The 144,179-nt window shown below is 43.2% G+C and overlaps 1 protein-coding gene across 1 annotated transcript; it reads left to right on the top strand.

Moving 5' to 3' along the window:
* The first annotated feature begins 48,870 nt into the window (after nucleotides 1-48,870).
* Nucleotides 48,871-124,106, top strand: LOC140650769 (phospholipid phosphatase 1-like). The gene is made up of 5 exons (XM_072859505.1): nucleotides 48,871-49,047; nucleotides 81,773-81,927; nucleotides 108,235-108,515; nucleotides 118,652-118,709; nucleotides 123,960-124,106. The coding sequence occupies exons 1-5, from the start codon at nucleotides 48,990-48,992 to the stop codon at nucleotides 124,104-124,106; spliced, it is 699 nt and encodes a 232-aa protein (XP_072715606.1). The 5' UTR covers nucleotides 48,871-48,989.
* The last annotated feature ends 20,073 nt before the right edge of the window (nucleotides 124,107-144,179 follow it).

Below are 144,179 nucleotides of genomic sequence, written 5' to 3'. Positions count from 1 at the left end.
ACAATGTCGATTTACTTGTTCTCAGAGTTGTGTTTTGTAAAACCTTACTTGCCGTATATACTGTTTATCAGTATTTGTGTGCTGTTTATCACTTTTGGGAGATGGGTTAAGGCTATCACTTTGCTGTATTGTGTGATACTGGCTTATGCTATGATAAAATTGTTGTTCGTGAAATGGATCTTGTCGTTGTACTCAGCAGGGCCATCACAAGGAGAGGCAGAGGAAGAGGAAGAACTCGTGGATGAGATGGAAACCACCTGATCCCTATCCCTGAGTGAGCTGCGAGATATGCAAAAAGATTTCAGCCATCGTCCAGGCGAGCACGTTGTTACCTGGCTGCTCTGATGCTGGGATAACAGGGCCAGAAGCCTGGAATTAGAGGGTAGGGAAGCCAAACAGCTGGGATCCCTTTCTAGGGAAGGGGGCATTGACAAGGCAATTGGAAAAGGGGCACAAGCCCTCAGCCTCTGGAGGGGACTCCTGTCAGCTATGAAGGAAAGATATTCCTTCAAGGAAGACGTTGTATATAGCCCTGGGAAATGGACCACCATGGAGAGAGGTATCCAGTACCTGAGGGAATTAGCTGTGCTGGAGGTGGTTTATGGTGACCTGGACAATAAGCAGTTATCCAGAGATCCAGATGAAGTCCGGTGCACACGACCATGTGGCGGAAGTTGTTACGGAGTGCACCAGCGTCGTATCCCATCTCAATGGCAATACTGACCTGGAAAGACAGAGAGGGACCAATGGTGGATGAAGCGGCTAGCCAACTCCATGAATATGAAGAAAGTATCTCTTCCTCCCTTGTCTTGGCTGTGGAGAAACTGTCCCAGAAGGCCCAGCAACTCAAAGAGGATATGTCCTACTCCCCACCTATACGGACCAGTGTCTCAGCTATTAGGAGTCAGCGTTCCTCTGCTCAAGAGAGAGGATATAGAGGGTACACACCACGGGGCACCCTGTGGTTTTACCTGCGTGACCATGGAGAGGACATGAGGAGGTGGGACGGAAAACCTACCTCGACCCTAGAGGCGTGGGTACGTGAGTTGCAAGGAAAAACAATCACCAAAGGGGGTTCTTCCAGGAAAATTGCTGCTCCGGTTTCCAGTGGACAGTTCCCCAGACAGAATCCCCAGACTCTTGTTTTTAATGACGGAACTCCTGACTCGTATTTACAAAACATGGGCAATGGATACTATGACCAGGACTAGGGGGGCCCTGCCTCCAGCCAGGAGGAGAAAAGGGACAACCGGGTCGTACCTTCTCTTTTCCAATGATGTCTAGAAGCCTTCCTGAAGTGGCACATAGTATATTACAGCTGTGCATTACCTGACGAATTGATTGGCCAGTTTGTGTACCTCCATAAATCACAACAGGCCTTATACAAGTTCTAGTATATAGAAAAAAAAGGATTCATTATTTAAGTATGTAAACTTTATTTTTTCATGAAAATATGTAAAAATAATCAGATTTACCATAAAACAGTTTACTTTGAGTGGTTCAATTCCTTCACCACACAGCACAGCTTATAACCAAAAGCAGGACCCAAGACCAAAAACTCACTCACTGTAAGCTCAGAGTTCCCATTCATACTACATATTAGAGGCTGCACAGGTAGCTTACTTGGAAAGAACTCTACATTTCACCTGCGTTCTTTCCTCTCCCTTCAACTGAGATACAACTCTGCAGTAAGAGCCGAAATGGTGTTAGACATTGTCCCATTTTACATGGCATGCTTAGAAAAAGAAGAACCACCAAATATATGCCTTTAGAGCTTCAGAAGTAATCTTTCCACACCTTGAAGGGACAGTGCAGAAAAAAAATATATATACACACAGAGTATATACATTGGATCTTTGTAAAGCAGCTAATCACATTGGGCATCAAGTGTGCCACTGCAAACTCAAATGCTAAACTATTTAGTGCTCTTCCTAGTAAGGTTTTTGCTTAGATCTACCAAGTAAAGCTATATCAGATTTTCTTCTCCTGTAGAAAACCACCTCTACAAGAAAGAACTACCTTATGCAGCTGAAGAGCAAGTTTACGAGCTCATCTTTATAACCTCCTGCTAAAGCTTTTACATGCATGCAATGAGTATTTTCATACTCACATTCAAACTGTCTATTCTTGAAGATACTAATTCAGCTTCATATGCAACAACGATGAATCAGATAAGCCTGGTAAATTTTTACCAGATTTAATTGGAACTTTTCAGAAGGCTTTAGTCATGAATAGAAGCAGGTTGGACTCATAACATTTCAACATTTATCCACTATCAATTAATATACATATTTCATATTCCTATTTGTGAACTGAACTGAAGAGTTTAAGAATATCATGAATCTGAACTGAGCAATTGTCACAGTCTGTTTGGATCTCTCAAAATTACAGGACAATGTACTCTGTGATTTAAACTTTATTTCATGAGCTCATTAAGAAATACAATAAACAAACATGACAGAGGTTCAATCCCCTTTTGCCTAGACTAGTCTTTACCTACTTACCTACATAACTGTATTCCCAGTAGTACTATTTTTCAAAGAAGCTATCCACGTTCCATAACACAGATGAAGAACAAAAGCTATTTGATAGCTTTCACCTTTATACTTGTAGTTCTCAGGGAGCAACCAACCCAAAAAGAATGACCAAATGTATGTTGTTCCCACACAAACCAGTCAACATAAAAAAAATCTCTTACTCTCATCTTGTCCAAAGCCACCAGGAATGCCTCTAAAATCTCCCTTTTGTGTACTAGGACCTTCTACAATGTTCCTTTCCTGAAAACCTGCAGTACAGCATAGCGCACAACAACTTAGTTTGCCCAATTTTGCACATGCAGATCAAGTGCCTTTTATTTGGCAATTATTCTTCACAGTCCTTATTTTATGAATTCCGATAAAAAGTACAGTAAAACTGATTTGTCTAAACATATGAAAAAATGAAGAAATATTTTTTGCCAAAAAGTATGAAGAGAAAAAAAGTCTACTGCCCTCCTGTAGTATTGCTTCTTGCAAGAAGTAAATCAAACATTAAGTCTTGAAGTATTTGACTTTACACACATATATATATGCCATATAATTTACTAACTTTCCAAGTCTTCAGTTTTGATGCAGATCAGTTCAGTCCTCTGGTTCAGTCATAGGACAACTGACAGCATTTTTACCTTCTCAGTTTTCATAATCAGTACCGTAGTCAGGTAGTATTGCAATTTCTGCCTCCTATGGAGCAAGGATTTGAAAACCTGCCTTTCAGATCTATCAATTTCTATTTTATTATTACTCAGAATTGCTTATTCAGTTGCTTGGGACAGGCAGTGCCAAGTATTTAGTGTATTTTCATTTCTAACCCCCTTCTCTAGTCACCCTCCTGATGGGGAGGGAGAGGAAGTAAACAGCTACATGCATAAACAAGCTATTTCTCATTTTAGAATGGACAGTTTTAGGTGTTGTCTAAGATCCAAGCAGTCCACTTCTATTGTCATTTACTCCTTAGTCTTCAGTCTTCAACTGAACATCTGTTCTATCATCTTGTAACAACAAAGAGTATCTTCTTCTAAATGAGACCAAGAAATTCTCCTACCACAGCATCTGTAGCTCCTCCACCAATGCTTGTTGCATACCAATTTATACGTATGCACTAAAATACATATCCAAATGCAAAAAAAAAAAAAAAAAGTCACATCTTAAAGACTCACATGCAAAAGACAGTCTAGATATAAACATCCATAAATACTACAGACCTTAAATACAGCTTGTGGGTTACTTCGCAATTGCTGAAGAGTCTACAGCAGAACTGTTCGGCATCATCCCACAGCACCACCAAAGTGTTGCTGTCTGCTTAGTCAAACAAGTCTAGCATTCCTCTACTATAATGGGCATCAATCCAAGAGATGCAGAAATGGTGTAGAATTTTTTTAAGGAGTAAACATAACTCCAAGTGGATGTACAGATGTCCTGAGTGAAGATGCTGTGCACAGCTGTTCTGCAGGTCAGAACTTTTGCTAAACATGCCCAAACCAGAACTAGAGCTTCCATCTTCCTTGTTTCATAACCAGTCCCACTTACAGCCATAGAACTATCTGAACAGATGCTACATGATAGTAGCTTCCACTACCCGATGGTACCTGGTGGAAGCATGTGGGGTAGTACTTCTAAACTGGCAATTACTAACCTCTTCAATGTGCGTCACATACAAGAGTGGCACTTGCCATTATAAGCAGGAAGAGGATAGGGATTAAATATTGCTTTAGGGATACTAAAGAAAGAAAGCTTTCAGGTCTTGCACAGAAGAGCACTGGTATACTCACTCACATGGGGTGAATACTAATATTCAGCTGCCTTTTATACTACATTATGACCCAAAGAAATGATCAGAAAAGTATCCCTCTCCAGGGGGAATGGAATCAAAACAAGAGGTAAACAAAACATTGATTTTAAATGTAGAGTCCTGCCTTCTGGCAAATATAGTGGGGTATTTTATGTCGTACAGTCAAAAGTAAGGGATGATACTGAGTGCCTACATTATGCAGAAATAAGGATCCGTATTAGCCTCCAAGTCATAAATACTCATTTGGCTCTGATATACAACAAAACTGAGTATCTGAATAGGAAAAATGTAATGTATCAAATACAACTAGCCACTAGAATTACAGACACTCCAGAAAGTTACCTCTGTTTCCAAAATTCCTTCCACTACTGAATCTACTCACCAGTTGACCCTCTCTGTTCAGACATTCATCAGTATCTGTAATTAGGAAAAAGAATCAACTTTACATTCAAAGCTATCTTTGACTTCAGGGTAGGATTTTTTTGGTTTGCAGTGGGTTTTTTGTTATTTTGTTTTGGTTTTTTTTAAGTCAACAGTAAAATTACAGAATCATTCAGGCTGAAAGGGACCTCAGGTCTGTGGTCTGACCTCCTACTCAAGCAACAAAAAACCCACCACACAACGTAACAAGGTGTCCTTTTATAAGACAAAGAAAATGAATTAAAACAAGAAAGCTTAGGACAGGTGTAATTACTGTTTTCCATAAGGAATAGCACCACTCAGCAACAGTACTGCTACCAACAGAGTAAAATTTGAGTTTTCATAATCTACTTGTACACCATTTGCAAAGGCCTCCATTCTAAAGGTTTTGTCCAAAAGGAAGGCTTAATAACACCTAAAACTACAAATTTTAACCATGCAATCCTATCTCTACTCCTAGAATACCCTCCAAAATGATCCTGCATATGCTGACTTCTTCTGTTAGATCTTTCACCAGCACCTGGAAAAGGAAAACAACAATAAAGTAAGGCTTTTGAAAGAGTCTCCCATAACATCTTCATAGACAAACCAATGAAGTACAGCCTAAATAATTGGCTGGTGAGGAGGACTGGATAAGGAATTGGCTGGATGGTCGCATCCAGAGAGTAGTGGTCAATAGCTCAATATCCAGATGGAGATCGGTGACAAGTGGTGTCCCTCAGGGGTCTGTATTGGGACCAGTACTGTTTAATATCTTCATCAATGACATAGTGGGATCAAGTGCACCCTCAGGAAATTTGCAGATGACACCAAGCTGAGTGGTGCAGTTGACACGCCTGAGGGACAGGATGCCATCCAGAGGGACCTGGACAAGCTAGAGAAGTGGGCCTATGTGAACCTTGTGAGGTTCAACAGGGCCAAGTGCAAGGTCCTGCACCTGGGTTGGGGCAACCCTCAGTATCAATACAGGCTGGGGGATGAAGGGATTGAGAGCAGCCCTGCGGAGAAGGACTGGTGGATGAAAAACTGGACATTAGCTGGCAATGTGCGCTTGCAGCCCAGAAAGCCAATCGTATCCTGGGCTGCAGATCGAGGGAAGTAATTTTGCCCCTCTACTCTGCTCTGGTGAGACCCTACCTGGAGTACTGCGTCCAGCTCTGGGGTCCTCAGTACAAGAAAGACATGGACCTGTTGGAGTGGGTCCAGAGGAGGGCCACAAAAATGGTCAGAGGGATGGAACACCTCTCCTCTGAAGAAAGGCTGAGAGAGTTGGGGTTGTTCAGCCTGGAGAAGAGAAGGCTCTGGGGAGACCTTATTGTGGCCTTTCAATACTTAAAGGGGGCTTATAAGAAAGAGGGGGACAGACTTTTTAGCAGGGCCTGTAATGATAGGACGAGGGGTAATGGTTTTAAACTAAAAGGAGGGTAGATTCAGACTAGATATAAGGAAGAAATTTTTTACAATGAGGGTGGTGAGGCACTGGAACAGGTTGCCCAGAGAGGTTGTAGATGCCCCATCCCTGGAAACATTCAAGGTCAGGTTGGACAGGGCTCTGAGCAACCTGATCTAGTTGAAGATGTCCCTGCTCATTGCAGGGGGGTTGGACTAGATCACCTTTAAAGGTCCCTTCCAACCCAAACCATTCTATGATTCTATGATTCTGTGACTGAAAGTAGGCTGAACCGCTGGGCTCCAAGGGTTGTGATCAGCAGCACGTACTCCAGCTGGAGGCCAATCACTAGCGGAGTACCCTAGGGATTGATACTGGGGCAAACAAAGATTATCATCTTAATTCATGACATGGATGATGGGACAGAATGCACCCTCAGCAAGTTTGCAGACATACAAAACTAGGACATAATGCAGGGCTGTGCTTCACTCAGAAGGAACTAAAACATGCTAGAGAAATGGGCAGGCAAGAACCTCGAAGTTCAAAGATAAATGCAAAAGCCTGCACCTGGGGAGGAATAACCCCAGACACCAGTACACACTGGGGCCAACCAGCTGGAAAGTATCTTTGCAGAGAAAAACCTGGGGGCTGTGGTGGATAACAAATTTAACATAAGCCAGCAATGTGCCCTTACAGTAAAGAAGGCAAACAGCTTTCTGGGCTGCATTAGGAAGAATGTTGCCAGCAGGTGGAGGCAGGTGGTCCTTCCCCGCTGATGAGGCCATATCTGGAGTGCTGCATCCAGCTCTAGGCTGTCCAGTACAAAACAGACATGGACATACTGGAGTGAGTCCAGCGAAGGACCGCAAAGATGATGAAGGGACTGGTGCATCTGTCATGCAGAGAATGGCTGAGAGCTAGAATTGCTGTGCCTGGAGACAAGAAGGCTCAGGGGATCTGTCCTGGTTTCAGCTGAGATAGAGTTAATTTTCTTTATAGTAGCTGGTATGGGGCTATGTTTTGGATTTGTGCTGAAAACAGTGTTGATAATACAGAGATGTTTTAGTTGTTGCTGCACTAGTCAAGGACTTTTCAGCTTCCCATGCTCTGCCAGGTGCAGAAGAAGCTGGGAGGGGACACAGCCAGGATAGTTGATCCAAACTGACCAAAGGGCTATTCCATACCATATGATGTCATGCTCAGTATATAAAGCTGGGGAAGAAGAAGGAAAGGGGGGGACATTTGGAGTGATGGCGTTTGTCTTCCCAAGTAACCATTACGCGTGATGGAGCCCTGCTTTCCTGGAGATGGCTGAACACCTGCCTGCCCATGGGAAGGAGTGAATGAATTCCTTGCTTTGCTTTGCTTGCGTGTGCGGCTTTTGCTTTCCCTATTAAACTGTCTTTATCTCAACCCACGAGTTTTCTCACTTTTACTCTTCTGATTCTCTCCCCCATCCCACCGGGGGGGAGTGAGCGAGCGGCTGCGTGGTTCTTAGTTGCCGGCTGGGGCTAAACCACGACAGGATCTTACATCTTATCAGGAAGGAGTGAAGACAACAGAGAGAGTCAAATTCTTTTCAATGGTATCCAGCGAGAGGACGAGAGGCAATTGGCACAAATTAAAATATAGGAATTTCCATTTTAACATAAGGAAAATCTTTTTACTCTGAGGGTGGTTAAACACTAGGCAAGTTGCCCAGAGAGCTTGTAGAGTCTCCATCCCTGGAGAAATTCAAAACTCAACTGGACAAGGTCCCAACGAACCTGCTATAGCTGACCCTACCCTACCCAAGGATATGAACCAGCCAACCTTCAGAGTTGCCTTCCAACCTGAAAGATTCTATAATAACAAAGTTCCCTAATCCACAAAATCAAAGCCAGTGGAAAATAAAAAAAGAGAGGGGGGAAAAAAAGGTAGGAAAACAAACAAAAAAAGAGAAAAATAAATAAAGAAAAAAGAGTAAAAAAAAAGACAAAAGACAAAAAAAGGAAAGGAAAACAAAAGAAAAGGAGACAAAGATGGAAAAAATGAAAGAAAAAGAGTGAAAGACAGAAAAGGCGAAAGAAAAGGTGAAAGAAAAGGTGGCCAAAAAGACAGATCAAAAAGGCAGCTGATAAGGTGAAAGAAAAGGTAAAACAAAAAACAAAACAAAAGGCAGCCAAAAAGGTGAAAGACGAAGCAGCCGAAAAGGCAAAAGAAAAAATGAAAGAAAAGACAGGCAAAAAAGCAGCCAACAAAATGGCCGAAAGGCAAAAGAAAAAGCAAAACAAAAGGCTAAATAAAAGGTGGCCTAAAATGCAAAAAAAAAAAAAGGCAAAAGAAAAGGCGAAAGAAGAGGTGAAAGAAGAGGCAAAAGAAAAGGCGGTCAAAAAGGTTAATTAGAAGGCGTAAGAAAAGGTGTCCAAAAAGGCAGCCACGAAGCGAAAGAAAAGGTGAAAGAAAATGCAAAAAAAAAGGCAAAAGAAAAGGAGGCCAAAAAGGCGATAAAAAAAGCGAAAGAAAAGGCTAAAGAAGTGGCGAATGAAAAGGCGGTCCGAAAAAAGGCATCCTAAAAGCAGGCCAAAAAGGCAGCCAAAAATATGTCTGAAAAGGAGGCAGTGTGGGAAAATAACAGAAGATTGGCGAAAGAAAAGACTGCCAAAAAAGCAGCCGAGAAGGAGGAAGAAAATGCAGCCTAAAAGGCAAAATAAAAGGCAGCCAAAAAGACAGCAACAATGGCGGTCAAAAAGGCAGTCAAAAACGAGGCCAAAAAGGAATCTGAAAAAGAAGCAGAAAAGGTGAAACAAAATGTGGCCAAAGAGGCAACGAAAAAGGCTTCCAAAAGGGTGAAAGAAAACGTGAAAGAAAAGGCAGACAAAAAGTTGAAAGAAAAGGTGAAAGAAAAGAAGGCCCAAAAGGTGGCCAAAAATTAGGCAGAAAAGGTGAAAGAAAAGGCAGACAAAAAGTTGAAAGAAAAGGCAACCAAAAAGGGGGAAGAAAAGGTGGCCAAAAAGTTGAAAAGGAAAAGGCAAAAGAAAAGGTGGCCAAAAAGGTGATAGGAAAGGCAAAAGAAAAGGCCAAAGGAAAATGAGGCCACAAGGTAAAAAAAAAAGACGAAAGAAAAGGCAAAAGAAAAGGTGGCCATAAAGTTGGCCAAAGAGGCAAAAGAAAATGTAGCCAAAAAGGAGAAAGAAAAAATGGGCAAAGTAGCGAAAGAAAAGGCAGCCAAAAAGACGAAAGAACGAGCGGCCAAAAAGGCAGCCAAAAAGGAACCCAAAAACACAGCCAAAAAAGGGGCCTTGGAAGAAAACGCGAAAGAAAAAGTGGAAGAAAAGGCAAAAGAAAAGGTGGTCTTAAAAGTGGCCAAAAAAACGGCCAAAAAGGCGAGAGAGAAGGCAAAAGAAAAGGTGACCGAAAACGCGACTGAAAAGGCGAAATACAAGGTGAAAGACAAGGCAACAGGTGCAAAAAGGCAAAAAAAAGGGAAAAGGAGAGATGGCCAAAAAGGCAAAATGATAGGCAGCAAAAAAGGTGGTCAGAAAGAAGAAAGAAAATGTGGCCAAAAAGGCGAAAGAAATTGAGAAAGACAAGGCGAAAGACAAGGCAAAAGGAAGGCAGCCAAAAAGGTGAAAGAAAACATGAAAGAAAAGGCAGCCAAAAATGCGAAAGAAAAGGCATTAAAATGGCAGCCAAGAAGGAAAAAGAAAACACAGTCAAAAATGCATCCAAAGAGGTGACAGAAAGGCGAAAGAAAAGGCACCACAAAAAGCAGCCAAAAAGGTATCCAAAAAGCAGCTGAAAATTGGCTGAAAAAGCTGCTGACAAGGAGGCAGAAAAGGTGAAAGAAAAGACAAAAAGCTCCCAAAAAGCTGATCGAAAAGGCGGCAGAAAATGCAAATAAATAGGCAGTCTAAAAGGTGAAAGAAAAGGTGAAAGAAAAGGTGGCCAAAATGGCAAAAAAAAAAAAAAAAAGGTGAAAGCAAAGGTGAAAGAAAAGGCAGCCAAAAAAGCGTCCAGAAAGGTGAAAGGAAAGGTGAAAGGAAAGGCAGCCGAAAAGGTGAAAGAAAAAGCGAACAAAAAGGAGACAGAAAAGGCAAATGAAAAGGTGAAAGAAAAAGCAAAAGAAAAGCTGAAAGAAAAGGTGGCCAAAAAGGCAACCAAAAAATGTGAAAGACAAGGCGAAATGTGAAAGAAAAAGCGAAAGGAAAGGCGGCCAAAAAGGCAAAAGGAAAGGCAAAAGTAAAGGTGAAAGGAAAGACGAAAGAAAAGGCGGCCAAAAAGGCGGTTGAAAAGGCAGTCAGGAAGGTGGTCAACAAGGCAGTTGACAAGGCAAAAGGAAAGGCAGCCAAAAAGGCAAAAGAAAAGGCGACCAAAAAGGCGAAAGACAAGGTAAAAGAAAATGTGACTGTATTGGGTTTGCGAGGCAAGGTTTTGGTAGCAGTGGGGCTACAACAGGGGCTTCTGTCAGAAGCTGCTAGAAGCTTCCTCCATGTCCAATAGAGCCAATGCAGCCGGCTCCAAGACAGACCCACTGCTGGCCAAGGCTGAGCCAATCAGCGACGGTGGTAGTGCCTCTGTGATAACATATTTAAGAAGGGGAAAAAAAAACCTGCTGCGGAACAGCAGCCAGAGAGAGGAGTGAGAATATGTGAGAGAAACAACTCTGCAGACACCAAGGTCAGTGAAGAAGGATGGGGAGGAGGTTTTCCAGGTGCTGGAGCAGAGATTCCCCTGCAGCCCGTGGTGAAGACCATGGTGAGGCAGGATGTCCCCCTGCAGCCCATGGAGGTCCACGGTGGAGCAGATATCCACCTGCAGCCCATGGAGGCTGTGACCCTGTGGGAAGCCCGCGCTGGGGCAGGTATGCTGGCAGGACTTGTGACCCTATGGGAGACCCACGGTGGAGCAGTCTGTTCCTGAAGGGCTGCACCCCATGGAAAGGACCTGTGCTGGAGCAGTTTGTGAAGAACTGCAGCCCATGGGAAGGACTCACGTTGGAGAAGTTTGTGGAGAACTGTCTCCTGTGGGAGGGACCCCACGCTGGAGCAGGGGTAGAGTGTGAGGAGTCCTCCCCCTGAGGGGGAAGGAGCAGCAGAGACAATGTGTGATGAACTGACCAAAACCCCCATTCCCCATCCCCCTGTGCCACTCAGGGGAAGGAGGTAGAGAAAATTGGGAGTGAAGTTGAGTCCAGGAAGAAGGGAATGGTGGGGGGGAAGGTGTTTTAACATTTGGTTTTATTTCTCATTACGCTACTCTGATTTGATTGGTAATAAATTAAATTAATTTTCCCGAGTCGAGTCTGTTTTGCCTGTGATGGTAATTGGTGAGTGATCTCCCTGTCCTTATCTTGCTCCATGAGCCTTTCGTTATATTTTCTCTCCCATATCCAGCTGAGGAGGGGGAGTGACAGAGGCAAAAGGAGAAAGACAAGGTGAAAGACAAGGTGAAAGAAAAGGTGAAAGAAAAGGTGAAAGAAAAGTCAGAAAAAAAGTTGGCCAAAAACCTGAAAAAAGAGGCAAAAGAAGAGGAGGTTGAAGAAAAAGGTGGCTGATGAAAAACGCAGCCAAAAAAAATAGGCGGCCAAAAAAAAAAACCACCCCGGAAAAAAAAGGCAAAGTACAATGTGGAAGAAAAGGCGGAAGAAAAGGCGGAAGAATAGGCGACCAAAAAGATGAAAAAAAAGTTGGCCAAAAAGGCAAAAGAAGAGGTGAAAGAAGAGGAAGGTGAAGAATAACATGGCCAGCAATAAAGGCAGACAAACAAAATAGGTGGCCAAAAAAAAAAACCCAACAAAAGAAAAGGCGAAACAAGAGGCGGCTGCAAAGGCAAAGGACAAGGCAAAGGAAAAAGCTACCAATAGGAGAAAGAAAAGGTGTAAGAAAAGGCGAAAGAAAAGGCGTAAGAAAAGGTGAAAGAAAATATAAAAGAAAAGCAACCAAAAAAAGGTGAAACAAAAGGCTAAACAAAATGCAGCTGCAAAGGGGAAGGAAAAGGGGAAGGAAAATGGCAAAGGAAACGAGCGAAGGAAGCCGCTAAGTAAACTGCAAAGGAAAAAGCAAAAAGAAAAAGGCTAAAGAAGAGGCAAAAGATGAGGCAAAAGATGAGGTGAAAGGAAAGACAGCCAAAAAGGTGAAAGAAAAGGTGGCTGAAAAGTTGGCCAAAAAGGCAGCCAAAAAAAAAAGAACCAAAAAGGAAAACGAAAAGGTGGCCAAAAAGGCAAAAGAAAAGGCAAAAGAAAAGGCGAAAGAAAAGGTGGCCAAATACGCGAATTAAGAGGTGAAAGAAGAGGCAACTGAAGATAAAGTTAGCTGATAAAAAAGGCGGGGAAAAAAAAAAAAAAAAGACCAAAAAAAAAAAAGGCAAAAGAAAACACAGAGAAAAGGTGAAAGAAACGGCAAAAGAAAAGGTGGCCAAAAAGGTGGTCAAAAAGGGGAAAGAAAATGCAGGTGACAGAAAATGGCGACAAAAAACTGAGCAGGAAAGGCAAAGGAAGGGGCGAAGGAAGGGGTGGCCAAAAAAATGAGAGATTAAGAAGCCAAGAAGGTGGTCAAAAAGGGGAAAGAAAATGCAGCCAAAAAGACAAAAGACAAGGCAAAAGACAAGGCAACAGAAAATACAGCAGAAAACAGGGCCAAATAGGCAAGGGAGAAGGTGACAGAGAAGGCAATGGAGAAGGCAAAAAAAGGCAAAAGTAAAGGTGCCCAAAAAGGTGGTCAAAAAGGCGGTCAAAAGTCGAAAGAAAAAGCGGTCAAAAAGGGGGCAAAAAACGGGGGCCAAAAAGGGGATCGAGAAGGTGGCCAAGAAGGTGAAAGAAAAGGCAACCAAAAAAGTGAAAAAAAAAGTTGGCCAAAAAGGCAAAAGAGGTGAAAGAAGAGGAAGTTAAAGAAAAATGTGGCTGGCAAAAAAGCCGGCCAAAAACAATAGGTGGCAAAAGAAAACAAGGTGAAACAAAAGGTGACTGCAAATGCAAAGGACAAGGCAAAGGAAAAAGCTGACAATAGGAGAAAGAAAAGGCGACCAAAAAAAGGTGAAAAAAAAGGCGACAAAAAAAAGGTGAAACAAAAGGCTAAACAAAAGGCAGCTGCAAAGACATAAGAAAAGGCGAAAGAGAAGGTGAAAGAAAAGGTGACCAAAAAAAGGTGAAACAAAAGGCAGCTGAAAAGGGGAAGGAAAAGGGGAAGGAAAATGCAGCTGCAAAGGGGAAGGAAAAGGGGAAGGAAAGGGGAAGGAAAAGGCTGCTGGAAAGAAGAAGGAAAAGCAGAAGGAAAAGGTGAAGGATAATGGGAAGGAAAATGCAGCTGCAAAGGGGAAGGAAAAGGGGAAGGAAAAGGGGCAGGAAAAGGGGAATAAGGGGAAGGAAAATGGCAAGGAAAATGCAGCTGCAAAATGGAAGGGGAAGGAAAAGGCTGTTGTATAAGGGAAGGAGAAGGGGAAGGAAAAGGTAAAGTAAAGGACAGCTGCAATGGAGAAGGAAAAGGTGCAGGAAAAGGGGAAGGAAAAAGAGAAGGAAAAGTGGGAGGAAATGGCAGGTGCAAAGACGAAAAATAGGTAAAGGCAGCTGCTAAGGAGAAGGAAATAGCAGCTGGAAAGGGGAAAGTAAAGGGGAATGAAAAGGGGAAGGAAAAGGGGAAGGAAAAGGTAGCTGCAAAGGGGAAGAAAAAGGGGGAGGAAAATGGGAAGGAAAAGTGGGAGGAAAAGGCAGCTGCAAAGAGGAAGGAAAAGGTGAAGGAAAAGGCAAGTGCTAAGAGGAAGGAAAAAGGAAAAAAGGAAGCTGCAAAGAGGAAGGAAAAGGGGAAGGAGAAGTCAGCTTGAAGGGGAAGGAAAAAGGAAGGAAAAGGGGAAAGAAAAGGCAGCTGCAAAGTGGAAAAAGAAGGGGCAGGAAAAGGAGAATAAGAAGGGGAAGGAAAAGGGGAAGTAAAAGGTAGCTGCAAAGGGCAACGAAAAGGGGAAAGAAACGGGGAAGAAAAAGGGGAAGGAAAAGGGGAAGGAAAATGCAGCTGCAAAGGGGAAGGGGAAAGAAGGCTATTGCAAAAGGGAAGGAAAAGGGGAAGGAAAAGGGAAGGTAAAGGGCAGCTGCAAAGGAGAAGGAAAAGGTTAAGGAAAAGGGGAAGGAAAAGGGCAAGGAAAAGGGGAAGGAAAAGGCAGCTGCACAGGGGAACGAAAAGGGAAGGGAAAGGGGAAGGGGAAGGAAAAGGCAGCTGCAAAGAGGAAGGAAAAGATGAAGGAAAAGGCAAGTGCTAAGAGGAAGGAAAAAGGGAAAAAAAGGAAGTTGCAAAGGGGAAGAAAAAGGGGAAGGAAAAGGAGAAGGAAAAGTGGGAGGAAACGTCAGGTGCAAAGACGAAAGAAAAGGTAAAGGCAGCCTCTAAGGGGAAGGAAATGGCAGCTGGAAAGGGGAAGGAAAAGAGGAAGGAAAAGTGGAATGAAAAGGGGAAGGAAAAGGGGAAGGAAAAAGCATCTGCAAAGGGAAGGAAAAAGGGAAGGAAAAGGGGATGGAAAAGGGTAAGGAAAAGTGGGCTGAAATGGCAGGTGCAAAGACAAAAGAAAAGTTAAAGAAAAAGGCAGCTGATAAGGAGAAGAAAATGGCAGCTGGAAAGGGGAAGGAAAAGGGGAAGGAAATTGGAATGAAAAGGGCAAGGAAAAGGGGAAATAAAAGGCAGATGGAAAGGGGAACGAAAAGCGGAAGAAAGGCACATGCAAAGGGGAAGGAAAAGGGGAAGGAAAAGTCAGCTTCAAGGGGAAGGAAAAGGGAAGGAAAAGCAGAAAGAAAAGGCAGCTGCACAGGGAACGAATATGGAAGGAAAAGGGGAAAGAAAAGGCAGCTGATAATGGGAAGGGAAAAGGGAAGGAAAAGGTATATGAAAGGGGGACAGAAAAGGGGAAGGAAAAAGGTAAGGAAAAGGGGAAGGAAAAAGCAGGTGCAAAGGGGAAGGAAAAAGCAGGTGCAAAGGGGAAGGAAAAGGCAGCTGTAAACGAGAAGGGAAAAAAGAATGAAAATGGGAAGGAAAGGCAGCTGCAATGGGGAAGGAAAAGGCAGCTGTAAAGGGGATGGAAAGGGGAAGGAAAATAGGATGGAAAAGGCAGCTGCAAAGGGGAAGGAAAAGGGGAAGGAAGAGGGGATGGAAAGGCAGGGGAAAAGAAGAAGGAAAAGGGGAACAAAAGGGGATGGAAAAGGGGCAGGAAAAGGCAGCTGCAATGGGGAAGGAAAAAAGGAATGAAAAGGGGAGGAAAATGGGAAGAAAAAGGCAGTTGCAAAGGGGAAAGAAGAGGAGAAGGAAAAGACAGCTAAAAAGTAGAAGGAAAAGGGGAAGGAAAAGGGAAAGAAAAAGGCAGCTGGAAAGAGGAAGGAAAAGGGGAAGAAAAAAGCAACTGCATGGGGAAGGAAAAGGGGAATGAAAAAGGGAAGGAAAAGGGAAAGAAAAATGCAGGAGGAAAGAGGAAGGAAAAGGGACAGGAAAAGGCAGCTGCAAAGTGGAAGGCAAGTACTCCCAGGCAAAACACCACTAATCACTGTAGAGCACAGCAAACTGCAAAAAGCAACACCGATCTTTAACATGTACAGCAAAAAAATGAGCATTAGTAAGCACTAGTGTAAGCATTACTTAGCAGCACCTAAAACATCAGTGTGTTATCAACATCATTCTCATACTAAAATCCAAAACACAGCACTATATTAGCTACTAGAAAGAAAATTAACTCTATCGCAGCCGAAACCAGGACAGGTGCTTAGTTGCCGATTGAAGCTAAACCACAACAGTCCTTTCTGGCACCCAACGTGGGGCACGAAGGGTTCAGATAACGACCGATCTGACCAGAGAGTGTTAACACAAATTTGTTATAAGCCTTTATTATATTAGTTCAGTAGTTTCTGGTCACAATGTCAATTTCCTTGTTCTCAGAGTTGTATTATGTAACACCTTACTTGCCGTATATACTGTTGATCAGTATTTTTGTGCTGTTTATCACTTCTGGGATGTGGATGAAGGTTATCGCTTTGCTGTACTGCGTAACACTGGCTTATGCTATGACAAAATTGTTGTTCGTGAAATGGATCTCGTCTTTGTACTCAGCAGTGCCATCACCTCTGTGCTTCGGGAGCCATCTATCGGGAATTATTGATAATTAGACTTTTCACCTTTTCTCCTCAGAGAGCCAACCTATGGGGGAGACACCTTCCTCCATCGTCCCCTTCCTCTCCAGGCTACTTACAACGGCTCTTGAGAATTTTGAATATCCTTGGGATGTTGAAACCAGCATGTTCCTATTGCTATGTCTCCTGAATGTGTGTCAGGTCTTTCTTAGGGTTAAACAACTAATGAAGTATACCATCCAGAGATCTGCCCCAAGGCTGGATAGTTATGAGTGGCAGGGTGTGTGGGATAGTATGGGCAAATGCCTAGGACGGTGGGCACCTCCAGTGTTTTGGAACTTCACCCCCGAACAAGTGCAGAATCCTGAAAAATTAGTAGAATACTTGGAAAGGGTATGCTGTCACCCTGTCAGTTCCAGAGAGACACAAATCACTGAAACATGCTGGGGCCTGGCTGTCGTGGTTTAGCCCAACGTGACAGGACACTGGCCCATGCCTACCGAGCCCTGTTCAACACTATGCAGTACCCCCAAAGGGGAAGAGAAGGTCTCTGGATCTGGCGACAAATCAACAAGCACCACGGCTACTCCAGCCCCCACTGCGACAGGCACCACAACTACTCCACCCCCACTGTGACAGGCACTGCAGTTACCCCAGCCCCGCCGTGACAGGCACCGTGGCTACTTCAGCCCTGGTGACAGATAATGTGGTTGAACCAGGGAACCAACCCGTGCCGGTATCAGTCACCCCTATACACAAGAAGAAATCTTGAAAGCGAAAGTCAGCTCGTTTAGAAAGGGAGGATGAAAAAGCAGGGCCATCACAAGGAGAGGAAGAGGAAGAACTTGTGGATGAGATGGAAACCACCCGATCCCTATCCCTGAGTGAGCTGCGAGATATGCAAAAAGATTTCAGCCATCGTCCAGGCGAGCACATTGTCACCTGGCTGCTCTGATGCTGGGATAACAGGGCCAGAAGCCTGGAATTAGAGGGTAGGGAAGCCAAACAGGTGGGATCCCTTTCTAGGGAAGGGGGCATTGACAACACGATTGGAAAAGGGGCACAAGCCCTCAGCCTCTGGAGGGGACTCCTGTCAGCTATGAAGGAAAGATATTCCTTCAACGAAGACGTTGTATATGGCCCTGGGAAATGGACCACCATGGAGAGAGGTATCCAGTACCTGAGGGAATTAGATGTGCTGGAGGTGGTTTGTGGTGACCTGGACAACGAGCAGTTATCCAGAGATCCAGATGAGGTCCAGTGCACACGACCCATGTGGCGGAAGTTGATATGGAGCACACCAGCATCGTATGCCGACTCATTGGCAATACTGACCTGGAAAGACAGAGAGGGACCAATGGTGGATGAATCCGCTAGCCAACTCCATGAATATGAAGAAAGTCTCTCTTCCTCCCTTGTCTTGTCTGTGGAGAAACTGTCCCGGAAGGCCCAGCAACTCAAAGAGGATAGGTCCTACTTTCCACCTGTACGGACCAGTGTCTCAGATATTAGGAGTCGGAGTTCCTCTGCTCAAGAGAGAGGATATAGAGGGTACACACCACGGGGCACCCCGTGGTTTTACCTGCGTGACCACAGAGAAGACATGAGGAAGTGGGACGGAAAACCTACCTCAACCCTAGAGGCGTGGGTACGTGAGTTGCAAGGAAAAACAATCACCAAAGGGGGTTCTTCCAGGAAAATTGCTGCTCCGGTTTCCAGTGGACAGTTCCTCAGACAGAATAGAAGGGCTGATCTTACTCCTGATTTTAATGAAGGAGCTCCTGACTTGTATGTACAAGAAGTGGGTAATGAATATTATGACCAGGACTAGGGGGGCCCTGCCTCCAGCCAGGTGGAGGAAAGGGACAACCGGGTTTACTGGACTGTATGGATTCGATGGCCTGGCACATCAGACCCACAGGAGTATAAAGCTCTTGTAGACACCAGTGCACAGTGTACCCTAATGCCATCAAGCTATAAAGGGGCAGAATCTATTTGTATTTGTGGAGTGACAGGGGGATCCCAACAGCTGACTGTATTGGAGGCCAAAGTGAGCCTAACTGGGAATGAGTGGCAAAAGCACCCCATTGTGACTGGCCCAGAGGCTCCGTGCATCCTTGGCATAGACTACCTCAGGAGAGGGTACTTCAAGGACCCAAAAGGGTACCGGTGGGCTTTTGGTAGAGCTGCCTTGGAGATGGAGGAAATTAAACAGCTGCCCACCCTGCCCGATCTCTCAGAGGACCCTTCTGTTGTGGGGTTGCTGAGGGTCGAAGAAGAACAGGTGCCAATTGCTATGACAACAGTGCACCGGAGACAATATCGCATCAACTGAGACTCCCTGATTCCCATCTGTAAGCTGATTTGTTGACTGGAGAGCCAAGGAGTGATCAGTAAGACTCATTCACCTTTTAACAATCCTATATGGCCAGTGCAAAAGTCTAATGGAGAGTGGAGACTGACAGTAGACTATCGTGGCCTGAATGAAGTCACGCTGCCCCTGAGTGCTGCCATGCCGGACATGCTGGAACTTCAAGACAAACTGGAGTCAAAAGCAGCCAAGTGGTATGCTACAATTGATATCGCTAATGCATTCTTCTCAATCCCTTTGGCATCAGAGTGCAGGCCACAGTTTACTTTCACTTGGAGGGGCATCCAGTACACCTGGAATCGATTGCCCCAGAGGTGGAAACACAGCCCTACCATTTGCCATGGAGCGATCCAGACAGCACTGGAACACGGTGAAGCTCCAGAACATCTGCAATACATTGATGACATCATTGTTTGGGGCAATACAGCAGAAGAAGTTTTTGAGAAAGGGAAGAAAATAGTCCAAATCCTCCTGAAAGATGGTTTTGCCATAAAACAAAGTAAGGTCAAAGGACCTGCACAGGTGATCCAGTTTTTAGGAATAAAATGGCAAGATAGACGTCCTCAGATCCCAATGGATGTGATTAACAAAATAACAGCCATGTCTCCACCAACTAGCAAAAAGGAAACACAAGCTTTCTTAGGCGTTGTGGGTTTTTGGAGAATGCATATTCCCAATTACAGTCTGATCGTAAGCCCTCTCTACCAAGGGACCCAGAAGAAGAACGATTTCAAATGGGGCCCTGAGCAACGACAAGCCTTTGAACAAATTAAACGGGAGATAGTTCATGCAGTAGCCCTTGGGCCAGTCCGGGCAGGGCAAAATGTAAAGAATGTGCTCTACACTGCAGCCGGGGAGAATGGCCCTACCTGGAGCCTCTGGCAGAAAGCACCAGGGGAGACTCAAGGTCGACCCTAGGGTTTTGGAGTTGGGGATACAGAGGATCTGAGGCCCGCTATATTCCAACAGAAAAAGAGATATTGGCAGCATATGAAGGGGTTCAAGCTGCTTCAGAAGTGGTTGGTACTGAAGCACAGCTCCTCCTGGCACTCCGACTGCCGGTGCTGGGCTGGATGTTCAAAGGGAGGGTTCCCTGTACACATCATGCAACTGATGTTACATGGAGTAAGTGGGTCGCACTGATCACACAATGGGCTCGGATAGGAAACCCCAATCGCCCAGGAATCTTGGAAGTGATCATGGACTGGCCAAAAGGCAAAGATTTCGGAATATCGCCAGAGGAGGAGGTGATGCGTGCTGAGGAGGCCCCACTGTACAGTAAACTACCAGAAAATGAGAAGCAGTATGCCCTGTTCACTGATGGGTCCTGTCGTATTATAGGAAAGCATCGGAGGTGGAAGGCTGCTGTATGGAGTCCTATACAACAAGTTGTAGAAACTGCTGAAGGAGATGGTGAATCGAGCCAATTTGCAGAAGTAAAGGCCATTCAGCTGGCTTTAGACATTGCTGAATGAGAAAAGTGGCCAGTGCTCTATCTCTATACTGACTCATGGATGGTGGCAAATGCCCTGTGGGGGTGGTTGCAGCAATGGAAGCAGAACAATTGGCAGCGCAGAGGTAAACCCATCTGGGCTGCAGCATTGTGGCTAGATATTGCTGCCCGGGTAGAGAACCTGGCTGTAAAAGTACATCACGTAGATGCTCATGTACCCAAGAGTCAGGCCACTGAAGAACATCAAAACAACCAGCAGGTGGATGAGGCTGCTAAGATTGAAGTGGCCCAGGTGGATCTGGACTGGCAACATAAGGGTGAATTATTTATAGCTTGGTGGGCCCATGACACCTCAGGCCATCAAGGAAGAGATGCAACATATAGATGGGCTCGTGATCGAGGGGTGGACTTGACCATGGACACTATTGCACAGGTTATCCATGAATGTGAAACATGCGCTGCAATTAAACAAGCCAAGGGGTTAAAGCCTCTGTGGTATGGAGGGCGATGGCTGAAATATCAATATGGGGAGGCCTGGCAGATCGATTATATCACGCTCCCACAAACCCACCAAGGCAAGCGCTATGTGCTTCCAGTGGTGGTAGCAACCACTGGATGGCTGGAATCATATCCTGTGCCCCATGCCACCCCCCGGAACACTATCCTGGGCCTTGAAAAGCAAGTCCTATGGCGACATGGCACCCCAGAAAGAACTGAGTCAGACAACAGGACTCATTTTCGAAACAAGCTCATAGACACCTGGGCCAAAGAGCATGGCATTGAGTGGGTATATCACATCCCCTATCATGCACCAGCCTCCGGGAAAATCAAACGATACAATGGACTGTTAAAGACTACACTGAGAGCAATGGGTGGTGGGACATTCAAACATTGGGATACACATTTAGCAAAGGCCACCTGGTTAGTCACCACTAGGGGATCTGCCAATCGAGCTGGCCCTGCCCAATCAAAACTATTACGTACTGTAGAAGGGGATAAAGTCCCTGTAGTGCACACAAAAAATATGCTGGGGAAGACAGCCTGGGTTATTCCTGCCTCGGGCAAAGGCAAACCCATTCATGGGATTGCTTTTGCTCAAGGACCTGTGTGCACTTGGTGGGTAATGCGAAAGGATGGGGAAGTCCGCTGTGTACCTCAAGGGGATTTGATTTTGGGTGAGAACAGCCAATGAACTAAATGGTATGATGTTAATTGCTATATAATACTGTATGTCATCACTTTTATAGTGGCTGTATGCCATATCAAGGGTATTACAGTAAGAATCGCCCAGATTAATGAAGAATGAACTTTGATGAAACCGAGCAAAGTGCAGTGGTGATGGAACCAGAACTGGCTTCAGCATGCAACATTCCAACACGACACACCATCTCTCCTGCCCTGAAGGACTGTTATGACAGATGGAACCCAAAGTCATGGACTAAATTAACTCAATGGACATTTTAGAGGGATGGCCCATAGACTAAGGGAATGATATCTGTGTGTATATATCAAAAGACAGGGAAAGTGGTGGTGATTAATTGGAATGTATTGGAAAGGGTAGGACCTGGGCATGACGTAAATGATATAGAATAAGGGGTGGATACAGGTACTGTCGTGGTTTAGCTTCAGTTGGCAACTAAGCAGCACCAGCCTCCCTAGTGGGATGGGGGAGAAAATCGGGAAAAAAAAAGTAAAACCCGTGGGTTGAGGTAAAGACAGTTTAATAGGACAGTAAAGGAAGAGAAAATAATAATAATGAAAAAAGAACATACAAAACAAGTGATGCGCGATGTAATTGCTCACCACCCAATACACAGCCTGTCCCCGAGCAGCGATCGCTGCCCCCCAAACAACCCCCCCAGTTTATATACTACTGTCCTGGTTTCAGCTGGGATAGAGTTAATTTTCTTCCTAGTAGCTGGTATAGTGCTCGAGCGCCTGTGTGGTACTTAGTTGCTGACTGGGGTTAAACCATGTGTCACGTTAAAAGTTACTGTCATGTAGGAGTCTGAGGAGTGGCTGGGGGGGGGAGCCCTCCCGTTGAGTCACGAGGTTCAGACAGGACCCCCTTGCTTTCTAAACTCCTTCTCAGAGAGTAGTCTAGGTGCGGCTAAGTCCAGTCTTAGTCTCAGACTTGGTCAACGGTTTATTTTCTAAGGACTGTATATGTAGCCACTCATCAGAGTCAACGTTTGCCTGTCAGAGCCCTCTCAGGGATTTCACTGAAACAGCTTTGCAAAGTCGATTAAGGCGACAGCGTTAATTTTACAACATTATAAGTCCGGTCGCATTCAGTGTACTGAACTTTCACGATTACGGATTCAGAAATAATGCGCTGCACCCCCAGTCTCGTCGTGTTGCATGAACTATCACGGCCACAATTAAAGAGTCTGGTCGTGTTCAATGAGAACTACCATGGCTAGATTAATGAAGAGTGCAGTTTATTAGAGCAACAGACACACAGGTTCTTTGGATTACCAGTGATAAATTCACTGTCTGCAAAGCACATGCAAATACCAAGAGTATGAGTAACACCACCAGCTACAAACGCGTTAAAAGATAATAAAGCAACTCTAGAGAGATTTCTAAGTTTCCCGGGGAGGCACTTGGTATAACCAAGTGTTTGACTCTTACCCAAAGGCGTCCCGATGTGGGGGAGGAGAGGCTCAGCCCATCGACTGATCCCAGAGGTCAGAGTGGTACACGATGGTGTCTTCCCTAACATTCTCTCTCTCTTAAGCCATTTTATACTATCTTTCACCTTTCAGGTGGAGCTTGAGTGACTCTAGTCATACATACCTTTGTTTAGGATTGGTGTAAAGTTTTCTTGCTTTGCTTTTAAAGGTATAGGCTAGGAAAAATTCAGTGCGCAAGCTCAGTGAGGGGTGGTTGCACCTTGGAGGTGGGTAGCTTTTGGGATGGAGGTGTGTTTTGGTATTATAATGATGTTATAATGAGCAAAGTTCACCAAAAGGACAGCATTTTGTCAAAAACGTGACAGGCTGTTGGCCCAGGGTAGCAAATATGCAGCTTATCAGTTCCATAATACCTTTAAGTTCCCATATAATCGCAGAGCCTGGCCGCGGTATCTCCAAGCCACTCCACCCTCTGAGCAGTACCTCTTAGAGTCAGCACACCAGGTTCCCCTGGCGTTGCCGACATCTAAGGTTGCAGGCCTAGGGAACTTCCGTGGAATGGATTCCTTGCATGTCAGCCGCATTCCACCCGGGAAGCTTCTTCAATGCTGTGCCTTACCTAAAAGTGTGAATATAAGTTTAATTTCTAAGTCACCTCCAGCAATTATTCCACACCACGATAGTCCTTTTTGGCACCCAGTGTGGGGCTGGAAGGGTTGAGATAATGACAGATCTGACCAGAGCATGGTAAAACAAATTTGTTATAAGCATTCATTATATTAGTTTAGTAGTCGCTGGTCACTACGTTGATTTATTTGCTCTCAGAGTTGCTGTATTTGTTCTCAGAGTTCTGTTATGTAACACCTTACTTGCTGTATATACTGTTTATTAGCATTTATGTGCTCTTTATCTCCTCTGGGAGGTGGATTAAGGTTATCGCTTTGCTGTACTGTGTAATATTGGCTTATGGTATTATATAATTGTTGGTCTTGAGGTCAAACTGGTATTTGTACTCAGCATTGCCATCGCCTCTGTACTTCGGGAGCCATCTATCGGAAATTATTAATAATTACACTTTTTACTTTTTCTCCTCGGAGAGCCCACCTATGGGGGAGACACCTTTCTCTGTCTACCTGTTCTACGGGCTACAGTTCTTCACTAACTGCTCCAGCGTGGGTCCCTTCCACGAGGTGCAGTCCTTCAGGAACAGACTGGTTTGAACATCCCAAGGATATTAAAAATTCTCAAGAGCTATTGTAATTACCCTGGAGGAGAAGGGGAAGATAATGGTCCAAATCCTGCTGAAAGCCGGGAGGATTTCTGGGAGGAAATACTGGGGGGAGGGGGAGCGAGTGGCTGTGTGGTACTTGGTTGCCAACTGGTGTTAAACCACGATAATTGTAAAGGAGGTAGAGGATAGGGAACTGGGGTCCTAGTTTGTCCTCTGTTCCAGTATTACACTCAATTAGAGCTTGGATCTACTGTTGCTGGAACTACTAAGTGAAAATACAACACAGGAACTTGGGTAAGTGATAGTGCTTCTATATAAAAGTAAGGTTTTTATGTAGACTATCAAGCATTGATACAACATTAGGGATAAGAAAATATTTTATCAAGTGAGACCTGGTCATAACTATCTTTTTTTTTAAAATAAACACATTATCGTGGGCAACTATTTTTTGTTTGGGAACTAACCTGAATATTAAAATATGAAATTTCTCATAACTTCAGTAGATTATTATGTAATGCAGAAGCTGTTCAAAGTTGCCTTAATTTTTTTAAACCTTGAAGTTTATAGGACAAGAAAAACTAGAAGGCAATTTTTTGAGATGCTGAAATGAATCTTAATAGAGAACTCTTACTTATCTTTACACCTACAGAAACCTAAATCATTAATAAACTGCAGAATATTTTAGCTGTTAAGCTGACCTTCAAGTACAAAACCTTTTCTCTACTTAATTCCTTGACTGTGCTCTGTGTAATCAAATGATAATTTCCTCTATTTATTTTGTAACCTTGGAGATATTGCTAGAATTAAATTATATCTTCTCTGAATCTGTATTCTAAACTGTAATAATGCTGTTTCTTTGTCTTTACTTATTTATAGGCTGTTCTCTGGTGACTAGTAGTATTATTGACCAGGAGGTTGCATCGCAGTAGCCTTAATTACTGTTGCACAGTGTCCTTCAATTTTTGGGTAGTTATTATTCTGCCTTTCTTCTGCCCCTATCCTCTTTTAAATGGCAGGAACCAAGATCATATGCTCTCCGTCCCACATGCAGACACAGCAAGGCATTTATACTCATCTATGATCTTATCTGTAGTCCTCTAGCTGTGCTTAGTATTGCTGGATGACTCTGAACCAATGAGATGGAATGCAAATCCTGTGTTATGATCAAGGTTATGATCAAGACAAGGTTTAAATCAGTAGTGATCAAATGTCATTATCAGCTTCTAGCTCCCAGTGTAAAGTTCACAATTGCAATAAACATTCATATCTCACTGGGCCATTTGGTTCAAAAAGTCAATGACTGAATGGACGTTGTAATAGCTGCAGTACTGTGGCCAACTGTGTCTCATGTTAGATTAAAATCCTGACAGCTGAAGCTAGAACCCATTTGTTACTGCCTAGAGACCCCCCTACCTGCCCACCACCAGGGATTACCAGGTATTTCTTCCACTGTCACTAGTGCAGCAGCTGGAGAACATTAAACATGCTGAAAGCTTTTATTGGGTGCAAGTGCATTACTCTTTCTCTCTGACCTATAAAATAAATAAAGAAAAGAAAATTTAGACCTAGCCTGTATTTTTAAGAATGAATACCAACCCTAAGCATCTGGGCTACTGGTAACTAGTTGAATGGAGCAAGAATAAAACACAGCACAAATACTTTCTACAGCCTCATGGTGTTTATTTGGCTCTTGCCTTTTCTAGGTATGGTTTCAGTTGTCTACTTAGTTTTTCTGGTTACTTGTAAAGGCTGCTCATCTGGGAATCCACTTAGAATACAAGTGGTTTACAGAGAATGATTTTTTTTGTACCAGGTAAGATAGTTAAAATGCAGTAATGAAACATATATATGATGGGTTTAAGATTTTTTTAAAGCAAGTCATAAAAGACTGTCTCATTCACCTTTTAACACCTCTGTGACGTAAATAAAGTGAGGAAATGCTGTCTGATGTTGCATGTAGAGGCTCAGGAAGGATCCCTTTTCACAAAGTGACAAGGAATCCCTTTCCAGGTGATGTTCCTTAATTAGGAGACAGTATCAGCACTGTGGAGGAGTGCCCATCAGAGGTATCTCCAGCATATATCATGTGACAGGGAGCTTGCCATAGTCCTGTTTCTCCTATATTATAAGTTCTAGCTGCACCATTTTCAGATCATGCCTATTTCAGTAGCAGTTACAAACGACAAACTGTAGACAGGCTGACTGGTAAAGATGCTGTAAGTTCTCCACACATTGTCTTGCTTAAATGAAACAGCTCATTTACCCTAATTTATGAGTATGCTTTTCCCATACTTCCAATCTCTCTCAGGATTTAGTCCATAATCTTAGCTCTTCACTTTTAAACACCCATTAGCTCTCTAATATGTTTCTTTTCTTTCTCGAATATTGTTTTGGTGGCTGTTTGTTCCTCCCCCACCAGTGGTGTTACAAATCACTGTGTGAGATGTCACAATCATATAAACAGTGGCACTGCATGAACAGATAGTTCACAGGTATGCACCTTCTTAGGGCTTCTTTTGTGGGTGTGTGCATTTTTAGTTTCCAAGTCACAATAAGCACTGTACTAACAGTTTTACACATTGTTGCCGTGAAAAGCCGAAATCAGGACTCAATAGCCGGGATGACTACTAAGCAGGTATTCTTTATTGCAGCGCTGGGCAGCACTGGGGATCGCTCCGCCACAAGTGCTCCGCCAGGTTAGCACAACACATCAGTTCATATACAGAAAAATCATACATATTCATCAGATTTCCTGAAAAGGGCAGTCTTATGGTGATGAGTTCCCAGAATTCATTTACATAGTCCAAGCATGCGCAGTAAAATTAGGGTTAGGGTCTTTTCACCCTCCCGGTGGTCTTCCATAGTCTTCCTCACGTTGTCCGCTAGTTGAACTTTGGGCTTCCTGTGTCCATATATAGTCATTGAGTTAGCTCATCAGTCCTTTGGCCTCGGAATGTTACAAGGGGGTCGATTTAAGCTAGTTCTTTGGTGCTTATCTTCGGCACAAACCTCCTGAGTTCCTGTTATCAGTGATTTAATTAGGAAGCCTAACGAGCTTGCTCAAGGCCTGTTTAGTCCTATCAGGTAAGAAGTCACAGGAAATGTCCCACCATCGACTCTGCTCAGCAGGTAACTAAAACTATCTTTGCAGGGGAAGAGAACAAAAGAGAACAAGGATGCAAGTGAAACTAAAAAAAAGCAAGTCTATATATCACAGTAAGGTCTTAGTCAGGGATTGTCAGGGATTTAACCCTTTCATTTAAAGACAGAAAACGACAGTCTTTGCACTCTGAGTGCACTTGTTTATACCACAGACAGCACTTCTTTTCTGCAGGCAGCCAGCTGCCCCATAATAGCAATTGCAATAAATGATGGGCTAGAGCTTCTCCAGAAATAAACTTACCTACAAGGTGCACGTTTTTTCATTCTTTTCCTCTCTGTTTTTGTAGATAACTCAGATTCCCCAATGAACCCCTTTCAGACAGGTTTGTTCACCTGATTTGCACCTTGGTAATAAACTGCCATTTAGTGGCATCAAAGGAGTATGTACATGACCACAGGCTCCCACGCCTTCCCTGGGAGCTTACCATACTGTCCTAGTTCTTTCTACAGTGAAATCTGCCCTCAGTCCCCATCTGCACTGGAATGTCTATACTTACCTCCAAGGCCAAACTACAAGTAAACTTTCAACCATTGGGTAAACTTGTTAAAAACCTGGCTTCTATGGTTTTATTGTGAGGGCACCATACTGTTTTCTTTAGCAAATGACTCAGTCTTTTACCTTCATCCCATGTGTTTATACAGGGAAAATCAGGTCATTGGACAGCAGAATGTTTTAACGTTGCATATGCTTCCCAGTGCACCCTAACTAAAGTGGGTCTCTTAAAAATTAATCTGATAAAATGATCTTCTGTGCTGAATCAGGGATAGAAACACATCAATCCCGCTTTATCCAGTATGTGAAGTGTCTGGAAAAAAAAATACTGAAAAGTAAGATCCATAAGAAAGACAACTACAAAAAGAGAAGCTTTAAAAGTCATCAAAATGCCCATAAACAAAATTTTCTGGCAAGGGCAGCCTAGACTTCTGGCTTACTTGGGCCAGCTGCCATCGATAGTAATCTTTCCTTTGCTTTCAATGGGCACTGATTCAGGCCTTGGAGAAATTGCTCTTTAAAAGATTTTGGCAGTTAGGGGAAGATTCCATCAGAAACAGCGAGACTCAGCTTTCCACGCAAGAAGCTGGGTATATTTCAGCAGCTGTTATTCAGGTGCAGTCGGACCAGCATCACAGTTTACATGCTATATTGTTGAGAGTAATATAACAGATTTACCTTTAAAAAAAGCACTGAAGAGGTCAATACCAAAGTAAAACACAGAATATAAGTGGGAAGCACAATTCGATTTTTTTCATGGTTTTTTTTGTGCAGCGATAACTGGAAGATACAGGAAGAACCAGAATAGCTTTTGTGGTGGATTGACCCTGGCTGGACACCAGGTGCCCACCAAAGCCGCTCTATCACTCCCTCTCCTCAGCTGGACAGGGCAGAAAAAATATAATGAAAGGCTCGTGGGTCAAGATAAGGACAGGAAGAGATCATTCACCAATTACCATCACAGGCAAAACAGACTCAACTCGGGAAAATTAATTTAATTTATTAACAATCAAAATCAGAGTAGGGTAATGAGAAATAAAAACAAATCTTAAAACACCTTCCCCTCACCACTCCCTTCTTCCTGGGCTCAACTTCACTCCTGATTTTCTCTACCTCCTCCCCCCAAGCGGCACAGGGGGACAGGGAATGGGGGTTGCGGTCACTTCATCACAGACTGTCTCTGCCGCTCCTCAGGGGGAGGACTCCTCACACTCTTCCCCTGCTCCAGCGTGGGGTCCCTCCCACGGGAGACAGTCCTCCATGAACTTCTCCAATGTGAGCCCTCCCCACGGGCTGCAGTTCTTCACAAACTGCTCCAGCGTGGGTCCCCCACAGGGTCACAGGTCCTGCCAGGAGCCTACTCCAGCACAGGCTTCCCATGGGGTCACAGCCTCCTTCAGGCGCATCCACCTGCTCCAGCGTGGGGTCCTCCACAGGCTGCAGGTGGATATCTGCTCCACTGTGGACCTCCATGGGCTGCAGTGGGACATCCTGCTTCACTATCATCTTCACCACAGGCTGCAGGGGAATCTCTGCTCTGGTGCCTGGAACACCTTCTCCCCCTCCTTCTTCACTGACCTTGGCATCTGCATAGTTGTTTCTCTCACATATTCTCACTCCTCTCTTCTGGCTGCTGCTGGTGTTGTGCAGGTTTTTTTTCCCCTTCTTAAATATGTTATTACAGAGGCACTACCACTGTCACTGATTGGCTCAGCCTTGGCCAGCAGTGGGTCCGTCTTGGAGCTGGCTGGCACTGGCTCTATCGGACATGGGGGAAGCTTCTAGCAGCTTCTCACAGAAGCCACCCCTGTAGCCCCCCTGCTACCAAAACCTTGCCACACAAACCCAATATGCCTTTAAAGTACCCTCAAATGGCTATTTCATCCCAGGGTGGATCTTGCTTTTCTTTGACTCTTTGGGCAAAAATTTATAAGCACTCTGGGATTTGTGCATAGTTGCATTGTTGTTCCCCTATGTGCTTGTTCTTCGCCTGTTAGCTATTTGTCAGCAACATTTCCCTGTGGAGCATTTTATAGCACTTGAACTACACGGAAAGTATGCACCAAGCTGTACCTGCTAAATTTGGTGAATAATCCATTGTGTGTAGATGCTGTCATGTATTTCTAGGGAAGAAAAAAACACTAAGGGCACTCTGTCCTCTTCAAAAACACTTGTAAGGAATGGTCCCAGAGCTTTAAAAGATCCTCCCTTTTCAAAGTGCAGTTCACTACCTTCATTACTGACTAGAGCTACAAGCATCAAGCCAGCAGACAGTTGGAGAGGAGCTGTGAACTTTTCTGACCATGTTTATTTTAAAATGTTAATCCAAAATATATATAGTCATGGAAGACTCAGAACTCAGTTTTCTGACATGTGCTTCTCCATCAGCCCCACCACTTGTCCATTGTATCATACTGCTTTTTAGAGCAACTAATCCAGTTTTGCTTAATCTAACTACAAACTGTCCCTGATCTGGCACTCCTGATGACAGTTCTTCTTCAGCAGATGAATAAATAGTTGCATAGCCCATCAGGTATGTCTGTGTCAAGTTCTTCTCCAGTGACCGGGCTACAGAGGAGCCACTGACTGTGCAACTTGAGTAGAAATAATTTCTTTTCGGGATCTAGAGGCCTAAGCACTCATATTCTGGTGCTGACCTATTTAGAGAGGGCACCGCTGGGTATGCCTGACACACAAATAACATGCATCTATATGCTGTTGCTTGAACCCCTGAAGTACACATCACACCCTTTTGTCATGAAGTTTGACTATGCTGGGCTGTGATCAGTTGCATCACGCTGCTACCTTGATATCCAGTCCACCAAGAGGATGAGTATGTGATGGCAGTCAACTTGACAGCCTGGCTCTCAGGAACAATAAAACATCATGCTTTTAGCTCTAAGGATTTTGATTTGATGTTATGTATTAGCCATGACGGCATGAGTGAGTTCAAGATGTATGTTTCCCACTGACAGTAAAGGGGAGGGAGCAATTTCAGATGGGCTGGTATGCTACAGGTACACACAGCCGCAGCTGCTCCAGGCTATGTCCAGTTTCCAGCTATTCACACCTGAGGGGGGTGCCCTCCAGCTGGCAAGTTCCATCATCACTGCTAAACTTGGTATAACTCTGTGGATTACTTTGCTGTTCTTACTTCAAGAACTTTCAAAGGGGATAAAATGTGTTGTGATGCCTTACTGAGGCACACCAAAGCTGTAGAAGAAATAATAGGAAATTAATAGAAAAATGGCATGTAATGGCAAAAGCTACTTCAGGACATGTGCAGTTCCACCCAGAAACCTAAAGGTGCAGAGACAGAGGAAAACATTGTGTCATTGTTTCCATCTTCTTACCACTCATGAGAGCATTAGTAAGATACTTCTGAGCTTCACCAAGCTCTCTCTTCAGCCAGGTATTCAAAAGCACTATGTACTTCTGTGGAGCCAAATTAGAACTATAAAGCTGTAAGTGCACAGGAGAGCTGAATGTCTTAAAAAAACTGTGCAAGTTGGGCAGTCAAGTATGCAAATCCATCACACCATGTGCTTGTGTAGCTGCTGCAAAAGCCTATGCAGTCTGTTAACATTTCATATTAGACCTTATAAGACAAATGGAGTACATTACTTAAAAAGCTGTAGGCAATATGATATGAAAAGTCCTTCTCTTAATAAATTATTTCTATGCTTTTAAAGGTTTGGGTCCTCAACAATATATATTTCTGTTTGCTAATATTAAATGAATCTCTCTTGGAGGAGATAGAGTTGTGAGGAGGGACAGGCAACAGAATCTAAGGCCAACATAGCATTAGATAAACTGAAACAAATTGAACTTTGTAGACTTTTTCTACTGTGAAACAACTATTATAGAAATGGCATTTAAGAGTGTTCCTTTTTTGCCTTCAAGAGTTTTGGAGTAGTCCTCCTTTTTCAGTTTAAAAATGACCAAATAGTTCCAGTAATTTCTGATCTCCCTGCCAGCTTATTATTAGTGCAATTGGCTACAAACCAGCTGACTGATGTCAGTCTCATAATAAAGAATTGCAAAGCTAGACAAGGGTCCCATGAGAAATTGAAGAAGGAGGATCAAACACAATTGTAAATCTGTGCAAGAGACTACAAGGTCTCTGGCAAAAGTTTTACTGCTTTTTATAGCACTACTTATTCAACAGGTTTTCTTTCTTTCTTCTTCCTTTCCGTGTGTACATGTTGCATCATTCTCTGTTTCGTTGTGGTGTTTGGTTTTTTTTAAATATGTCATGTAATGGAGTACATGAATATTCTTATTTAATGTCAGTATATAACACTTTATTTAATATGACTCATCAATATATCCCACAAGGTAGAGCATCCCTAATTATTTGCTGTGTTCCCAACTGCAGTCTTCGGTTTGCATCATGCTGTTATATAAATGAATGGTAATTGTGAAAAGCCATGTTTTCCAAGGCTGCAACAGCAATTTTTCCAGCTATTGTATGCACAGGAATGTGGCTGCACACACTCAGAGATCTCCAGACATCAGTAAAGCTTATGGATCCTGTCAGCTGCAGAACTAGAAACTAAGCGTTAGTATAAGAGCCACCCATGTTCTTCCCTAATCTTTCAGTAGCTCTGTTCTCAACTTAGCCTTGTCTGATTTTGCAACTAAGTTTTTTTAAGAGTGGTGTTGTAGAAAGGTCATTGCAAAAAAACAGACATTTGCAAGAAGTCCATCTGGATTATTTCAGACAGAGCTAAAACAGATTACAATTTGGTTTTCCTGGACTTCTTAGCACTAGGTTAAAAAAGATACCAGATGTAGGTTGCTCTTCATTACAATGTCTAATTTTTACTGCCCTGCCATTCGGGATAGGTTCTTGGAGGGAGAGTCATATCCCCAAGAGTAAGATTTGTGGAAGCCATCATTGCTAAAAAATTAATTGTGATCTAGCCAGCAAGAATGCTGTAGGGAAGGAAATGCTGTAGGGAGATATTCACCTCAGTCTGAGCTGCAGGGACGTGGCATGTCACTCTTCTCATTATATCCAAGAAAAGCTGTTGTGTTTTCCATATTTACATCTAAAGTCCATTCAGGGATCAAGCTGTACTTATCTGAGCTGTCTCTGGGATCCAGTACAACATACTGTGCAAATCAGTACATCTCCACAAAAGGCATCTGGACTTCTGCATTCAAAAAGAGTGTTTTGAAGAAAATTTGAGTCTCAACAACTGTTTTCATCTCATTTTCCATTGCCTGAACTGTATCTTTACTGTCATATGTGCTACTTTGCTGGTGATAAAAAGTTTCCAACCTTCAGGTGATCTGAATATGTAAAGCATTCCAGCAGATTCAAATACCATCTTGCCTCAGTGCAAATCTACAAAGGTGGTTTTCCAGCACACACTGGCAACACCTAACCTTTGGAAAATTCACTGTATTTCAGCAGACACGTAACGTGCTCTGGGAAAAATTCAAACCTGACTCCTTAAAACCAGACTATCAATTCAATTAAATTGACTTTAGGATACAGTTTCTTATTTCCAGATTTCCACATGGTATGAAACAGTCACATTTACAGAGGGCAAAAGTTTTACTAGGAAGGCACATAGAGCCTTGTGATGTCTTTTTTTCAAGGAAACCACCAGTACATTAATAGGAAAGAAAAAACAAAGAAAAGAGGCTTTTGCTATTCTTTCTTCATATTTGTGATGGCATCTAATAATTAGAGAAGGGCCCAAATTTTGGATTGCAGTCTGGTTTCTTACTTTTTGCAATTTCAAAAGATTTGGATATGATCATTTCAGTCCAAGCTCAACGCTGCTAATTCTTTATTATTGCCCTTTCCTCTAGTTCATTTACAAGCTGCAGTGAACTTCTCATAGACAGGTCAAGATTTCCCAAAGGCCAAAATGCCTCTCTTTAGCAGTAAGACCCAGAGTAGAAAAAAGAGGGAAACTGAGAGAAATCCCCATGGAGGATTACTCCAGGGCTTGTGGAGTAGGCAAGTTATCTTGCTCCTGGCATCCGTGAATCCCTTCATGTCTGTATGGGTAAGGCCGATACTTGTAATTCTCTCCACTTTACCTTCCTCCCCACCACTCCCCATGGTTTTCCGTGCTTCTAAGAGCTTGTCAAGCACACAGGGCAAGGAGGATCCACAGAAAAGGTCATGTAGCATTAAGACATAATATCGTTGCATTAGGTACTGAAAGAAAGAGAAAACATGTATAGTAATTCTCCCTTCCAGCTTCCTGTTCTCTTTCCTTAAATTTGAGTCCAGCTCCCCAGAGCAATGCTAAATGTTAGTCCAAGTCGTAACCAACTGGAAGGGCACAGAAATGCAGAAGGTAAGTGCCCATCTTTATACATGGTCATCAGGTCAGAGATGAATTAGACTCTACCATCTGTAAGAGGATACCAATGACTACAAGGAACTGGGACATTTGTTTTACATCTGTTTGTAATGACAGAAGCTCCAGCAGCACAGTGGTCGCATAACTCTGAATTGGGGCAGTGGTTCAATACTGACTCAGAGGGAAGTGTGCCAGCAGCACCACTGAATGTGCATTACATATGGAGGAAATTTGGACAGCAGGAAATTTGGACAGCAACTTGCTATAGCACTGTTTTGGAAATGCATGAGTCACTGTGTTTCTGGAATCTGAACCTTTCTCATGTTTTTGTTCTAGATACCCTGTCATGTTGTTTGAGAAAGCCTGAAGGACCACTGCTGAGTTAGTTTATCCAGGATCTTCATATTGGAATACTCTAATCCATCCGTGTCATCTTTCTTCCTGTTTCCAAAAAACCAGAATGCAATCCACAATTTTCGTCCATTGTGAAATATTATTGAAAACGCTTTTGTAATTGAGACTAATCTCCTTCTTAGAGCAACCCACTGAGCCTTTCACCTCAGCTGTTGCACTCACTGACTTCTCTGATGCTTTCAGATGAGGCTCCCCCACTTCTTACTCCTTCGCACCACTGTGCATACAGTATTCCTTCACCATTCTATTTCAAAATGTTTCTTACAAGACTAAACACTATGTCATGGTTTAACTCCAGTTGGCAACTAAGCACCACACAGCCGCTCGCTCACTCCCCCCCCGGTGGGATGGGGGAGAGAATCAGAAGAGTAAAAGTAAGAAAACTCATGGGTTGAGATAAAGACAGTTTAATAGGTAAAGCAAAAGCCACGCATGCAAGCAAAGCAAAGCAAGGAATTCCTTCACTACTTCCCATGGGCAGGCAGGTGTTCAGCCATCTCCAGGAAAGCAGGGCTCCATCACACATAACGGTGACTTGGGAAGACAAACGCCATAACTCCGAACGTCCCCCCCTTCCTTCTTCTTCCCCCAGCTTTATATGCTGAGCATGATGTCATATGGTATGGAATATCCCTCTGGTCAGTTTGGATCAACTGTCCTGGCTGTGCCCCTCCCAGCTTCTTGTCCGCCTGGCAGAGCATGGGAAGCTGAAAAGTCCTTGGCTAGTGTAAACATTACTTAGCAACAACTAAAACATCCCTGTGTTATCAACACTGTTTTCAGGACAAATCCAAAACATAGCCCCATACTAGCTACTATAAAGAAAATTAACTCTATCCCAGCCAAAACCAGCACACACTAACAACACTGATAAAATCACATATGCCCTCTTCATTAACTAAACATGCCAGGGGATGCCTCTGCATTTCCTTTGCTTCTCTTCTCCTCTTCTCCTGCTGACAGTTATCTCTGTCTCCAGAGATGCTCCCCCGTCTCTGCAGGCTTAGGATCCAGGTATCACTTTGAACTGCATTGATGGCAAAAGCTCCCTCCCTCCAACAAATGTCATAATTTGTCTACAACACCTTGAGTTTTTTCTACTGCTCACACTAAAATCTAGCGCTGAACTGAATTACAATTAAAATAGTTTTATTTAATCTGATAAATACAGGTATGCGTGTGTTCTGGTTTTGGCTGGGATAGAGTTAATTTTCTTCCTAGTAGGTGGTATAGTGCTGTGTTTTGGATTTAGTATGAGAATAATATTGATAACACACTGATGTTTTAGGTGTTGCTAAGTAATGCTTACACTAGTCAAGGACTTTTCAGCTTCCATTGCTCTGCCAGGCGCACAAGAAGCTGGGAGGGGGCACAGCTGGGACAGTTGATCCAAGCTGGCCAAAGGGCTATTCCATACCATAGGACGTCATGCTCAGTATATAAACTGGGGGGAGTTGGCTGGGGGGCAGCAATCGCTGCTCAGGGACTGGCTGGGCATCAGTCGGCAGGTGGTGAGCGGTTGCATCACTTGGGTTTTTTCCCTGGGTTTTGTTCCTCTCTCTCTCTCTCTCTCTTGTTGTTTTCCTTTTCATTACAATTTATTATTATCCCCCCCACCCCTGCCAATTATTAAACTGTTCTTATCTCAACCCACGAGTTTTCTTACTTTTGCTCTTCCGATTCTCTCCCTCATCCCACCGTGGGGGGAGGGTGAGCGAGCGGCTGTATGGTGCTTAGTTGCCAACTGAAGCTAAACCACGACAGTGTGCACACACACACACACACACACACACATTTTTTAATGAGACATTCAAATACAGGTGTGTTCCAAATGATCAAAGTGCAAGAAAAATCAACAACATGGGTCTGGTAGAAGCAGGCTACAGAGGAAAGGGAAGCTTCCCATCTTGCAATCAATTACATGTATTGGATTGAGCATTTGAGCAAACAAGTCTCATCAAAGATGAGTAAAATTAAAGAAATGCACTTAGGAAGGGTCGGGGCTGAAGACTTAGAGCTCTATGACAGTATCCATCATGAGTCAGATTCACAAAGTCTTCAATGCCTAACAGGCTTTTTAGATATTGGCACTTAGGCATATTCACAATGTCTGTGACCCAGTCCTGCAGGCATCTACAGTCACCCTCAGAGTCACAAGAGTGCTCAGAGCCTACGTCACAGGTGAGAGCAAGGGAGATGCAAAAAACCTGGGGTTCTCCAGTCTTTGTCACCTGCTGACCCTGGTCTAGCAGGAATAGCCAGAGCATGCCTAGCTGTCCCTTGAAACACAGCCAGGAAGCAGATGGGTTATGTCCTGCCCACGTCCAGCAGTAAAAGCATTCAGCTGGGAGATGGGAGATTTGGGAAGCTGAATTCCCCCTTCTTTTCCATAACACATGTGGAGCAGACTTCCAGCAAAAGTTACAGTCTCTCAGAGATCTTCCTAATCACCAGCCTTACAGAAACACTTCTTTTAGTTGTCCTTAAATGTGATAAAGCCAAGCGGGTTCTTTACCACATAGAGTTGATGTCTGATTTTTAAATGGGTCTTTTTTTTTTTCATTTTATAAAACTAGTTATTTTTTTTAAACAAGGATAGCACAAAGGGCTTGATAGAAAACAAACCATACTGTGGACATACTTAGCAGATGTAATATTAAAATTGCATTGCATCACACACATGTCACTTTTTAACAGGGTCTAACATGTTTTATAGACCTGCATTTATCTGCCTGTACCATGTCCCCTCCCACTTCTGCTTATAGCTTTCCTTTTGGCTTTTATTCTAGAAGCAGTGGTGAAACGCCACTCAGCATTTATGTGTCACCTATATTGATTCATGGTTACCAAATTTTTTTAAGACTGCAGGTAACTGGGCAATAAAAAGCAGGTTCAGTCCTGGGTACCTCTGCCAACCTGCCATGGCTGCTCCAGTATATGTTCATTTATCACATGCTTCATGGGCTCTTAAGCAAAACAAAGATCAGGTTTATGACAAATGACTGCAGCACATACCCTCTGCCAACTGCTGAGTCTAGGATGGGATGCTCCCCAGTTGGCTATTTTTAGCAACTGTATGGCCTTTTTATGCCTCTTAATTGCTTTAGTCATACAAAGTACATATGGAGTGAGACATATTTTGCTCTATTGATTTGTGCAAAGATTGTATGATGAGGCTGCTCTGCTTTTCTATTTGTTTCCAGAAAACCAATACTGCACAAGTAGCTGTCACACTGCCTGATTATACTCGCATGGATCTGCATCATTTGTGTGTGCTCTGTAAGACGCTGTTTATATCCATCCCAGCTGTTTATTGCTGGCGTTGATGCAGTGGTACCTTAGTGGATCTTATCTAAAATAATTTGGCTTTGCATCTGAAATCTAGCAGTTGTGCTCATCCTAAGTACAGCTGAAGGAAAACTCCTATCTAAGCCCGAGAATAGATTATTATTTGTGAATTTTATAATAATAATAATTGCATTAGAGAAAGGAACAAAGTAAATCTGTGCCCTAAATTTATACCCATTACAGTAGTATCTGAGCCCCTTGTCATTTCCATGACGTTTATCTTCACAATATCTACCTGCAGTACAGCAGCGCTATCTTCCCCACCTGACAGAAGGGAATAAACGGTGTACGTTAGCTCGTGGCTTGCATTCCCATTCAAGCCCAAGCTCCTTGAAAGTCCACACCACCTGTTTGTTGACTGACACTCTGATGCAAGCCCATGTGTGTACCAGGAAGGGAAACTCAACATCACTGCAACACCTTTTGTGCCTGAAAACGAACCCCTCCCTCCCAGACACCACCACTTAACCCTATGGCATTGCACATTCAAGTCCTCACTCCAACATGGCTAAAAAATATGGACCTAGCTGGAGGGATGTGAGCAATTCAACCAAGGCTCCCTGGAAATATGGAGGAGTGCTTACACCTTAACAACTACAATCATCTTCCTCACTTCTGGCTAATACGAAGCATAGCGAAGATGAGTATTATGTTATCCACTAGCCTGTATTGGGAGGGTGATAATCTGGGGGCATCATCCCATGTTTTCTTTTTTTCACAACATCTGAAGGTATTCATTTCTTCAGTATGTTTCTGTTCCCCTTCTGAATGCTTTCAAAGGCTGAAAAGTTTACATTAGCAGCAAAAGGAGAGCTAAGGAGAATCTCCAGCCTCTAGTAGACGGGGGAGGGAACACAGTGAAAGGATGAGGAAAAGGCTGAGGTACTTAATGCCTTCTTTGCCTCAGTCTTTAATGGTAGGGCCAATTGTTCTCTGGGTACCCAGCCCCCTGAGTCGGAAGATAGGGACGGGAACCAGAATGGAGCCCCCATAATCCAGGGGGAAATGGTTAGTGACCTGCTGCACCACTTAGACACTCACAAGTCTATGGGGCCTGATGAGATCCACCCGAGAGTACTGAAGGAACTGGCAGATGTGCTCACCAAGCCCCTTTCCATCATTTACCAGCAGTCCTGCCTAACTGGGGAGGTCCCAGTTGACTGGAGATTAGCAAATGTGACGCCCATCTACAAGAAGGGCCGGAAGGAGGACCCGGGGAACTACAGGCCTGTCAGCCTGACCTCAGTACCGGGGAAGCTGATGGAGCAGATCATCCTGAGTGCCATCACACGGCATGTAGAGGATAACCAAGGGATCAAGCCCAGCCAGCATGGGTTCAGGAAAGGCAGGTCCTGCTTGACCAACCTGATCTCCTTCTACGACAAGGTGACCCGCCTAGTGGATGAGGGGAAGGCTGTGGATGTTGTCTATCTAGACTTTAGTAAAGCCTTTGACACAGTTTCCCACAGCATTCTCCTGGGGAAACTGGCTGCTCATGGCTTGGACGGGTGTACTCTTCGCTGGGTAACGAACTGGCTGGATGGCCGGGCCCAAAGAGTGGTGGTGAATGGAGTTAAATCCAGTTGGCGGCCGGTCACAAGCGGTGTTCCCCAGGGCTCTGTGTTGGGGCCGGTCCTGTTTAATATCTTTATCAATGATCTGGATGAGGGGATCGAGTGCACCCTCAGTAAGTTTGCAGATGACACCAAGTTGTGCGGGAGTGTTGATCTGCTTGAGGGAAGGAAGGCTCTGCAGAGGGACCTGGACAGGCTGGATCGATGGGCTGGGGCCAATTGTATGAGGTTCAACAAGGCTAAGTGCCAGGTCCTGCACTTGGGCCACAACAACCCCATGCAAGCCTGTAGGCTTGGGGAAGAGTGGCTGGAAAGCTGCCCAGCAGAAAAGGACCTGGGGGTGTTGGTTGACAGCTGGCTGAATATGAGCCGGCAGTGTGCCCAGGTGGCCAAGAAAGCCAATGGCATCCTGGCTTGTATCAAAAATAGTGTGGCCAGCAGGACTAGGGAAGTGATTGTGCCCCTGTACTTGGCACTAGTGAGGCCGCACCTCGAATACTGTGTTGAGTTTTGGGCCCCTCACTACAAGAGAGACATTGAGGTGCTGGAGCGTGTCCAGAGAAGGGCAATGAAGCTGGTGAAGGGTCTAGAGCATAAGTCTTATGAGGAGCAGCTGGGGGACCTTATTGCTCTCTACAACTACCTGAAAGGAGGTTGTAGAGAGGTGGGGGTCGGTCTCTTCTCCCAGGTAACAAGTGATAGGATGAGAGGAAATGGCCTCAAGTTGTGCCAGGGGAGGTTTAGATTGGATATTAGGAAATTTTACTTCACTGAAAGGGTTATCAAGCATTGGAACAGGCTGCCCAGGGAAGTGGTTGAGTCGCCATCCCTGGAAGTATTTAAAAGACGTTTGGATGAGGTGCTTATGGACATGGTGTAGTGGTGGTCTTGGTAGTGTTAGGTTTACGGTTGGACTCGATGGTCTTTTCCAACCTATACAATTCTGTGATTCTGTGATTCTGTGAAAAGTTAAAATAACATAGAGTGGTTTTAGTGCAGTGCACCACACTGTTTCTATCATGTGAGAATTGCTTAACTGCGGTACACTTCAGCAGCACAATTTATTACAAACCTTGGAAGTCATTTCAGGAGCCTAAGGACCTCGTGGACCTTGGACCAAGTTTCAGCAAACTGCTCAGATGTGCAGTCACTAGGCAGATGTCTGGAAACATTTGTTCTTGCACATTTATCTGCTAATGCAGATGTCCCAATGCAAGCATTAACACTCAAGAGCATTATGTGGATTTGAAACAATCCCTGGCAGAGCTGGGTCCCATAAAAGTTATTCTGACAGATATAATCCTTCTCCTCTCCTTTGCCAAGTGCTTGCTCTGACAGGAGCCAGAGCACATCAAGCGAGACTCCTGCCTGCTTCCACTGCTTCTGGTGCTCCAGACACTACAACATCCCTGCCCAGTGCTGACTTCACTCTTATTTTCATTGTTATTATTCTAGTTGGGAAAGAAGCAGCAATGTGGAAGGGAAAGATAAAACAGGAGATAAGAGGATATTTTAATGCTTTCATCTGCACAGATGACTCATATGGGACAGGTTTATTCCTTGTCTCTCTCAGGATTAATGCCTCAAGGAGAACCCCAGCAAAATTAAGGCTCTTTTTGCTGCTGTGGAAAACACTACTTTCTTTCACCCTGCTCTGTGAGGCCTTCGAGGCAATGGATGTGAGTGTGTACAGCACATAGCACGATTGGCTCCAATCTTACTGGGGCTTCTCGGTATTAGTGTGATAAAAATAAATACCAAACGGTCAGGGCTTAATTATAATCTGGACATTCTGTGCTCCGGCAGTAGATTACAGGAGCCATTGACTTGTACCTTAAGGCACTGAATCTACTGCTGGCACAAGGATGAATCCATGTAAAGGGACAAGACAGCAAAGTTAAATCCCATGTTTCCTGCTCAGCGTGTAGGACACAAACTAAGAGGAAGTGATTTCAGTAACTGAATTCTCTGTATGTTGGAGCAGCTCTAGCTGTGGCTTTTTCTGTTCAACTCTGATGACTATTTCAAGGAGTCAAGTACTGTTTTATAGAAGATGGAGAGGCAAAAGCTTTCATTAGATAATAATTGTATTAAGACCCAAATCCTCTCATAATTATTTGAAGAGGAATGCTAAATAATTAATGTTGCAAATATCTGTTGATTTATTCTCCTCCACCCTTAATTTTGTTTTGAGCAGGAGCTGACCCTGATCATGCTCTGTGAAGAATAATTCAGAGATGCAAGAAATAAACGTGCTCCACAATCAATATTGAAGTGGGTTTCTTTTTGCTTTACTTGATTCTGCCAGTTTGAGGTTTTTGGTGACATTTTGCCTATTGCTATTTCACTTTCAAAGCCCACTCATAATTTATTTTTGTAGTTGCATTTATTTATGTGCTAGGCTATTGTAACTGCATTATATTAGTGCAGGGAGATGTGTCCAAGGTTGAATTTTATCCAATATATTTATAATGTCTTAAGAAAACAACAACAACAAAATGCTATGAACTTGTGAATAAATTCCTTCGGTTCTGTGTCACTGGAAAAAAAAAATCACAAATTTGTGGAGCTCAAACAAAAGCAACATTGACAACTGTAACAGCACAATACCATTACTAAAAATGTTGCAAAAGGCCACCCTACGGACATATTTCCATAGCCATTCTGGTTATATTAACTTTGCCTTAGCTTCGGAGTGTAGTTTTGGATGAATATGACTTACAAGTGTTACAGTAACGTCTGGAGGCCCAACTCACTGTGTTAGGTAACATACATAGTAAGGGACCGTTGCTGTTCTGAAGACTTTTCAACATAAATGAGCAGGACGTGTAGAACTAAAGGGCCAGCAGTCAGGCAGTTCATCCACCTAGCAGGAGAGTAACAATTGGGCCAGGAAAAAAACTCAGGTCTACTTCTCACCGGGTCTTTCTGCTTTTGTCTGCTCCCATGCTGTACTTCTAGTGGTACTTCTACCGGCATCCAAGCCATCTTGAAGTGGTATGGGACTGGGAGCTGCTGCCTTGCAACAGCTTCAGTGTAGATTGCTGCTTGTTTAAAGCACAGTGTCAGGGATGGGACTGTTGCCGCCAAGCAGGAACAAGCAGCAGGAACAAGCAGCAGGAACAGACACCTCAGCTGCTGCACTCTGAATGCACAGTTTTGATCATCCAGTGAAGCACATGGAGATGTACCTGGAATAGGTGCAATGACACGCATTTTCCTTCAAGCTTATCTTCTTGTATCTGTTGAAGTGTATCTGTTGAAGATACACAGATATCCAAATGTATACGGAACCAGGCACAGGAGGCTGAGTTACTGCTTTAGGTATGTAATGGGTCAAAACTGGGTGCCTTTTATACATCATCGGCAAATTCTTCGCTGTGCAACTGGTTTACCCTGTTGAAGTTCATCTCTTGAGATTCCTACTGCTGCCAGAGTTACCTCTGTTTTGTTCGCTGGTTTGACTGGAAAGCATGACCAAGAAGGGAAGAAGAGAGAGGAAAGCAGAAGCCAGAGGACACAAGTCCTGCAGCCCCTAAATCACTCCAACTTGCAATAATCATAAGACTTTTTAAATAAAAGTTTCACTCGGCCATGAACATTTTGTGAGTGCCCTTGAGACGTTCTTTCTTTCAGAATCTATTATTGCTCCAGAGCAATATCTGTAATTGAAACAAATAATAAAATCCAATAGAGAGCAAACAGGGACAGTTTCTTAGCCCTAAGCACAGCTGATGTCCACACAGCTAAATTTTCTTCCTGTCAAAAATAGTATGGCTGCACGCAAACTCGCCATGGGGAATGGTCTCTGGCCTGTGCTAACCCCTGACCCATGCCCAGGAATTGTTGGGGAGAGTGCTAGTCAGTTCTGAACAACATCATTTGTGAGCTAACAAATAAATAGTATGGACAATCATGTGCCAGTACCTGTTTCATGTGTGCTGGCCCCACTTAATTAACTTGTGTAGACATAGCCTGAAGTGTTTTTCTGGAATATACTATATGATCTTCTGAGGCTGTATGATACATGCTATTAAATATGTGTAAACAAAGGTATATACTTGGGTTTAAATGCATTTTAATTCATTACATGAACATGAATATTAATTTTATGTTGTTATGCTGTTTGGTGATGTCTGCTTGATTATTTCTGTGGCTAATCTTTAGAAATAACCTGTTTTTTCTACTAGAACAGGTCTCATCACTCTTGCAGAAATGCTCTTGTAACTTCGATCTAAAACTGGAGAGCAGAACCCTTCACGGATCTGAACTTGCCCAGGAGTGAAGGAGTGGAGCACCACAGGTGACAATCTCAAGACACTGGCCTGAGCTTTTTGATGAATAGACAACACAGTTGAATAGAGATGTGGGAGTGAAGTATCCAAATGAGTATCATCTGTATTTAAAGGGAAAAGAATTAAGGGAGAGAAGACAGGAAACTCCTCATGCTTTGTTTATTAGAAATAAAAATGTTCTTTATCGCTCATTGCTCCCTTATTAAAAACCAAACAAACATAAGACATAGGAGCAAAAGAAAGAAAACAACTAAATGACCAGACCAAACAAAAGAAGAGATATGAGGCTAAGATATTTTGGTGGAATCTAAATTCTGCTTTCTGAAACATTCTGTGCAAAGGGTGTCAACTGACTTCAGAGGTCCAGGTCTCAAAACTACCTGTAGGACTTTGTGTCATTTTGTAAGGGGCAAATCCTATGCCCTGGACAAATGATATCAGAGAAAATCAGGAGGGCCATCTTGGCAGACTTTCTTCCTTGGTCCTCTTCTGTAGATCTTACTGCATGAGTGGGGTTTTGGCAGATAAATTCTAAATAAGCACACTAAAGTATTGCAGAGTCTGAATCTGACAGAACATTACAGACAAGTCTGAACTATTTCGTCTCTGCTAATTATTAGTAATGTATTTTGCAGTGTTACACTATGGCCATTGACTGGCTTTGTAGTCAATCAGGAGCTGGTGGAAGGCCGGGACTTACGTAAAGTTGATAAGGGGGATTCAGACTGGGATGTGGAACGTCTAATCAAAAATTATTGTCCTTGGGAGTGAAACACATCCTGGAGAAATACGTAAGCTAATTAAGATGTTTTGGGAACAATCTGAAACTGCTAGCAGAAGTGTGATAAGGAGCACCCTTACGCGAACTATCCTCATTGTAATACTAAAAGTCACACCCCTTGAGCTGGAGACCCCGGCCCAAGCAGAGACCCCTCACCTTTGGGCATGCGCAGAATATTAAAGTAGTACTGTAGCTTTAAGATTGAGACAAGAAAATGTACACCAATATAAAACCGCTTTGCATAATTACTTATGCATATGTATAACTAGACTGTATAAACATTGTACATGCATGAATGAGTGGTGTGCTAGCTTTGTGGAATTACCACCTAGCACCCGGTTTTGTGCAAAACTTTAAATAAACTGATATCTCGGCTCTGTGTGCGTATTGGGTGTTGCACACCGGGTAACAAACTCCGTTTGTGAGACAACAGCTTTGAACATATGAAGGCCTGATTGATATCAAGTCCATCCAGCCCAATACTGTGCAACAGTGCACAGCAGCAGATGTTTAGGGAAAGAGTTTAAGAAACAGCCCATGTGGAATGACTCTTCCCTAGTAGACCTTTCTAAATGTGAGAAGTCAGCAGTTCTGACGCTTCCTAAACTACCAGGATCCAGTGTTTAACAGTGGAACAACCTGAGGCAATGACTTCCACAATATTCTCATGTAAAGAAGGAGTCCTGTTGTCTGACACCTTATTTAGGTTCTCCCTAGTTCTTATCTGATACAAAGTAGTGAATACTTGTTATATATTCATCCTTCTCCGCACATTTCATGATTTTATAGATCTATACTTTATAAGGCCTTTTCCTCCCTCATCATTTCCTTTCCATGTTGAAAAATCCTATTCTACTTATGTTTCTCTTGTATTGAAGCTGTTACATACAAGTTCTAATAATTCTTTTTGCTTGCCTTTGCACTTTCTCTGCTTCTCTACTTGGATATAGTATCCATTTTGATGTGGGATTGCCGGCATTCAGGAATGTGTCATAATGATATTTGATGGATTGTTCTCGATTTCTTTCCTAATAGCATTCCTAGCACTCTGGTTGGCATGGTGATCTCTCCACTGAGCACTGAGAGGATGGCTTCCCAGAACTATCCACCGTGACCCTCTAATCTCTTTCCTGATTGGTAACAGCTCATTTAGAACTATTGACTCCAACCCCAGATGAAGCTACAGAGAAATAAGCCTGGGAAAGTCCCATCATTTACTAAAGCTGCTGATCTATATGAATGTTAATTGCAGTTAAGAGTCCTGTTGGGTCAATACTAATTAATTAGCATGCAAGTACTACTACACACTAATGATAACCTTACTAGTGCACACAAAACTTTTAAGGAGGATGGGCAAAACACTGAAGATCAGGATTTCTGGAAGAACCAGAAGAAAACAAAGAAATGAACAGGCCTTTAACTTGGTCTTGATGTTCTCTGTTGCTCACTGCTCTCAATTAAACAAACAAAAGACAAAAAAGATACAATTAAAAAAAAGAAAGAAAACAACTAAATAGCCATACCAAACAAGAGAAGAGGTGAGAGGGTAAGATATTTAGAAGAGTTTAAATTCTAGAAAGTAGTATTAGACTATTCAAAAATGTACATTTAATGAAGGGATAAAATATAATTTATGAGCTTGGTCTGTTGCTTTCATTTTACTCAGGTACCAGTTCAAAAATGTTCTTTAGTATAGACCCTGTTAAGCATATGAGTAGATCTGACTTGACATCAGTGGGTTACTAAGGTGGTTAAGAATGGTGAACATCTAAGAGCCTTGCTGCTAGGGACAGATATCAAGCAAAGCCTAGACAGGAAAAATGTCTCTCTTTTTTTTTTTTACTCCATCAAATGGGCATATATTTACCAGCAATTCTGCTAGTGCCAGGAAGTCAGAAGATACTACAAAACTCTCACAGTACCAGGAGAAAATTAAATTTAGAAGCTCTGATATTCGTGTTGTATACTTAAAAAACCCCCTCCAACTGATGCTGAACGTGATTTCTATTTGTGTTTATAATCAAACATCCTCCATCCCCTCTGGAACTTACTGCTCCAGATGCTCTCCAATTAAGCACCATCAGTTTGACATTTCTGCTATGCTGGGCATTGTTGCTGCCACAGATACTTTATTATTTGTTAAAGATGCTTAAGCATGCGGGGTTTTTTCCTCTTGAGTTTTATACCAAAACATCCTTTTTTGTGTGAAATAACATATCTGAAGATGCAGCACTTTTACTAACACAACCCTGGAGTAATATAGGGTTTTCTAATCTAAGTACTAATTCAGGCTGAAAGTGCTTGGGTTGGCGTGCTTCCATAGTTAATACTTGTCCGTATATGAAGGCCCAGAAAAGCCTTCTGAATGCCTAGAACAGTGCAGAGCTAACCTAATCCCTTAAATTGTGCTCAATTGAGGGTTTCCAGGACAGCAAGCCTAGTGGTGGGAATAAGGTTGCAACAGCAAGGCAATATATCCCTTGTGCAATGAGAAGTTTGGAGAGGAACCGGGTGACTGATTTCTTTCCTGAACTCTGGCAGAGATGCCTTTTCCCTCAGGAAAGCTACATCTCAAGGGTGAAACAGAGATGTTGAAACTGCAAGACAATAAACCGTGATTAATTTCTCTTGTTGGCGAATGCTGTGCTGCTGCAGCCCAATTTCCAGGTGTTTTTAAGTGTTATCACTATCTTGCTTACATTCTTCTGGGAAGAGGTCCATTTAAATTAGACAGCACAATCTCTTCGGTCTCTAATTTACTGCATAGGGGTGTGGATCAGGAGAGCTGTTTGCTGCTTAGCCTGAACAAGATTAACGTGATGCTTTGGGGTTGAAGAAAGCAATTACAGCAATTGTGCATGGAATGTTTGCATTGCTTGGATTCTGGTTTTTCTAACCATCTTGCAATTTTGGGGATGTTATCTACTCCTGATTTAAGACCTTGTGAACAATCCCCCACTTTGTGAGGAGCAGAGCAGATTCCACACTTTACTTTCAGCAGCAGTTCTCACAAAGATAAGCCCAGTTTTTGTCATTGCCAGGTTGTGCTACAATTTATTCCATTACTTTCTGCATTTTAAGACAACACTGGAGTTTCTACCTCCATGAGACCATCCCAGAATACTCGCACAGGAAAATGAGTTCTGTAAATTACACTACAGTTACATAAATAAAGGGTAGTTTTAATCTTTAGACCTGCCCATTTTGATTTGTAGCTGGGATGCTTCTTAGGGGTTGAGGTAAAATCAGGAACTCCTGTATAGGCTGCTATGTAGAGAGCTTCTTTATATATTCTATATGGATCTGCTTTATATCTCTTTTTAGACCATATGCTTGAACTGAAGATACAGCATATTTAGCAAGGCATTTCCATCTCTAGAACTTGTTTCTCTTGTTGATCTGCCAAACCTGTTATTCAGCCCTTAGGATATAATACAAAATGAAGGTGTTTACAGAATTAGAGGGTGAAATTGCAGAAAAGTTTATGCCTGATGCTTTGAGTGTGGGAAGTGCCGCTCATCCCACCTGCAATTACATAGAAAACACAAATGTGCTCAGTGGCATGAGTGCCAAGTTTGTGCCCAGCAGCACTAATAACACTGGTGAAAAAAGTTGTCTGTTTTGTGGTAAATGCTGTTAAAATAAAAATGCAGTTATGCAGAAAACTTTTTTTTTCCATGTTGGTCACTATTTTCTTTCCAAATAAAAGCTTTTAACAAGGAAAAAGATTGGTTTGAGTTGGGCTGAAACTCAATTTCTCAGTTCTTTTGCAATTTCCCAACACTCTTAAAGAGGTGGAAGGGGCTTTTTCCTTGTTAAAAACAAAAACAAAACCAAAAACAAAACAAAACAACAATTTAAAAAAGGGCCCCGTATTTGCAGCAGATAACCCCTTCCCAGCTCTGTCGCAGGCAGGCCGGGGCACTGCTGCGGTTGGAGTCTCCGTGTCCGGCCAGGGTCGGGTGCCACCGACACCCGTTTCGTCCCTCCCTGCTACCTGCTGCTGGTGTTTGTCAACCCGGCAGCCCCTCGGGGAGCCAGGCAGGCCACGAACCGCTGCCACGGCCCACATCGCCTCAGGACAGGGCCGAGCAGGCAGGTGGAGGCAGAGCACAGGCGCCCGCCGGGGCGGCGGCCGGCGCCGGCCCTGCGGCAGCCCCACGACCACGGGAGCCCGAGGGGACCCGCGCTGAGGGGCGGGCGGGGGGCGAGGCCACCGCCTCAGGCAGGCGGAGGCCGGCAGGAGAAGGATGGAGGGCGGCCGCTGAGGAGGGGGGGGATCCCTGCCCTCCCCCGACCCGCCACGGCGGGGCGCAGCGGGGCTCGCTCCGCGAGGGCGGGGAGGAAGCAGGCCGCCGTGTGGGCGGGCCGCGGCGCGATTGGTCGGTCCCAGACGGCTGTTGAAGCGCGGCCGCCGGGTGGGGCGTCACAGCGGCGGGTAGGGGCAGACAGAGCCGCCGCCAGCCCGCTCCTTTCCTCCCCGTCGCCTGTCTTAAAGCCCCGGGTGGGCGCTGCAGTAGTGGTAATAGCACAGTGTGGGTGGTGGCTGTGGTAGTGCTGGGATCGCTGGTTGCGGGCGCCATTGGTTCGGAGCGCCTCGCCGCGGTTGAACCGCTCCGCTCTCGGGTTGAGGCTGTCACCGCGCGAGGAGGCGCCGCTGCTGCGCCTGATGCCGGGCGCCCGGCGCTGCTAGCATGTTTGACAGGACGCGGCTACCCTTCGTGGCGCTGGACGTGGTCTGCGTGGTGCTGGGTAGGTCGGCGGGCCGCGGAGGGGGCGAGGGAAGCTGTCCCCGGGGCGCTCCGCTCCTTTCCCGCATGTGTTAATCGCCTGCTAATCCTCCTGCTAATCGCATACTAGCTTCTCCTCGGTGCTAAACACCACCCTGAGCGGGTCTTCCAGCCTGTGTCTTTGTTGTGCCTGCGAGTGTGTGTCTATGTGCTGCTTTCACTGCTGCCTGCCATCGCTTCACGCACACACACCGCCCCGCCGGGGCCATGGGGCTGGCCCCAGCGCGGTCCGTAGCAGCAGATGGTGGGGCGCTCAGCGGGTCTTGCCGTCAGGCCGGGTCGGGTTGCAGTAGAGAGCAGATGAGTCTCGGTTTTTCTCTTTCTGGAGGCCCTTGAAAATTGGTAAGATTATTAATAATATTCAAACCTCAGCTAAGCGATTTTAACACAGCCGTGCAGGCTGTAACTCGGAAGGGAAGAGTCCTGGGGAGGGAGCTGCTGCTGCTTATCCACTGACATCTGGAACTCCCTCTTCTTTCTACTGTCCTTATTCTTCCTTCCCTAACCTCTTCTGTTGGCTAATAAACCGGATGTGGCAAAAGCCTGTACTGGGAATATAGGTGTTTGCAGCCTGAGGTGTGTTACTCTTGGTGGTTCAGAAAGCTGCCATGAAAGTGGTCGGGATCATGGCGGTCACGGGAAACATGATTCATTCTAGTGTCAAACAGCAGTGGCACAATAGGTATTATGCACTAGAGAAAAGATTCAAATCACTTTAAGTTTTGAGTTGTATGCAGTCTCAGTGAAACTAAACTAATGCTCTAGGTTGAGGTTTAAAGTAAAATGAGGTATTTATTAGAACATCATGTTTGTGTCCTCATGTTTGTGTGTAGCAGTGAGGGACACGTGTAGAGGTAGGAGTGATACTTCGGTGCCGTGATGGTCATGTGTTGAACCATAACAACCACAGCACGCTGCCACAGCACTGCAAATGCTTGTCTTAACTAGTCCAAATAAGAACACCTTCCTAATGTTTCTTTCTTCTGTTTCAATCTCTAGCTCTGTTAAAACTATATCATGGCCTGTCAATTTGCATTAACTTTCTCATTCTATGTAATGACATGGTGTAAGGAGTAATGCTGTTGGTTATCAATCAGCAAAGGGAAAGCTTTACTCTGTAAAGTGTTGTGACTCTTCTCGACCTCTGGCTGTTGAGAGCCAGGGAAGTGTCTTCAGTATCTGAAGGTCTACTTCTTGGTCAATCATAAGAAGTGTTACTTGATCTTGGTTTGTTGGATGCTTGGTTGCTTAATCAAATGAGAGCAGTACTTCAGTAATAAATCTGAGCACTTTCTTGTCATGTTCAGTGGGTGGTGTTCAGTCAAACAGGTCTGGCTCATGAAGTCCCTCTTGGCTGAAGATGTCTCCAGCATCAGTATGAACATAATGAGTAACTTTTTCATCTTGCTAGATGCTTCAAACAGCAATGCTACCTGCAGCTAAATGGCATTAAAGAACAAAATTATGGTGAATGATGTGTTGCTCTGAATAAATGTTATATAGGATAGAGCTTTTGGAGAATGATAGTGGATCCATGTTGTCCAGTAGGAGCAATCTTTATTCAGATCAGAAGTTTTACTAAGCTATGCTGTAACAAGGCTTACATTTCCATGCTATCTTCATGGAAGATAGAAAAAGAGGGGCAGAATCACCTCCCTCGACCTGCTGGCCACGCTTTTTTTGATGCAGCCCAGGATACGTTTGGCCTTCTGGGCTGCGAGCGCACATTGTCGGCTCATGTCCAGCTTTTCGTCCATCAGTACCCCCAAGTCCTTCTCCGCAGGGCTGCTCTCAATCACATCATCCCCCAGCCTGTATTGATACTGAGGATTGCCCCGACCCAGGTGTAGGACCCTGCACTTGGCCCTGTTGAACCTCATGAGGTTCACACAAGCCCACTTCTCCAGTTTGTCCAGGTCCCTCTGGATGACATCCCGTCCTTCTGGCATGTCAACTGCACCACTCAGCTTGGTGTCATCTGCAAACTTGCTGAGGGTGCACTTGATCCCGCTGTCAATGTCATTGATGAAAATATTGAACAGCACTGAGACCAGAGCTGTTCAACAAATGCTACATGGGGGCAGGGGAAGGTGTGTTACTACCTATGTTAGATTCTACTTATGTTAGAATATGCACATATGCTTCAAAATGACCAAGGTATATGCATAGTGTAAACTCTTGCCTGATCATAAAGATTTTTGTAATGGCAATTATCAGAACAGACAAAACTGCTTTACTGGCCATGAAGATAGCATGGAAATGTAAGCCTTGTTACAGCATAGCTTAGTAAAACTTCTGATCTGAATAAAGATTGCTCCTACTGGACAACATGGATCCACTATCATTCTCCAAAAGCTCTATCCTATATAACATTTATTCAGAGCAACACATCATTCACCATAATTTTGTTCTTTAATGCCATTTAGCTGCAGGTAGCATTGCTGTTTGAAGCATCTAGCAAGATGAAAAAGTTACTCATTATGTTCATACTGATGCTGGAGACATCTTCAGCCAAGAGGGACTTCATGAGCCAGACCTGTTTGACTGAACACCACCCACTGAACATGACAAGAAAGTGCTCAGATTTATTACTGAAGTACTGCTCTCATTTGATTAAGCAACCAAGCATCCAACAAACCAAGATCAAGTAACACTTCTTATGATTGACCAAGAAGTAGACCTTCAGATACTGAAGACACTTCCTGGCTCTCAACAGCCAGAGGTCGAGAAGAGTCACAACACTTTACAGAGTAAAGCTTTCCCTTTGCTGATTGATAACCAACAGCATTACTCCTTACACCATGTCATTACATAGAATGAGAAAGTTAATGCAAATTGACAGGCCATGATATAGTTTTAACAGAGCTAGAGATTGAAACAGAAGAAAGAAACATTAGGAAGGTGTTCTTATTTGGACTAGTTAAGACAAGCATTTGCAGTGCTGTGGCAGCGTGCTGTGGTTGTTATGGTTCAACACATGACCATCACGGCACCGAAGTATCACTCCTACCTCTACACGTGTCCCTCACTGCTACACACAAACATGAGGACACAAACATGATGTTCTAATAAATACCTCATTTTACTTTAAACCTCAACCTAGAGCATTAGTTTAGTTTCACTGAGACTGCATACAACTCAAAACTTAAAGTGATTTGAATCTTTTCTCTAGTGCATAATACCTATTGTGCCACTGCTGTTTGACACTAGAATGAATCATGTTTCCCGTGACCGCCATGATCCCGACCACTTTCATGGCAGCTTTCTGAACCACCAAGAGTAACACACCTCAGGCTGCAAACACCTATATTCCCAGTACAGGCTTTTGCCACATCCGGTTTATTAGCCAACAGAAGAGGTTAGGGAAGGAAGAATAAGGACAGTAGAAAGAAGAGGGAGTTCCAGATGTCAGTGGATAAGCAGCAGCAGCTCCCTCCCCAGGACTCTTCCCTTCCGAGTTACAGCCTGCACGGCTGTGTTAAAATCGCTTAGCTGAGGTTTGAATATTATTAATAATCTTACCAATTTTCAAGGGCCTCCAGAAAGAGAAAAACCGAGACTCATCTGCTCTCTACTGCAACCCGACCCGGCCTGACGGCAAGACCCGCTGAGCGCCCCACCATCTGCTGCTACGGACCGCGCTGGGGGCCAGCCCCATGGCCCCGGCGGGGCGGGGTGTGTGTGCGTGAAGCGATGGCAGGCAGCAGTGAAAGCAGCACATAGACACACACTCGCAGGCACAACAAAGACACAGGCTGGAAGACCCGCTCAGGGTGGTGTTTAGCACCGAGGAGAAGCTAGTATGCGATTAGCAGGGAGGATTAGCATGCGATTAACACATGCGGGGAAGGAGCGGAGCGCCCCGGGGACAGCTTCCCTCGCCCCCTCCGCGGCCCGCCGACCTACCCAGCACCACGCAGACCACGTCCAGCGCCACGAAGGGTAGCCGCGTCCTGTCAAACATGCTAGCAGCGCCGGGCGCCCGGCATCAGGCGCAGCAGCGGCGCCTCCTCGCGCGGTGACAGCCTCAACCCGAGAGCGGAGCGGTTCAACCGCGGCGAGGCGCTCCGAACCAATGGCGCCCGCAACCAGCGATCCCAGCACTACCACAGCCACCACCCACACTGTGCTATTACCACTACTGCAGCGCCCACCCGGGGCTTTAAGACAGGCGACGGGGGGAGGAAAGGAGCGGGCTGGCGGCGGCTCTGTCTGCCCCTACCCGCCGCTGTGACGCCCCACCCGGCGGCCGCGCTTCAACAGCCGTCTGGGACCGACCAATCGCGCCGCGGCCCGCCCACACGGCGGCCTGCTTCCCTCCCCGCCCTCGCGGAGCGAGCCCCGCTGCGCCCCGCCGTGGCGGGTCGGGGGAGGGCAGGGATCCCCCCCCTCCTCAGCGGCCGCCCTCCATCCTTCTCCTGCCGGCCTCCGCCTGCCTGAGGCGGTGGCCTCGCCCCCCGCCCGCCCCTCAGCGCGGGTCCCCTCGGGCTCCCGTGGTCGTGGGGCTGCCGCAGGGCCGGCGCCGACCGCCGTCTCGGCGGTCGCCTGTGCTCTGCCTCCACCTGCCTGCTCGGCCCTGTCCTGAGGCGATGTGGGCCGTGGCAGCGGTTCGTGGCCTGCCTGGCTCCCCGAGGGGCTGCCGGGTTGACAAACACCAGCAGCAGGTAGCAGGGAGGGACGAAACGGGTGTCGGTGGCACCCGACCCTGGCCGGACACGGAGACTCCAACCGCAGCAGTGCCCCGGCCTGCCTGCGACAGAGCTGGGAAGGGGTTATCTGCTGCAAATACGGGGCCCTTTTTTAAATTGTTGTTTTGTTTTGTTTTTGGTTTTGTTTTTGTTTTTAACAAGGAAAAAGCCCCTTCCACCTCTTTAAGAGTGTTGGGAAATTGCAAAAGAACTGAGAAATTGAGTTTCAGCCCAACTCAAACCAATCTTTTTCCTTGTTAAAAGCTTTTATTTGGAAAGAAAATAGTGACCAACATGGAAAAAAAAAGTTTTCTGCATAACTGCATTTTTATTTTAACAGCATTTACCACAAAACAGACAACTTTTTTCACCAGTGTTATTAGTGCTGCTGGGCACAAACTTGGCACTCATGCCACTGAGCACATTTGTGTTTTCTATGTAATTGCAGGTGGGATGAGCGGCACTTCCCACACTCAAAGCATCAGGCATAAACTTTTCTGCAATTTCACCCTCTAATTCTGTAAACACCTTCATTTTGTATTATATCCTAAGGGCTGAATAACAGGTTTGGCAGATCAACAAGAGAAACAAGTTCTAGAGATGGAAATGCCTTGCTAAATATGCTGTATCTTCAGTTCAAGCATATGGTCTAAAAAGAGATATAAAGCAGATCCATATAGAATATATAAAGAAGCTCTCTACATAGCAGCCTATACAGGAGTTCCTGATTTTACCTCAACCCCTAAGAAGCATCCCAGCTACAAATCAAAATGGGCAGGTCTAAAGATTAAAACTACCCTTTATTTATGTAACTGTAGTGTAATTTACAGAACTCATTTTCCTGTGCGAGTATTCTGGGATGGTCTCATGGAGGTAGAAACTCCAGTGTTGTCTTAAAATGCAGAAAGTAATGGAATAAATTGTAGCACAACCTGGCAATGACAAAAACTGGGCTTATCTTTGTGAGAACTGCTGCTGAAAGTAAAGTGTGGAATCTGCTCTGCTCCTCACAAAGTGGGGGATTGTTCACAAGGTCTTAAATCAGGAGTAGATAACATCCCCAAAATTGCAAGATGGTTAGAAAAACCAGAATCCAAGCAATGCAAACATTCCATGCACAATTGCTGTAATTGCTTTCTTCAACCCCAAAGCATCACGTTAATCTTGTTCAGGCTAAGCAGCAAACAGCTCTCCTGATCCACACCCCTATGCAGTAAATTAGAGACCGAAGAGATTGTGCTGTCTAATTTAAATGGACCTCTTCCCAGAAGAATGTAAGCAAGATAGTGATAACACTTAAAAACACCTGGAAATTGGGCTGCAGCAGCACAGCATTCGCCAACAAGAGAAATTAATCACGGTTTATTGTCTTGCAGTTTCAACATCTCTGTTTCACCCTTGAGATGTAGCTTTCCTGAGGGAAAAGGCATCTCTGCCAGAGTTCAGGAAAGAAATCAGTCACCCGGTTCCTCTCCAAACTTCTCATTGCACAAGGGATATATTGCCTTGCTGTTGCAACCTTATTCCCACCACTAGGCTTGCTGTCCTGGAAACCCTCAATTGAGCACAATTTAAGGGATTAGGTTAGCTCTGCACTGTTCTAGGCATTCAGAAGGCTTTTCTGGGCCTTCATATACGGACAAGTATTAACTATGGAAGCACGCCAACCCAAGCACTTTCAGCCTGAATTAGTACTTAGATTAGAAAAACCCTATATTACTCCAGGGTTGTGTTAGTAAAAGTGCTGCATCTTCAGATATGTTATTTCACACAAAAAAGGATGTTTTGGTATAAAACTCAAGAGGAAAAAAACCCCGCATGCTTAAGCATCTTTAACAAATAATAAAGTATCTGTGGCAGCAACAATGCCCAGCATAGCAGAAATGTCAAACTGATGGTGCTTAATTGGAGAGCATCTGGAGCAGTAAGTTCCAGAGGGGATGGAGGATGTTTGATTATAAACACAAATAGAAATCACGTTCAGCATCAGTTGGAGGGGGTTTTTTAAGTATACAACACGAATATCAGAGCTTCTAAATTTAATTTTCTCCTGGTACTGTGAGAGTTTTGTAGTATCTTCTGACTTCCTGGCACTAGCAGAATTGCTGGTAAATATATGCCCATTTGATGGAGTAAAAAAAAAAAAGAGAGACATTTTTCCTGTCTAGGCTTTGCTTGATATCTGTCCCTAGCAGCAAGGCTCTTAGATGTTCACCATTCTTAACCACCTTAGTAACCCACTGATGTCAAGTCAGATCTACTCATATGCTTAACAGGGTCTATACTAAAGAACATTTTTGAACTGGTACCTGAGTAAAATGAAAGCAACAGACCAAGCTCATAAATTATATTTTATCCCTTCATTAAATGTACATTTTTGAATAGTCTAATACTACTTTCTAGAATTTAAACTCTTCTAAATATCTTACCCTCTCACCTCTTCTCTTGTTTGGTATGGCTATTTAGTTGTTTTCTTTCTTTTTTTTAATTGTATCTTTTTTGTCTTTTTGTTTGTTTAATTGAGAGCAGTGAGCAACAGAGAACATCAAGACCAAGTTAAAGGCCTGTTCATTTCTTTGTTTTCTTCTGGTTCTTCCAGAAATCCTGATCTTCAGTGTTTTGCCCATCCTCCTTAAAAGTTTTGTGTGCACTAGTAAGGTTATCATTAGTGTGTAGTAGTACTTGCATGCTAATTAATTAGTATTGACCCAACAGGACTCTTAACTGCAATTAACATTCATATAGATCAGCAGCTTTAGTAAATGATGGGACTTTCCCAGGCTTATTTCTCTGTAGCTTCATCTGGGGTTGGAGTCAATAGTTCTAAATGAGCTGTTACCAATCAGGAAAGAGATTAGAGGGTCACGGTGGATAGTTCTGGGAAGCCATCCTCTCAGTGCTCAGTGGAGAGATCACCATGCCAACCAGAGTGCTAGGAATGCTATTAGGAAAGAAATCGAGAACAATCCATCAAATATCATTATGACACATTCCTGAATGCCGGCAATCCCACATCAAAATGGATACTATATCCAAGTAGAGAAGCAGAGAAAGTGCAAAGGCAAGCAAAAAGAATTATTAGAACTTGTATGTAACAGCTTCAATACAAGAGAAACATAAGTAGAATAGGATTTTTCAACATGGAAAGGAAATGATGAGGGAGGAAAAGGCCTTATAAAGTATAGATCTATAAAATCATGAAATGTGCGGAGAAGGATGAATATATAACAAGTATTCACTACTTTGTATCAGATAAGAACTAGGGAGAACCTAAATAAGGTGTCAGACAACAGGACTCCTTCTTTACATGAGAATATTGTGGAAGTCATTGCCTCAGGTTGTTCCACTGTTAAACACTGGATCCTGGTAGTTTAGGAAGTGTCAGAACTGCTGACTTCTCACATTTAGAAAGGTCTACTAGGGAAGAGTCATTCCACATGGGCTGTTTCTTAAACTCTTTCCCTAAACATCTGCTGCTGTGCACTGTTGCACAGTATTGGGCTGGATGGACTTGATATCAATCAGGCCTTCATATGTTCAAAGCTGTTGTCTCACAAACGGAGTTTGTTACCCGGTGTGCAACACCCAATACGCACACAGAGCCGAGATATCAGTTTATTTAAAGTTTTGCACAAAACCGGGTGCTAGGTGGTAATTCCACAAAGCTAGCACACCACTCATTCATGCATGTACAATGTTTATACAGTCTAGTTATACATATGCATAAGTAATTATGCAAAGCGGTTTTATATTGGTGTACATTTTCTTGTCTCAATCTTAAAGCTACAGTACTACTTTAATATTCTGCGCATGCCCAAAGGTGAGGGGTCTCTGCTTGGGCCGGGGTCTCCAGCTCAAGGGGTGTGACTTTTAGTATTACAATGAGGATAGTTCGCGTAAGGGTGCTCCTTATCACACTTCTGCTAGCAGTTTCAGATTGTTCCCAAAACATCTTAATTAGCTTACGTATTTCTCCAGGATGTGTTTCACTCCCAAGGACAATAATTTTTGATTAGACGTTCCACATCCCAGTCTGAATCCCCTTATCAACTTTACGTAAGTCCCGGCCTTCCACCAGCTCCTGATTGACTACAAAGCCAGTCAATGGCCATAGTGTAACACTGCAAAATACATTACTAATAATTAGCAGAGACGAAATAGTTCAGACTTGTCTGTAATGTTCTGTCAGATTCAGACTCTGCAATACTTTAGTGTGCTTATTTAGAATTTATCTGCCAAAACCCCACTCATGCAGTAAGATCTACAGAAGAGGACCAAGGAAGAAAGTCTGCCAAGATGGCCCTCCTGATTTTCTCTGATATCATTTGTCCAAGGCATAGGATTTGCCCCTTACAAAATGACACAAAGTCCTACAGGTAGTTTTGAGACCTGGACCTCTGAAGTCAGTTGACACCCTTTGCACAGAATGTTTCAGAAAGCAGAATTTAGATTCCACCAAAATATCTTAGCCTCATATCTCTTCTTTTGTTTGGTCTGGTCATTTAGTTGTTTTCTTTCTTTTGCTCCTATGTCTTATGTTTGTTTGGTTTTTAATAAGGGAGCAATGAGCGATAAAGAACATTTTTATTTCTAATAAACAAAGCATGAGGAGTTTCCTGTCTTCTCTCCCTTAATTCTTTTCCCTTTAAATACAGATGATACTCATTTGGATACTTCACTCCCACATCTCTATTCAACTGTGTTGTCTATTCATCAAAAAGCTCAGGCCAGTGTCTTGAGATTGTCACCTGTGGTGCTCCACTCCTTCACTCCTGGGCAAGTTCAGATCCGTGAAGGGTTCTGCTCTCCAGTTTTAGATCGAAGTTACAAGAGCATTTCTGCAAGAGTGATGAGACCTGTTCTAGTAGAAAAACAGGTTATTTCTAAAGATTAGCCACAGAAATAATCAAGCAGACATCACCAAACAGCATAACAACATAAAATTAATATTCATGTTCATGTAATGAATTAAAATGCATTTAAACCCAAGTATATACCTTTGTTTACACATATTTAATAGCATGTATCATACAGCCTCAGAAGATCATATAGTATATTCCAGAAAAACACTTCAGGCTATGTCTACACAAGTTAATTAAGTGGGGCCAGCACACATGAAACAGGTACTGGCACATGATTGTCCATACTATTTATTTGTTAGCTCACAAATGATGTTGTTCAGAACTGACTAGCACTCTCCCCAACAATTCCTGGGCATGGGTCAGGGGTTAGCACAGGCCAGAGACCATTCCCCATGGCGAGTTTGCGTGCAGCCATACTATTTTTGACAGGAAGAAAATTTAGCTGTGTGGACATCAGCTGTGCTTAGGGCTAAGAAACTGTCCCTGTTTGCTCTCTATTGGATTTTATTATTTGTTTCAATTACAGATATTGCTCTGGAGCAATAATAGATTCTGAAAGAAAGAACGTCTCAAGGGCACTCACAAAATGTTCATGGCCGAGTGAAACTTTTATTTAAAAAGTCTTATGATTATTGCAAGTTGGAGTGATTTAGGGGCTGCAGGACTTGTGTCCTCTGGCTTCTGCTTTCCCCTCTCTCTTCTTCCCTTCTTGGTCATGCTTTCCAGTCAAACCAGCGAACAAAACAGAGGTAACTCTGGCAGCAGTAGGAATCTCAAGAGATGAACTTCAACAGGGTAAACCAGTTGCACAGCGAAGAATTTGCCGATGATGTATAAAAGGCACCCAGTTTTGACCCATTACATACCTAAAGCAGTAACTCAGCCTCCTGTGCCTGGTTCCGTATACATTTGGATATCTGTGTATCTTCAACAGATACACTTCAACAGATACAAGAAGATAAGCTTGAAGGAAAATGCGTGTCATTGCACCTATTCCAGGTACATCTCCATGTGCTTCACTGGATGATCAAAACTGTGCATTCAGAGTGCAGCAGCTGAGGTGTCTGTTCCTGCTGCTTGTTCCTGCTGCTTGTTCCTGCTTGGCGGCAACAGTCCCATCCCTGACACTGTGCTTTAAACAAGCAGCAATCTACACTGAAGCTGTTGCAAGGCAGCAGCTCCCAGTCCCATACCACTTCAAGATGGCTTGGATGCCGGTAGAAGTACCACTAGAAGTACAGCATGGGAGCAGACAAAAGCAGAAAGACCCGGTGAGAAGTAGACCTGAGTTTTTTTCCTGGCCCAATTGTTACTCTCCTGCTAGGTGGATGAACTGCCTGACTGCTGGCCCTTTAGTTCTACACGTCCTGCTCATTTATGTTGAAAAGTCTTCAGAACAGCAACGGTCCCTTACTATGTATGTTACCTAACACAGTGAGTTGGGCCTCCAGACGTTACTGTAACACTTGTAAGTCATATTCATCCAAAACTACACTCCGAAGCTAAGGCAAAGTTAATATAACCAGAATGGCTATGGAAATATGTCCGTAGGGTGGCCTTTTGCAACATTTTTAGTAATGGTATTGTGCTGTTACAGTTGTCAATGTTGCTTTTGTTTGAGCTCCACAAATTTGTGATTTTTTTTTTCCAGTGACACAGAACCGAAGGAATTTATTCACAAGTTCATAGCATTTTGTTGTTGTTGTTTTCTTAAGACATTATAAATATATTGGATAAAATTCAACCTTGGACACATCTCCCTGCACTAATATAATGCAGTTACAATAGCCTAGCACATAAATAAATGCAACTACAAAAATAAATTATGAGTGGGCTTTGAAAGTGAAATAGCAATAGGCAAAATGTCACCAAAAACCTCAAACTGGCAGAATCAAGTAAAGCAAAAAGAAACCCACTTCAATATTGATTGTGGAGCACGTTTATTTCTTGCATCTCTGAATTATTCTTCACAGAGCATGATCAGGGTCAGCTCCTGCTCAAAACAAAATTAAGGGTGGAGGAGAATAAATCAACAGATATTTGCAACATTAATTATTTAGCATTCCTCTTCAAATAATTATGAGAGGATTTGGGTCTTAATACAATTATTATCTAATGAAAGCTTTTGCCTCTCCATCTTCTATAAAACAGTACTTGACTCCTTGAAATAGTCATCAGAGTTGAACAGAAAAAGCCACAGCTAGAGCTGCTCCAACATACAGAGAATTCAGTTACTGAAATCACTTCCTCTTAGTTTGTGTCCTACACGCTGAGCAGGAAACATGGGATTTAACTTTGCTGTCTTGTCCCTTTACATGGATTCATCCTTGTGCCAGCAGTAGATTCAGTGCCTTAAGGTACAAGTCAATGGCTCCTGTAATCTACTGCCGGAGCACAGAATGTCCAGATTATAATTAAGCCCTGACCGTTTGGTATTTATTTTTATCACACTAATACCGAGAAGCCCCAGTAAGATTGGAGCCAATCGTGCTATGTGCTGTACACACTCACATCCATTGCCTCGAAGGCCTCACAGAGCAGGGTGAAAGAAAGTAGTGTTTTCCACAGCAGCAAAAAGAGCCTTAATTTTGCTGGGGTTCTCCTTGAGGCATTAATCCTGAGAGAGACAAGGAATAAACCTGTCCCATATGAGTCATCTGTGCAGATGAAAGCATTAAAATATCCTCTTATCTCCTGTTTTATCTTTCCCTTCCACATTGCTGCTTCTTTCCCAACTAGAATAATAACAATGAAAATAAGAGTGAAGTCAGCACTGGGCAGGGATGTTGTAGTGTCTGGAGCACCAGAAGCAGTGGAAGCAGGCAGGAGTCTCGCTTGATGTGCTCTGGCTCCTGTCAGAGCAAGCACTTGGCAAAGGAGAGGAGAAGGATTATATCTGTCAGAATAACTTTTATGGGACCCAGCTCTGCCAGGGATTGTTTCAAATCCACATAATGCTCTTGAGTGTTAATGCTTGCATTGGGACATCTGCATTAGCAGATAAATGTGCAAGAACAAATGTTTCCAGACATCTGCCTAGTGACTGCACATCTGAGCAGTTTGCTGAAACTTGGTCCAAGGTCCACGAGGTCCTTAGGCTCCTGAAATGACTTCCAAGGTTTGTAATAAATTGTGCTGCTGAAGTGTACCGCAGTTAAGCAATTCTCACATGATAGAAACAGTGTGGTGCACTGCACTAAAACCACTCTATGTTATTTTAACTTTTCACAGAATCACAGAATCACAGAATTGTATAGGTTGGAAAAGACCATCGAGTCCAACCGTAAACCTAACACTACCAAGACCACCACTACACCATGTCCATAAGCACCTCATCCAAACGTCTTTTAAATACTTCCAGGGATGGCGACTCAACCACTTCCCTGGGCAGCCTGTTCCAATGCTTGATAACCCTTTCAGTGAAGTAAAATTTCCTAATATCCAATCTAAACCTCCCCTGGTGCAACTTGAGGCCATTTCCTCTCATCCTATCACTTGTTACCTGGGAGAAGAGACCGACCCCCACCTCTCTACAACCTCCTTTCAGGTAGTTGTAGAGAGCAATAAGGTCCCCCAGCTGCTCCTCATAAGACTTATGCTCTAGACCCTTCACCAGCTTCATTGCCCTTCTCTGGACACGCTCCAGCACCTCAATGTCTCTCTTGTAGTGAGGGGCCCAAAACTCAACACAGTATTCGAGGTGCGGCCTCACTAGTGCCAAGTACAGGGGCACAATCACTTCCCTAGTCCTGCTGGCCACACTATTTTTGATACAAGCCAGGATGCCATTGGCTTTCTTGGCCACCTGGGCACACTGCCGGCTCATATTCAGCCAGCTGTCAACCAACACCCCCAGGTCCTTTTCTGCTGGGCAGCTTTCCAGCCACTCTTCCCCAAGCCTACAGGCTTGCATGGGGTTGTTGTGGCCCAAGTGCAGGACCTGGCACTTAGCCTTGTTGAACCTCATACAATTGGCCCCAGCCCATCGATCCAGCCTGTCCAGGTCCCTCTGCAGAGCCTTCCTCCCCTCAAGCAGATCAACACTCCCGCACAACTTGGTGTCATCTGCAAACTTACTGAGGGTGCACTCGATCCCCTCATCCAGATCATTGATAAAGATATTAAACAGGACCGGCCCCAACACAGAGCCCTGGGGAACACCGCTTGTGACCGGCCGCCAACTGGATTTAACTCCATTCACCACCACTCTTTGGGCCCGGCCATCCAGCCAGTTCGTTACCCAGCGAAGAGTACACCCGTCCAAGCCATGAGCAGCCAGTTTCCCCAGGAGAATGCTGTGGGAAACTGTGTCAAAGGCTTTACTAAAGTCTAGATAGACAACATCCACAGCCTTCCCCTCATCCACTAGGCGGGTCACCTTGTCGTAGAAGGAGATCAGGTTGGTCAAGCAGGACCTGCCTTTCCTGAACCCATGCTGGCTGGGCTTGATCCCTTGGTTATCCTCTACATGCCGTGTGATGGCACTCAGGATGATCTGCTCCATCAGCTTCCCCGGTACTGAGGTCAGGCTGACAGGCCTGTAGTTCCCCGGGTCCTCCTTCCGGCCCTTCTTGTAGATGGGCGTCACATTTGCTAATCTCCAGTCAACTGGGACCTCCCCAGTTAGGCAGGACTGCTGGTAAATGATGGAAAGGGGCTTGGTGAGCACATCTGCCAGTTCCTTCAGTACTCTCGGGTGGATCTCATCAGGCCCCATAGACTTGTGAGTGTCTAAGTGGTGCAGCAGGTCACTAACCATTTCCCCCTGGATTATGGGGGCTCCATTCTGGTTCCCGTCCCTATCTTCCGACTCAGGGGGCTGGGTACCCAGAGAACAATTGGCCCTACCATTAAAGACTGAGGCAAAGAAGGCATTAAGTACCTCAGCCTTTTCCTCATCCTTTCACTGTGTTCCCTCCCCCGTCTACTAGAGGCTGGAGATTCTCCTTAGCTCTCCTTTTGCTGCTAATGTAAACTTTTCAGCCTTTGAAAGCATTCAGAAGGGAACAGAAACATACTGAAGAAATGAATACCTTCAGATGTTGTGAAAAAAAGAAAACATGGGATGATGCCCCCAGATTATCACCCTCCCAATACAGGCTAGTGGATAACATAATACTCATCTTCGCTATGCTTCGTATTAGCCAGAAGTGAGGAAGATGATTGTAGTTGTTAAGGTGTAAGCACTCCTCCATATTTCCAGGGAGCCTTGGTTGAATTGCTCACATCCCTCCAGCTAGGTCCATATTTTTTAGCCATGTTGGAGTGAGGACTTGAATGTGCAATGCCATAGGGTTAAGTGGTGGTGTCTGGGAGGGAGGGGTTCGTTTTCAGGCACAAAAGGTGTTGCAGTGATGTTGAGTTTCCCTTCCTGGTACACACATGGGCTTGCATCAGAGTGTCAGTCAACAAACAGGTGGTGTGGACTTTCAAGGAGCTTGGGCTTGAATGGGAATGCAAGCCACGAGCTAACGTACACCGTTTATTCCCTTCTGTCAGGTGGGGAAGATAGCGCTGCTGTACTGCAGGTAGATATTGTGAAGATAAACGTCATGGAAATGACAAGGGGCTCAGATACTACTGTAATGGGTATAAATTTAGGGCACAGATTTACTTTGTTCCTTTCTCTAATGCAATTATTATTATTATAAAATTCACAAATAATAATCTATTCTCGGGCTTAGATAGGAGTTTTCCTTCAGCTGTACTTAGGATGAGCACAACTGCTAGATTTCAGATGCAAAGCCAAATTATTTTAGATAAGATCCACTAAGGTACCACTGCATCAACGCCAGCAATAAACAGCTGGGATGGATATAAACAGCGTCTTACAGAGCACACACAAATGATGCAGATCCATGCGAGTATAATCAGGCAGTGTGACAGCTACTTGTGCAGTATTGGTTTTCTGGAAACAAATAGAAAAGCAGAGCAGCCTCATCATACAATCTTTGCACAAATCAATAGAGCAAAATATGTCTCACTCCATATGTACTTTGTATGACTAAAGCAATTAAGAGGCATAAAAGGCCATACAGTTGCTAAAAATAGCCAACTGGGGAGCATCCCATCCTAGACTCAGCAGTTGGCAGAGGGTATGTGCTGCAGTCATTTGTCATAAACCTGATCTTTGTTTTGCTTAAGAGCCCATGAAGCATGTGATAAATGAACATATACTGGAGCAGCCATGGCAGGTTGGCAGAGGTACCCAGGACTGAACCTGCTTTTTATTGCCCAGTTACCTGCAGTCTTAAAAAAATTTGGTAACCATGAATCAATATAGGTGACACATAAATGCTGAGTGGCGTTTCACCACTGCTTCTAGAATAAAAGCCAAAAGGAAAGCTATAAGCAGAAGTGGGAGGGGACATGGTACAGGCAGATAAATGCAGGTCTATAAAACATGTTAGACCCTGTTAAAAAGTGACATGTGTGTGATGCAATGCAATTTTAATATTACATCTGCTAAGTATGTCCACAGTATGGTTTGTTTTCTATCAAGCCCTTTGTGCTATCCTTGTTTAAAAAAAATAACTAGTTTTATAAAATGAAAAAAAAAAAGACCCATTTAAAAATCAGACATCAACTCTATGTGGTAAAGAACCCGCTTGGCTTTATCACATTTAAGGACAACTAAAAGAAGTGTTTCTGTAAGGCTGGTGATTAGGAAGATCTCTGAGAGACTGTAACTTTTGCTGGAAGTCTGCTCCACATGTGTTATGGAAAAGAAGGGGGAATTCAGCTTCCCAAATCTCCCATCTCCCAGCTGAATGCTTTTACTGCTGGACGTGGGCAGGACATAACCCATCTGCTTCCTGGCTGTGTTTCAAGGGACAGCTAGGCATGCTCTGGCTATTCCTGCTAGACCAGGGTCAGCAGGTGACAAAGACTGGAGAACCCCAGGTTTTTTGCATCTCCCTTGCTCTCACCTGTGACGTAGGCTCTGAGCACTCTTGTGACTCTGAGGGTGACTGTAGATGCCTGCAGGACTGGGTCACAGACATTGTGAATATGCCTAAGTGCCAATATCTAAAAAGCCTGTTAGGCATTGAAGACTTTGTGAATCTGACTCATGATGGATACTGTCATAGAGCTCTAAGTCTTCAGCCCCGACCCTTCCTAAGTGCATTTCTTTAATTTTACTCATCTTTGATGAGACTTGTTTGCTCAAATGCTCAATCCAATACATGTAATTGATTGCAAGATGGGAAGCTTCCCTTTCCTCTGTAGCCTGCTTCTACCAGACCCATGTTGTTGATTTTTCTTGCACTTTGATCATTTGGAACACACCTGTATTTGAATGTCTCATTAAAAAATGTGTGTGTGTGTGTGTGTGTGTGTGCACACTGTCGTGGTTTAGCTTCAGTTGGCAACTAAGCACCATACAGCCGCTCGCTCACCCTCCCCCCACGGTGGGATGAGGGAGAGAATCGGAAGAGCAAAAGTAAGAAAACTCGTGGGTTGAGATAAGAACAGTTTAATAATTGGCAGGGGTGGGCTGGATAATAATAAATTGTAATGAAAAGGAAAACAACAAGAGAGAGAGAGAGAGAGAGGAACAAAACCCAGGGAAAAAACCCAAGTGATGCAACCGCTCACCACCTGCCGACTGATGCCCAGCCAGTCCCTGAGCAGCGATTGCTGCCCCCCAGCCAACTCCCCCCAGTTTATATACTGAGCATGACGTCCTATGGTATGGAATAGCCCTTTGGCCAGCTTGGATCAACTGTCCCAGCTGTGCCCCCTCCCAGCTTCTTGTGCGCCTGGCAGAGCAATGGAAGCTGAAAAGTCCTTGACTAGTGTAAGCATTACTTAGCAACACCTAAAACATCAGTGTGTTATCAATATTATTCTCATACTAAATCCAAAACACAGCACTATACCACCTACTAGGAAGAAAATTAACTCTATCCCAGCCAAAACCAGAACACACGCATACCTGTATTTATCAGATTAAATAAAACTATTTTAATTGTAATTCAGTTCAGCGCTAGATTTTAGTGTGAGCAGTAGAAAAAAACTCAAGGTGTTGTAGACAAATTATGACATTTGTTGGAGGGAGGGAGCTTTTGCCATCAATGCAGTTCAAAGTGATACCTGGATCCTAAGCCTGCAGAGACGGGGGAGCATCTCTGGAGACAGAGATAACTGTCAGCAGGAGAAGAGGAGAAGAGAAGCAAAGGAAATGCAGAGGCATCCCCTGGCATGTTTAGTTAATGAAGAGGGCATATGTGATTTTATCAGTGTTGTTAGTGTGTGCTGGTTTTGGCTGGGATAGAGTTAATTTTCTTTATAGTAGCTAGTATGGGGCTATGTTTTGGATTTGTCCTGAAAACAGTGTTGATAACACAGGGATGTTTTAGTTGTTGCTAAGTAATGTTTACACTAGCCAAGGACTTTTCAGCTTCCCATGCTCTGCCAGGCGGACAAGAAGCTGGGAGGGGGAACAGCCAAGATAGTTGATCCAAACTGACCAGAGGGATATTCCATACCATATGACATCATGCTCAGCATATAAAGCTGGGGGAAGAAGAAGGAAGGGGGGGACGTTCGGAGTTATGGCGTTTGTCTTCCCAAGTCACCGTTATGTGTGATGGAGCCCTGCTTTCCTGGAGATGGCTGAACACCTGCCTGCCCATGGGAAGTAGTGAAGGAATTCCTTGCTTTGCTTTGCTTGCATGCGTGGCTTTTGCTTTACCTATTAAACTGTCTTTATCTCAACCCATGAGTTTTCTTACTTTTACTCTTCTGATTCTCTCCCCCATCCCACCGGGGGGGGAGTGAGCGAGCGGCTGTGTGGTGCTTAGTTGCCAACTGGAGTTAAACCATGACATAGTGTTTAGTCTTGTAAGAAACATTTTGAAATAGAATGGTGAAGGAATACTGTATGCACAGTGGTGCGAAGGAGTAAGAAGTGGGGGAGCCTCATCTGAAAGCATCAGAGAAGTCAGTGAGTGCAACAGCTGAGGTGAAAGGCTCAGTGGGTTGCTCTAAGAAGGAGATTAGTCTCAATTACAAAAGCGTTTTCAATAATATTTCACAATGGACGAAAATTGTGGATTGCATTCTGGTTTTTTGGAAACAGGAAGAAAGATGACACGGATGGATTAGAGTATTCCAATATGAAGATCCTGGATAAACTAACTCAGCAGTGGTCCTTCAGGCTTTCTCAAACAACATGACAGGGTATCTAGAACAAAAACATGAGAAAGGTTCAGATTCCAGAAACACAGTGACTCATGCATTTCCAAAACAGTGCTATAGCAAGTTGCTGTCCAAATTTCCTGCTGTCCAAATTTCCTCCATATGTAATGCACATTCAGTGGTGCTGCTGGCACACTTCCCTCTGAGTCAGTATTGAACCACTGCCCCAATTCAGAGTTATGCGACCACTGTGCTGCTGGAGCTTCTGTCATTACAAACAGATGTAAAACAAATGTCCCAGTTCCTTGTAGTCATTGGTATCCTCTTACAGATGGTAGAGTCTAATTCATCTCTGACCTGATGACCATGTATAAAGATGGGCACTTACCTTCTGCATTTCTGTGCCCTTCCAGTTGGTTACGACTTGGACTAACATTTAGCATTGCTCTGGGGAGCTGGACTCAAATTTAAGGAAAGAGAACAGGAAGCTGGAAGGGAGAATTACTATACATGTTTTCTCTTTCTTTCAGTACCTAATGCAACGATATTATGTCTTAATGCTACATGACCTTTTCTGTGGATCCTCCTTGCCCTGTGTGCTTGACAAGCTCTTAGAAGCACGGAAAACCATGGGGAGTGGTGGGGAGGAAGGTAAAGTGGAGAGAATTACAAGTATCGGCCTTACCCATACAGACATGAAGGGATTCACGGATGCCAGGAGCAAGATAACTTGCCTACTCCACAAGCCCTGGAGTAATCCTCCATGGGGATTTCTCTCAGTTTCCCTCTTTTTTCTACTCTGGGTCTTACTGCTAAAGAGAGGCATTTTGGCCTTTGGGAAATCTTGACCTGTCTATGAGAAGTTCACTGCAGCTTGTAAATGAACTAGAGGAAAGGGCAATAATAAAGAATTAGCAGCGTTGAGCTTGGACTGAAATGATCATATCCAAATCTTTTGAAATTGCAAAAAGTAAGAAACCAGACTGCAATCCAAAATTTGGGCCCTTCTCTAATTATTAGATGCCATCACAAATATGAAGAAAGAATAGCAAAAGCCTCTTTTCTTTGTTTTTTCTTTCCTATTAATGTACTGGTGGTTTCCTTGAAAAAAAGACATCACAAGGCTCTATGTGCCTTCCTAGTAAAACTTTTGCACTCTGTAAATGTTGTTGTTGTTGTTGTTGTTTGTTGTAAATGTTTGTTGTTGTTGTTTTCTTAAGACATTATAAATATATTGGATAAAATTCAACCTTGGACGCATCTCGCTGCACTAATATAGCTCCTGATTGACTACAGGAGCACCCATCTTGGCATGTCTCGCTTCTCTGTCCTTGTCTATTTACTCTCAGGTATGCAGGAGGCATATCAATACAGCCTTATTTCTATGACTCTGCAGATGAAACAACAGATTTTGCTAGACTTAGCCTAGATTTTAGTGTCCCCTCCCCTTTGGCTGCCACTGCTAATCATCAGATTTCAGAGGGGCCATGCTGGGGTGGCTTGATCTCATAAGGTAGCTCTGAGATGTTAGCTAGTCATCCGTGGTATAGAAGGGTCCTAGCATTTTGCTACATGATGCCTTTCCTTGGGGAAGGAGGAAGCTGTACTGAACAGGAGTTTTGCTCAGGTTTTGCCTTAAGTGTAGAAGGGATTATATATATCAAATTTCAGCATCTCGAGTAGCTTCTGCCTCTCTTAGAATAAGGTGGAATTTCTCCCTCAAATTAATCTTAATGCATTTTTGCCTCTTTTACTTTGTTCTGTTATTGCAGATCTGCAGATTATTGTAAGCCTGTTCTGAGTCACTGAAATTTAACAGTAGGTGCAATATTCCCTGAAACTGGAATACCAGTATGATAAGGAACACAGGTATCTATGCTTATCTACCTTATTTTAAGGTATCCAAATGGCAATGGACTATGCTTACCTTAAGCTGAAGGGGCTGGTTTGGAAGCTAGTGGTGGAGAGACCTGAGAGAATAAACTTCTAATTATAGCCAGGGAACCTTCTGATGTGCAGCAAGCTAATGGGGAGCGTATGTGGCCCTTAAGAGGCCAAGAGGGCATTTAATGCTGAGATACAGAAGGAAGGCGGTGAGCTTGAGCCCTGTGAATAGCTCCAGTCAGGAACTGTTACCCATTAAATTCCAAAAACCCTCTTATTCAGCGTCTCCCTTTCTTGGTGTTTCTTGAGTGAGTTCTGTAGCTTTTTGCTGACTCAGGGAAGCTAAGGCTTCAATTTTGTTTTGTTAGGTGAGTCTATAGTGCAGTACTAGTATTCACTTAAAATATTCCAACCCAGTGTGGTGGTTGGCTCTGATGCTGATGGAGATTCTGGGAATGGAAGTAAGATTACTGTTTCTGCTTGGAGACCCAGTCTCTTGTCATTCTTCCCATCTCTTATTGAATCTAAAGATTCCAGTCATCAACACTAGAAAATTAAATCTCTAATCATTAATACATAGAAACTAAGATCACAAATCTAATGCTGATAACTTCCACTGGAACTGGAAAGTGACACCTGCTTCATTATATGAGTACAGGAAGACTTTCTATGCTGTGGCATTATTCATTATACTCAAATATCAAGAGCAGTGTTATATAATTTTTTTTAAAAAATTCCGGTTAAATTAACTTTGCAGGAAGTCTTCTGAATCAAAACAAAACAACTGCTCTGATAGCCCTAAAATATATAGGGTATTCTCACTTTTCCTTTTAAATTCCATTTAGATCTAGCTTAATACAGAGCTTATGTTCTCAAAATGTATTGTTACACACTACAAACTTTAGTGTACCTTGAAAAAATGTGGCTCTGATAACTAAAAATAACTTTTAAACACAGTGGCATGCAGCATTGTATACAGTATTGTATTGGGTTTGCGTGGCAAGGTTTTGGTAGTGGGGGGGCTACAGGGGTGGCTTCTGTGAGAAGCTGCTAGAAGCTGCCCCCATGTCCAATAGAGCCAGTTCCAGCTGGCTCCAAGACGGACCCACTGCTGGCCAAAGCTGAGCCAATTGGTGACAGTGGTAGCACCTCTGTGATAACATATTTAAGAAGGGGAAAAAAATGCTGTGCAACAGCAGCCGGAAGAGAGGAGTGAGAATATGTGAGAGAAACAACTATGCAGACACCAAGGTCAGTGAAGAAGGAAGGGGAGGAGGTGCTCCAGGTGGCAGAGCAGAGATTCCCCTGCAGCCTGTGGCGAAGACCATGGTGAGGCAGGTTGTCCCCCTGCAGCCCATGGAGGTTAACAGTGGAGCAGATATCCACCTGCTCTGGCATGGGGTCCTCCATGGGCTGCAGGTGGATGTGCCCTGAAGGAGGCTGTGACCCCATGGAGAGCCCATGCTGGAGCAGGCTCCTGGAGGACCTGTGACCCTGTGGAGAGAGGAGCCCATGCTGGAGCAGGTTTGCTGGCAGGACTTGTGACCCTGTGGGGGACCCACGCTGGAGCAGTCTGTTCCTGAAGGACTGCACCCCATGGAAAGGACCCACACTGGAGCAGTTCGTGAAGAACTGCAGCCCATGGGAAAGACTCACGTTGGAGAAGTTTGTGGAAAACTGTCTCCTGTGTGAGGGACCCCACGCTGGAGCAGGGGAAGAGCATGAGGAGGAAGGAGCAGCAGAGACAATGTGTGATGAACTGACTGCAACCCCCATTCCCCATCCCCCTGTAGTCAATCGGGAGCTGGTGGAAGGCCAGGACTTACGTAAAGTTGATAAGGGGGATTCAGACTGGAATGTGGAATGTCTAATTAAAACTATTGTCCTTGGGAGTGAAACACATCCTGGAGAAGTATGTAAGCTAATTAAAATGTTTTGGGAACAATCTGAAACTACTAGTAGAAGTGTGATAAGAAGCACCCTCACGCGAACTATCCTCATTATAATACATATAAGTCACACTCCTCGAGCTGGAGACCCTGGCCCAAGCAGAGACCCCGGCCCAAGCAGAGACCCCTCACCTTTGAGCATGCACAGAATATTAAAGTAGCACTGTAGCTTGAAGTTGAAATAAGAGAAATGTAGACCAATAGAAAACTGCTTTGTGTAATTACTTATGCATATGTATAACTAGACTGTATAAATATTGTACCTGTATGAACGAGGGGGTGCTAGCTTTGTGGAGCTACCATCTAGCACCCAGTCTTGCGCAAAACTTGAAATAAACTGATATCTTGGCTCTGTGTGCGTATTGGGTGTTGCACACTGGGTAACGAACCCCGTTTGTGAGACAACACTACAAAACAAAGATTAAAATGGAAAAAATAGTTATAACTTGTAGAGTTTAAAAGTGCACTGGTCTTAAATGACATTGAGAGGTGGTGTCAACTTCAGTAAAAAAAGAAAAAAAAAATTCCCTCCCTGTCTTGCCAACAGCTGACCTTGATAGTTCAGTTTCTTTTGCTATATTGTTTTCCCTGTCTGTAAGAGTAGTACTTTAGGTTGAATGTAGAAGATCTTGATCTTCGGGGGTATTTACGTGTTTTCATATCTGGGTTTTTTCATTCTCTAGACAGTACAGTCAAAGCTTTTAACAGTGAACATAATACTGAGCACAAATGCAAGCAGCAATTAAATATTTAATTTCCCTGAAACAGGAAGGGTTATAGTGGGAGAACTCGCTCTTGCTTGTTTTGGCTGTAACCTGTTAGATTCTTACACACCCCATACCATGAGCATTGCAACACAAGGAGTTACTGACCTTTCCCCTTTAGTCTGATGGTCTTAAATCTTTCTGTCAGTAATCAGAGCAATTGGCCTCTGCCCTACTAGGTGAACTGTTAATGAGTTTCAGGTGGTTGTCTATTGACTGGTCTAACTTCAACCTCCTCTGCCTCCTGAATAGAAGCAGAGCTCAGGGCATGGTCTTTGCTTGTGATCTGCAACTGGTTTGCTTAAGCTGCATTTTTTTCTCTGTGTAAGTAATAGAGCAGGTGAGGTTATATTACTGTGTCCTGGTTTTGGCTGGGATAGAGTTAATTTTCTTCCTAGTAGCTGGTATAGTGTGGTGCTTTGAATTTTAGTATGAGAATAATATTGATAACATGCTGATGTTTTGGCTGTCGCTAAGCGGTATTTACATTGGTCAAGGACTTTTTTTTTCTTCAGCTCCCCATGCTCTGCCAGGTGCTCAAGAAATGGGAGGGGACACAGCCAGGATAGTTGATCCAAACTGGCTAAAGGGCTATTCCATACCATATGATGTCATGCCCAGTATATAAACTGGGGGAGTTGGCCAGGGGGTAGTGATTGCTGCTCGGGGACTGGCTGGGTGTTGGTTGGTGAGTGGTTGTATAATTTTTTTTTTCCCCTTCTTTTTTTCCCTCCCTTGGGTTTTGTTTCTCTCTCTCTCTCTCTCTGTCTCTCTCTCTCTCTCTCTGTCTCTCTCTCTCTCTCTCTCTCTCTCTCTCTCTCTCTCTCTCTCTCTCTCTCTCTCTCTGTCTCTCTCTCTCTCTCTCTCTCTCTCTCATTGTTTTCCTTCTCATTATAATTCATTATTATTTTGTTCCAATTATTAAACTGTTCTTATCTCAACCCACGAGTTTTCTTACTTTTGCTCTTCTGATTCTCTCCCCCATCCCACCGGGGGGGAGTGAGTGTGCGGCTGTGTGGTGCTTAGTTGCCAGCTGGGGCTAAACCACGACATACTGTCTCTTCTTTTTGTGTTTTTTATTTTGTATTTATACTTTGTAAATGCTCACAGGAGAGATAATTGCATGGTTTTTTAGACTAACAGGTACTTAGTGCTTCTAAAAGTCCAGGTTTTAAGTTGATTGTGCCATCTTGTAACAATTGAAATGTAGATGTAAGGGAGAATACACTTGTCTTAAAAATATTCTGATAGACAAATGTTGTGATTTGTTCTAATGGGTTGGTAATATAGATAAATGAACTAGTATTCCCATGTAGTACTAAACTGTTGAATGCAGAGAAACTAGAATAGGATGTAGCTTTCTGTTAGTAAATGACTGGACTAGAAATCATACTTTTCTGTGTTGAGGCTGGTCTAGATCAGAGGAAGGCTTCCTTTGTTTCCTGCCTCCATCACCCTTGCCTTTGCTTAACCAAAAGCATAAGGCATGGTGAGGGAGCTGTTGAGTGGAACTGCTGTCAGCTGGCCTGGGTTGCTGATCTGGCTTCTCTGCTAGCCAGCTCCTAGATCAGAAAACAAATCAAAATGTAGGTAGTGTATAGTTACAAATCGTATAAATATAATAGTAGCAGAGATTAGAATGTAGTTCAGGCTTTTAAATATGTCTCCTGTTTACTGAAGCCTAGCATAGCTTCTGGTGTTATCAGAACAATCAGTGTGCTGGTATTGGAAATATTTTGCATTCCTTGGGGTAGAAAAGTAAGATATAAGTTTGCTGGGAAGGTTCATAACAGCTGTTGGCTAGGAGTTGAGTTGTGGGCTACCCACTCATCTCAGTTATTGAAAATAAATAGTGTATTGATTTTTCTCCTGTATGTCCCTTATCTCTTAGGTGTCAAAAGTCTAAACCCTTTCTCATTTTTTCTAATCTCTTTCTCTTTTATAGTAGTTTTCTGTATTCCCAGAACCTCCTGCCTAAGAGGTGTTGATTCCATCACAATTTATTTCTTTTGACTGGTCACGTAAAAAAAAAAATGTCAGCATCTCTGCTTTTCTGCAAAGAACAGTCTCTTATAGATGCTCCCAAACTCTCTCTAGCAGCATGAGGTTGACCTGTCTCAGTTTCTTAAAATCTTGCATATTTCCTTACCCCAGACTGTACATTTCAAAATGAGCAGAAAAGCAAACATGGTTGTCCTGGCCAAAAATAAAAGCAAAAATACATGTGTAAGAGTAGGAAAACTTACATTCTCCCTTGCCCTCAGTAGTAATTACCAGCTGTATAGGTTCAGCTCAGAATGACAACATTTATCTGGATGTGGGGTTATTTAACAGCATCATCGCTTTTAATAAGAATGTAAGCTATGAAAAGTACCTTTTTTTAAAATGAGCAGCCTTTAGCTGAATAACTGAGCTGTTTTGAGGCTGTCAGTTGGTATGTTTTTATGGAGATTATTTCTCCAATACAGCCAGAATTCCTGTTTGACACTCCCCAACTTAACTGTAAGTTGTGGATTTCTTTAAAAAAGCCAAAGCTGACTTTCTGTGTCAGCACATCATGTGTAGAATGTACTGATTCTATTTTTCACTATAAATGTAGGGAAACATAAAAATTCTTCAGTCTCATGTTGGTCTAGTACAGTTTCTCTTAACTAGCATGCACTTGTGAGTTCAGTACAGCATGAAGGAAAAAACTTCAGTTAATAATCAAGTGAGAATATTCTCATTTGCCATAGTCTCCCTTAAAGGTAACTGCCTTTCTCCCAGTTTCTAGATATTCATTAATTTAAATGAGAAGAACTTCCTGATTGAGGACCAAGTGGGAGTCTTATGTGTCTTGGATAACTTGAATCGGCAATTTGGCACAAGTTTTCAAGATGGCACGGAGCCTCAAATGAAGGTTCATTTGCTTCCAAAGGTAAGGAGGCAATTGGGTTAATTAAAGGATGTTTACAAAAAAAATACAGTGCATTACTTTGAGCTACTTAAAACTGTGGAGGAGAATGTTTCCTGGCCAGTGGTGTTATTTAATGAGGTGTTCAAGCTGATCTGAGACTATGGTCAGTCTGTCCTGTTTTCCCTTCTTCCACACCCTTGGCTATGTGTTCCTATTCTGTCCTTTACACCAGTTCTAACAGTCACACACTTGGCCAGATGAGCAAGAGCTCCTGAAAAATCTGCGTTGTGTGGGCATGGGCTTTTTCTTTTTTTGGACAGGTTGGTGTGAAAAGCTAGTGCTGTGACGAGGAAGGGCATAGTAGTGTATGGCCAGAGGTGGGAGAAGAGCAGGACAGTCTAGGTTGTCTTGAATTGCCCTTGAAAACATAACTCCAGAAGTTTCTGGCTTTGTGAGCACCACACTTGATTCTGAACTAGATGGTACAGTATAACTGAAACAGTTAGTTAGAAACTTCGAGTGTCTTTCCTTTCAGCTATAAAACTTAAATAGTCTTAAAATGGAAGACTTCTCTAAAACCGTGTCCATAGACTTAATTAGGAAAAGGTTCCTAAATTTTAAGTAGAACACAGACGGTATTTTCAGACCCTGAAGCTATCTCCTGTCAAACAATATTCTCTGCTGGTCTTAAATGTTATGGCAACTGCCAGCTGTAACAGGCTGATTCGGATACAAATGCTAGGGGATTTTTTCCCTGTTTAGGGAAAAATATCCTATGCAGCTTGCTGGCAAAGCCAAATGGACACCTGAGTATCAGAATCTAAATCCTTATGCTTCTAAACTTAAACACTTAACTTTAGAGTTACAGGTGTGATAGATGGCCACAAATCAGAATAATAGTGCAGTATTACACACACTGTAAAAAGATAATAGTTTGGTATCCAGCACTTCCATTTGTAGGATAAATTGTGGAACTTAAATTACTTTTTTGTTTTCATCTGTTTAAATACTTCACATCTTAAAATATATTTAAAATAAAAACATCAACAATTTTTTCATTAAACAGGTTGTGGTTGGTTTTTTTGTTTGTTTTTTTTGCCAAAGGAAGACTTTGCCTCCCCCTTCCCTTGGGTATTGTTGGGTTGTTTTGGTGGTGTGTTTGGGGTTTTTTGTGGTGTTTGGGGTTAGGTTTGTTTTTTGACATTCCTTTCTGTGGGTGGAGAACCAGTCTCACAGTGACTTCTTCCCTAGTCTCCCACCCTGGACTTTCCCTTTCTTCCTTCCTTACAGGCTCTTGTGTCATGCCATGTTGTCTAGTCAGATGTGATTAAATATGAGTTTGCTGAAGGCTATTGATATTATTGTGAATTATCTATAGGTTTTCAATGGAAACTACACTACAACTGGCTTGAACCTACAAATGAAAGATTTGGAAACTCCTTGTGAACTTGGCATAGCCCCATGTGTAACTTTCAACTAGCTTAGCTTCGCTGTACAAATGTGTGTTGCCCTGTTCTTATTAGTTCTAGCCAAAAACTTAAGGCTGTTTCTTCCCTGCAACCCCCGCTTAGTCATTCAAATATCAGAGTCTTGCTTCTTTCATCTCCCTCTCCATCCTGTGCTCTTTTATTCTGGTCCATGTGTATGAAGCTTTTTTACCTTTCTTTCATAGGTAGAGGTTTCAAATCTCTGCAGTCTTCCTCCCCCCCCCCTTCCACTTTGTTACTACTGCTGCAGCTTTTGGGGTTAGCCAGAGTCTGTTTGCTTGAGCGTTACAGGAGACATGCCTCCCCATCTTTTACAAAGTCTTGAAAAGGCCAGTTCCAGAGCACTTGAGTGATCAGGTTGGTTTCTCTGTATAATTTAAGGGGAGAGAAGCCAGATCAGTGTATCAGAAGACTGCCATCTGTTTCTTGCTACTCCCTAGGAAAACAGCCTGGAATCTGTTTGTCACTAGTCCTTGACTAGATCAACTAGGCAAATTTTAACAGAAAATAGAGAAACTCCAATTCTGAGTCTGAAGCATGGGGAAATTCAAGGAACAGTCCTTTACAGCTGAAGGCCATGTTTTAAAGGAGATAAATAACAACTGAGCCCTTATGATCCTTTAAGGTATAAAGTTACCTAGATCAAAAGAGCACCCTTAGAGGTTACTGCTGGTACTGGCTGGGTGAAGAGCACGTACATTATGAAGAGGACAAGGCATGAGGGTTGGTTTACAAGGTTGCCTTTTAGCCTTGTAATCTTTCACTAGATCTTGGTCATCCTTTCCTCCAGTTTGTAAAACTAATGAATCTGAACATATGCACATTCCTCAGAAGTTCAGTGTGCAGTCAGCTTGCCTAAAGGTCATGGAGATGCTTGGCACCTGCGATAGCAATACTGGTCTGTTATGTACAATAGCATTTGTTTCTGTTATAGTGAAAACTTCAGGACTGCTTGTTTACATGTTCAAAGTGTTGTCTTCTCTCCCTGTAAAATGAGTAATAGTAAAAATGCTGCTGCTACTTTGGTGTAGGTTAATTTTCAAATAAACACCATTTCACAAAGTCTTCTACTCCACTGCTGGCTGGAAAGCAGTGCATCATTTAGATTGCAGTAGGAATTCCAACAGTAATGTAATAAATGGAAATAAGCAGTTAATGTAGGATGTGTAACCAACTTCCAGTTTCTTGTAGAAACTGTCTTCGTCTGACCCCTTCATTTGCTGCTCTTCTTCCCCTCCCCCCCTTCCCAAAAAGTACTTCAAAAGTATATAACCTAGAATGGAATTAAGAAACATTTTTACTAAGTACTACATAATGTAGTCAAATCACTTTGATTTAAAAATAATTTCCCTTTCTTTCAATGAAACAGATGTAGAAAGGAACAAAAATGTAAGAAGAAGGAATATTTAAATGTAGAGGCACTAGAAAAATTTGGATAACTGCTGGTTATGTAAAAGTTCTCACTTTAATAGGAAGAAAAGAAAGCTTAAATTCAATCTTGAGTTCCTTTCCTCTTTGTTTAATGAGAACTGAGCACATAACACTTGTTGTCAGGAATTCTCCCTAATTTAAAAAAAAAAAAGCCCTCGAGCTTCTGTCTTAACGAGGTTAAGTAGTGAGTAATTCTCTCCTGCTGCAGTTAAACAACAAAAACTTTATATTCAAACTGATTGGGTTTTTTGCTGGTAGGCTTAAAACACTGCTTGTCAAACTTAAGGTACTTTCTTTTTCATGTATACTTGTGTAATGGCTCTCTTCCAGTTCCTAAATAAATCTTCCTTGGAAAAAAATGCATTACACATAACTGTAAATGTGTACTTTGGTGGCAAGAGACTTGGAATTTTTGAGCAAAGAACTCTGTCGTGTTTGCAAGTGAACTGCTGGTGCATCTTCTAGTTTCTGAACTGGATCACTTAAAACATATTTCAGCAGCTGGTAAAAATTAAATAGTCTGTCCTAATGAACTTAAACCTGAACACCCAGAAACAAAAGCAAAACACCCCAAAAGTTTATTGTAAAATGAGCAATACTGGCAAAAAAGGCTGAGCTGGAAGGCTGAAAATGGAATGGAATGAAACTGGAGGGGGGAACCAAAAAACAAAACTCAAACTTCTTGATGTTGAGTTGTAGCAGCTTTTCTTGGAAAATTGAGGTATTTATCTGTTAAATAGTCAACTTTTGTAAAACACAAGCTGCTGCTTAAATGCTGCATCCATGAGGATGTGATATTTCCACGTGTGAAAATCTGGTGACCTAATTTGAGAAGATAGGACTGTATCAAATAAGTAATAGCTTTGCCACTCCATCATCCTGACACTGGGTATGTAATAGCAGAGATAAAGACAGGAAATGTGGGCTCTGACTTAGGTTAGTGGAATCTTGCTGTGACCTTGAGTGGAGCTGAAAATTGGCTCCAGGCATGCAAACATGCAGCAATCTCCTTTGATCAGAGTGAACTTTCTGAGTTCTTCAGTATGGCTCCCTTTGTATCTGAAGGGCTGGAATTCTGTTTCGGCTACTTCTGCCATCTGCATTCTGTCAAGCTCTAACTCCTTTTCTCAATCTTTAAAGCAGAGAGGAGAAGAGAGACTTTTGAGATGCCATTGATTCGAAGGTATATCATCCTACTTCACCAAAAAGTTTGTGCTTAAAGCTGAACAAGCATAGTGCTATTTGCGTTTTTGTTCAGTTTTGCTGTATGGGATGGTAAGAATCTGCTGAAGTACTTTGCTGCATCAACATCCTCAGTTGTTAAGGCTAAGTGTGGATAGTCCTTAGGATTTCAGATGTTTTGTGGAACAAATTCCTCTCTGCCTCGTAGGAGGCTTTAAATTCCTGCCAAACTGCCTTCTGTGGCCATAGCAATTTTCTTAGCAGAGGAGTTGGGAGCTGGGGTATTGCTGAGCAGCACATACAGTTTCTGTATGCACTTCACTAGCTTTTGCACTGTGTTGTGGCTTAACCCCAGCTGGCAACTAAGCCCCACACAGCCGCTTGCTCGCTCCTGCCCCAGCAGGATGGGGGAGAGAATCGGAAGGGTAAAAGCGAGAAAACTCGTGGGTTGAGATAAAAACAGTTTAATAATTGAAATAAAATAGAATAATAATAAAAATAATAAATTGTAATGAAAATAACAGAGAGAAATAAAACCCAAGAAAGACAAGTGATGCAAATGAAAACAATTGCTCACCACCAACTGACTGATGCCCAGCCAGTCCCTGAGCAGTGGCCCCCCTGCCAACCTTCCCCCAGCTTTATATGCTGAGCATGATGTCATATGGTATGGAATATCCCTTTGGTCAGTTGGGGTCAGCTGTCCCAGCTGTGTCCCCTCCCAGCTTCTTGTGCACCCCCAGCCTACTTGCTGGTGGTGTGGTGTGAGAAGCAGAAAAGGTCCTTGATTCTGTGGAAGCACTGTTCAGCAACAACTAAAACATCTCTGTATTATCAACACTGTTTCCAGCACAAATCCAAAACATAGCCCCATACTAGCTACTATTAAGAAAATTAACTCTACCCCAGCCAAAACCAGCTCACACTGCAACTTAGCAACCTAAATAAGGGGCCAGGATTTATCACTGTTCCTACTGTTTTGCTCTTGATGCCTTTCCTTCTAATGAAGTATATAGGAATAAGCTTATTTAAAACCCCTTTAAGAAGTGACTTATCTGATAGTGTCTTAAGAAGTGTCACCAAAAATCAAAGCAGTCTCTAATCACATGAACTTTTTGAAATGTTTTTGTTCGGAGTACAGCAGTTTGTTTATATCATAAGTAGTCTTTTCTGCTTCAGTAACTTTACTTATTTTCTAATTTACATATAGAGTATCTATATACAGAATTGCATATTACATGGATGGTGGGGAGAATGCAAAGTTTAGTTTGTCCCTTTTGTTTAAAACAAGGCAAAAAAAAAGTAATTTTTTTGTTTTGGGCTTTTTGTGATTCTTACAGCATTGTCTAAATTATCTACTGTTGATCCACTGCTTGCTCAGGAGACCAAAGGAAAGAGGGGATGAGAAAGTAGAGTAAAATGACAAACTCTGGTTTCCTGTGCTCATTGCTCCTGCAAATGTCTGTTCTCTAGCTGATTCTCACTTTGTCAGAAATAAGGTACAAACCTGAATGTAACTTTCAGAGGTCTTGGTGTCTTCTTTAGCATGACTGCCAGTTATACAGTGTAAGTTCAGAGAGCTATCACTTGTACCCAAGTCTTTGTTTTCATGTTATTAACTTAGTTATTTTCATGTGGAAGTCTTCCAAAGTGTATAAAAGTTGTGTAAATGCAACTCTTGAATAAATCTCGTTACCTTGAGATGCAGTCCATTCAGAGTGTTCATATTTCCTGTTTGTGTGTCTGAAGTTCTCTTGCTCCCCTTACCTGCATGAAAACTACTTGCATGAAATCTTTAACTCCCTTACTATGACAAAATCTGTTTTTGTTTTTTTTGTGTGTGTCTTGTTTTCTGTAAACACTGACCAGATTATAGTGTATAGAACAAGGCTGGTAATTCAGATACAAGCCAATGTTGTGGGGTGGTGGTGAAGGAGAGGGCACAAAAGGCAGCCTGCCCTCAATAACTGTTCAGTCATGTGAGTGGTAAATGCTTTTCTTCAGCGTAATATTGCTTCAGTGTGTGGCAACTTGTCTTGCTGATGAAAGGACTTTGAACTCTATACTTTCTTAACTTCTGTATCTGGTGGGCAACATCAGAGTCCTTCTGAAGCAGACTTCTAGAAAAGATAAACTTCTGTAAAAAACAGTTTGGTAAGTGTGTGCATTGCATGATATTTAATTTGCTCTGACCTGGGAAATATGAGTTTTGCATGTTTGGTAGCTTTTTCCATGCATGTTTAAAAGTGGCTTGTGTTGGGTTTTTTTGTAGGTTGTGGTTTTTTTGTGGGGTTTTGTTTTGGTGGTTTGTTTTTGTTTTTTGTTTTTTGTTTTTTTTTAATTTAACCACATGTATTTCTTGGTTTTTTGTGTTTTGTTTTGTTTTCCTTCCCCCAACAGCTGTCTTACCCCTTGGTGTTCTAAACTTGGCCAAAATAAAACCGTATCAGAGAGGCTTTTTCTGTAATGATGACAGCATCAAATATCTGTTCCATGACAGTACCATCACATCCACTGTCCTCTGCACAGTGGGGTTCACCCTGCCCATTTTCTCTGTAAGTAGCTAATATATAGGGAGCTTTGGTGATGGGAGTAAAATGTATGCCTTCCAAGAGTTCAGCACTGTGACTGTGAGTTGAAGACAGTCTATAGGCAAAATCCCATATATGTACAGTCATATGCATGTGAAAGGTACCATTTGCTACTTTCTGTTTCAGAGAAAATCTGGAACTAATATTTAACTGCTAGTATTTCTAATATAATTTGTCTTAGGAGCAGAAAAAATGGTGATGAGGATTTAAACTGTATTAGTTGGCCTAGGTTTTTATCATTGGGGAGAAAAATACTACAGGCTTCTAAAATGCTATGGAATAAACAAATCTCTCTTGTTCAGAATGGGTTAGTCTGATAACTCAAACACTTGTGATGTTAAAACTTCCACTTTACTGGAGTGCACAAACCTACAATTAGTGACTGTTGCTTCCATATGCTTTCTATAGAAATAAGTCTAATTTGGACTCAGTGGGTTTTCTTAGGCTTTAAAAAAAGTGTGATGACTCTTTAAACCCTTCAAAATGGGATACAGAGGCTGAAAATCCAGTTGCTTGTGGAAAAGAGGCTCAGTGTTTTCAAGACCACGTGAATTTTACAAAGAACAATTTAACTCTGCAGTAGTTTTTGGTGTGGGTTTTTTGGGGTGTTTTTTTGGTTGTGTGGTTTGTGGTGTTGGTTTTGTGGTTTGTTTTTTTTAAACAATATTTTAAGCCTGATTGTATCCAAGTTCTTAGTAAGGTTTGAGCTGGTTTAGAGAACCAAAACTTAACTATTCAGAATAGTCTTTAACCTGAAATTACATCTTGTCTCTGCCTGCAGTGGTTGACCAAACCATATTAGAGATGGTCATAATCTTTGCTGGTCTTCTGAGAAATGTATATGCTAAATTAATCAATAAAAAGTATATAAACTGGTTTAGGGATGGAACTAGCCATTTAAAACAAGTAAACAGAAATCTGTGGAACCTCTTCATGCATTACTCTAATTTTCCCTTAAATGTTTGTTTATTGAAGCTTGCATTAGTCTTATGCAGTAAATAGAAGGTAGATACAGCTCTTGTTATCATTAGTATGTAACCTCACTTTTGAGGAAAATAGTCTTAAGTTTGTCAGTTTGACATGTACTGAGGTATCTTCAGCACAACTTCAGGAAATTTTTTTTTCCAGAAGGGTTCATGTGTGTCTTAATTGATATGTGCACAGGTGAACTATCAATTGTAGCTCTATGCAGTTTTGGACTTCTAAAGAGGCATTTCAGTTGCAGTTAGATGATCTGTTGAATTGCTTGATTTTTTTTTTTATTTCTCTTCCATGTTTAGATTTGAATAAGTTGTTCCTGTAATAGGAAGTCCATTGAGAGTGCATTTTTTTTTCTGGATCTAAAGCAGTGGAGAAACATTTCTTACAGCTAACTTACTTAAAAGTATAAACATCTAAGGAGTGATATGGACAGCTATTTAACTGCCAAGGTATCTAAAATTATAACTTAGACTTGTCAGTGATTCCAGTCTGTTCTGATATTTTGCTTCTACGATACTTTTGTAGAATTCACACAGTGAATTTTTATTGCCTGTCTCTGTGTAGGGGATTGGAGTATCTATTTGTAACTATCACTTCTGGCCTCCATGCGTGTGTTTTTTTAAAAAAATAAATAAATTCTAAAGCATTTGTAGTTCTGTAACAATACAGGTTATCCAGATCAGTTTTCCTCAGTCTGAACACTTTATAAACCTTAAAGCAACACAGGCTTTCTGGAATCTAGTGAGAAAAAAGTAATCACTGTAGTGTGTATATTATTGCTCTGTGTAGTTAACACGTTAACCTAATTGACTTTCTTAGCCTCAATTTTAGATTCTCCCCCCCCCCCCCCCAATGTTGGCCTACTAATGCAACAAGTCTAACTGATACGTATTGGATAGCTTGGGGTTCAAGTTTGTGGAGCTTATGAGCTCTGTAACTGATGAGCTCCTTGTAAAACATCACTTTCTGAGAATAATGAGTTGCTATAGGATAAAAGTAAACTGAAGATACTCTGCACTGAGTAAAAAAAAAAAAAAATCTTGCCTCTAAAACTGCTGGGACTCCTAAGCAAAGCAATGAGTATTTAAATTGTATGACTACTTCATTGCTGAAACTTGAGAGGGGAATGGCATTGTAGAATCAATTCTGGAAATGTCTGTAGGCAGTTCTTTAGTCTCCTGCAGGAGGTGAAAAATCCTTTATGGCTACTGAAAACTTTGAGCTAGGGTGAGCTGTAGAGCTAGGGAATATAAGATCTGGGTTATTACAGCTTACTGAGTTGAAAGTGGGTTCCAGTTAAATGCTGTCTAGCTTCAAGCTTGCCTTTATTCAAAATGGAAGGAGAAAGCTGATCAGCCTGGGAGTAGGAGAATTGGACATTCAGACTGGTTCTTGTTTTGGACAGACTCAATGGAGGCTTGAGACTTTTTCCAAGGCAGCTTAAGTTTTTGGAAGTAGTATGTTCCAGAGTCAATATCCTCACCAGGGACACAGCTGGCTCATGAAAGCTTATTGGATAGTAACTCTGATTATCTGACATCTAGTAAAAAATATTATCCTGACATGAGACTTTCCTGAAAGGAATAGGCTTCTTAATGAAGGAATTTATTATAAAAATTGGGTCTAATACTATGCAAATAAGAGTTGATAAATTGCACTTTTGTGCAAACTTTTGTTCCCTAATCAAAGATGAACTTGAACAGGATGCTTGTTCCTAAGTTTGGACTTGTACCTCAGCTTTGTCACATCAAAAAATAGAAAGAAGAACTTGTGGTAAGAAGCTGAGGGAGGCAAAAGGAATCCTATCTGCAATGGGGAAAAAAAATTGTTAATTGAGTAGTAGAGTGGATATAGCCCTTCCCCTTAGCATTCAACAACGTACAGGTATTCCTGATCATGTTATTTAGTCCTTAGTCCCTAAAGCTTCATTAAATCTAAGCAGAAATGCTCAAAAAGATTATTATGCATATGCCCCTTGCTGCACTAACAGATTGCTTGGTTTCAGAGTGCAATAAGAAATGGCCTGAACATCTTGCTGTATAATAATAAAAATTTATTCAGTCTGATTCAGTTGGTGGGGTAAGCCCATAGTGGAATATAAAACAACTTCAAAGAAAAAAAAAACCCAAAACAAACAAACAAATCACAAAACCTGCAGTAATGAGTAAGACATAGGTATTGCATTATTAAGAAGTCTCTTTTGCACATAAAAAACTAGGCTGCCTGAACATTGATTTGTCTTCAAAACATTTTATGAATATTTCAAGTCATACATGGAGAGTGTTAGAAACTCTCAGGAATCTTATTTAAAAAACATAAATACAAAAGTTAGAAGAATGCTCTTTGAATTCATAATTCCATTTGTAGTTCTGATTGAAGTCTTCTTCCCTTCCCCCTTACCCCTTTTATCAGGGAATAAAATCTCTGGGAAAGAAACTCATGTTGATTCTCTTCCAAGTGCCCGCTTCATAGTATGATACTTCTCAATTTTCCAAATTGTTTTCTGTGTCTGGATGGAAAGCACAGTTTTTGTATTATAATTTTTGGAGACAAGGTTAAACAAGCCTTGGTAGTGCTCTAGAAAAATGAGTAGATGTCTAGGCTGGTGTCTGGAACAGCACACATCCATGAGATGATTGACATTTCAAGAACCCCAGAAGATCTTTCTGATACTTCCACCTCCCCAAGTCATTTTAGATATACTTAAAAAGTAATTCTGAATAGTCTAAAAGCCATGACTAGTTAGGGGGTGGTGTCTATAGGTTGCAACTCTAGGAATATTTTGAAAGGAATATCTAAGGTAGAATAGACTATTTCAGTTGGAAGGGACCTACAACGATCATTTAGTCCAACTGCCTGACCAATTCAAGATGATGTACTTGGTCTGGTATTTTTGGTATTTAGCTGTCTGCATGAGATCAGCATTTCCAAGTATAAATGACAAATGAATGTCAGTGTCTTTCTTTCAGCAAAGTCCAACCATGCATGTGTTCTATTCAGTTGGTCTTTTCTGGTGACTTCACCTCCAAATCAATTTTCTCTTCTTCCAGTCCTCTTGCTGCCTTCAGTGACACTCATGCAGTGTCTCTTAGATCTAAGGGTAGGTGTGATTGGAGGGGGGAGGAGAGGCGAGGCGAGGCACAGAGCAAAGGAGGCCTCTCTAAAGCATCCTTCTCACCAAAGGAGTGGAACAGAGCAACTCAAGAGTTGCTGAGTTTCAGCTGCTCCCCTTGCTAGGTTCTGAGCAGGGTTTCTTATTAGGCTTAATGTTTTCAGAAATGTTTCCTACCACATGTATCAATGTTCTGACTAACTTTTCCTTCCTGAAAATTAGCATGATCATACTTTGGAGACAATCTACTGATTTATTTTCTGGCAAAAGAAATGAAACTCCCTTTCACAAACACAGCAGAAAAGGATATATTTTGCAGAGAAACTTTGATTGAAAGCATATATTTGATTAACAACATATGAATTAGCCTAGTAAGTGCTTATGTTTCTTGATGGACAAATGTAGCTTACTACTGTGATAAAGACTGATAAAGCAGGGGGACTGTAATAAAGCCTATTGAAGACTGTTGGATTAGTAGATATATGCTTCATTTTTTTTTTTTACAGCTGTGTCACAACTTTATGGCCCACCATTGATAGTTTTGCAACTAACTGAAATTAAACTTGGTGTTTCACACTAGTGTACTTTTGCATCCTATAACTCTTCAGATTTCCAGTTACTAGTATTAATAGTTTTATTATACTATGAACAAGACTTTGCCTCTTATCTGGTAAACATTTTGAAAAGGAATGCAACATTTTATCTTCATGGTTTCTTGGTATATTCATGGCACTGGAAAACTTTTTTGGGCAATGCTGTTGAATTTCATAATCTGGCATAAGTTCTGCTTGACATTAACTATTCATCTTGTACAACTATAGATGAGTATCATCTCTGAACCCAAGCTTATTCTGAGGAATAAATTGTCAATTTGTGTTTGGTCAAACTCTCTTTAAAGCCAACGTAATAATAACTTGTGTTTATACTGTATGAAAGGTTAATGTGTAGGGTGATGCACTTCAGTTGAATTGATGAGTAATTCTTGGGTGAGATCAGTGCTGTGGGGGACAGAGGCTGAGAAATGGCAGTTGCTGCATTCAGCTTTGGCCTAGCTTCTGCCCTCTCTGTGGCAAGGGTGTTTTGCTGAGCTCGATTTGAAATTGGGTGAGGAAATCTGAGGAGCACCAATTCCAGTTTGGTACTAGCACAAATTGCTCTTACCAGATGCAGTTAATATTAAAATAAATTGCAGCAGCTTACTTAAGTCTATGAACTTGATGTTGTACTTCTTTTCTCAATCCTTCGGGTGCCTCTAATATAGTGATGAAGAATGCAGTGTAAAACTTGAGTAAAATAGTTGACAGCCTGACAATGGAAGGAGCTCCAGACAAAGGCTTTTAAAATACTAAGTGAAGCTTGGTCATAACTGAGAAGGCCAAGCAGTCACAGTGGTTTTGAGTTGGTTTTGAAGGTATTGTTTAAAAGAGTATATGGAAGGGTAAAAAGGAATAGGGGGAAATGTAGGGAAGAGGGAGTTGCAACTTAAACATTTAAAGTCTTGTCACTTAAGCAAAAGAGCAGTCCGTGGCATAGATCTTCCTTGTCTCGAGTCTCATGCCTAGTTACCGTAACTTCCTGATGACATCCAGGACTTTAGACCAGAGACTCAAGGGGGTTGGTGAAAAAGGGAAGGGACTGCACCAGAAACCTCAGAAGGGCAATAGGGAAAGTAAGTGAAAGAGGGGGAAAGTTCTTTCTTGTGCTGCCTCTTCTATTTCCCTTCCTCTGGCTCACCCAATTGTACCTCTTTCTGTTCTGCCTTCAGCAGTAAAATGCTCATTCAGTGAGATGGTTTTTGCCCTTCTCTTCTGGAGAAATTTGAATGACAAAATGCAGCAGTTGATCTTGGTGAACCATGGAGTGATGGTATAAGCATTTTCTTGCTAGGTGCCCTCCTGAACTCTAAAGCGCCTTTTAAGAAACGGAAAGTAGCGTTGTTCTGGTACTGAGGAGAAGCCAAAGTCTAACTTAATCTGCAAAGAGCTGTATGATACCATAACCAATCCCTCACAGAACACGAGCAGTTATATGCAGTAATACTCAACTCTCAAAAGTTTTAACCAAGCTTTCACACAATGCATGTTTTTCCAGGCAGGATTTCTAGTGTTGTACAAATGAATACAATGGATATTTTTGCTTGATGCAATATAGTAGTGAATCTCTACAGAATATGCAGGGGAAATGTGTTTTCTGTCTTAACTTCTGGTGTAAGGAGACTTAAAACCTCAAAATACTACTTATGCTTGTTTTTCGTAAGAAGTTTAGGTCTCACTTCTGGCTTAAAGCTGTGCTAATGAAGTTGGCATTAGATAATAGGATGAAAGCGGTGGTGGTTTTTCTTGAAGGGCTGGGAGAAAAGACAGCAAAATCCTTTAAACTTTGTTTTGTTTCTAAACTCTGGAGAAAGATTACTGCTACCCACTGCTTAAGCACAGATGTATAAAGCTATTTTGTCTGAAACCTATCCACTGTTTCCTGGTGTCAATCACCTCTATTCTCCTCCTAATCCCTTTAATACACCTTTTTTATTTTCTTCTGGAATTAAGGTCTGTGAGTGGCTGATCAGTAATGAGGGGAAACGAGACCAGCAGGAGGATGGAGTACTTGGACTAAAAGCAGCGTTTTTTTTTTTAAAAAAAATCATTAGATCTGTACATTCAAATTATTACCTCACCAAAATTTTAAGAAACTAAATAGTCATGGGATTAGATGGAGAATCCTTAAATATATAAATAATTCATTGAAATGTGAGAAGTGGACAGTAGGAGTAAGTGCTCCCTGGCTTTCACAAGGGAGGAAGGTACCAAGTAAAATTCTCCAGGAGTCTGCCCTGTTCAGCATAGTCATAAATGCCCTGGACAAGAGTTGGTGCAGTGAGGCAGCCGAATAGGAGGGTACTCGGAGCAGTAAATACAAAGGATGTCTGCTAAGAATTGCAGAGAACCTGATGAGGCTGTGGCAGGGCAATAGCATGGCTAGTGAAATACAGTGTAGATAAATATAAAGTGATGTCCTTCCTGAGGAGAGTTGGAAGGGCAACTAGAGGACTGCATATAATGTGGTGTTCTCTCTCCTCACCTGAGTGGTAATGGTCAGCTTTTAGTTCCATGAAGAGATCAACTTCATGCCTGGTAACAGTGAGGAAAGGTTAAGAACTTGGAAAGAAATAGACCTGTGCTATACAGGATATTTACAGAAAAATAAAAACATAATCACTCGGAAGTCACCTCAGCTTGTGAGGAAGTCTAATTCACTGGACTATGAGTCAGACTATTGGACAAACATACTATAATTTTTAAAAAAGTTTAGTCTTATCAGTTGAACTCTTGTGCTCTGAATGAAAGGCTGTTTCAGAGGCCTGTATCTCACTCACTATGAATATCTTTAACAACTGTATCTGTGGCTATTTAATTCTTGCTTTTTATTAGATCAATATTGCTCTTTCTTTATTTTCGGGTATCTACTGATGCAATTAGCTGACTTACAGCCCTTATGTTCTGCTAAACTGTGCAAACCCCAACTTTTATAGTTTTTGAGATAATGAGGAATGTACCTTAGCAGTCCTTCTCTGTTCGCATTTAAGACAGGTGAATTAAAACCAAAGATGCTTGCAAATTCTGATTGAATGCTGTTTCAGAAAAAATTCTTGTCAGGTGTCTAAAAATGTTAATGCCTTTGGAAAGACTTGTCTAATGACTGCATTATTATACTGATGTACAACAGCCATAGCAAGTAGGCATTTTCCCATCGTATTTTGATCTGACAAGCTCCCAGCTCATCCGAGTTTAACCTCCAAGTGCATGACTCCAAACTCATTACTGCACAAATCTCCATCTGTTCTCTTGCTTCAGCCTTTAGAGTTGTTTTGCAGGCAGAACTGGCTGACCTTAATCTTCCACTGTGTGGTGGGTTGACCCTGGCTGGACACCAGGTGCCCACCAAGCCACTCTATCACTCCCCTCCTCAGCTGGACAGGGCAGAGAAAATATAACAAAAGGCTCCTGGGTCGAGATAAAGGACAGGGAGAGATCACTCACCAATTACCATCACGGGCAAAACAGACTCGACTTGGGGAAATTAATTTAGTTTATTGCCAATCAAAAGTCAGAGTAGCATAATGAGAAATAAAACCAAATCTTAAAACACCTTCCTCCCACCCCTCCCTTCTTCCTGGACTCAACTTCACTCCCGATTTCTCTACCTCCTCCCCCCGAGCAGCATGGGGGGATGGGGAACGGGGGTTGCGGTCAGTTCATAATGTGTTGTCTCTGCTGCTCCTTCCTCCTCAGGGGGAGGACTCTTCACACTCTTCCCCTGCTCCAGCGTGGGGTCCTTCACACAGGAGACAATCCTCCATGAAATTCTCTGACATGAGTCCTTCCCATGGGGTGCAGTTCTTCAGGAACAGACTGCTCCAGCATGGGTCCCCTGTGGGGTCACAAATCCTGCCAGCAAACCTGCTCCAGCATGGGCTCCTCTTTCCACAGGGTCACAGGTCCTCCAGGAGCCTGCTCCAGCACAGGCTTTCCATGGGGTCACAGCCTCCTTCAGGGCACATCTACCTGCTCTGGCGTGGGGTCCTCCACAGGCTGCAGGTGGATATCTCCTCCACTGTGGACCTCCATGGGCTGCAGGGGGACAGCCTGCCTCACCATGGTCTTCACCACAGGCTGCAGGGGAATCTCTGCTCTGGTGCCTGGAGCACCTCCTCCTCCCCTTCCTCCTTCACTGACCTTGGTGTCTGCATAGTTGCTTCTCACATTCTCACTCCTCTCTTTGGCTGCTGTTGTGCAGCTTTCCCCCCCCCCCCCCCTTCTTAAATATGTTATCACAAAGGTGTTACCACCATCACTGATTGGCTCAGCTTTGGCCAGCAGCAGGTCCTTCTTGGAGCTGGCTGGCATTGGCTCTATTGGACATGGAGGAAGCTTCTAGCAGCTTCTCACAGAAGCCACCCCTGTAGTCCTGCTGCTGCCAAAACCTTGCCATGCAAACCCAATACACACTCTATCAAAAAATTGTCAGCTTTGTCAGCAGTACATCTACTAGTTATGCCAGAATTGTTAATGAATATGCACTGCATAACACTAGCTCATTGACTTATCCTTGAGATTACCCTACTGGTAACCTTTTCCTAACCTTCCAGTTTCTCTGTTGTCATCTTACCTTTAGTCGATTTTGTCACTCTTACAGTTGACTTGGAAAATGAAGTATACATCAGGGATGCTTTTTGGTATTGTCATATGGGAAGCATTCAGTAAAGAGCCTTTAATGACCCTCTGCCATCTCTACTCCTTACTTAAAAGGGGTACTTGAGAAATCTCAACTTTTTTTTTACTTTCATGTAAAAATGAGCCCAACTAATTCTTACTAATTCTTCTTTTTAGTGTGCCAAACTCTGCCCTTTGAAATTATAGCTTGCTTAGGGGAAAAATGGATACTTGTAGAAAAAGCAGGGCCCTTCTTTTAACTTACTGTGGCAACACATGACTATGCAACATGAGTAGGGGTGTGTGGTGGGTTTTTGGTTGGTGTGTTTTTGTTGTGTGGGGGTTTTTTGTGGGTTTTTTTTTTCCCCTCCAGTGATCTGCTGTTGAATCTTTGCTACTTTTCCTTGAGAAAGTACTTTCAGACTTTTATGTTGATAAATCTTCTGTCTAGGAAGTATAACACCCCTATACCACTAACTTCCCAAATACAATTGGAGAACAAATTTTAGTGAAGACCTTGATACTAATGATAGCTGTACCATTATGAAGACAAACATCGCTTGATATCTTCAGTCATATCCAGTCCTCCAGTGCAGGAGGTTTCATGCTTTCATGCTTTCATGCTTTCATGCTTTCATACGCTACCATGATGCAAAAACTTATTCCTGTCCTCTGAAATTGATATCTCTCATTTGCATTGTCTTTGAGGGAGAGAGACTTGCACTGCAGAAAGTACTCAAGCTATATGTTTCAAATAACTTGGATTTTATTTTAGAAATTAAGTTTGTTTTTTAAAAACAAACTTAAAATCTCACAAAACCAAACTTTGATTCATTTAAACCAGAACAAAACCCTTAAGTATTGAGAAGTTTGGTCATGGTTTTGTTTTTTGGTTTGTGTGTGTGTTTTGTTTTGGTGTGGTGGGTTTGGGGTTTTTTTTGTGGTGGTGTTTTGTTTTTTGGGTGTGTGTTGGTTTTTTTTTGGTTTTTTTCTTTTTAAATGGCTTCACTTGCCAAAAAGAGTAGGAGTTGCTGCCCCTCTGGTTGACTACTCCTTTTCTCCCCCCTCCCACCAGCTAATAGTGAAGCCAGTTCATGTGTGTTTAAAAGACGTAAACTTAAACCTGCTGTGTGGAGCATGTTCTGACAGAGTAGGTATTGACATTAGAGAGTACTTAAACCAAAAAGACGTCAAAAGCCAATACTGGCATGGTCTTTCAGGCTGATAACTGCCTTGGATTGAGCAAAAGGTAAATGACACGTTGTAGTTCTGATCAATCTTACTGTAACTTTTTTTTTTTTTAAAATTAAAACTCTTATCTCAAGCTTTCTTGGAGCAGGTCTTCTTTCAGCACTGAAATGTGCCGAGAACAGCAATAAGACAAGAAATGACTCGTGGAATTACTTTTTAAATCTGTTATACAGTTGGGGGAAACAGAAGAAACACTTCGTGAAGTTTATATAGTAAACTTCTTAGCAGTATTGTATTTCAATGCATGCTCTTCCAAGTAATTGTTACTTCAAACCAGGTAGATATCTAGAACTTTTAAGACTCATGCCGTCTTACCTAAATTTTGCTGGTTATGATTTCTGAAAACTGTTTATAAGGCTTTTTCTTAATGGGTGTTCTTCCCTGTCCTGGTTTTGGCTGGGATAGAGTTAATTTTCTTCCTAGTAGCTGGTATAGTGCAGTGCTTTGGATTTTAGTATGAGAATAATATTGATAACACGCTGATGTTTTGGCTGTCGCTAAGCGGTATTTACATTGGTCAAGGACTTTTTTTTTCTTCAGCTCCCCATGCTCTGCCAGGTGCCCAAGAAATGGGAGGGGGCACAGCCAGGATAGTTGATCCAAACTGACCAAAGGGCTATTCCATACCATATGATGTCATGCCCAGTATATAAACTGGGGGGAGTTGGCCAGGGGGTAGCGATTGCTGCCTGGGGACTGGCTGGGCGTCGGTCGGTGGGTGGTGAGCGGTTGTATAATTTTTTTTTCCTCCTACCTTTGGTTTTGTTCCCCTCTCTCTCTCTCTCTCTCGTTGTTTTCCTTCTCATTATAATTTATTATTATTATTATTATTTTGTTCCAATTATTAAACTGTTCTTATGTCAACCCACGAGTTTTCTTACTTTTGCTCTTCTGATTCTCTCCCCCATCCCACCGGGGGGGGAGTGAGCGAGCGGCTGCATGGTGCTTAGTTGCCAGCTGGGGCTAAACCACGACAGTCCTTTTTGGCGCCCAACGTGGGGCTCGAAGGGTTTGAGATAATAACAGATTAACCAGAGCGTATTAAGGAATTCAGATCTGTTGTTAGTTGTGGGACGTGATATTGATCCATCTGTTCCTAGCATTGGTTTACCTGATCTGCACCATGCTCATTTTTTTGCTGTACATGTTAAAGATCGGTGTTGGTTTTTGCAGTTTGTTGTGCTCTGCTTTAATTGGTGATGTTTGGCCTGTGAGATTTGTTATTAAAACAGTGACCTTGGGTTTATTTTGGTATCTAAGTGCTGTACTGAAACTGTTACTGCATGTCGGGTATCAGCTTATGGAGACAATTCGCAATTATACCTCTGCCTCTGAGAGGTTTTTTATGGAGGAAATGCAGAATTGTACCTTCACTACTTTCTTCTACAATGCTTCCTCCTTCATTACAATAACTTTTCAGTATTTTGAACAACCTTGGGTAGTTAAGATACTTCTATTGGTATTGCTTCGGAATATTGTTTCGATCTTGTCCAAGGTTAGTAAGCAATTTAAGAATATCATCCAGAGATCTGCCCCAAGGCTGGATAGTTATGAGTGGCAGGGTGTGTGGAATAGCATGGGCAAATGCCTAAGTTATTGGGCACCTCCAGTGTTTTGGAACTTCACCCCTGAACAAGTGCAGAATCCTGAAAAATTAGTAGACTATTTGGAAAAAGTATGCTGTCACCCTGGCAATTCTAGGGAGACACAAATCACTGCAATGTGCTGGGGTCTGGCCCATGCCTACCGAGCCCTGTTCAACACTATTCAGAACCCTCAAGGATCTGGTGACAAAATGACAGGCACTGCGGCTGCTCCAGCCCCCCCTGCAATAGGCACTGCAGCTGCTCTGGACAACTCCATTACAAGCATTGCGGTTCAGACAGGGAATGAACCCGTGTCAGTATCAGTTGCCCCTATACATAAAAAGAAATCCTGGAAGTGAAAGTCAGCTCGTTTAGAAAGGGAAGATGAAAGAGCAGGGCCATCACAGGGAGAGGAAGAGGAAGAACTCATGGATAAGATGGAAACCACCCGATCCCTATCCCTGAGTGAGCTGCGAGATATGCAAAAAGATTTCAGCCGTCGTCCAGGGGAGCGCATTGTCACCTGGCTGCTCCAATGCTGGGATAGTGGGGCCAGTAGCCTGGAATTGGAGGGTAAGGAAGCCAAGCAGCTGGGATCTATTTCTAGGGAAGGGGGCATTGACAACACAATTGGAAAAAGGGAACCAGCCTGCAGCCTCTGGAGGGGACTCCTGTCAGCTATAAAAGACAGATATCCCTTCAAGGAAGATGTTGTATATTGCCCTGGGAAATGGACCACCATGGAGAAAGGTATCCAGTACCTGAGGGAATTAGCTGTGCTGGAAGTGATTTATGGTGACCTGGATGACGTGCAGTCACCGAAAGATCCAGATGAGGTCCAGTGCACAAGACCTATGTGGCGGAAGTTGGTACGAAACGCACCACCGTCGTGTGCCAACTCATTGGCAATACTGACCTGGAAAGATGGAGACGGTCCAACAGTGAGTGAAGCTGCTAGTAACCTCTGGGAATGTGAAGAAAGTATCTCTTCCTCCCTTGTGTCAGCTGTCAAGAAACTATCCCAGGAGTTCCAATGGTTCAAAGAAGATATGTCCTACTATATGTCCTACGGACCAGTGTCTCAGCTATTAGGAGTCAGCGTTCTTCTGCTCAAGAGAGAGGATATAGAGGGTACACACCACGGGGCACCCTGTGGTTTTACCTGCGTGACCACAGAGAGGACATGAGGAAGTGGGATGGAAAACCTACCTCGAACCTAGAGGCACGGGTACATGAGTTGCAAGGAAAAACAATCACCAAAGGGGGTTCTTCCAGGAAAATTGCTGCTCCGGTTTCCAGTGGACAGTTCCCCAGACAGAATAGAAGGGCTGATCTTACTCCTGATTTTAATGAAGGAACTCCTGACTCGTATATACAAGAAATGGGTAATGAATATTATGACCAGGATTAGGGGGGCCCTGCCTCCAGCCAGGTGGAGGAAAGGGACAACCGGGTTCATTGGACTGTGTGGATTCGATGGCCTGGCACATCAGACCCACAGGAGTATAAGGCTCTAGTGGACACCGGTGCACAGTGTACCCTAATGCCATCAAGCTATACAGGGGCAGAACCCATCTGTATTTGTGGAGTGACAGGGGGATCCCAACAGCTGACTGTATTGGAGGCCAAAGTGTGCCTAACTGGGAATGAGTGGCAAAAGCACCCCATTGTGACTGGCCCAGAGGCTCCGTGCATCCTTGGCCTAGACTACCTCAGGAGAGGGTATTTCAAGGACCCAAAAGGGTACTGGTGGGCTTTTGGTATAGATGCCTTGGAGACGGAGAAAATTAAACAGCTGTCCACCTTGCCCGGTCTCTCAGAGGACCCTTCTGTTGTGGGGTTGCTGAGGGTCGAAGAACAACAGGTGCCAATTGCTACCACAACAGTGCACTGAAGGCAATATCGCACCAACCGAGACTCCCTGATTCCCATCCATGAGCTGATTTGTTGACTGGAGAGCCAAGGAGTGATCAGTAAGACTCGCTCACCTTTTAACAGTCCCATATGGCCAGTGCAAAAGTCTAATGGAGAGTGGAGACTAACAGTAGACTATCGTGGCCTGAATGAAGTCACGCTGCCCCTGAGTGCTGCCGTGCCGGACATGCTGGAACTGCAATGCGAACTGGAGTCAAAAGCAGCCAAATGGTATGCTACAATTGATATCGCTAATGCGTTTTTCTCAATCCCTTTGGCAGCAGAGTGCAGGCCACAGTTTGCTTTCACTTGGAGGGGTGTTCAGTACACTTGGAATCGACTGCCCCAGGGGTGGAAACACAGCCCTACCATTTGCCATGGACTGATTCAGACTGCACTGGAACAGGGCGAAGCTCCAGAACATCTGCAATACATTGATGACATTATCGTGTGGGGCAATACAGCAGAAGAAGCTTTTGAGAAAGGGAAGAAAACAGTCCAAATCCTCCTGAAAGACGGTTTTGCCATAAAACAAAGTAAGGTCAAGGGACCTGCACAGGAGATCCAGTTTTTAGGAATAAGATGGCAAGATGGACGTCGTCAGATCCCAATGGATGTGATTAACAAAATAACAGCCATGTCTCCACCAACTAGCAAAAAGGAAACACAAGCTTTCTTAGGCGTTGTGGGTTTTTGGAGAATGCATATTCCAAATTACAGTTTGATCGTAAGCCCTCTCTACCAAGTGACCCGGAAGAAGAATGATTTCAAATGGGGCCCTGAGCAACGACAAGCCTTTGAACAAATTAAACGGGAGATAGTTCATGCAGTAGCCCTTGGGCCAGTCTGGGCAGGGCCAGATGTAAAGAATGTGCTCTACACTGCAGCCGGGGAGAATGGCCCTACCTGGAGCCTCTGGCAGAAAGCACCAGGGGAGACTCGAGGTCGACCCCTAGGGTTTTGGAGTTGGGGATACAGAGGATCCGAGGCCCACTATACTCCAACAGAGAAAGAGATATTGGCAGCATATGAAGGGGTTCGAGCTGCTTTGGAAGTGGTTGGTACTGAAGCACAGCTCCTCCTGGCACCCCGACTGTCGGTGCTGGGCTGGATGTTCAAAGGGAGGGCCCCCTGTACACATCATGCAACTGATGTTACATGGAGTAAGTGGGTGGCACTGATCACACAATGGGCTCGGATAGGAAACCCCAATCGCCCAGGAATCTTGGAAGTAATTATGGACTGGACAGAAGGCAAAGATTTCGGAATATCACCAGAGGAGGAGGTGATGTGTGCTGAGGAGGCCCCACTGTACAATAAAATACCAGAAAATGAAAAGCAGTATGCCCTGTTCACTGATGGGTCCTGTCGTCTTGTAGGAAAGCATCGGAGGTGGAAGGCTGCTGTATGGAGTCCTATATGACAAGTGGTAGAAACTGCTGAAGGAGATGGTGAATCGAGCCAATTTGCAGAAGTAAAGGCCATCCAGCTGGCTTTAGACATTGCTGAATGAGAAAAGTGGCCAGTGCTCTGTCTCTATACTGACTCATGGATGGTGGCAAATGCCCTGTGGGGGTGGTTGCAGCAATGGAAGCAGAGCAACTGGCAGCACAGAGGCAAACCCATCTGGGCTGCAGCATTGTGGCAAGATATTGCTGCCCGGGTAGAGAACCTGGCTGTAAAAGTACATGATGTAGATGCTCATGTACCCAAGAGTCAGGCCACTGAGGAACATCAAAACAACCAGCAGGTGGATCAGGCTGCTAAGATTGAAGTGGCCCAGGTGGATCTGAACTGGCAACATAAGGGTGAATTATTTATAGCTTGGTGGGCCCATGACACCTCAGGCCATCAAGGAAGAGATGCAACATATAGATGGGCTCGTGATCGAGGGGTGGACTTGACCATGGACACTATTGCACAGGTTAGCCATGAATGTGAAACATGCGCTGCAATTAAACAAGCCAAGGGGTTAAAGCCTCTGTGGTATGGAGGGCGATGGCTGAAATATCAATATGGGGAGGCCTGGCAGATCGATTATATCACGCTCCCACAAACCCACCAAGGCAAGCGCTCTGTGCTTACAATGGTGGAAGCAACCACCGGATGGCTGGAAACATATCCCGTGCCCCATGCCACCGCCCGGAACACTATCCTGGGCCTTGAAAAGCAAGTCCTATGGTGACATGGCACCCCAGACAGAATTGAGTCAGACAACGGGACTCATTTCTGAAACAACCTCATAGACACCTGGGCCAAAGAGCATGGCATTGAGTGGGTATATCACATCCCCTATCATGCACCAGCCTCTGGGAAAATTGAACGATACAATGGGCTGTTAAAGACTACACTGCGAGCAATGGGTGGTGGGACATTCAAACATTGGGATACACATTTAGCAAAGGCCACCTGGTTAGTCAACATTAGAGGATCTGTCAATCGAGCTGTCCCTGCCCAACCAAAACTTTTATACGCTGTAGAAGGTGATAAGGTCCCTGTAGTACACAAAAAACATGCTGGGGAAGACAGTTTGGGTTACTCCTGCCTCAGGCAAAGGCAAGCCCATTTGTGGGATTGCTTTTGCTCAAGGACCTGGGTGCATTTGGTGGGTGATGCGGGAGGATGGGGAAGTCCGCTGTGTACCTCAAGGGGATTTGATTTTGGGTGAGAATAGCCAATGAACTAAATGGTATGATGTTAATTGCTATATAATACTGTGTGTCATCACTTTTATGGTTACTATACACCATATCAATAGTATTTCAATAAGGATCACCCAGATTAGTGAAGAATGAACTTTGATGAAAGCAAGCAAATTGCAGTGGTGATGGAACCAGAACTGGCTTCAGCATGCAACAATCCAGCACCATACACCATCTCTTCTGCCATGAAGGACTATTATGACAGATGGAGCCCAAAGTCATGGACTAAATGAACTCAACAGACATTTTAGAAGGATGACTCATAGACCAAGGGAATGATAATTGTTTGTATTTATATATATATATATCAAGAGACAGGAAAAGTGGTGGTGATTAATTGTATTAGAAAGGGTAGAACCTGGGCATGACGTAAATAGTATAGAATAAGGGGTGGATACTGTCCTGGTTTTGGCTGGGATAGAGTTGATTTTCTTCCTAGTAGCTGGTATAGTGCGGTGCTTTGGATTTAGTATGAGAATAATGTTGATAACACACTGATGTTTTAGTTGTTGCTCAGTAATGTTCACACTAGTCAAGGACTTTTCATCTCCCCATGCTCTGCCAGGTGCCCAAGAAGCTGGGAGGGGGCACAGCCAGGATAGTTGATCCAAACTGACCAAAGGGCTATTCCATACCATATGACGTCATGCCCAGTATATAAACTGGGGGAGTTGGCCGGGGGGTAACGATTGCTGCTTGGGGACTGGCTGGGCGTCGGTCGGTGGGTGGTTAGCGGTTGTATAATTTTTTTTTTCCCTCCCTTGGGTTTTGTTCCTCTCTCTCTCTCTCTCTCGTTGTTTTCCTTCTCATTATAATTTATTATTATTTTGTTCCAATTATTAAACTGTTCTTATCTCAACCCACGAGTTTTCTTACTTTTGCTCTTCCGATTCTCTCTCCCATCCCACCGGGGGGGAGTGAGTGAGCGGCTGCATGGTGCTTAGTTGCCAGCTGGGGCTAAACCACGACATTCCCAATACTAAGTGATCTTCAGGTATAGATGTAATGCTTTCCTCAAAGCTCTCTAGAACAAATTCATCCTATAGTTTCTTACCTAATGCTGATATTTCAGTAGTCCACTTGGACCCTGCTAGACACAAGTGACTGTATAATACTTGATGTTTTCTGTTTTGTCTTAATAATATTGCTTGAAGGAGTTGTAGTCCAAGAAGGTCAGAATCCTTTTTTCTTTAAGTTTGGAAAGAAGTTCGAGTACTAGAGTGAAATGCAAGTTCTTTAACCATGTTGTTCATCACTTTGTTAGACCAAGAGAGTAATCTAGAAAACTTGAGCTGTGGAATGATAGACAGATGAAGATGCATCGTGGGCTCTCAGATCATGGTTCTTCTCTGGAAATAGGCTGTAATCTACTTCACTCCTGCAGATAAAAGCCAGCAGTGTGGATTTTTAGCTTAGACAATATGAAGATACTCTCTTTTCATCTAAAAGGATTGTGAGAATACTAGGAAGAGAAAGAACAATATTTCTCAGTTCCCTGATGTGTTGAAAACTATATTGGAGAAGAAAGCTAGTAGAGCAGGTGAAAAAACTTGTTTGGTGAGTGCAATCAAGCTATACTGGACATTGTTTTGGGATTGGCTTTTTTTTTTCTTAAAAGGTTAAAGAGGTGGAAATTGTGAAAGAGGAGGCATTTTTAACTTATTTTAGATGGTTCTTATTGCTTAAAAAGTGAAACAAAACTAAACATTGAGTTTGGTATTTTGTTTGCATGATCTTGATATAGGAAGGTGCTGCAAGCAATTACAGACTAATTACATCATAATCTCAATATTGCTGAAGAGTGAACACACATTTCAAGCAGCTTCTCTTTGCATGAAAGAGCACACCTTGTCACTGCATGAGGGACTTAATTCCCTTGATCCATATACCATTGCTTTGCATTTCTGATTTAGCAGCAGATAATTAGGTAATTACATTAAAAAAAAAAGCCGCCCCCCCCCCCCAACAACAACAACAACAACTGAATAACCCCAGTACTCTGAAAACTCTCTCCCCTATCCTGAGAAGTTGAAACAACCAGGTATGAGTAGGAGGAAATGAGGACTAAGCCACCATGATGCCATTATTCATAGAGCAGATCTTTAAAAAGGATGATGCAGAGCTGGTGATGTGATGACAATACCTAACTAGGATAGCAAGTATTGGTGGTAGTGTGCTGAAGCTGTGATAAGGTTTTTTAGGCTGAACTTAATGTTGTGAGCATCTGTTTTACCATGATGATTAAAACTACCTACTCTAAAGAAGTAAATCTGTAAATAATCAAGAGACTCTTATTTGTGTATGCCTCTGAGGAGGAATTAGGCATAGCAGGAGTGAAAGGTATATTTTTATCTATCTTGCTGCTTTTACCCTGTTTATTGTCACGTGTCCAAGGAATGCTGCAGAAAATGGTGTAAAAAATAAAAAAAATGTTGTTGAAAAACAAAAAGGGGGAATTGAGGAGGAATTAGGCATAGCAGGAGTGAAAGGGTTAACAAGATTGAAGTACTGAGAGTTTGGGTTATGCCTGAGGGAAGGAGGCTGTGTGTCAGGAGTAGGAGTGGATGGGATTGGAGAGAGATAGGCGAGCGCGTGATTTTTTGTTGTGAAGAAAGGAGCTGCAAAGTTGCAAAAAGATAGCCAATTGTATTAGCTGAAGGAACGCATGAAGGACGCGTGAACAAGACATATAAACCAATAAGAGTTCTCTCAGTAGCGCATGTACAAACAATTAGAAAGTATATAAGCCATGTAATAGTTCAATAAAGGGTCTTCGATTTAACACCAGCACCGGAGTCCGTGCATCAATGCGCTACATGCCTCATTCTCCAATTCTGGAGATCTAAAAAAAATACACTTTTCTCAAATATGCCGTCTTGAATCTTGATGTTAGTATGTGTGCAGGGCAAAGGATGAAGCTTTCATTCCATACATACTTTGATAGAATAAATGGTGTTGGAAATACACCACGGCATTATATTGACAAAAAAATGACCTTCCCTCATCATGACTACACACTGTTTCTGCCTCTTCCCTTACACAACTTAGCTAAATAATAAACAAGTGATGATCTATTGTGACATGCTATCACAATACCAGCATGGGGAGGGTGGAAACGAGGGCTGGGCTGCAGCGTTTTTCAAAACCCTGCTGTTCTTAATATTAGGAGAAAGGGAGAGGATTTTTTTCTGGGTAGGAAAGGCTATGTTTTTGCACTGTACTGCAGAGTCCAGCTCCAGGGTTCTGTGCTGGCTGGTGTCTGAATGGTTCAGTGTTTTGGTGAAGCTCTGGCTTAGTTTTTAGCCTATCCTGCTGTCCTGCTTTGTTGGTGTGCTTGGACAGCTTCCAGAGCTAAGTCAGTTGTAGTCCCACTGGCATGGAACTGGAAACAACCCCTCTTCACAACGACAGTGGGGGTTTTTTTGCTGCTTTTAGAGGGGAGGTTTTGCATGCTATTGATTTTATGACTGTAATGGTACAGAAGACGTTGGATTCTTTATGACGTGCTTAGCTGAAATACGTGGGCACTACGATAAGCCTTTAACCACCTGGTGGTGGAACAAAGCTGCATGTCATTCATCAGATGTTGCTTCAAGGAAGCTTTCACCTTATGAGCCATTAGTTTGTTTATTCTTCCTTGTCTGTTTTCAAACTGAAGTATTTTTTTAAACAGTCACTTCTGTATGATGTGAAGAACAAAATCCATAGCAAATTATTGGTGAAACCACAGTATTCCCCATTCATGATGGGCTCAGGAGTCAGGCTTAGTTTGGAGGACTTCATGGGTGGGGGTTAAAGGGGGAAGGGGATTGAAAAGGATACTACATCTTTTTTTTTTTTTTTCCTTTTTGTAAATCCCGACTATGTAACTTAGTGTTTCTCTTTTCTTCTCCCCCAGTTCTCTTATTGCTTGATTGGTATCTTTTTATCCTTTCTTTTTCTCATGTTGTCTTTTTCTGTTTTTTCAGTGTTTAGTTTTGTTTGTAGACATTTATTTGGGGGTAGCTGGTATGTATATGGAAAGGAAGAGGTGGACTATGCCCTGACACAGAGGTCCTGAGGAGAGAACTGAGACTACAGCAACATCCTTCTCAGGCAGGAGGCTGTTTTTAATCCTTCTGATCCCTTACTGGTAGATTAGGAGTGTCCCCCTGTCCCCCCCCTATGATTTTTTGTTGTCTAACTTTAAATTGGTATGCATTTTATATGTGATACTACTGAATTTTGAGCACAACATCAAGTGCTTTTAAGCACTTTAACACCACTGGGCTGTACATCCCTAAGTTAAAGAAGATTATCTATTATTTTGTAGAACATTCTTGATAGTCCCCCATTTCTTTTTGCTATATAGCCATTTCTTTCCGAGGGTACTCATCCCTATACACAAATAGGTTCTGCAGATGCTGCTTGTGTGTCAGGGATGGAGGATCAGCATTTTAAAATGTGATTCTATTAGTTTGTAGTAATTTGTATCCTATTTTGAGCTTTTTTTTTTTTAAAAAAAAAAACTTTGCTGTTCAAATGACTAGTTTTAGTTAGTGTTGCAGGTCTCTTGAGGCACGATAGCATAAAGCATTGTGCGCCTTAATCTTGTGTTCTGCTTCCTCTTTTGTGGAAGAGAGGGGAATGAAATCTCCATGCCCTGAGGTTGTAGGGCTTGTGCAGTGACCACATTGTTCCAGGGAACTATCCAGTGTGCGTGGAAGTGAGGGGATCACATGCATGTGTAACTTTTCCTTTTTTCCCATATCTCTTTCTGAAAATTTCCTCTGCACTTGCACTCCCTGAGGAGCACCCCTTTTCTGATTTCATCAAATGCAATTTATGCTCTTTTGATTTGTAAAGCTGTCCAGAGAAGGTATAAAGGGGCAACTGGAATATAAAGGAATAGTCAATAATTGTGGTAGTAGCAACAGATTGAGCAACTCGGTGGTTGTCACTGAACTGTTTACTCAATCATGGTTTTGGAATGCTTCCATACTTGATGTGCCACAAATTTGAAGCTGAGAGAAATCCTGTTCTTGCTCTCCTTCATTTCAACAGTCTCTTCTGGGAGCTGCAAAGACAACGTAGCAGTCATTGGACAAAGAAAGTGCATAACCTTCTGACTTGCTGCGTGCTTGTTCCTCTTTATGCACTTCTCTTTGGAAACGTGGGGGTATATTTGTCACTAGAGCTTGTGTTGCTTTTGTAATGTTTTTTTATTATTATTCCTTTTTGCTAGCTGGCTTGCCTTTTGCAGTTCTCAATTCAAGATGTATCCCCTTCCAGAGAGAAGTTTTCTGTAGCGATGAATCCATCCGGTATCCATACAAGGAGGACACCATTTCTTATAAGTTGTTAGCAGGAATAATTGTTCTTTTCAGTATAATTGTTGTAAGTTAAACTTTTCTTCATTGTATTTGATTTCAATGGGGGTAGGGAAGAGGGGCAATCTGTTAATACAGATTTCTAAAACTGTGTTCTATAAGATTTCTCAACTTTAAAATAATGCACTTAGACTATGTGCTAAAGCAGTACAAATGGTGTTCTGACAAGGATAACTAAAAGGTTTTCTACTGAGGCCAAACAAATAGAACTGTAGAACAGAAGAAGAATACCTTAGAACTATGGTGGCATATTTTGTTCATAGGTGACTTAATTCTATAGTCTGAGATATATGGAAAAGGAAGAAGTTTTTACCAGTTAAGAATAACACTAATGTATTTTAAATGACTGTCTCAAGCTTTTCTATTTTGGGAGCAACTACTTTCAGAATATGAGTTTGCACAACCTATTAAAGTCAGCATTTTTATCTGCCACAGAATCATTGGAAATACTTCTCTGTGTGGAAGTATAACAGATACTAAGTTTTCCAATAGAAAAATATTGAGACTTCCAATTAGAATTTACCCCAAACAGAACTTGAGAATAAAAAGAATAAGTAGCCAGGGAGTTTTTCCCTGGATATTTCCCCTGAAGGCCAGGATAAAACACTGGGCCCAGTTATGTTTGAGTTAATGTTAAGGCTCACTTTCACACTGCACCTAATCTGGTTGAAAAAGGGATACTATTCTCCTTCCCTCATCTTTAGACCAGATCAGTGAGCTGGAGAGATTGCCTCTGCAACTGCCAGTTTGGGATCTCTCTGACAACAGCTCCTAGCTCAGTTGAACTGGTTCAAGCATATAGTGACTCTGTATCCTTAAGACTTAATTACATGCCATCAGCTGAGCTAACCTAACAGCTTGCTGTGGACAAAAGGTGAGGTCCCACTATTGCCCTGTCTTTTGTCACCTCTAGTGGCTTGTCTGAACCAGGATAAGTTAGAGAAATTCCTTAATCTGGCAGAAAATAGCTGGTTTCTTTGTGCTAGGTTATTGAGTGAAATGGCCGGTGGAAGAATAAAATATCAGTGCTGGGGCAAAAAGTGGTGGAAGCATGTCCTCGGGCATGAGCAGAGGGGAGAGCTAGACCTCATCAGTTAACCATCTTGTGTCCTAAGTCTCCTGGGACTGTGCTTTGGTTCCAACAATGGCCCTTCAACAGAGGCTTCAAGACCCCTGTCCAGACATGTTAAAAAGCTTCAGACTCCAGTCATGGCTTTGTGTTGGGTGACATCCAAGCTCATCAGAGCTACAATTTGAGCAGAGTTAAAACTCTTATACCAAATAAGACTTTTAGGTATATAAATATTTATCCAAGTATATTTTGGGAATCAAAGTTGGAAAAGGAGCAGCTAAATGTAAAGCTCACTATTGGCCAGCTGTTTCTCTGGGCTAACGGGTTAAAAATCAGGGGGGATATTATGGCAATCTAACTCTTGTGTAGGGACTGAATGGATTTTTATCTAGCTTCTAACATAAGGGTCAACTTGTAGCTTATGTTTGCTCTTGGATTGTTGTGGTTTAAGCCCAGCTGGCAACTAAGCACCACACAGCCACTTGCTCACTCCCCCACTCCCCCCACAATGGGATGGGGGAGAGAATCAGAAGAGCAAAAGTGAGAAAACTCGTGGGTTGAGATAAAGACAGTTTAATAGGGAAAGCAAAAGCCACGCAAGCAAAGCAAAGAATTCATTCACTACTTCCCATGGGCAGGCAGGTGTTCAGCCATCTCCAGGAAAGCAGGGGTCCATCACACGTAATGGTTACTTGGGAAGACAAATGCCATCACTCCAAACATCCCCCCCTTCCTTCTTCTTCCCCAGCTTTATATACTGAGCATGACATCATACAGTATGGAATAGCCCTTTGGTCAGTTGGGGTCAGCTGTCCCAGCTGTGTCCCCTCCCAGCTTCTTGTGCACCTGGCAGAGCAGGGGAAGCTGAAAAGTCCTTGATTTAGTATAAGCACTACTTAGCAACAACTAAAACATCCCTGTATTATCAACACTGTTTTCAGCGCAAATCCAAAACATAGCCCCATACTAGCTACTACATAGGACACTACTATAAAGAAAATTAGCTCTATCTCAGCTGAAACCAGGATAGGGATGGAGTTTTTTTCCTTAACTGTAGATATGTGGGGTTGGGAAGCAAAACTGTGATTTACCTAGTTTTCCTTTTCTTGGAAAAACTGCTTCAAAAACTTATAAAAATACTTCTGGAGCAGACAAAACTTTGTTGTGTGTGTTTGGGGTTTTTTGTTTGTTTGTTTGGTGTGGGTTTTTTTTTTTTGACTGTTCAATTAACTGGCAAGTGGTTTATGCTAAAAGATCCTGCCTTTTAAGATAGGACTATTTTTTTCACTCTGTACTATCATTGGTAATCAATATTATCTAAGAGCAGTAGTACTTGGTCACAGCTGAGGTCCATCTAGCTTGTTATCTCATTTCTAGCAGTGGTTAAAACAGATGAGTGAGGAAGAACAGAAGAATAGAGCAAATAAAGATTGATGTTTTGCCCTCAGTACTTTCCTATCAGCCATTTGTAGCTCAGGGGCTTCCTGAGTCAGAAAAGGCTTCAGTGAATATAGTAATTTTTAATGGATTTATTTCCTTTGAATTTATATAATCTCCATATGAGCCTGTATGAACATTTATCTAACAAAGTTACCTTTGTAACATCAGGGACCGTCTTCCAGTGGTGAAATCAGGCTTTTCTGGCAAGATCACTTGAAAGTCAGATGGTAAAAGCAAATGTTGGTGTCTCTTGCTCAATGCTCAGATGGACTATTGAAAATAAATACTTTTTGAGTCCAGTGAAGTAGCTGCATTGACATCACCTAATTCTTTTTGTTGCCTCAACTGAGAAGTGACCTTCTTCCAGGTTTTGCAGCAGTGTTCTTTAAAAGGGATTAATTCTTTACCAGTCAATATATTGTTACCTCTGTGATATTTCTGCTCGACTATCTTAATTAAGAGGTTATTCTCTGGAATGGGTAGATTTTGTATAAGAGCATACCAACATTTACTTTACTGAAAGCTTAAGTTTCTTGGCTTTAGGTCCATGTTTCAGTATGGTGCATAGTGCAAATATTCAGTGTCATGCATCTGATCGGATTGTCTTTAATGTGCAAAGCCACTGACAGCTACTTTGTTTGCCCAGGCATTGGAATGTCTAATAACAGCTTCATACACCAAAGCTCTGCTTTTCTGGGATCCTAGATGTGTCACTCTCTCAGGTGACAGACAGAACCATCATTTAATCTTTACAGATTTTTAAAGATCATTTTGCATATATGCATACAGTTCCCCACCTATTTGATCACCTGTATGAGGTGAGCCTTTCTGTATAAAATGAGACTGGCTGGTTCATATCCAACCTGTCTAGGCTGAAGTAGTAACTATATCAACAATGAGGCTGAATTTTTGTACTTTAAGAGGGGGAAAAAAAAAAAATCACTTTCTGCAAAAGTTAAAAGCTACAGGAAAACAAAATTAAATCTACTTTCCTGTCAACACTTGATGCATACACCTTGGACATGCAAGGTGAAAAATCCTTTGAAAGCCCTCAGTAATGTTTGTCTTTCCCTGCTCTCATTAGTTTTCTCTTCTCCCTTAAAGATTTAATTTTCCTGAGGAATAGGAAATTTCTTCGTTTAAATAACTGGCCTTTTACATCTGGAAATGAAGTCTAGATCCTTCAAAATAGTCTCTGGCTTCACAAAAAGCCCAACAACTTTATGATGAAATAGAAAAACTTTGCTTGGCAGAAGTTTAGCTGAAGAAGGCTCAATGTAGAATAAAATGTAATACTGGAGAAAATATTTCTAATTAGGGTCATGTCAAGTAATATGGATAAACATTATTATGAGAAGGCTTTGTTTTAATAAATATTCTGAAAATCAATAATAAGTTCACATGAAGCAGGGTAAGGTAAAAGGTGGTGTGTTGTTTTTGGTTTTTTCTACATAAAAATGGTGTTTAACATTTTCGGAATGGTTACTGCTGACTCTAAGCTGCAAATTTAAATTTTCCAAATGTTTAAAAATATTAATATCTGAAACTACTTATCTGAGTATTAACAACAATAGAATAATCTTTCTTTTTAAGCAATTATCTTTCTTTAACTATTGTCCTTCTTTCTCTTTCAGATAATCCTAGGAGAGAGACTCTCTGTCTCTTATAATCATTTGCACTCAAACTCATTTGTCAGAAATAACTACATAGCCACTATTTACAAAGCCATTGGGACCTTCATTTTTGGAGCAGCTGCTAGCCAGTCATTGACAGACATTGCCAAGTACTCCATAGGTAGACTGCGTCCTCACTTCCTTGCCGTCTGCCAGCCTGACTGGACACAAATCAACTGCAGTCTAGGTTACATTGAGAACTTCTCTTGTCAAGGAGACAAAGCAAAAATCAATGAAGGAAGGCGAGTCCGAGTAACCTTGTATACTTGGTTGAGATACCTGTTCCTTAACTTTTGAATATTCTGGGATGATGAGTTTGGCATTGCTACTGCATTTTTTTGTACTTTGTCTCAGTTGTATTTCTGGCAATACTTCATGTGCTAAGCACAAAATTTTGAATCATGTACAGCATATTTATCTATGCCTGATGAGAATGCATTTAAACTTTGTAATCTTCAACTTGGAACAAAGCATTCTTAATGTTACATTGAGCTAATGTATGCCTAAAACAAAGAATGCCAGTAGTCAACAACACCTTTAAGTTTATTTTGGAATTCCTATACTATTTTAAAGAATTGTATTTATTCCTTCTGTCATTCATTAGCCTTCTGAATTCCTCCAATTGGCAATAGGTTGCCTTTAGGAATTGTAGGAAACATCATCTTATGGACAACAGGAATAGCCACAAAGTCAGTGGATAAATTATTGGCTTAGGAGCCAGGAAATCCTTATTCTGTATCTTTTGTTTTGTAGAACAGCATGCTTTGCTTTCATAGCTCAGACGATGTGTTTGTCAGGAAGGACAGAGCTCTTCAAAACTCTTATTGTATTGGCTTTCATAGTGGACTTTTGCCCAGAGACTTTAACTGGTAAAGAATTAGGGTACTAAAGTGGAGAAGGGATGTCTAGCAAAAGTGCAATCTTAATGTTTTTGAATTTTAAATATCTGAAGATAACACATTGTCAATACAGTTTTCTATTTAAGAACCAAATTGAAAAATATTGGGGGGGGGGCATGTGTATACACACACAAAAGTAATCTTGTTGTTCTTTTCAGGTTGCTTGTTTAGTATCTCTGAAACTGAAAGCTATTGACAATGTTTGGAATCAAATATAAACCAAGAACTCTAAAACCTACAGAGGAAACTTATGTGGGTTTTTTCTTTCCGGTGTCTGATGCAGTTTCTTAATGTTATGCATGCAAATTAATTTAAGAAGTTTTGCAGTTTCACTTGTGCACAAGATTGCTTTATTGCCACCTTAGTGGTATTTGAGTGGTGAATGTTGAAGCCAGTTATCTTACTGCACATCAGAGCTGCCTTCATTACTCTCGGTCCAAAGAGAAGAAACGTTTCCCTTGACCAGGAATTTCTCTGGACCCAGGCTCTCTACCTGTCTTTAGGCGCTGAAATAGGCATGTGCTGTGATACCTGCTGGATATGGTAGAGGGCAGCCTGGAGAGCTGAGGAGGAATTAGGCATAGCAGGAGTGAAAGGGTTAACAAGATTGAAGTACTGAGGGTTTGGGTTATGCCTGAGGGAAGGAGGCTGTGTGTCAGGAGTAGGAGTGGATGGGATTGGAGAGAGATAGGCGAGCGCGTGATTTTTTTGTTGTGAAGAAAGGAGCTGCAAAGTTGCAAAAAGATAGCCAATTGTATTAGCTGAAGGAACACATGAAGGACGCGTGGACAAGACATATAAACCAATAAGAGTTCTTTCAGTAGCACATGTACAAACAATTAGAAAGTATATAAGCCATGTAATAGTTCAATAAAGGGTCTTCGATTTACCACCAGGACCGGAGTCCGTGTCTCATTCCCTTCAAATGGTTACCCCGACATTCGGAGGTAGCAGTGCTGCAAGTGGTGTCCGGAGGGAACCCCAGCTGAACGAATCAAGCCGGTGGCAGGACTGCGGCTTTAATCCCGGGACATCACCTTAAGAAACAGGTGAGCGGCTGGGCAGTGACCATGGGAGCTAATATATCAGCCGAGGAAGAGGCCATACTGAAGTTGTTAATGCAGCTCCTATTAAAAAGAGGGGTGGAGTACGACCCCTATAAGATAAAGTTATTACTGAAGTTTTTGCAAAAGCAAGGGGCTCCCTTTACAGTATCTGCGGTGTTTGATGTGAAAACGTGGGAACAGGCAGGGGAGAAGATTTGGGAGGCAGCGTCCAGGGGGGACACCACCGCCACTGAAGTTATGACCACCTGGCGTTTAGTAACCGAGACCCTGCGATCGTGGCAAGCAGAAAAGAAAGTGCAGAATGCAGTCGCTCAGGCGGCACAAGCAGGGGATAGTGAACCGATTGCGAGCAAGCCCCAGGAAAAAGACGTTCTTATAGACTTGGGGGAGCCACCCCCTCCCGCCCTCCCCCCGTTGAAGCCCCCCCCCCCGCGCGTCCGATACATGCATCAGAAGCACAACCCACGCCAATAGCAGAACAGGCTTTCAACCCCCGAGATCGGTGGGAGCGACTCCGTAGGGAGGCACTGAAGGATGGGGAAGCTGCGGGGCTTGTGTTTCCGGTGTGCGTACAAGACAATGGGCCGAATGAGTGGACCCCCTTCCAGTGGGAACTAATTAAGGAATTGAGAAAGACTGTCACTGTGTACGGCTTAAACGCACCATTCACTCAGTCATTGTTAGAGAATGTTATGACAGGACATTTGCTAACCCCGTATGACTCACGGCAAGTGGCCGCAATGATTTTAATGCCAGCCCAGCGATTGTTTTGGGAGCAAAAATTGAAAGAATCCTGCGAGGTGGCAGCCCTGAGTAATCTTGGGCGGCAAGATGGCGATCCCCTTGCCGGGGCGGGAATTCCCCAGTTGATGGGCACCGACCCTTTGCTGGATCCTCGATTGCAAGCTAGATTGGATCCGAATGTTCTCCGACAGTCCGCGGCATTAGCTTTCCAGACTATGCTGCGGTTGCCCGAAGTTGGAAAGCCAGAACAATCGTTTACTAGTATACGACAGGGGCTCCAAGAGCCGTATATGCAATTCATTGATAGACTGAGGGATGCGCTAGATAAACAAATTGAGAATCGTGAGGCGAAGGAAGCCCTAATGCTGAAACTAGCAGTAGAAAATGCAAATACAGACTGCAAAAAGTTATTGCAAGCACTGCCTGTTAACTCTACGTTAGTACAGATGATCGAAGCGTGCAATCGAGTTGGATCTATTGAACATCACACTGCTGCGTTGGCCGGGGCGTTTGCTGCTGCCCTCAATATCGGGCGGGGTGCTGTTGGAGACAAGCGATGTTATCGGTGCCATGCCGTAGGGCATCTAGCTGCTAACTGCCCGCAGCGAGGGTCAGCTGTTGGCCGGGGCGCTGGTTCTAATCCTCCTACCTTATGTCCACGATGCGGAAAGGGACGGCACTGGGCCAACCGGTGTCGTTCACGATACAATGCGGAAGGACAACCTCTGCCGACGCGGCAGGGAAGCGGAGCGCGGGGCGGGGACGCGCGATGACACAAGTTCCGCCGCCCCTCGGGCCGGAAGGGCGGTCCACGCTGGACTTCCGACCAAAGGCAATGATGGCCGGAAGTTCGACACCGGCTGCAGCGACAACAACGCCGCAGACATCGTCACCGTGGACACCCTCTCCGCCAAGACCAGAGGGAGTGCCGGACTGGATGTCGCCATGGTAACGGATTTTACCCTTTGGGGACCCCATGTTCAAAAGATTCCACTAAATGTAAAGGGGCCCTTAGGGCAAGGGTATAGCGCACTTTTGTTGGGCAGATCTAGCACCACCTTGACGGGCCTGTTCGTTTTGCCAGGAGTTATTGATGCGGATTTTAAAGGACAGATTCAAGCCATGGTCTGGACCCCCTCTCCTCCAGTGTTTATACCGAGAAAAACTAGAATTGCCCAGCTCATCCTGTTTAAGGCCATAGTTCCACAGGCTGAGAACTGCGAACGATGTGAGGCAGGGTTTGGATCAACCGGTCCTCCTGCAATTTTTTGGGCCACGCAGATTGCCGCCGCTAGGCCTATGCTTACCGTGACGCTGTATAATCCCCACACAAGCCCTGCTTGTATTCAGCTGCCGGTTCTCATAGACACAGGGGCAGATGTTACCGTGCTAGCCTTGAAAGATTGGCCGCGCAGTTGGCCACCGGCCACCCCCACAGAAGGATTAGTTGGCATTGGTGGCACTTCACATACCTTTCAAAGTATTAACTTGCTTAGCATTAAAACTCAAGAAGGATCCACATTCACCGTACGCCCGTACGTAACTAATTTACCCATGAGTCTATTGGGGAGGGACGTGATGGCACAAGGCGGCTTTACCCTGAATTGTCCCGGAAATTTTCGGTAGCGGCCATTGATGAGCGACCGTCAATGAAACTAACCTGGAAAAAGGAGACGCCCGTTTGGGTAGATCAATGGCCGCTCCCCAGAGAAAAGGTCGCTGCACTTCAGGAGTTGGTCGCAGAGCAACTCCAACAGGGGCACATCACACCTACGACCAGTCCCTGGAATTCTCCGGTATTTGTTATCAAAAAGAAAAGCGGAAAATGGCGACTGTTGCATGATTTGAGACAAATAAACGAAGTAATGGAAGAAATGGGGTCACTCCAGCCCGGATTACCTTCACCGACCATGATACCCCGAAATTGGGACATAGTAGTTATAGACTTGAAAGACTGCTTTTTTACAATCCCCTTGCACCCTGCAGATGCACCTCGTTTTGCATTTTCAGTGCCTAAAGTAAATCGAGGTGAACCAATGGATAGGTATCATTGGACTGTCCTACCTCAAGGTATGAAAAATTCTCCAACAATCTGTCAGGCATATGTGGCCGAAGCCATACACCCTGTGCGACTCAGATTTCCAGGAATGTATATTTATCACTATATGGATGATATTTTGCTTGCTAGCCCTACGAACAACCAAGTGCAAGAGGCGTTACCTGTTCTAAGGAGCGCGTTGCAAAACCGAGGCCTCCAGATTGCGCCGAAAAGATCCAAATGGAGGCACCCTGGAAATATCTTGGGTGGAAAATATTACAACAAACCATTCAACCTCAGAATGTGGCCATTTCTACAGACATCAAAACATTGAATGACGTACAAAAACTATTGGGCAATATAAATTGGATCAGAACACAATGTGGTATAGACAATGCAACATTAGCACCATTGTTCGAGTTATTAAAAGGGGACACTGATCTTAATTCTCCACGACAATGGACCACAGCGGCGAAAGATGCACTGAGAACAGTGAATGAAAGACTCTCCCTGCAGCAATGTCACTGACGAGTTGAAAATCTACCCGTGCAGTTATACCTTTGTAATTGAGAACAACAACCTTTAGCAATTATTGGACAATGGGAGACCCAGGAAAGAGACCCCCTTATAGTGTTAGAATGGGTGTTTTGCCGTATCAACCTACAAAGACTCTTGTTACTCGCATTGAGCTGTTTGCTGCCCTAATCAAAAGAGGCAGAGAACGAATTGTCCAAATGACTGGGGAAGAACCTGGACTTATTGTCCTTCCAGTTGTAAAAAATTACCTAAATTGGTGTTTGCAAAATAGCCTGGAACTTCAAATAGCTTTAGCAGGGTTTGATGGGCAAATGGATACTCATCACCCCCCTCATAAAATGTTTACCTTTTATAATAATGTAAAAATCAAAAATAGGCCACTATATCAGTGGCAACCCATTACGGGCACCACAGTATTTACTGATGGGTCAGGGAAGACAGGAAAAGCGGTAATTACATGGAAAGAAAAAGGTCAATGGCAACATCAAATAGAACGAATTGAGGGTTCACCTCAGTTAGTTGAGTTGCACGCCATTACTATGGCCTTTAGAAAATGGCCTTTGACTCCTTTAAATATTGTATCAGACTCGCAGTATGCTGTAGGAGTAGTCCAGCGCATTGAAAGAGCGCAGTTAAAACGTACCAAAAGAAGCTCTGTTTTTGAAATTTAAGGAATTATTATTTTTAATAGAGCAGAGAAGACATCCCTATTCTGTGATTCACATTAGAAGCCACACAAACTTACCAGGGTTTTTGACAGAAGGAAATGCACGAGCTGACTACCTAACAAATATGGCATTACACACTCCTGTACCACACACACTTACCCAAGCTCAGTTGTCACACCAATTTTTCCACCAATCTGCCAAAGTTTTAGCAAAGCAATTCGTGATATCTGTGGGGGATGCAAAACTCATAGTTCAAACGTGCCCAGACTGTCAACAACAACCATCTGGACCATCTTTTATGACAAACCCTAGTGGTTTTTTCTCTTCAACTCTGGCAGACTGATGTGACCCACATACCTGAGTTTGGTCGACATAAATATGTTCACGTGTCCATCGATACCTACTCTCATGCGGTATAGGCTACCGCAATGATGGGCGAAAACAGTCGACATGTCCAAGGCCACTTCCGTGCTGCTTTTGCGGCGCTCGGTATTCCGAGGGAGATAAAAACAGACAATGGCCCTGCATACGTTAGTCACGCGACGCGCAGGTTTTTCCACACATGGGGCATCAGCCATAAGACAGGCATACCCCATTCCCCACAGGACAAGCTATTATAGAGCGCACACACCGCACCTTGAAAACTCTTTTACAAAAACAAAAAAAGGGGGAAGCTCAGGAATCGCCGCAAAACAGGTTGGGGAAAGCTCTGTATGTAATGAACCATCTATCGTTACCTTTTCAACATGAAGATATTCCACCTATAGTTAAGCATTATAAGGCAATGGAATCAGGGTTAACACCAATATTGCGGGAGAAAGCAATGGTAATGATGAAAAATCTAAATACAGGGTGCTGGGAGGGACCGTATCAATTAATAACCTGGGGTCGAGGATACGCTTGTGTCTCCACAGGTCAAGGGCCCCAATGGGTACCAGCACGGGAGTTCGACCTTGGTTAGAAGCATAATCCTCCTTAGCATCATCATCGGGCTCAGCGAGCCATGGGTCTCCATCCAACCCCGGAACAACATATGGGTAACGCCGCCAACAGGATAGGGCAGGAATTTTTTTGATTTGTGGCGATAGAGCATGGTAAGGTATCCCTTCTCATATATCTGGAGGGCTTTGTACCCTAGGATGCCTTACCTTGATAACACCAAAAAAAAAAAAAAAAAAAAAAGAAATTGTTGCAATGCTTGCAAAAAATGATAAGTAAATCGATGCAATCAGTCTGGCTCATAGAAACAAAAAAAGGGGGAAATATAGGAGATCAGTACGCCGATGACCTTGACTTAATAAACACGTCTCTGAACTAAGGTTGTGGGCGAGGGACCAAGAGGAAAAAAGAGAACAAAAGAACGCAAAAGAAGGAACAAGATAACTATAAACCAATGAAATGCTGCGTGATAAAAGTTACAGAGCAACCAATAATGATCCTTTGCTTTTGATAGAATGGGTGTCTTTAGCGCGAATGCTGAATCAAACTGCTTTTTGTGTATCTAGGGAACAACCGGAACAACCATTCCATGCATGTCTTGTAGGATTGCCTATAGACGAGGTAGGGTTAATACAAAAAGAAGCAAGTGGAGTGCTAACTGCAGATAAATGTAATTCTACCACCAGTAATGTTAACGCCTGCTTTGCGGATTGAGATAAGTGGGTGGCTTAAATCATTATTAAAAACTGGGTTATTGGTTATCGGTATATTTTTATGTATCTTGTTGCTTTTACCCTGTTTATTGTCACGTGTCCAAGGAATGCTGCAGAAAATGGTGTAAAAAATAAAAAAAATGTTGTTGAAAAACAAAAAGGGGGAATTGAGGAGGAATTAGGCATAGCAGGAGTGAAAGGGTTAACAAGATTGAAGTACTGAGAGTTTGGGTTATGCCTGAGGGAAGGAGGCTGTGTGTCAGGAGTAGGAGTGGATGGGATTGGAGAGAGATAGGCGAGCGCGTGATTTTTTGTTGTGAAGAAAGGAGCTGCAAAGTTGCAAAAAGATAGCCAATTGTATTAGCTGAAGGAACGCATGAAGGACGCGTGAACAAGACATATAAACCAATAAGAGTTCTCTCAGTAGCGCATGTACAAACAATTAGAAAGTATATAAGCCATGTAATAGTTCAATAAAGGGTCTTCGATTTTAACACCAGCACTGGAGTCTGTGTCTCATTCCCTTCAGAGAGCTATGAAACTTTTATTAAATTGGCTTGCTTTGTGTATGCCAAACTCTCTTAAGCGAGGAGCGCTGTGTTATGTAGCCAGAAGCCTGGCTGTGACCTGGCTGATAAGCCTGTGAAACAGCACAGTTACAAGACTCTGTGCATAAAATAGAAAAAAATAGTTTAAGTACAGTTTTTCATCTCTCCACTTAAGACTGAATCAGAAATGTCTTTCCATTTTGCTGTTTCTTCTGACAAAGAGGTGGGTGGGATTTGTTTTAAGCCTCTGCTACTTGACTCCTTGCAGAAACCACCTGCGCAGGGGAGGACCTTGCCAAAGGCACCCTGTTCTAGGAGTCCACGGGACTGTCAGCGTCAATTGTCAAGTCCCTTCAGTCTGGACCTGCTAGAAGCCTTTAAAAGTTGAAGGCAACGGTGCCACTCTTTAAATGAGATATTGTATTGTGTTTGTGTGGCAAGATTTTGGTAGCGGGGGGGGCTGCAGGGGTGGCTTCTGTGAGAAGCTGCTAGAAGCTTCCCCCATGTCCGATAGAGCCAGTGCCAGTCGGCTCCAAGACAGACCTGCTGCTGGCCAAGGCTGAGCCAATCGGGGGCAGTGGTAGTGCCTCTGGGATAACATATTTAAGAAGGGGGAAAAACTGTTGCGCAACGGCAGCCGGAGGAGAGGAGTGAGAATATGTGAGAGACGCAACTATGCAGACACCAAGGTCAGTGAAGAAGGAAGGGGAGGAGGTGCTCCAGGCACCAGAGCAGAGATTCCCCTGCAGCCTGTGGTGAAGACCATGGTGAGGCAGGCTGTCCCCCTGCAGCCCATGGAGGTCCACAGTGGAGGAGATATCCACCTGCAGCCTGTGGAGGACCCCACGCCAGAGCAGGTAGATGTGCCCTGAAGGAGGCTGTGACCCCATGGAAAGCCTGTGCTGGAGCAGGCTCCTGGAGGACCTGTGACCCTGTGGAGAGAGGAGCCCATGCTGGAGCAGGTTTGCTGGCAGGACTTGTGACCCTGTGGGGGACCCACACTGGAGCAGTCTGTTCCTAAAGAACTGCACCCCATGGAAAGGACCCACACTGGAGCAGTTTGTGAAGAACTGCAGCCCATGGGAAGGACTCATGTTGGAGAAGTTCGTGGAGGGCTGTCTCCCATGGGAGGGACCCCATGCTGGAGCAGGGAAACAGTGTGAGGAGGAAGGATCGGCAGAGACAATGTGTGATGAACTGACCGCAACCTCCCTTCCCCATCCCCCTGCGCTGCTTGGGGGGAGGAGGTAGAGAAATCGGGAGTGAAGTTGAGCCTGAGAAGAAGGGAGTGGTGGGAGGAAGGTGTTTTAAGATTTGGTTTTATTTCTCATTATGCTACTCTGACTTTTGATTGGCAATAAATTAAATTAATTTCCCCACGTCCAGTCTGTTTTGCCCGTGATGGTAATTGGTGAGTGATCTCTCTCTGTCCTTATCTCGATGCATGATCCTTTCATTATAATTTTTCTCTCCCTCTGTCCAGCTGAAGAGGGGAGTGATAGAGTGGCTTGGTGGGCACCTGGTGTCCAGTCAGGGTCAACCCACCACAGATATCCAAGTATGAAGCTATTCCTACAAATATCAGATGTGGTGTCATCTTTTGAGGTTGGCTGGCTAATGAACTGCCTTCCTGCCTTTCCCCCTACCCTTCAATGATAGACGGTAGTGGTCTGTATGAATTGGTACATTTAACAAACATGTATACATGGTATAAACATCTAGATATGAGTATTTAACTACTGCCTCTTGATGGTGACCAAATGCAACTCATCAGTTTGAGTGATTAATGTGTCATTTATTCTCATATGCATATTGTGACTTTCAGACAAGTAATTTTTAAAATTGATAATATTTTACAGTGTTTTGTTCTGGTATTTATCAAGATGATGAAACAAATATGCTGCTTTAAAGGACACTTTATTTCTGGCTTTGAGGATGTGTTCACTTGCTGTTCAAGCTTCAGTTAAAGGACTAGCAGTTACTACCTGATGTTGAGATCAACTTAATGCCGAAATAGGATAGCTGCTGAGTAGTGAAGTCTGTGCTGTTTGTCAAAGCTGTTGTCAGACATGAGCAATTGCTGTTTTGCCTAGGTAGCTTCCTTGAAGAAAAAGCATGGGGATGTTTGCACTTTACTAGTTCACTTGTGTAAGATAACTTAATATCACTGTAGACTGAGTGTTGCAAATGAAAAACAATGAAACATCTACTCTCTTCTCTTCCAGACTATTGTTTTACTCTGGCCATTCTTCGTTCTCCATGTACTGCATGCTCTTCCTAGCAGTAAGTATGCTCTTTCCATCTACATAGCAACAAAGTCTGTTAGTTATCTAGTACAAAAATTAAAACATTTACTTGGCTGCTTTGTGCAAGGGACACTTCTTTTGTAGGATGTTTGTCTGAGATAAGTGGATTTGTAAGATAAGGCCACAAATACTGCAACAAGAAGTAGCAGAATTATATTCAAGATGCCTAAAAATATTTATATGGTAGTTGGCTTGTGTCTTGTCCCAAACAAACGTGTTGACAGTAGGTTTGGAAAATACGCTGCTACTTAAATTTGGTTATATTAAAAGTATTGCAAGCCATAAATAATAATAATAAAAAGATATGTCTCACTTAATGAAACATAAAAAACTTACTTAAAAAAACCCAAACACACAAAAACCCCAACAACTAAAAAAGACCTGACACCCCGCGCCCCGCCCCCCCCCCCCCCCCAAGACAGCATGGCTTAACTTAGCTCCTTTAACTAGAAGGGTACAAATGTCTTTAACAAATATCATGTTAAGAGAGTTAAACAGTAAGTGATTTATTGGAGATTAGTTTGTTATTCAGTAAACTTTTTAATGAGTAGCCAGAACCTTGGTTGGAGGAGGAGGTGTTCTTCATCTATTCCTGCACCCCAGTTTCTTGTCTTGTCTACGACAAGGTGAACCCACCTAATGGATGAGGGGAAGGCTGTGGATGTTGTCTGTCTAGACTTCAGTAAAGCCTTTGACACAGTTTCCCACGGCATTCTCCTGGAGAAACTGGCTGCTCATGGCTTGGACGGGTGTACTCTTCGCTGGGTAAAGAACTGGCTGGATGGCCGGGCCCAAAGAGTGGTGGTGAATGGAGTTTACTCCAGTTGGCAGCCGGTCACAAGTGGTGTTCCCCAGGGCTCAGTATTGGGGCCAGTCCTGTTTAATATCTTTATCAATGATTTGGATGAGGGGATCGAGTGCACCCTCAGTAAGTTTGCAGATGACACCAAGTTGTGCGGGAGTGTTGATCTGCTTGAGGGTAGGAAGGCTCTACAGAGGGACCTGGACAGGCTGGATCGATGGGCTGGGGCCAATTGTATGAGGTTCAACAAGGCTAAGTGCCAGGACCTGCACTTGGGCCACAACAACCCCATGCAATGCTACAGGCTTGGGGAAGAGTGGCTGGAAAGCTGCCAGGCAGAGAAGGACCTGGGGGTGTTGTTGACAGCCGCCTGAATATGAGCCAGCAGTGTGCCCAAGTGGCCAAGAAAGCCAATGGCATCCTGGCTTGTATCAAAAATAGTGTGGCCAGCAGGACTAGGGAAGTGATTGTGCCCCTGTACTCAGCACTGGTGAGGCCGCACCTCGAATACTGTGTTGAGTTTTGGGCCCCTCACTACAAGAGAGATATTGAGGTGCTGGAGTGTGTCCAGAGAAGGGCAATGAAGCTGGTGAAGGGTCTAGAGCATAAGTCTTATGAGGAGTGGCTGGGGGAACTGGGGTTGTTTAGCCTGGAGAAAAGGAGGCTTAGGGGAGCATTATAAGCATTATAAGCATTATAACAGTAAGGCTTAGGGGAGCATTATAAGCATTATAACATTAAGCATTATAAGGCAATGGAATCAGGGTTAACACCAATATTGCGGGAGAAAGCAATGGTAATGATGAAAAATCTAAATACAGGGTGCTGGGAGGGACCGTATCAATTAATAACCTGGGGTCGAGGATACGCTTGTGTCTCCACAGGTCAAGGGCCCCGATGGGTACCAGCACGGGGAGTTCGACCTTGGTTAGAAGCATCATCATCGGACTCAGCGAGCCATGGGTCTCCGTCCAACCCCGAAACAACATATGGGTAACGCTCGCCAACAGGACAGGGCAGGAGCGCATGTGCCTATCCATGGCGAGTGCTGGAAACCCCTTTACCACCTGTTTAGTCGGCATCCCATTGCGTAGTCTAGAATACGAAGGATTGGTCAACCGTACCGCTCCAAGTGTCAGTAGTTTTTTACAGATAAAAAATGGAACCGGAGCAATGGACCAATGGGATGGGTGGATGAAGAGGAATTAGGCATAGCAGAAGTGAAAGGGTTAACAAGATTGAAGTACTGAGAGTTTGGGTTATGCCTGAGGGAAGGAGGCTGTGTGTCAGGAGTAGGAGTGGATGGGATTGGAGAGAGATAGGCGAGTGCGTGATTTTTTTGTTGTGAAGAAAGGAGCTGCAAAGTTGCAAAAAGATAGCCAATTGTATTAGCTGAAGGAACGCATGAAGGACGCGTGGACAAGACATATAAACCAATAAGAGTTATTTCAGTAGCGCATGTACAAACAATGAGAAAGTATATAAGCCATGTAATAGTTCAATAAAGGGTCTTCGATTTACCCCTCGATCGGAGTCCGTGCATCAATCCGCTACAGGTGGATGTCACACGGGCTGCAGACCGTTTAGCTGTTTATCAGAACGGGACAATGTGGTGCAATTATACTTCACCGAACATTTCCAAATCCACCAATGCTCCACTCCTGCTGCCTGCAGGAATTTTTTTTTTATTTGTGGCGATAGAGCATGGCAAGGTATCCCCTCTCATATATCTGGAGGGCCTCGTACCCTAGGACGCCTTACCTTGCTAACACCAAATACATCCATGATATTCAATATATCCTGTATCTTAAGAAGGCAGAAATGTGAAATTCACAAATATCAAGATGGGTGCAATGACAAACTTTATTTTTGGCAGGCTGACAAAACCGTGTTGACTTCCTTTTTAGCACCTGGTGTTGCCGCAGCACAAGCATTAACCACTTTAAATAAGTTAGGTTGTTGGCTTGCAAAACAAAATAATGCTACGTCTGCAGCGCTTAGCGCACTTTTAACAGATGTGGATTCTATAAGACATGCCACTCTACAGAATAGAGCCGCCATCGATTTTCTACTTTTAGCCCAAGGCCACGGGTGTGAAGAGTTTGAAGGCATGTGTTGTATGAATGTCTGACCACTCCCAAACTATCTGTCAGCAAATTAAGTCTCTACAAGACCTCACAGACAAGCTAAAGACCAGTTCAATTGGGTTTGAATCATGGTTGACCAGCTTAGGTATAGAAGGATGGCTGAAGGAATTAATCAAAATAGCTATCATCATATTGATTCTAATTTTTGTTTTGTTAATTATTTTGCCGTGTTTGTTGCAATGCCTGCAAAAAATGATAAGTAAATCCATGCAATCAGTCTGGCTCATAGAAACAAAAAAAGGGGGAAATGTAGGAGATCAGCACGCCGATGACCTTGACTTAATAAATACGTCTCTGAACTAAGATCATGGGCGAGGGACCAAGAGGAAAAAAGGGAACAAGGAAAGCAGAAGAAGGAACAAAAGAATGCAAAAGAAAGAACAACAAGATAACTATAAGCCAATGAAATGCTGCGTGATAAAAGTTACAGAGCCAATCAGATGGATAGAATAAGCGCATGCATTGCGCGTGCTTCGCGTGAACCGGTTGGGATAAGTATAAAAGAAGTGTTGTCAGGAAAATAAAGGGTCTCCCCCTACCACCAGCACCGGAGTCCGTGTCTCATTCCCTTCACCTCACCCACCCTCATTGTAAAAAATTTCTTTCTTAAATCCAGTCTAAATCTGCCCTCCCTTAGTTTAAAACCATTGCTCCTTCTCCTGTCACAACAGGCCTTGCTAAAAAGTCTGTCCCCGTCTTTCCTATAGGCCCCCTTTAAGTACTGGAAGGCTGTTATAAGGTCTCCCCGCAGCCTTCTCCAGGCTGAACAACCCCAACTCTCTCAGCCTTTCTTCATAGGAGAGGTGCTCCAGCCCTCGGATCATTTTCGTAGCCCTCCTCTGGACCCGCTCCAACAGCTCCATGTCCTTCTTGTGCTGAGGGCTCCAGAGCTGGACGTAGTACTCCAGGTGGGGTCTCACCAGAGCAGAGTAGAGGGGCAGAATCACCTCCCTCGACCTGCTGGCCACGCTTTTTTTGATGCAGCCCAGGATACGGTTGGCCTTCTGGGCTGCGAGCGCACATTGTCGGCTCATGTCCAGCTTTTCGTCCATCAGTACCCCCAAGTCCTTCTCTGCAGGGCTGCTCTCAATCACATCATCCCCCAGCCTGTATTGATACTGAGGATTGCCCCGACCTAGGTGTAGGACCCTGCACTTGGCCTTGTTGAACCTCATGAGGTTCACACAAGCCCACTTCTCCAGTTTGTCCAGGTCTCTCTGGATGACATCCTGTCCTTCTGGCATGTCAACTGCACCACTCAGCTTGGTGTCATCTGCAAACTTGCTGAGGGTGCACTTGATCTCTCTGTCAATGTCATTGATGAAAATATTGAACAGCACTGGTCCCAGTACGGACCCCTGAGGGACACCACTCATCACTGATCTCCACCTGGACATTGAGCCGTTGACCACTACCCTCTGGATGTGGCCATCCAACCAATTCCTTATCCACCGAACAGTCCACCCATCAAATCCATATCTCTCCAATTTAGAGAGAAGGATGTTGTGGGGGACTGTGTCAAAGGCTTTACAGAAGTCCATATAGATGACATCCATTGCTTTTCCCTTGTCCACTGATGTGGTAACTCCCTCGTAGAAAACCACTAGGTTGGTCAGGCAGGACTTGCCCTTGGTGAAGCCATGCTGGCTGTCTCGAATCACCTTCCTGTCCTCCATGTGCTCTAGCATAATTTAACAAGTTAGATTGTTAATGAGAATCTTTGTTTTCAAAGAAAAAAAACAAGCAGAAACAAGGCTAAGTTTATGTAGATATTTGTTTGAAGCATAATGTTTTTAGAATTTAAGAGATTAATTCAGTCATTTACAGCCTGAATTTCCCTGTATGGTGTTCATAGGTGCTGGCTTCACTGTTTTACAGCACATATCAATAAATGAAATCACTGCAACTGAAGTTGAAACAAAATATCTCATGCATACCAGGATCACTATTTCCAAAAATGATTTTAAATTAGGCAATTTTTTAATATAGGCAAATTTAAATACTGACTGCATATGTAAATTAGGGCATAGCTTCACAGTTGGCCTAACCCAATTTAAGACTACTCTGCTACTGAAAAGATTGGCTGCTGGCTTTACCATTCATATCATTCCTAGTTCGAACTGGAAAATAATATTGAAGGGGTATTTATTGTATTTAAAATCAGGAAATAGTGAATTACATGAACACTAAGAGCAGTGTTGAGGTTTTCCATATAGATCTTATTTTTTAGTAAAGAATATTAAAATTTGTTTACTGGTCTTAATATGTTTCTTCCGAGGTTGAGCATGTACTTCCTCTTCTGAAGGGAGGAATCTATCACGGCGGTCTGCTTCCTATCCTAAAAGAAACCATAGAAATTCTTTTCTCTGAGGGCCTAATAAAGGTATATATTTCATGTCCATATTTAAGTTTTTCTCTGTCGTGAATACGCAGTTGGTAATTCTGACAAACCGAGAAGTGTGTCTTAGCTCAAAATGTACACTTAGTATTATAGTGGAGATCTGCTTCTTGAGTGAAAAAGGGGAAAGACTCATTACATGTGCCACACTGAAAAAATGCTTTGTGTTTTGAATGTGCTTCTATGCAGGAGCATAAGGCTTAGTACTCACCAAAAACTTTTTTTGAACATTGTATGGACTAGTAAGTAGGCAATTTTAAGAAGAACTACATACGTATGAAGGGGAGGGCTCTGTTCTGTGGATCTAAATACTGGGTTCTACAAATGCACACAGAACCTCTGGAAGCCTGTAGGTGTTCCAGTGGCACAGGTTAATTGATGTAATTGGTTGCAGCTGCCTTCCCTTGAGAAATGCAAATATTTGCATAAATGCCTCCATCTTTATCTGAAAAAAACTCTTGAAGCTGTTTTTTTTCTCTATAAGGAAAAATTTGTAGTCTTTAATGCTTTGCCTTAGATGTCTTATGTTAGTGCATAATTATAGCTTTAGTTTTAAGTGTTCCAGATTTTATTCTCAAGTATTTAAACTTACAATGTCTAACTTTAAAATTTTCTTCAACTGTTGTATGATATATTTTGCTCCTATAAATGATTGTAGACATTTACCAGGCTGTTTATTGGCTGCCCTAATGGACATCAGTTCAGAAAAATCTAACCTTAGATGAAAGTTGTGGGGTTTTTTTGGGTAGCTATCTGCTGTTTTCTTCTTGTAAACTTTGAATGTGGAAATTATTATTTTTCATTAATATAATTTGCACACACATCCCCCCCTTGTGTTTTCTTTTGGAGTCTTTCACATGGTCCTGTATAACTAGTTTTCATGTTTTTCCTAGCGGAAATAAGGGAAGGGGGAAAGAATGTTTTTGTTCCAGTTTTTAAGTATTGAATGCACCAATGTTGCTATGTTGACTGTATATAAGAAGTAAAATCTGGAGAGGTTTTGTGTAGCAATCTCTGACTATTTACACATTTGCTTAAGACCTTTGGTTTTGCTTGCTTAACTTTAGTCTGTTTATTTAGTCCTTATTTGCAACAGAGACTTTTGCTATGGGAATTAATATGCCAGCCAGGACTGGGCTGTTTACGAGTGCCTGCAAATTTGATGGAAAAGATTTCCGATGGGTAAGTGAAAAACAGGTTCTGTAGAAGAATGACTGAATTGCATTATTTAAACTTTTATTAGGATTAAATTTACTATTGACATATCCACTTCAGTGTAGTAGAAAATATTTTTTTCTTTCAAAAATCTTTCTTTGTTCACTAATTCATTTATAATTAGTGTACAAATTCCTGAAGACAATGTTGTAGTAGTCCCTTTCTAGCCCAAATGGAATCCAGTACATAGCATTAGTATCAAGGCTTGTTGAAGCCTTAGGCCGCAAGCTGTGAACTTTCACCCAGATTTACTGACCATATACTGAACTTTTACTTAGCTACGTGAAGGAAGGCCCCCGAAACTGGCGCAAACCAGAAAGATAAGGAAGCTACAATCTCAGCAGAAGCTACAACCTTAGAGATAAGAGAAGAAACGGCCCATCTAGAGATAAGAGAAGAAACGGCCCATCTAGAGACAATGAAAGGACCCAATGAAGGACGGGAAGACCCCAGACCCTAATACTACTATTGGTCCGAACTGTCTTGTGAGGGGAGGGGAACTTAAATTGTAAGGGTTGTCGTGGTTTAACCCCAGCTGGCAACTAAGCACCACACAGCCGCTCGCTCACTCCCCCCCGGTGGGATGGGGGAGAGAATCAGAAGAGTAAAAGTAAGAAAACTCGAGGGTTGAGATAAAGACAGTTTAATAGGTAAAGCAAAAGCCATGCACGCAAGCAAAGCAAAGCAAGGAATTCCTTCACTACTTCCCATGGGCAGGCAGGTGTTCAGCCATCTCCAGGAAAGCAGGGGTCCATCACACGTAATGGTTACTTGGGAAGACAAATGCCATCACTCCAAACGTCCCCCCCTTCCTTCTTCTTCCCCAGCTTTATATGCTGAGCATGACATCATATGGTATGGAATAGCCCTTTGGTCAGTTGGGGTCAGCTGTCCCAGCTGTGTCCCCTCCCAGCTTCTTCTGCACCTGGCAGAGCATGGGAAGCTGAAAAGTCCTTGATTTAGTATAAGCACTACTTAGCAACAATGAAAACACCCCTGTATTATCAACACTGTTTTCAGCACAAATCCAAAACATAGCCCCTTACTAGCTATTATGAAGAAAATTAACTCTATCCCAGCCACAACCAGCACAGGGTATAATTACCCAGGGATTTCTTTGTTCTGGGTCCCTCTCCAGAGGCACCCAGCTTGAGCTTATCACCGCTGTACCAATTAAGAAATTTGTCTGGCGTACATCGTATCAGAGACTCTGCTTCGGGAAACCTAGGGTCGAGCCAGAGGGGAGAGGAAGCGCCCGAGAGTGAGTGTGTGTGTGAGCAAGGAGTCGAAAAGGGGCACCCATCGGCTCAATGGAGTTGTCCGCTGTGAAGGGACTCCGGTCCTAGCAGTTAAAGTCTCAGGTGGTGTGTGTGTGACTCCCTGAATGGTGTGTGAATGCTCGGGCAGCGGCTTCTCCTTTAACAACAAGATTCCTCAGATTATGCATGAGATTATTTTAACAGATACAGCAAAAGGGTATCAAACACAGGTTAGCAGTGAATATTGGATTAGCCTAAGACTTCTCCACAACTTGTCCAAAGCTGTGAGACCAAGTATTTTCTTCTGTGTCAGAGGAATCTAGAGAATAAGTGGGCTCAGTATTGTATCATGATGATCACTAAGTTTAGGTTTTGACAGATCCAAGAAAAGAGATCATTGGTTGTACTGTTATAGCTGAGTATTTTGTCCTGAGTATTTTGGGTAGCCCATAGGAAGACAGCGATGTGAGGAGAGAGATAGGTTTTTAAATATCTGGAACACAAATAATTTAAAAGTTTTAAACGTTAAAACCAGATATGTGATTCACATGTAAATGATAATAAGGGTGTACAAATCAACACAGAAAAGCTTTATAAATAGGCATCACAGTTCCTCTTTCAGAGATGGGAAAATTGAGCTAAACAGGACAAGTGACTTGACATGTGAGTTTTGAAGTAAACATCTTCAGTCTCAGTTTGGGCTGTTCAGTTTCATGATTCATTCAGTCTGATAGTATGTCCTTAAGAAATATGCGAGGATTAGCTACCTTTGAGGTATCATATATGTGGAACTCCTGCTTTTAAAATGATTTAGCACAGTTTCCTGAAGTTGTTTTTGAGATCTGACTTAAAGTGAATCTCAGGAAGTTGCTGGGAATACAAGTACCACAGATGACAAAAAAATTGTTTTATAACCTACTGAAACATAGGGAACCAGTTACAGCTGGCTCTTGTCCATGTCCCAGTTCTTTATAACCTTCTGAGTGATAATCATCTCTTCAATTTCACAGTTAGTAGGCATAGAAATACTGCTTTTGCTAGGTATCAGTATTTTAATGTAACATTTGAATCATTTGAATGAAATGATTTGAAGATGATGAAGATGCATTATCAGTATGTTGAAGATGCATTATATTTTAATCTCCACCATGCCCAGCAACCTTCCATTGCATAAGACATTAGTAAAATGTTTTTGTGCTTATTGAAATGATGCAAGGTGTTTGGAAATCGCTGTATCTAGGTATCAGTAAGTGTAGCTATGAGAGCATTGGTTAACTTATTCTGCTGACATACGTTATTCATAGTCATGGATTTATATCTTAGTAGCTTAGTGATCAATTATGACGAGTAATTAATTCAATCTGTGAAAAGTTCATATCTTATATAACTCTCCTTTACTAATTTTTATACATCATGATCATTTACTCTATAATTGTAAATAGCACTTTATATGTTCTTGCTATTTTTCTGTTGTTTGGGGGGGTTGTTTGTTTTTGTTTTGTTTTGGGTTTTTTTTTTCCATTTTAATCTAGATATCCTCAGGTGAATACAGGTAAATACAGATATCTTCAGTTAAATACAAATGTCAGGTCGTGCAGGATGCCGAGGTATGGATGACAGAGGAATGTAATTCTTATGGTGGATGAAAAAATGAGTCCAACAATTGGCAAGCAGCTTTTGAAGGTAGGAGAGAAGCTAATTTTTTTTATTTTTCTCCTCCCCACTAAGGTTACTCTCATTTGAATACTGTAACATGTAAATTTATATACCTAGGAACAAAAAGTATGTAGATCATTCAGGTAGGAAATGAAAGCTCCAAAAAGGAGTATGGGCTTTCACTGAATTCTCATTAAAGCGTGAGCTTCTATTGTGAAACAAAGTTAGAAAACTAGTATCATCCTTCTCTGTATAAAAGGGATCTCAGGCAGGAGAGGTAAAATCATATCCTGTTTTCTAGTGATATCACTACTACTGCAGTATTCTGTTTGTTTATTGCTGATCACAGTCAGTTCAAGGATATTGCTGAACTAGAAAGGTTTGCTGAGCTCTCACAAGAATAATTAAAGGGTTGGTTCTCTGGTGAAATAAAACTTTGATAATGGACTTTTCAGTGTATTAGAAAAACTGGACAAAGTCATGCAAAAATGAGGTGCATATGATAACTAAGAAAAGTGAGATGTCTCTCAGTGAGCTAAAATTAACTATGGAGAAATCGATAGTGGTTGTAGGAAACTTTTAGAGGTTTGCAAATCAAAAGAGGATGAAAACCACTCTTGTGGTTGAGATGGGCATTAGATTATAGAGCTTCTCCAAACTGTAGTGGAAGTTGTTACAGATTATTCCAATCATCTTACTTTATATTTTGAATGTGAAACGTTGCAATCATTCACACTTTTATTTAAATTCCATGGCAAAAATCACCATAATGAAGCAGAATATTCTATTGTGTGTATTGCCTTAGGTTGCTTACGTTAATTGTGCAAACGTAAAAATTGAACACTTGGGGAATTACTCTGCATGCTATTCAGGAGCTTGTAGCCTTGGTACAAATAGCAAGTCATTTGTGCTCAAACAGCACTTATAGTATTTTTAGAGTTTGTATAAATTATGGGAATAATCTTAAGTCAATGGCAGTGTATGTTAATAAAAAGCATGTATTTGTACGTCTTGTGCCAAAAAAATCAGATGCCAATAATTGTCTATTTTGTTTAGAGAAATGAAGAACAAGGGTAAAAATATGTACGTGGCTGCTGTTACTTATGCAGATGTGGATTCTTTGTTACGTATCTTGCTCTGTGTGTACATTAGATCCATGTTATACACAAGTAGTGTTTATCTTCTTAAAGTCAGAATTTTTATGAATGCTACATTATGGCTAACTAACCAGAAATTAGTAAAATAAGAAATTTGAAAAATACTGCGACTCATTCATGTGTGGTAGCATTAGGTTTTGAATTTATTTCTTAGTCTTGATTTAATTTGTATTTTCTCAGTGGACTGGGCATATATTTATTTGTTTACATGCACACTTAAAGCATGTGTCCATCTCTGAGATGTATGAAGACTAAATATTTTAACTGGATTTTTATGAGTTTTTAAAACTGTTTAAAAAAATAGATGTAATTTTGTGGCGTACATATTTGAAGAAAGGCTTTATACCTTTGTACTTCCACAGCTGAAAAATTAAACAGTAGGAGATAAAAAATGAGAGAAGAAAAAAACCACTCCTTATAAATAACATTAATTTTGTGTACTTGTAATCTGCAGTTATATAAAGAATATCCTAAAAAAGTTAATTTTTATTAAATTATTGTAAATAGTTTAAGAAAAACTGGATATTTCAATTATTTATTTTGAGACTTTATGAGATTGCTCTATAAGTTCAACCATTTAGAAAGTGGGGTTGTTTTTTTTTAAGTTCAGTAGTTTAAGAAATATAGAACTCAAGCTGCATGAATTAAGATTAAAAAAGGAAATAATAGATCACTTAAATTTTTTTGATACCATCTATATTATTTTTTCTAGATTTTAAGGAAACAATCAAGAATATTTCCTTTATTAAAACTATAAGCTCTTTGATTTTTTTTTTCTTTTGAATTATAAGGAAACAAAAGGGGAAAACAATGGCAACTTTTTTGCTTTCTATATTATCTTTTGGTTCTTCTCCACAGATCTAAATAAATTCATGTATTTCATTAATTTTTCACACTACTTCACCTGTGAGCAAGGAATGAAATTAAGATTTCTTTGAAAAAGATTGGAAGGGGCTATAATGAAGGTATTGATGCTTCTGTAGCTATTCAGCCAATTGCTGAAAAGGCAGTAAAAGTAATCTTTTATGAGATGAGCAGTACAACATTAAAAATACTTCTTATTTTCCTTTTTAAATACAAAACACTTAGAGGAAATTTCATGTCAAAATAGGCCAAGAATGTATGCAGACTAACATTTCTTCAGTATTCACATTTTGTACTCATAGTTAAGTGTGTTTGAAATAGGTTTTACTTACTGACTGACAGTATTTGTCTGTGGTAAGATCATGATCATGTCTTGTGGTAGTATTTTGCTGCCACATCAAGTATTGTGGCTTTGCTCCAGGATAAGCTACAGATTTATAGGGAAAACTTCAAAAGAAATAAATTGGCCATATTGAGAATGATAGGACATTTTCATTATAGCTCTTCAACCCTAATGCATGTCTGATCCAAAGCATTTCCTGAACACTACAGCGAAACGTCTAAGGGGTAATGTTATCTGCTGCCTAACACTGCAATTGGTGAAGTGAGAGCTTTGAGTATGTTTCAGTAGCAGCAGTATTACTGCAGCTGTGCTGTTTGGCGATGACACTGTTCATTGTGACATTGTGTACAGTACTTCAAACTTAAATCCAAAGTTCAAATCTTAGCTGGAGTTCTTAGGAGTGATATTTGTAAATATTTCTTAAACTCAGTAACATACATTTGTCTTCTGCAGTGTAACTAGGTTTTTTTGTTTAGCATTTTTTTGACCACAGTCATTTAGTAAACTAGTGACTTGCACAAATCTATAAAACTAAATGCTTACAATACGGTTGGATAGCTTTCTGAAGACACTCAATTATACTTTTACATTTGCATTATATTAAGAAATATTTGATGGGAGCATGACATCATATGGTGTGGAATAGCCCTTTGGTCAGTTTGGATCAACTATCCTGGCTATGCTCCCTCCCAGCTTCTTGTGCACCTGGCAGAGCATGGGAAGCTGAAAAGTCCTTGACCAGTGTAAACACTACTTAGCAACAACTAAAACACCAGTGTGTTATCAACATTATTCTCATCCTAAATCCAAACCACAGCACTATACCAGCTACTAGGAAGAAAATTAACTCTATCCCAGCCGAAACAAGGACAGTATCCACCCCTTATTCTATACCATCTATGTCATGCCCAGGTTCTACATTTTCTAATACATTCCGATTAATCACCACCACTTTTCCTGTCTTTTGATATATACACACAGATATCATTCCCTTAGTCTATGGGCCATCCCTCTAAAACGTACATTGGGTTCATTTAGTCCATGACTTTGGGCTCCATCTGTCATAACAGTCCTTCAGGACAGGAGAGATGGTGTGTGGTGTTGGATTGTTGCATGTTGAAGCCAATGCTGGTTCCGTTATCGCTGTGCTTGTCTGGTTCTATCATCGCTGCACTTTGCTTGGTTTCATCAAAATTCATTCTTCATTAATCTAGGTGATTCTTACTGTAATACTGTTGATATGGCATATAGCAACCATAAAAGTGATGACATAGAATATTATATAGCAATTAACATAATACAGTTCAGTTCATTGGCTATTCTCACCCAAAATCAAATCCCTTTGAGGTACACATCGCACTTCCCCATTCTTTTGAATTACCCAGCAAGGGCACCCATGTCCTTGAGCAAAAGCAATCCCACAAATGGGCTTGCCTTTGCCCAAGGCAGGAATAACCCAGACTGTCTTCCCCAGCATATTCTTTATGTGCACTACAGGGACTTTATCTCCTTCTACAGTAGGTAAAAGTTTTGATTGGGCAGGGCCAGCTCGATTGGCAGATCCCCTACTGTTGACTAACCAGGTGGCCTCTGCTAAATGTGTATCCCAGTGTTTGAATGTCCCACCACCCATTGCTCTCAGTGTAGTCTTTAACAGTCCATTGTATCGCTCAATTTTCCCAGAGGCTGGTGCATGACAGGGGATGTGATATACCCACTCAATGCCATGCTCTTTGGCCCACGTGTCTATGAGGTTGTTTTGAAAATGAGTCCCGTTGTCTGACTCAATTCTTTCTGGGGTGCCATGTTGCCATAGGACTTGCTTTTCAAGGCCCAGGAGAGTGTTCTGGGGGGTGGCATGGGGCACAGGATATTTCCAGCCATCCAGTGGTTGCTTCCACCATTGTAAGCACATGGCGCTTGCCTTGGCAGGTTTGTGGGAGTGTGATATAATCAGTCTGCCAGGCCTCCCCATATTGATATTTCAGCCATCGCCCTCCATACCACAGAGGCTTTAACCGCTTGGCTTGTTTGATTGCAGCACATGTTTCACATTCATGGCTACCCTGTGCAATAGTGTCCATGGTCAAGTCCACCCCTCGATCACGAGCCCATCTATATGTTGCATCTCTTCCTTGATGGCCTGAGGTGTCATGGGCCCACCAAGCTATGAATAATTCACCCTTATGTTGCCAGTCCAGATCCACCTGGGCCACTTCAATCTTAGCAGCCTGATCCACCTGCTGGTTGTTTTGATGTTCCTCAGTGGCCTGACTCTTGGGTACATGAGCACCTACGTGATGTAATTTTACAACCAGGTTCTCTACCCGGGCAGCAATGTTTTGCCACAATGCTGCAGCCCAGATGGGTTTGCCTCTGCGCTGCCAGTTGCTCTGCTTCCATTGCTGCAACCACCCCCACAGGGAAATGCGTTTATGACCTTTGGAAGAAGGGGCAGGCAGCTCAGGAGGACTGCAAAGATGTTGTGAGTTTATGCAGGGAAAAAATTAGAAGGGCCAAAGCCCAACTAGAACTTAATTTGGCTACTGCTGCAAAAGACAATAAAAAATGTTTCTATAAATACATTAGCAACAAAAGAGAATCTCCATCCTTTATTGGATGCGAGGGGGAAACATAGTGACAAAGGATGAGGAAAAGGCTGAGGTACTTAATGCCTTCTTTGCTTCAGTCTTTAACAGTAAGACCAATTGTTCTCAGGGTACCCAGCCCCCTGAGCTGGAAGACAGGGACGGGGTGCAGAATGAAGCCCCATAATCCAAGGAGAAATGGATAGCAACCTGCTACACCACCTAGACACACACAAGTCTATGAGGCTGGATGGGATCCACCTGAGAGCACTGAGGGAGCTGGTAGAAGTGCTCACCAAGCCACTTTGCATCATTTATCAGCAGTCCTGGCTAACCAGGGAGGTCCCAGTTGACTGGCAGTTAGCAAATGTGACGCCCATCTACAAGAAGGGTCAGAAGGAGGATCCGGGGAACTACAGGCCTGTCAGTCTGACCTCGGTGCCAGGGAAGGTTATGGAGCAGATCACCTTCAGTGCCATCACGCGGCATGTACAGGACACCCAGGTGATCAGGCCCAGTCAGCGTGGGTTTATGAAAGGCAGGTCCTGCTGGACTAACCTGATCTCCTTCTATGACAAGGTGACCCGCTTAGTGGATGAGGGAAAGGCTGTGGATGTTGTCTGTCTAGACTTCAGTAAAGCCTTTGACACAGTTTCCCCCAGAATTCTCCTGGAGAAACTGGCTGCTCACGGCTTGGATGGGTGTACTCTTCGCTGGGTAAAAAACTGGCTGGATGGCTGAGCCCAAAGAGTGGTGGTGAATGGAGTTAAATCCAGTTGGCGGCCGGTCACAAGCGGTGTTCCCCAGGGCTCTGTGTTGGGGCCGGTCCTGTTTAATATCTTTATCAATGATCTGGATGAGGGGATCGAGTGCACCCTCAGTAATTTTGCAGACGACACTGTGAGAGACTGAAAGAGTTAATGTCTCAAACATTGTGGTGACGCGAGGCGCTATATGCATGGCGATGGCAGGTCGGCGATCATGGGGCGGGGGAGAGCGAGAGCGGGACGTGGAGACCTTGTCGGAGGACGCACAGTTCTGGGTTCCGTCGGACTTTACCATATATGGCCAGAGGTCACACAGAGTTCATCTGAGGAAGGAGCTTGCAACCACCCGAGAGACCCTTTGTGACCACCCCCCTCCCCCAGCGCCTGCGCAGAAGACTGAGAACTTTCTAGAACAAGAACCATGTAAGTCCTGGAGATAGGGATTAGCCTATAAAAGACACGCCCTCCAGGGAACCGTGCGTGCACCCATCACCAGAGGATGCCACGCCTGTCATCGTCATCGCGGGATCCAAGGGTGGTGATACTTTTCCTTTCTCTATCCTCCTCTCTTCTCCTTTCTTTTTCTCGTTTCTCTCTTCCTCTACTCTTCCAATATATGTAAGTTTGGGATAAATTGTGACGGGTTGCCCGGAAAATAGCTCCATTGCCAAATCGCCTCTGTTTGTTCGTTGAGCTTGCCAGTTCGTTATGTCTGTCCGTTTGTCGAATTTGCCAGTTAATAAAGTTGCTAGTCAGACTGTTCCTCCAAGTCATTGTCAAGACTCTACCGGCCCCGCGGCTCTGCCGAGCAGAGATCGGCCTTTGTCGGTACACAAACCGTCAGGGAATCAAAAAGATTCACCCATCTCGCAACCCACCGAGTGGGACGAGAAAGACACCAAGTTGTGCGGGAGTGTTGATCTGCTTGAGGGGAGGAAGGCTGTACAGAGGGATCTGGACAGGCTGGATCGATGGGCCAAGGCCAATTGTATGAGGTTCAACAAGGCTAAGTGCCGGGTCCTGCACTTGGGTCACAACAACCCCATGCAACGCTACAGGCTTGGGGAAGAGTGGCTGGAAAGCTGCCTGGTTTAAAAGGACCTGGGGGTGTTGGTTGACAGCTGGCTGAATATGAGCCAGCAGTGTGCCCAGGTGGCTAAGAAGGCCAATAGCATCCTGGCTTGTATCAGTGTCATGGTGTAACCCCAGCCAGCAACTAAGCACCACACAGCCGCTTGCTCACTCCCCCCGCGGTGGGATGGGGGAGAGAATCGGAAGAGTACAAGTAAGAAAACTTGTGGGTTGAGATAAAGACAGTTTAATAGGGAAAGCAAAAGCTGCGCATGCAAGCAAAGCAAAGCAAGGAATTCATTCACTGCTTCCCATCAGCAGGCAGGTGTTCAGCCATCTCCAGGAAAGCAGGGCTCCATCACACATAATGGTTACTTGGGAGGAAGACAAATGCCATAACTCCGAATGTCCCCCCCTTCCTTCTTCTTCCCCAGCTTTATATGCTGAGCATGATGTCATATGGTATGGAATAGCCCTTTGGTCAGTTGGGGTCAGCTGTCCCAGCTGTGTCCCCTCCCAGCTTCTTGTGCACCCCCAGCCTACTCGCTGGTGGGGTGGTGTGAGAAGCAGAAAAGGCCTTGACTCTGTGTAAGCACTGCTCAGCAACAACTAAAACATCCCTGTATTATCAGCACTGTTTCCAGCACAAATCCAAAACATAGCCCCATACTAGCTACTATGAAGAAAATTAACTCTATCCCAGCCAAAACCAGCACAATCAGAAATAGTGTGGCCAGCAGGACTAGGGAAGTGATTGTCCCCCTGTACTCAGCACGAGTGAGGCTGCACCTCGAATACTGTGTTCACTTTTGGGCCCCTCACTACAAGAGAGACACTGAGGACATTGAGGTGCTGGAGCGTGTCCAGAGAAGGGCAACGAAGCTGGTGAAGGGTCTAGAGAGCAAGTCTTATGAGGAGTGGCTGAGGGAACTGGGGTTGTTTAGCCTGGAGAAAAGGAGGCTGAGGGGAGACCTTATCGCTCTCTACAACTACCTGAAAGGAGGTTGTAGAGAGGTGGGGGTCGCTCTCTTCAGCCACCAGTAAGAATCCACGATCAAGGGGATCCTGTATCCCCTCCACACCGGGCTGAAGGCAGCAACTGAAAGGAGAAGAGCAAATGGAGGCAAGTCCACACTCACGGCAGCAGGCGAATGCCCTCCTTACCCACCTCGTCTCCCCAGGTGCCTCTGTACAACAGGTATGAGGCCCTGGAGGTGGAAGGCCAGTCAATGGAGGATGGGGATGACAGTCCATCTACACCAGAGGTGTCGCCTAGGTCAGAAGAACATACCTCTCATATTAACACCACCTCCACAAGGAAGAGAAGACGGGTTATAGTTGTGGGTGACTCCCTTCTGAGGGGAACCGAGGGTCCGATATGCTGGCCGGACCCTCCTCTTAGGGAAGTCTGCTGCCTCCCTGGGGCCCGGGTGAAGGATATCACTAGGATACTCCCTAGCCTGGTACGGCCCTCGGACTATTACCCCCTACTGCTCTTCCATGTGGGGGGCGATGAAGCTGCAACACGAAGTCCTAGGGCAATCAAAAGAGACTTCAGGGCCTTGGCACGGCTAGTAAGGGACTCTGCAGCACAGGTTATTTTCTCCTCTCTCCTTCCAGTTGTGGGCAGTGACACTAGAAGGAACAGAGGCACCCAATCTATTAACTCATGGCTCCATGGCTGGTGTCATCGCCACAGATTTGGTTTTTTTGATAACGGGATGGCCTACACAGCACCAAGTTTGCTGGCGTCTGATGGGATTCATCTTTCTCAAAGGGGAAAGAGAATCTTTGCTCAGGGGCTTGCAGGGCTCATCGACAGAGCTTTAAACTAGACTTGAAGGGGGAGGGGGATAATATCAGGCTTGCCTGAGGGAAGCTGAGGGATGACGTGCCACGGTTAGAGGGAGCGGGTGCCAGCGAGGGCACTCAGCCTGTGTCTCTGAGATGTACTGGGTACACTGGGGCACAGTTGAAGTCGAACAGAGTTGAGCTAGGGGATACTGAGGCAATAGGAGCCAAGAGGGAAACGCCAGTGAAACACCTCAAAGCACACAAGGGGTGTTCTTCTATGAAGGAGACATGGACGACAGCCCAGCTGAAGTGCCTCTACACCAATGCATGCAGCATGGGCAACAAGCAGGAGGAGCTGGAAGCCATTGTACACCAGGAAAACTATGATATGGTTGCCATCATGGAAACATGGTGGGATGACTCGTGCAACTGGAGTGCAGCGATGAATGGCTATAAACTGTTCAGGAGGGATAGGCAAGGCAGGAGAGGCGGTGGGGTAGCCCTGTATGTTAGGGAGCGTTTGGATAGTTTAGAGCTTAATGATGGTGACGATAGGGTTGAGTGTCTATGGGCAAGAATCAGGGGGAAGGCCAACAAGGCAGATATTGTGGTGGGAGTCTGTTACAGACCACCCAACCAGAATGAGGAGACTGACAAACTATTCTATAAGCAGCTGGGAGAAGCCTCACGATCGCTAGCCCTTGTTCTTGTGGGGGACTTCAACCTACCAGATGTCTGCTGGAAATACAACACAGCAGAGAGGAAACAGTCTAGGAAGTTCCTGGAGTGTGTGGAAGATAACTTCCTGACACAGCTGGTGAGTGAGGCAACTAGGGAAGGTGCCCCGCTGGACCTCTTGTTCACGAACAGAGGATTTGTGAGCGATGTGATGGTTGGAGGCTGTCTTGGGCAGAGTGATCACGAAATGATAGAGTTTTTGATACGTGGAGAAGTGAGTAGGGGGGTCAGCAGAACTGCCACCTTGGACTTCCGGAGGGCAGACTTTGGCCTGTTTAGGAGACTGGTCGACAGAGTCCCCTGGGAGGCAGCCCTAAAGGGCAAAGGAGTCCAGGAAGGCTGGACATTCTTTAAGGAGGAAGTCCTAAAGGCACAAGAGCAGGCTGTCCCCAGGTGCCAAAAGACAAGCCGGCGGGGAAGAAGACTGGCCTGGCTGAATAGAGAGCTTTGGCTAGAACTCAGGAAAAAGAGGAGAGTCTATGACCTCTGGAAGAAGGGGCAGGCAAGTCAAGAGGACTACAAAGGTGTAGTGAGGTTGTGCAGGGAGAAAATCAGAAGGGCCAAAGCTGAGCTAGAGCTCAATCTGGCTACTGCCGTAAAAGACAATAAAAAATACTTCTTCAAATACATTAGCAGGAAAAGGAGAGCTAAGGAGAATCTCCAGCCCCTAGTAGACATGGGAGGGAACACAGTGACAAAGGATGAGGAAAAGGCTGAGGTACTTAATGCCTTCTTTGCCTCAGTCTTTAATAGTAGGGCCAATTGTTCCCTGGGTACCCAGCCCCCTGAGTCGGAAGATAGGGACGGGAACCAGAATGGAGCCCCCATAATCCAGGGGGGAATGGTTAGTGACCTGCTGCACCACTTAGACACTCACAAGTCTATGGGGCCTGATGAGATCCACCCGAGAGTACTGAAGGAACTGGCAGATGTGCTCACCAAGCCCCTTTCCATCATTTACCAGCAGTCCTGGCTAACTGGGGAGGTCCCAGTTGACTGGAGATTAGCAAATGTGACACCCATCTACAAGAAGGGCCGGAAGGAGGATCTGGGGAACTACAGGCCTGTCAGCCTGACCTCGGTGCCGGGGAAGCTGATGGAGCAGATCATCCTGAGTGCCATCACACGGCATGTAGAGGATAACCAAGGGATCAAGCCCAGCCAGCATGGGTTCAGGAAAGGCAGGTCCTGCTTGACCAACCTGATCTCCTTCTGCGACAAGGTGACCCGCCTAGTGGATGAGGGGAAGGCTGTGGATGTTGTCTATCTAGACTTCAGTAAAGCCTTTGACACAGTTTCCCACAGCATTCTCCTGGGGAAACTGGCTGCTCATGGCTTGGACGGGTGTACTCTTCGCTGGGTAAAGAACTGGCTGGATGGCCGGGCCCAAATAGTGGTGGTGAATGGAGTTTACTCGTTGGCGGCCGGTCACAAGTGGTGTTCCCCAGGGCTCTGTGTTGGGGCCAGTTCTGTTTAATATCTTTATCAATGATCTGGATGAGGGGATCGAGTGCACCCTCAGTAAGTTTGCAGATGACACCAAGTTGTGCGGGAGTGTTGATCTGCTTGAGGGGAGGAAGGCTCTGCAGAGGGACCTGGACAGGCTGGATCGATTGGCCGAGGTCAATTGTATGAGGTTCAACAAGGCTAAGTGCCAGGTCCTGCACTTGGGCCACAACAACCCCATGCAATGCTACAGGCTTGGGGAAGAGTGGCTGGAAAGCTGCCCAGCAGAAAAGGACCTGGGGGTGTTGGTCAACAGCTGTCTGAATATGAGCCAGCAGTGTGCTCAGGTGGCCAAGAAAGCCAATGGCATCCTGGCTTGTATCAGAAATAGTGTGGCCAGGAGGACTAGGGAAGTGATTGTGCCCCTGTACTCAGCACTAGTGAGGCTGCACGTCGAATACTGTGTTGAGTTTTGGGCCCCTCACTACAAGAGAGACATTGAGGTGCTGGAGCGTGTCCAGAGAAGGGCAACGAAGCTGGTGAAGGGTCTAGAGCAGAAGTCTTATTAGGAGCGGCTGAGGGAACTGGGGTTGTTTAGCCTGGAGAAAAGGAGGCTGAGGGGAGACCTTATTGCTCTCTACAACTACCTGAAAGGAGGTTGTAGCAAGGTAGGGTGTCGGTCTCTTTTCCCAAGTAACAAGTGATAGGAGGAGAGAAAATGGCCCCAAGTTGCGCCAGGGGAGATTTAGACTGGATATTAGGAAATTTTACTTCACTGAAAGGGTTATCAAGCATTGGAACAGGCTGCCCAGGGAAGTGGTTGAGTCACCATCCCTGGAGGTATTTAAAAGACGTTTGGACGAGGTGCTTATGGACATGGTGTAGGGGTGGTCTTGTTAGTGTTAGGTTTACGGTTGGACTCGATGATCTTAAAGGTCTTTTCCAACCTATATGATTCTGTGATTCTGTGATTCTCCCAGGTAACAAGCGATAGCACGTTAGGAAATGGCCTCAAGTTGCGCCAGGGGAGGTTTAGACTGGATATTAGGAAATTTTACTTCACTGAAAGGGTTGTCAAGCTTTGGAACAGGCTGCCCAGGGAAGTGGTTGAGTCACCATCCCTGGAGGTATTTAAAAGACATTTAGATGCTTAGGGCCATCATTTAGTGGTGGACTTGGTAGTGTCAGGTTAACGGTAGGACTGGATGATCTTAAGGGTCTTTTCCAAGCTAAATGATTCTATGATTCTTTGATAAAGCCTTTAGATTTGAACGTTAGCTTTGAAATTACAGTCTGTTCTGAAGGAGATGGTTCTGGCTCCAGCAGCACTTTTTTTGTTAAGTCATTCTAGCAGCTGGGTTGAATTTTTCTTTAGGAGTTCTATGGAAAGAATGACAATAGGTGCCGAAAATTATGGAACAGTCTTAAAGCTATGTAGCTTTTAAAATCAGTATGGAAAAACTAGTTTCTATGAGCAGAGGCAAAACAAATTACCCCTTACAGAAGCTGTTATTTTCCCATATTAATGTGTTTATTCATGCATCTTTGTCCTGGGATATAGATGCATTTCCCCATTACTGTTTAATGTAGTAGTTTACTTAGTGAGTATTGGAAATATATCGCTATTATGCTGTATCTTTAAACCTTCATCCACTTCTAAGCTGTGACAGTTCTTTGGATTTGCTTTCACAAATGATGTTGAATTCAGTCTATATTACTAGTGTTTCTTTAGTTGTCAGTTTTTCTTCACTGTATCATAGTTTCTAATGTATTCCTTTTTCTAAGTGAGGAATATATATAATTAAGATTGACATTTAGGGTTACAGTATTTCACTGATTAATTCTCTTTGTTCATTGCAATGTGAAAGCAAAAGCATGAGTCATTGTCAGTTATATTCATTTTTAATTATATTTCGATGTTTTTCCAGCATAATTTCAAGATGCAGTGTTCCACAAAATTGTAAATGCAAATAGCACTTTATTCTGAATTACAGTAGACAGAACAATTTATTTCAAGCAATGGTGCTTGCTATTTATTGTACAGAATAATAGGCAGCAAACTAACTATTTGCTTTGGAATTCATTAAAAAAACTAATACTTTTGAGTAAGAAATTGTATTTCCACTATATTGTGCCAGTAGCATGCTAGTTTTATTGTTGTGGTGCTTATAGTCCATATTGTCATCTGATTCCTGGATTCTAGACATCAAATTTTTGTCTGTTAACAGTTATTGATGTTAAAATTTGAGATGATGCGATTTATCCTTCATTATTTAGATGATTATAATGCTTGTATATTAAACTTAAATTTACGTACTTATCTGTTAATGTTTATTTAGAATGTTTACTACATAAACATCATTTTTAGAGTTCTCTGTCATTGTCATTGAATTTTCAGTAAGTGTGATGTTATTAATCTGGGAATCTGAATTTGTTATCTGTGCCACATTTCTTGATTTGCGGATATGATCAGGTGTCTTGTCTTGTTTTGTTTTCAGGCACATGAAGTAATAGATGTTTCAGGGCAAATCTAAAATCCTTGGAATACACCTAATCATGCAATATTCTGCCAAAGGAGGCAGAATTTTATCCTTAAAGCATGTGAATTGATGCAGCACAAATCAAAGGATCATTCAAACTTGATATGACAGAGACTTCTGTGACTAACAAGTTTTTACAGGGTGTTCTAGACTCCTTTTACATATAAAAACGTGGCTGTTCCTATTCAAGGTTTTAGTACCTAAAATATTGTAGGAAACCCATTGAAGGAAACAGCACACATTCAAAAAGCAGTTCTAGATTAAGTCACATCTGGTCAGCATTGTCTAAAAGCCATTGGTATACTTAAACTTACAAAGAGTAATGTCAACAGCAAATGTTAATGACATTTATACTCCTCCTTTATTAGTAGTTACTGATAGAAATCTTTTTTTTCTCTCATAATTTTCTATAAATCTCCAATTCTAGTATTTTCTGTAGTATATATGTGCTGCTATGAGTTTAGTCTCTTCTTTCAAGCCAGCATTATGCTTTCCATGGCTTTGGCTGGATACTGATTTGGTATATGTGGATATTATTTTCAAATTCTAATTCATAGAACAGCAGCAGGAGACTGTGGGTCTTGTACATGACTGCTGTGAGTGCTTTCTGCAAATGCAGGACAGAATATAGAGGAACAGTTTGCAAGGAAAAATATTGCCCAGTAAAACTGAACTGAGTTAACACGGGATTTTGAAGAGACTGTTCCCCCCACTCCCCCCCTCCCTCTCCCCCATCTCTCACCTCATCTCTCCCCCATGTCTCCCCTGCATCACTCCCCCCCTCCCTCTCCCCCATCTCTCACCTCATCTCTCCCCCATCTCTCCCCTGCATCTCTCCCCCCATCTCTCCCCCATCTCTCCCCCTGCTCTCCCCTACTCTCCCAGCCATCTCCCCCATCTGCCCCCTATCTCCCCCATCTCTCCCCCATCTCTCCCCATCTCTCCCCGCATCTGTCCCCCCATCTCTCCCCCACATCTCTCCCCCCTCTCCCCATCTCTCCCCCATCTCTCCCTATCTCTTCCCTCTCTCTCCCAGCCATCTCTCCCCATCTCCCCCATCTCTCCCCATCTCTCCCCCATCTCTCTCCCCCATCTCTCCCCCTGCTCTCCCAGCCATCTCCCCCATCTGCCCCCTATCTCCCCCATCTCTCCCCCACCTCTCCCCATCTCTCCCCCGCATCTGTCCCCCCATCTCTCCCCCACATCTCTCCCCCTCTCCCCATCTCTCCCCCATCTCTCCCTATCTCTTCCCTCTCTCTCCCAGCCATCTCTCCCCATCTCCCCCATCTCTCCCCCATCTCTCCCCCATCTCTCTCCCTCATCTCTCTCCCCCATCTCTCCCCCTGCTCTCCCAGCCATCTCTCCCCCATCTCGCCCCATCTTTCCTCATCTTTCCCTGTCTCTCCCTATCTCTCCCCCATCTCTCCCCTGATCTCTTCTCCCCCCATCTCTCCTCCCCATCTCTTCCACCCCCCTTTGGCTTTGTAAACAATAGTCTTTAACCACCATATCTGCATGTTTGTGTTCTTTAAATACATGTCAGATGTTAAGTGTGCAGTTTGGGGTGTATAAAGATGTGGCCTGCAAGATGTAGCTTCCTTTTTGCTGCAGATATAAGCTGTTATGCTTGAAATATATTTTTTGTGATCTTTATTGTGGGGAAAAACTTGAACTTGCAAATTAAACAGATCCCCCAAATTTTTGGTTAAAAAAAGCCCAAAACAAAAAACCCAAACAAACAAAAAACTAGCAAAGTTCTGTACTGCTAGCATGATAAAAATATTTTGCATTACAGTTAGAAAAGAAGTTGGCTTACCAGGAAAGAGATACATCTAGAAAAAAGGTAGAAGCACCTAAAGCTCCAATTAGACTACACTGGGGAGGGGGGACAGGGAAGAGGTAATTGTTTCAAGTGTGTTTTTCTATGTGAGGGATCTTTCAAACAATTCTCACTGGTATTTTAAAATAACTGGTATGGACCTGCTTTTTCTGTGCCCTCAACAGCCAAATTCTGGTGAATTGGACCATATAATGATATGTAGTTAAAGTGCTACTGCACTGCAGCAAAGAGAGTTTGAAAAATTCTGCTACTGAGGACACAAAGCCATCCAGACCTGATGAGAAAGGAGAGATGCAGGTTTTTTATACATGTTTATTCTCAATAGTTTCTTATTAATGTTCTCAAAGATTCTATTATTTCCAAAGCGTTTGCAAACTATGGTAGCAGAGGGATTGATGCATTAATGAAGAGAAAGGAGTTGTATACTTTAACTCTGCTTTCTTAAACAGTTGCTGATTTCACTGAAGAGGAAACTGTCTTTGAACTGTGAACAAAATACTTGAGTGAATTTGTTACCATATAAGAAGTGCTTTGAAACTTAGTTACCATTGTGTTAAATATTTCAAATCAGTAGATGAAAGACAATAGCAACTGTGTAAACAGTTATGAAAATGACCTACATATGTTATAAAATCTGCAGATAAACAAGTGTCTGTAAGCTGTTTTCTCTTGGATACTTGTGCAGGATTTCGTGGGTAATGTGCATTTCTTCTATTAAATTTGAGAATTTAGTTAGAATTTTGATAATCCTTGAGTAATAAATTTTAGCAATGCTGTTTGGCAGATACTTTTCTTAGCAGTCTTTTCTGTCTCTGGGAACAG

This window comes from Ciconia boyciana, chromosome 4, assembly GCF_034638445.1.
Source record: "Ciconia boyciana chromosome 4, ASM3463844v1, whole genome shotgun sequence".
NCBI lineage: Eukaryota > Metazoa > Chordata > Aves > Ciconiiformes > Ciconiidae > Ciconia > Ciconia boyciana.
Note: the sequence above shows the minus strand (reverse complement) of the source record. Positions and strands in the feature narration are given on the sequence as shown.

Excerpts from the sequence above, each read along its gene's own strand:
- LOC140650769 (XM_072859505.1), top strand. The coding sequence starts at position 48,990 with ATGTTTGACAGGACGCGGCTACCCTTCGTGGCGCTGGACGTGGTCTGC. Across the intron at positions 81,928-108,234 it reads TCACCCTGCCCATTTTCTCT|ATAATCCTAGGAGAGAGACT; the intron begins GTAAGTAGCTAA and ends TTTCTCTTTCAG. Across the intron at positions 118,710-123,959 it reads ACTGCATGCTCTTCCTAGCA|GTTGAGCATGTACTTCCTCT; the intron begins GTAAGTATGCTC and ends GTTTCTTCCGAG.